The sequence below is a fragment of the Elgaria multicarinata genome, chromosome 2 (assembly GCF_023053635.1).
Source record: "Elgaria multicarinata webbii isolate HBS135686 ecotype San Diego chromosome 2, rElgMul1.1.pri, whole genome shotgun sequence".
In the NCBI taxonomy this organism is placed as follows: Eukaryota; Metazoa; Chordata; class Lepidosauria; order Squamata; family Anguidae; genus Elgaria; species Elgaria multicarinata.
In genome coordinates, this window is record NC_086172.1 from 81,044,224 (window position 1) to 81,187,236 (window position 143,013).

Consider the following 143,013-nt stretch of genomic DNA (forward strand, 5'->3'; position numbering starts at 1 on the left):
GTTCCCACCCCCTTTCAGCTAGCAGATGCTAGATATACGTCTTCTGTCCTCTGTTAGACCCTGGATGCGTCTGGGAGCAATGCACAACTCTGCAGGAAGTACACTGGTCATTATAACTATATTTGGGATTGTATATTATAAAACAGCTTTGTCAGAACCAAGTGAGACCAGGCATTTATAGAAAAAACTGTGGGCAGGTTCACATCATGCTAAGTCACCCTGCGAATAAGCTATACAGTGTTGGTTGTAGGCTTCCCCCAATTCACCTCAGAGGCCATTTCAGAGACTTAGGGTGCTTCAGGGCTGGGCCCCCTCGCTTTGGAACTGAATCCAAAGTGAGGTTCCCCCCAACCCCACCGCCGCCACCAAAGCTGGTCAACCCTTGCGGGTTTCTGGGTGCTCACCACAGAGAAAGCATCCAGGAAAGCCAGGCACAAGTGGACTCCCCGCTTGCTCACCTGTTCCCTCCCCTCTCTCACCCCCAAAACTGGCAGCTGCCCCCTCCCACACAGGACTTACCTTTGCCATCCATTCTTCTCCATTAGAGCCAAGATTTAAAAGTAAGATGGGGGACTGCATTTTCATAGATCTATGGTTGATAACTATGGCAATGGCACTTTACCACCACTGCAGTGATACAGCAAACGAGGGGAGTCCAATGGACTCACGACCTCTCACCAGCTTTCCCATGCAGGTGGGGGGAGCTGCCCACCACTGAACGAATCGGCCCATGTCACCCGAAGGCGCTTCAGATCTAATCTGTTTCACCTTGGAGTGCCTTGGGCCAACCTGGTGCCTCCTCAATTAAGGGGTTTGTCCCGAGGTGGTGCAGAGCCCTAGAGGGTTGTTTGCAGAAGAACCCACAGTGCACCCAACAAGACAATCGGGCTCATCATGGATTGTTCACCTTGGCATGGTGATCCATTGGGTTTTAAGTCTTAAACTGACACTTGTTAGTGTCCTACTTCCATTCAACAGTTCCCTGAGTTTCCAACAAGTCCAGATAGTGGAGATCTTGGCTCTTCCCTGCTTTCAGCCTCAAAAAGGGAACAATAATTACAAATTAAAACCAAAGATGGACCCTATTCCACACCATTCTGGTAGAAGCTGCACTGGTAGAGATCTGCTTCAGAGAAACATGAAATGATTGCATTGATGATGGTGTGAAGAGATGAAGTGGCACTAAAGAATGTCATTATGATTCTGTCAGTGATGATGTTGGTGATGACAATGAAAATATTTGTTTTAGGACCCAGCTTATGTGCCCTGCACCATCACTGGAGAAAACGTAGCTCCCCCTGAAGACAATATTACTCATCCAACCTATGAAAGGATTGTTTGCAAATAAAGAACCCAAAAGAAATTATAGGAGAACACATGCCACCAATCTTGACAATGCAGCAATCTCAAAATCTCCTTTCAATATTTGCAAATATATCCATCCTTCAAAGCTGTGTGCTAGGGCTACAACATTTAGTAGATGTAGTGTGGAAAGTGGCTACAAGAGGAAGGGCCTTTTCAGTTGGGGCACTCTGTCTCTGAAATACCCTCCCTGGTGCCTACACAATGGTCTTCTAGGCATGTGGATGACACCGAGTTCTACTTTTCTTTTTCATCAAAATCAGGTGAAGCACTGGCCGTTCTGAATCAGTGCCTGGGCATGGTAATGGACTGGATAAGGGCCATTAAACTGAGACTCAATCCAGACAAGTTGGAGGTATTGTTAGTGGATGGTTCATCTGCCTGGCTAGGTGATGTTCAGCCTATTCTGGAAGGGGTTGCACTCCCCTAAAGGATGATGTTCGCAGCATGCAGATGCTCTTGAACCCAGAACTGTCACTTGAGGCACAATTGAACTTGGTGGCACAGAGCACCTTTTATCAGTTTAGGTTAATATACCAACTATGTTAGGGTGACCAACTGTCAGGATTTCCCCGGATTTGTCCTGGTTTTTGTTCTTTCCATGGTGTCAGGGGGGATTTTCTATAATTTTCAATAATGTCCTGGAATGATACACCTTCCTCTTTAAGGCTGCCATTAGCATGGCAGGAGGGAATGACATGCTTTCTTGAGGCACATCATTCCCCCACCCCGAGCTCCAACTGAGGTCTTAAAGAGGAAAGTGGGTCATTCGTGGACATTATAGAAAAGGCCCCAATTGGAGTGGATGGTGGTGGTGCAGAATGAAATCCTTTCCCCTCCTCCACTCCAATCGGGTTCTTTAAGGTGGCGGGGGAACAACGTACTTTCTGCAGGACTCAGAAAGCTGCTTCCCCACACACACACACTAGGTGTCCTCTTTTTTGGTTTCCCAAATATGGTCACCCTATATTATATTATATTATCTTTGTCTAATCTGAAATACTAACAGACAGAACCAGTATTGCCACATAGATGTGCCAGCCTTGGCATCCTCATGGGCCTAGCTATTGAGAATATTGCAACCTCGTCTGCCTGTTACAGGAAAGGGCAGTGTTGCAGTTAGTTAGATCATGGGAATATTGGTCATAGCTGGCCTTAGGATTTCTATAGTCTACAATGTGGTTTCTTGTGATTTTGCTCCTCCCCTCATCTCTCTGACCTTCTCCATTGCTGGAAGCAATTGTGTTTGCGCTCTCTCTCTCTCTCTCTCTCTCTCTCTGGTATTATAGAACAAAAATGGATTGAACAAACTCTGTTTTAAAATCTATGCTGTGCCTGCATTTTTGTGTAAGAATATTGTGAGTAAACCATTTTACCTTTCTTCACTAAAGAAGGTTGAGGGCTCTTTTTCTGGGGCCTTGTGTGCATGTGGGACTAAATTCTCTGCTAAATTGCTCTTCTAACTGGAGGCATCATTACTAAATGATCCTATCACTACTAGCTTCCTCAAAAGAAGCCATCATTTTTCTCTTACCTTGCAGTTCTGCCTCCCAGTACTCTTAGGAGAGGATTCTGAGAGGTAAACTACCAGGATCTGGCAAGCCCTAGATATACTGTAAATAGATAAACAATTTCATGCCAGTTGGAGGAGATCACTGTGAGACACTACTATAGGCAGATTGAATTTCCAACCTACCAAGAAAAACAGACCCCACCAGCCAGCTGTCACATGCTCCTAGGCACTTCACAACACCCCTGTTTTAGGCAAGCCCCCAAAGGCAGCAAAATATGATGGAATTACTTATTCCTCTGCAGGCTCCCAATCAAGTTGAGCACCAATTTGGAGTGTTTGTATGCTGTGACGGCCACTTGGGAGAAATGGGGGGTTCTGCTGGTGATTTTTTTTTTGGGGGGGTAGAGGTGATTTCATCAAAGGGGAGCAAAAGTGTTGGCCTATTCAAAGTTAGAGAAATGTTTCCTGGTTTGTCTTTGTTTGTCTTCTTGACCTGTAAAAGGAGGTTAAAGTATGGAACTGGGAGACCCAGGTTCAAATCTCTGCTCTGCCATGAATCTCTCCTTTGATGAACTGTGACCAGTCACCATCTCTTAGCCTAACCTATCTCACAGGGTTTATTTTGAAGATAAATGGGGTGGAGCAGGAAGAGAACCATGCATGTCACCTTGAGGAAAAGTGGAGTAGGAATATAATAAAATAAACAAATAACTATATAAATAATCTGGCTATGTAGCATGACAACATCTTCTTATTCACTATGTCGTCCCCGATTGAGTAGGACAAAACAACATAAAACATAAGTTGAGCTGTGCTGGATCAGCTCAGGGATTTATCTAGTCCAGCATTCTGTTCACACAGTGGTCAACCAGCTCTCGACCAGGAACCCAAAAGCAGGACACGAGTGCAACAGCACTAGGGTAGCCATATGACCGGATTTGCCTGGGTTTGTCCATTTTTTGCTGACAAATCCGGGAGGGGGAGGGAGATCCGGATTTTTCCAAAGAGCAGCTCTAATGGGAATTAACAAAAATGCTTATAACTCTGTCATTTTTTAAGATAAAGACATGAAACTTGGCATGATGGTAGCTCTTAGGAAGGGCTTTAGCCCTACCAAATTTGAAACAGATCTGTTCATCCATTGATTTTTAGGAATTTTTTAAAATATGAGGATTTAAAAAAAAATGTTATTTTTAAAGATAAAGAGATGAAACTTGGCACCATGATTGATCTTAAGGACTTTAGCTATGCCAAGTTTGAAACAGATCTGTCCATCCATTGAATTTTAGGTTTTTTTTTAAAGTTTGAGGTTTTAAAATTATTTTTTAAAAATAATTTTAACATGGCGACCATGTTGTCCTCCTTTTTGGTTTCCAAAATATGGTCACCCTAAACTATGTCCTTATTTATTTATTTATTTATTTTATTATTGCATTTATGTCCTGCATTTTTTCCTCCAAGGAACCCAAAGTGGCATACATAATCCTCCTCCTCCTCCTCTCCATTTTATCCTCACAACAACAACCCTGTAAGGTGGATTGGGCTAAGAGTCTGTGACTGGCCCAAAGTCACCCAGTGAGTTTCCATGGCTGTGTGGGGACTAGAACCCAGATCTCCTGACTCCCAGTATGACACTTTAGCCACTACACCACACTGTGATGCTCTTAATTGAGGATAGCAATGTGTCTCAGCATGAATCTTTTCCCTCCACAATCTTTTCCTCTTTTTCAGGAGTCCCTTTCTTTCTTTCTTTCTTTCTTTCTTTCTTTCTTTCTTTCTTTCTTTCTTTCATACACATTCTGTGTTTTTTAATTGAAATGATTTATTGAGCTAAATCAAAAATTCATCTGCAATATCATAATGAGCAATCTTCCTGGTGGAAAGCAGCTATCACAAGTCACCCTGGCCAGAGCAAAAACAACGCACTGGTTGAAGATTGGCATTTGGCCCTTAATCTAGTGCGGGTTGAGTCTGGGAGGGTGAAACATCACTGGGTAGTCAAGTAACATGATCAAGTAGGCCACCTGTGTGTGGCCGGGGCTCTTCTAGAATCAGTTGCCCCCTGGGTGAAGGCTCCCTGTGTGTAAATCCTGGGGTGGGGATAGTACTTTTGTGTGAGTTGGGTAACATCACTCTGTATGGCTTTTGTAATGTGATTTTCCTTTGTGGGGGGTGCCGAAATAAGGGCAAGAACCCCAAATCTCATCTATTCAAAGGGAGTGGGGATGTGAAGAACAAGACTCTGTTCTTCCTAGAGCTTTATCACACCAGCGTTATACTGTGCAATCACTGCAAATTGCATGCAAAGGACTCAGAAGTTTTCCACCTTATAATCTGCTTTGATTATGAAGTACTCCCATGCATCCTGCTTTAATTGTGCTATAAAGCCAAAAGATTCGCCATATTTAGCCCCTACTTTTTGAGCGTATCTTCCGAGCCGCCGCTGGGGTACAGGAGCAGAATTTTAAAGAAATGCTTACATCCGCATAAGCTTTAAAGATAAAGACACGGAAATTGGCACAGTAATAGATATTAGGGAGAGCTTTAAGCATACCAAATTTGAATTGAATTGGGTCATCCGTTGTTTTTTTATGATTTTTTTACATTTCCCCCCTTAAACTCACTTCCCGGTATGCAAAGGATCGCTGTCGCCCGGTAGCAAAAACAACAACAACCGCGAAAGCTTAGCGCTACGGGGATAATCCGAGGGAAGCAGGTACGTGGGATGAAGCTCTAGCTAGACTCCCCATAGGGTTGTATAAAAACTAAGGGCTTGTGTTCATGGCCTCCCTCGCAGGGCTGCTGGTAGTTGAGAAGCAGAGCCATAGAATTGCAACCACATAGGACTTGTTGTTAGGAATCCCTGAAAAGGCTGTCCCTGGCTGAAAACCACCCAGCCTGTTGGTAATTACCACCTAGCCTTGTTATCAGAAGACTGTTAGAGCAGGCAGGAGTCTCAAGGCCTCCCAAGGCTGTAGCTAATTGGGAAAGGAATTATTTCAGCTGTCTGGCTCGGAAGGGAAGGCCTGGAGGAGCAGCTTGGGCCAGGGTTGGTGGAGCACAGTAGGATTTGGGCATAAGATGAGTTAGCTTCAGGAGCCATTTGCTTTTCCTGGACCCCTAGATGCTGTGTGTGGGGGTGTTTCATCTGGTTGGGAGCAGGAGGCCCCTGTTATAAGTATAGGGCAGGTTAGCCAGGCTTTATTATTTTCTGTCGGTGTTTTGAGGAACAGCTCTCTATCTCTGGTATTGTTTTATAACATTGTTGCATTTACCAAACCACTTTTCCCTTTTGAACTGATTGTTAACCCTTCCTCCCCCTTCTCTCCTTCTATTACTTTTATATTTTGCTTTAACACTTTCTCTTAATAAACCACTTTAAAGCTCTCAGCTGGTGTGGTTTGTGTCAGGGGACTCTGGTGCTAAGTCCAGTGTCTGCTGGTGAGTATCCGGCAGGTGGCTGGGTTTTAACCACTAGCAAGAAGGGTGTACTAGTACACTCATCTTCACATTCATCACCGGTTGTTTACAGGGGCTTTAGACAACTTTTGCTTATGTTTAATTTAAGAGCACTTTCACGGGGTGGGGTGTAGAGTGGGGAAAATTATTTGTGAAAGCAAAACAAATGCATTTCTGCACTTGTGTTATATTCCTCTATACCACGGTGCCACCTAGTTGTTATGTTGCAGAAGAAAGCTCTTTGTAACATCTTGGCTCTCAATTTTGTGACAATACTGAAGGTAGATTAACAGCCTCACATAGAAAAGCTCGGAGGGAAAGGGCAGGATCTGAGCCACCAGCAATATCAGGTGCTCCTCCTGACAGACTTGCTCACATACTGGGAAAGGTAGCAATGGCAGGAGGAGAAGCAACAAGGCCTGGGGGATCTATGAGCTTTATCACACCAGTGTTATACTGTGCAATCACTGCAAATTGCATGCAAAGGACTCCAACGTTTTCCAGTTTATAATCTGCTTTTATTGTGTACGCCCACGCATCCTGCTTTAGTTGTGCTATAAAAGCAAAAGATTCGCTGTATTTTGATACTAGTTTTCGAGCGTATCATCCGAGCGGCCACTGGGGCGCAGGAGCAGGATTTGAAGAAAAAATAAATAAATGCTTACATCTGCGTAAGATTTAAAGATTAAGACATTGAAATTGGCACAGTAATAGATATTAAGGAGAGCTTTAAGCATACCAAATTTGAATTGGATTGGGTCATCCGTTGATTTTTTTAATGATTTTTTTTTTTACATTTCCCCCCTTAAACCCATTTCCTGGTATGCAAAGGATCTTGCCGCCCGGTAACAACAACAACGCTGACAGCTTAGCACTTTGGGAGGAAGTCTCATTTTGGGAGGAAATACTGGACGGTTAGGAGTTGCTAACTCAACTTTCCTGTGGCCAAGCTACGGCCAAAGGACATCTTGCAAAGAGTTTGATGGAGTCTCAAATCAGTTGCACCCAGCATATAACTCCATACTCTGGTAACTTCCAAATTAGATTACTGCAATGCCCTCTACATGGGGCTGCCTTTGAAGACGGTCCGGAAGCTGCAGCTTGTGCAAAATGCGGCGGCCAGATTGATAGCTGGAACAGGGAGGTTTGAGCATGTAACACCGATTCTGGCCCGCTTGCATTGGCTGCCTATATGTTTCCGAGCCCAATTCAAGGTGCTGGTCTTAACCTATAAAGCCCTACATGGCTTGGGACCACAATACCTGATGGAACGCCTCTCCCGACATGAACCTACCCGTACACTGCGCTCAACATCTAAGGTCCTCCTCCGAGTGCCTACTCCAAGGGAAGCTCGGAGGATGGCAACAAGGGAGAGGGCCTTTTCAGTGGTGGCCCCCCGACTGTGGAATGATCTCCCCGATGAGGCTCGCCTGGCGCCAACATTGTTATCTTTTCGGCGCCAGGTCAAGACTTTTCTCTTCTCCCAGGCATTTTTAACAGCATTTTAACAGCATTTAACAACGTTAAGTTTGTTTTTAATGGACCCCACAATTGTTGTTTTTAAATGGATACTGTTGTTTTTATACTGTTTTTATGTGTGTGTGTGTGTGTGTGTGTGTGTGTGTTTAAATTGTATACTTTTAATGTTTACTATTTTTAAATGTTGTAAACCGCCCAGAGAGCTTCGGCTGTGGGGCGGTATATAAATGTAATTAAATAAATAAATAAATAAAATAACTAGCTTCCCTCCCTGGCTTCAGGTTATTAAAGTCACTCTTGTCAGCTATACAGTCCCCAGCAGACCCTTAAAGCCTGCGCGCAGAGCGTGTGTGTGTGTGTGCGCCCTTCACTTCAAACCCCAAAATAAGTTGGAAGTGGTAAAGCAAGGACTTCAAGCATCTTAAGATGACTTCCCTCCAGATCTACACTACTGCTTTAAAGCGCTTTATAACAGTTTTGACAACTGTACATGGAGTGTGTCCTGGGCCCCAACAGTTGTCAAAACTGTTATAAAGCGCTTTAAAGCAGTAGTGTAGATCCTGGTCCTTGCTCGTCCCACTAAGTGGGCAACTTTGTTCTTTGAGAATCCCCATATGGGCCAAAGCTGCCTGACCGTTCCGGCTGTTGTCTTTTTTCATCCCTCAAGGTTTGGAAACTTCTTGGGCTCCCTCCCCTTTCCGGCTTGTTTTAGCCTCTGATGATTGAGAGTCTAACGCTTCCTTCCCTTGATGTTTGTAGCCTCCCTTGCCCGGGCGGTATCTCCCCTCCTCCTTCGCAGCCCTCTGCCCTCCTCTTTAACGTTTGTAGCTCTTATCCCTTTCCCAAAACAAGCCTTTATTTTACCAGCATCTGTTTTCTGACGTCCTTATCATCTCCGGCTAGCCAACTGGCTTTCGATCTCCCGCTGGTTGGACCATTTAGAAGCATTCCAGCTTTCACGACCCCGTCTCCAGCCTTGCTTTCGATTTCCAGTTAGTACTCAGCTCGCACCAGGGACTGCCGCCTCTCTTTGCTGGATCTCCACTTCTAGGGTTCTCTGCCCTTCGCAAATTCCACAGGTTGGTGACATTTTTGAGCTTTATTTGGGTCGGTATTGAACTAATCTAGGGTGACCTAATGAAAAGGAGGACAGGGCTCCTGTATCTTTAACAGTTGCATAGAAAAGGGAATTTCAGCAGGTGCCATTTATATGCATATCGCACCTGGTGAAATTTCCTCTTCATCACAACAGTTAAAGCTGCAGGAGCTATACTGCAGCTATACTGTGACCAGATTTAAAAGAGGGCAGGGCACCTGCAGCTTTAACTGTTGTGATGAAGAGAAAATTTCACCAGGTTCTCCGTATATACAAATGGCACCTACTGAAATTCCCTTTTCAATACAACTGTTAAAGATACAGGAGCCCTGTCCTCTTTTTCATATGGTCACCCTAACTAATCCCCCATTTTATCAATCGGGGTGGTGGTGGTGCAGTTATACTTCTGCCCAGTATCCTAGTGTTTCTGCGATCATTGAGTACACCAGTATAGGCTTGTGTTTGTGCAGGTGTGTGATTGATTGCAGGTGATGAAAACTGGGGAGGGTGGGTGTTTCATTTTGACAGTCTTCGGAGGGGGGGGGACAAAACTGGAGAGGCTTAAAACTGTGACAGTGGCACTTTTTTCAGTGGCTGCTAGCAAGTGACCACGTCCCCCTGACCTAATCTTTGTTCAAGTAATGCTATATCATGATCATTCTGGGGTGTGGTGCCCAAAAAATGTTGATCATTTAGCTCCACTTGAGCCCAAGCACTGTCATGATGCACTGCTATGGGACTTCCATATGTGGAGGTGGGGTGGATATCCTCCAAGATCTTACAGTTGGTACTTTACTTTAAAAGGAGACATTCAGTATTCCTAATCATACTGCAAAGGGCATGTTTACAGATCAGATTATAAAATGCGAAAAGTTCAGGCAAGCAGTAAGATCTCCGTTTAGGAACATTATAAATGACAATGTCCCTACCAACTGTTACTGTTTAAGGATGGTAAACTATGTGTCATGGATTCAGTGGATTAAACAGTTGTTGTTGTTTTACTAAGGATGTGCATGAAATTGAAACTAGGCCTGTGCCAACTTGGACCTCTTCAGGCAATTTCTGGTGTTTCCTGTGGCAAAGGAGGCTTCCCATTACCAGAACTGAACCAGACCCTACATGAGGCTTCATTTGCAATAGGGCTTTGGAAAGGCAGATAGCAAGGCAGGATCTACACAACTGCTTATAACGGTTTATAATGGTTATGACAACTGTTCAGGCCCAGGACACATTACATAATCAGTTTTCATACCGTTTTAAAAGTGTTATATCCTGCTTGGTGTAGAAGACAGGGCTCCTGTATCTTTAACAGTTGTATTGAAAAGGAAATTTCAGCAGGTGCCATTTGTATATATGGGGAACCTAGTGAAATTTCCTCTTCATCACCACAGTTAAAGCTGCAGGTGCCCTGCCCTCTTTTAAATCTGGTCACTCTAGTATAGCTCCTGCAGCTTTAACTGTGGTGATGAAGATGGAATTTCATCAGGTTTTCCATATATACAAATGACACCTGCTGAAATTCCCTTTTCTATGCAACTGTTAAAGATACAGGAGCCTTGTCCTCCTTTTCATGTGGTCACCCTAACCAGACACTGTGCTTTATGGGTGTGGTGTGATGGGGGTAACAATGGGACAGAGCGCTCCATCACACCAGTGATTTATCGCACATTCGCCATGCCTAGCATGCAGTTTTTCAGCCTGGTACTCACATGACATTGTCCACGTCCTGCTCTCATTTTGCTTTTTACTTTTTCCCCTCCATGTTTGCTTTCTTTTTAGAGTGGGGAAAGTCTGGATTATTTTCCCTCCCTGCAAAATAAATATGCTCCTCCCTCCTGTTTATTGCTGTTGTTGCATTCTATCCAACCATCCCGTTCTTTGTTGGGGACGTGTGTGCCTAAGGGCAGTCTCACTAACAAAAGCAGAGGGTGGGGTGGTTCTCTGGTCAACTGTGAAGGGGGAGGGAGAGAGGTCCCATGTTCTTGCTGTTGAGTAGACATTTTTACCTTAAAAGAAATGTGAGAAATGCACCCTCCTTGCCCGCAGCTCCCTCATTTTTAAAGATAAAGAGATCAAAATTGGCACAGTGATAGCTCTTAAGGAGGGCTTTAGCCACCCCAAGTTTGAATCAGATTGGTCCATCCCTTGATTTTAAGGATTTTTTTTAAAGGATTTTTTTTTTAAAAAAAATGGTTACATCTGCATAAGTTTTGAAATGATCAAAACTGGCACAGTGATAGCTGTTAAGGAGGGCTTTCAGCATGCCAAGTTTGAATCAGATTGGGTCATCCTTTGATTTTTAGGAATTTTTTAATTCCCCCCCTTAAACCCATTTTCCTGATAGTCCACAAGTGTGAAGGATTGACCTTCCTTTCCTTTGATCATGTGAAGCTGTGCATCTCCCAAGTTCATAAACTACAGATCTGCTTATTCTTTTACTCAAGAGTAAATCCCATTGATTTCAAATGCATTTACATCCAAGTCATACAAAAATCAGATGCATGCTTACCTTTGAGTAAACCCCATTAAACAGAGAGACTTACTTCTGAGTAAACAGAAGTAAGACCTCAGAAGTAAGCCTAGGGTTGCAGAGCACTTCTTTACAGTTTACTGTTTTAGACTTAAAAAAAAAAGCTTCTGAGTGACCAACCTATTAAAAGTCAGTTCTATACAACTGTCTCTGAAATTTCTGTTCAATTCTGCCTAAATAAAAATAGTTATCAAAAATCAAAATATAAAGGCACATAGCACGACAACAAAACCGCACCTATTTCACTGACATTGGGAAGGTATAATCCCCTCCTGAGGAGCTACAATGCCTGAAACTATCATCCAGTTCTATCACATTCCATATACTGTTTTCAAACCCTTTCATAGTGTTATGTCCTGTATGGTGTAGATCTGGCCCTTGATCCAACACAGATGGAAATTTGTACTGGTACAAGAAGGCATTCCAGTGTATGTCTCACAGCAAATGTGGTGATAGATCCCACCTCTTCTGCCCACCAGTTTGCAGTTAGATCTGCCCCCCTGCCTGTTATTTTCAGCTAGTTCAAACCAATGGATCACACACACACTGAAACCTGACTTCAGCAAACATTAACATTACCTCTATATGGAATTACCAGATCCTCCATCTCTGGTATAAGTGTGTGCCTAGACCTTACTGTGGAGGAGGTGGAGGATCCAGATCTACAAAGAAGATACAGATTGAAGGATCCCCAGACTGGATACACCCAACAGCTCTGGATTCACCACTGTCACTCCCACCCTGTCACATCTCCAATGAGAAACCCAATATTACCTTAAAGAGCATCCAGCTTGAGATTGATCCACTTGACTGACCATCCACTGTATGTTTTATGCCAGAAAATTGTGCCTGCAATCCTGCATACATTGTACATGTACAGGAGAGTACATTCCATTGAAGGAATTTATGTTCATTTATTTATTTGATTACTGTCCTGCCTTTCTACCAAGAAAAATGGCACTCAAGGCAGCTTATAATCATAAATGAAACTTGATTAAAAATAGCAAAACAAATGCTTAAAAACACAACAATAACAGAAGAAAAACATTTAACCCAACAGACTTGCTTAAATGCCAGAGGCTGGCTTGAATAGAAAGGTTTTTGCTTGCCAGCAGAAGAGTGAAACTAGCTCTCTTGGCAGGGAGTTCCACATCGTGGGAGCAGCCACTGAGAAGGCCCTCTTTTATGTTCCCACCCAATGTGCCTCTGAAGGCAGCGGTTTCAAAAGAAGTGCCTCTCCTGAATATCTTAAAGCCCAAGCAGATTCATATGTGAGAAGGAAGTCTTTAAGGTAGCCTGGTCCTAAGCCATATAGGACTTTATAGGTTAGGGTGACCATATGACCAGATTTGCCCGGATTTGTCCGGGTTTTTGATGGCAAATCCGGGAGGGGGAGGGGAAATCCGGATTTTTTTTCAAAGAACAGCTCTAATGGGAATTAACAAAAATGCTTATAACTCCATCATTTTTTAAGATAAAGACATGGAACTTGGCACAATGGTAGCTCTTAGGAAGGGCTTTAGTCATACCAAATTTGAAACAGATCCGTTAATCCATTGATTTTCTGAGAATTTTTTAAAAATTGAGGTTTTAAAATTATTATTTTTTAAATCATCATTTTTAAAGATAAAGAGATGAAACTTTGCACCATGAAAGGATTTAGGTAGAGCTTTAGCCACACCAAATTTGAAACAGATCCATTCATCCATTGATTTTTTAGGATTTTTTTAAAAATCAAGGTTTTAAAATTATTATTTTTAAAATCGTCATTTTTAAAGATAGAGATGAAACTTTGTACCATGATAGGATTTAGGTAGAGCTTTAGCCACACCAAATTTGAAACAGATCTGTTCATCCATTGATTTTTTAGGATTTTTTTTAAAAATGAGGTTTTAAAATTATTTTTTAAACTGTCATTTTTAAAGATAAAGAGCTGAAAGTTGGCACCTTGATAGCTTTTAGGTAGAGCTTTAGCCATACCAAATTTGAAACAGGTCTGGGGCCAGTAGCAAACCCTGTTAACAACAACAGCAACTTGCAATGAGTGAAAATACAGTCAGGAAAGATATTTGAGGGAAGAGGAGAATGTAACACAGAGAGTATAGCAGAAGCTTCAAAGTACAGCAAAACCTACAATAGTAGGAGTGAGTGAAGTTAATTTCAGATACATTGAATCTCTCACTTGTTCTTTATTTCAGTGATTTTAACATTAAGATGTTATGTAGAACAGATTTGTCTTAAATGTGTGCTGTAAAATCAGACCTGTGACCAAGGCTATGTTCGGGTGGGCACGCCCCCTTGGTACTGGACACACCCCCTTGGGGGCGACCATGTTGTCCTCCTTTTTGGTTTCCAAAATATGGTCACCCTATTATAGGTCATAACCAGCACTTTGAATTCTGTCTGGAAATAGACTGGGAGCCAGTAAACCTGTTGTGACAAATCACGTGCTCCCTGTCACTGGCTCTGGACCAGCAGACATTTCTGAACAGTTTACGAAGGCAGTCCCACATAGAGCATGTTACAGTAGTCCAAATGGGATGTAATTAAGACATGCGTGACTATGGCTGGATCAGATGTCTCTAGGAATGTATGCAGCTGGCGCACTGGCCCTAGCTCTGCAAATGCAGCCCTAGCCATCACCGTAATGTAAACATTCTCACGCCCCCACTGGCAGAAACCTCCTCTGAGGAGGAGCTAGAAAACACCAAGTTATGAGACTTGGGGGAGCCTGTCCCCACAGGAGGAGGGGAGGTCTGCCTCGGAGGGGGAGGCTGGGCAGCAACCTAGTCCATGCAAGCATCATCGCTTCCAGAGGAAGGCCAATTGGGTTCTGATTGCTTCAGGAACATTTCTGTAGTTTCCTGTTCTTATAGTACAAGCAGTTGGTTCTCCACAAACACAGTTCATGGAGACTTTTTGTGTGTTCGTATTTCATTGTGCTCCAATTTCCTTTCATTTTGCTCGAGTTTGAAATAGTGAAAGGAGCTTTCCAGTGAAGTGTGTTCCATGACAATTGGTCAATAGGAAGGCAGTCAAAAAGGCATAACCATCTAATTCCGAACTTTGAAATAAATATATATATATATATATATATATATATATATATATGATAATCTTACTCTCTTACTAAGAGAGATTTTGCAGATGGTTAGAGGAGCATAGAGAATAGGTGAATCTCTGTGTTGAATTTTTATGCTTATGAAGATAACCTCAGAAGCTCCTGGCAAGGACAGAAAAGAGGGAAACATTTAAAGTTAGTTGGGCATTTTAATAGCCTGGGATGACAGAGACAGGTGGTATTGTGATGCATCTTGCAGTTCTGTCGTGGTGCCTATAACAAGGAGCCTTCTCACCAACAAAATACACACACACACACACACACACACACACACACAGAGTAGCTCTCATTGAGCAAGAACTGCAATTTATCGAGAAGACTTGTTATGTTTTGTTTTGCAGGCGTCTTCGCTATGGCAATAAATCCAGTGAGAATGCCTACAGATATGGTGGCTTTGGTTCCCCCAAATGGTATCAGCGGAATCCAGGGAGGCTATGGGATCCCTCCACCAGTGTCAGTAAAGTATGTACAGTATGTGCAATGTGGTCAGCAGTTTGGACACTCCAGCAACCCGCCTCAGCAGGCTCTGGGGAAGTTCATCAAACGGTATGCCAAGTTTCTGGGGGTAAGTGTGTTTGATATCTGCTTATCTTCTGGTCCATGGTCATTTCAATGGTTTCTCTGCAAGAATGGAAAGATGAATTTGATCTACAGGATCTAAATCCAGAAGGTAGTACCCAAAGAAGACCATTATTTTAGTGCATTCTCCGAACAGATATAGCAGATGTTTGGACTTCGTTGGCTTTTTGCCTTATGCGCTCAGGGACAGTGAAATTTAGAATACCTCCCAACAGCTATGGGCAAATGAAGCCCCACATTTGCAGTCACATCAATAGGCTGTGAAACTGGAAGGGTATCCTTCAACAACCTCCTTGGGTTAGCAAGCAAAAATGTAAAAAATGTTGCAGTCCTCACCCTTAATTGTAAGCTAACAGGGTCCAAAGTCATTTATACTTTTGCCTGCCCTTGGTAGAGGGATGTTCCCACTCACTTTTGCATTCCCCAATACACACACATACACACATGTGCTCACACACTCCAAAATCAATGAAAATGTCCCAAGCAAAAGCTTCAGGACAGCATTAAGTAATCTAGAGGCTGTATAGTTGAGCCCATTCTGGACATAACATTAAACTAGAATTTAATGTTATGAGAATAACAAGTGAGTCTTGGACTTGAATTCTCCCCCTTCCCCTCTCCACCACCAGCATGGTGCAAAGAGGAGATTGGAAGCCTTTCTACACGAGGCGTTCATTGTGCACTCATGATTACTGTCTCACAGTAGTTTGTGGGTGTTTTATACAACGCCATTATCCTCCAGGGTGTCTCTCATGCTTTACAGCCATTATAGCATTTTTTTACAGCATGAAACCTTTGTGAATTTGTGCAGTTCTGCTATACCACAGTGCCACCTAGTGGTTCTGTAATGAAAAACATAGAAAGGCACACACCCACCCAAAACCCCCAGGAAAACCCATTTGTAAAGGAGCTGATCTTAATCCGATAAAAAAACTGGAAGCACAACCCTCAGAAAAGTGGTGGGCTAAAAGACTTGTATAGAAATGCCCTGTGGCTTGTCTATACTGCTTGTTTACCCCAACCTAAATGCGCATATTTGCGTTTTAGGTTACATGATGCAGCCATCCAGTTGCTGCAGTGCTGGGTTTTTAACCCGATAATGCGCATATTTGCATTCGCAATTTACCGCGACTTTTAGATCACGTCCGAGTTTGCACCGCGTTATAGCTATGTGTCTTTGGGGGAGTTAAACCAGATTTTGACATGTGGGCGGAGTTTTGAGGGTAGGACAATGTGATTGGCCAATTTCCCAATTTCGCACCAATCGGCTGCCTCATTCATTTGTGCCGATTTTAGTTTAAAGTCTCTCTGCGGAACTCCGCAAAGAAAGCTTCTTAAAACAAATTTATTTATGTATTTATATATTTATTGCATTTCTGTACCCCCCAATATGTGAAGCTCTCTGTGCAGTTCACAAAAACAAAGAGGGGGAAATGGGCAGCCAGACGAAGGAGTCAGAACCTGACATTCCCTGATGAGGACATCAAGAACATGGTCGAGTCCGATCCTTCCCCAATGCCCAAGTGAGACTTCAAGCCACTCCCTTTCCCAGCAGTCCCTCCATAGCCAATGTGGCCCCTTCCTCAAAATTGTCCATGAACCTGCAAACCCTGTCAGACCCACTTACCTGTCCGCTAGCTCTAGTTTTGCTGGTGCTGGCTGGAGATCTCTCCACCCCCACCCACTCCAGCAATTTTTTCTCATGGGCTACAGAAGCTGTCATTAGCTCTTAGGAAATGTAGTTTTCTAAACTCCATTTTCATGATTCCTCACCAATAAAGTGTCCCCTTATTTTGATAGCAGCAAACAACAGGGCTTCCTCTTGGAAACCTGCCCCTGACCAAATCATGCAGCACCACAGATACAGTATTAATGGAGTTGTGTGGAGAATGGCTTGAAAGGAGGAGGATGCATGTCATGATTTTGCACCTGGTGACAAAACAGGACTGATACAGGATCTCTCGCATGCAGCCTAAGGGCAGGAGAAGTGGGTTGAAGTTATTTTTCTTCTTCTTTCTTAATCTTGGAAATGGCATGTGCCGACGTGTTTGGTGACTGAGTAAAGAAGAGATCCTGTTTATTTATTTTATTAGTTTATTAAAACATTTAGATCCCGCGGATCTCAGGGTGGCATACAGATGAAATAGAACAATAAATATACAATTCTAAAACAAAATAACCATTAATATATTGAAAACAATGTGAATTTTTAAAACAGTAAAATCCAATTAAAAAAAGCAGTGTGCATGTACAGTCTGGTGGATTTAGCGGTTTAGATTTTGTACTGTGTAAAAGGCATAGACTAAATGACTTAGCTGGATTTTTGAAATGCTGCTGTAAAGTCAAGCATTTCCAGGTCTGAGTGAATTGCTTTATATTTTGTGTGCGCTTTCTTCCCACAGGCCATACAGATCATAATTGGATTGATAGAAATCATTTATTGGTTCATCCAAATTGTTCTTCTGCTCCCGTCGAACCAGCTTGGGTCCCCTATAATTTTTTCATTCATGGGTGGAATATTTGTAAGTACTGAATTATTTGCCTTTTGACAGCCGATGTCTTATTGTTTTGAATTTAGACTTTCAAAAATCTTGTCCTTTGATATTCAAATTCCTCACCAGCTGTTGACTTTGTATGCAGAGAATTAATGGCTAGTAAATAAACCACTATCTCTGTCACCTTCCATTTGATATCTGACAATTGAATGGAAATAACATTATTGTGAAAATGAAGGAAAGACATGTTACTTGCACTGAGGCTGAAGGATTGGCCATTTCTCTCTCTCACACACACACACACACACACAGAGAGAGAGAGAGAGAGAGAGAGAGAGAGGTACACTCTGTTCCTAGGATTCCATCCCATTTTTGCAAAAAAAAAAAAAAAAAAAAAAAAGGTTTCTGGCTCACGTGAAGAGCACCCGCAGATACAAGAGGCTCTCCTCTTCAGACAGTCGCCCTCCACAAGTCAAGAGCGACAAACACAACCTGAGAGATGGGCAGGGCTGGAACCACTTTGTGAACAGAGTGCTGGACTAGATGGACCTTTGGTCTGATCCAGCATGGCTCTTCTTACGTTTTTCTCCTTGATTTTTCTCCTTGATTTTAACAAGTTTTGAACACCTGAAAAGGGCTGTGCTTTAAAACTCATACCTGAAAGGGCAGCTTCCTACGTGCACAAGTTCAAACATAGATTATCAAGCAAAATGCATTTTATCCCTTCTCAATGCACTTCTGTTGGAGTGAGAGGAGGAACTTTAAGGTAGTCAGGAGGCTAATATGTTCATTATTCAAAGATAACACTTATTGGTTTTTAGGGGGTGGGATCCTGTTTTCAGACATCACTCCCATAGCACCTGGTTTTTGTTTGTTTAGTATAAAGACTTTTTCTTTAAATTTTAAATGAATTACAATCAGATGCATCTCTTTTCTCCTTTTCCTTTTTGACAGTACATTGCTTCAGGATCTGTGTCTGTGTCGGCTGAAAAACATTTGAACAGCAACTTGGTGAGATAATATAACTTTTGCTCTACTTTTATAAGAAGAATGCGCTGAAAAAAACACCTCCAAATTACATAGCTAAGGCCATTTCCTGCAGATGTGCATTTGCTCTAAGTCAAAGATGTTTGTATGACTGGTGCTTAGAAAACCCCAAAGCCAACCTAGAGCTGAGGGCAGCCATGTGCTAATCAAGTCCCACTGTCTTCTCCCATCAACATCCAACGCTCCACAGATTCATGCTGTTTCAGAAAGAAAGAGTTCCAGCCTTGTTGGAATTTGGAATGAGGACTCATGGGGGAAATAGAAATGTTAGATCATGGATGCCATACCTATGGGTTGGTTGGTTCTTTGACTAGGTGAGAACATATCTTGCTAGCATTGAAAGAACATCAGTGGCTCCCAGTGTATTTCTCATCACAAGTCAAAGTGCTGATGTACACCTTTAAAGCCCGTAGGAACACTGCTAGAGGTGGTGTTATACCTGCAGTGCTTTTCTGCAGGCAAAACTGAGGCCTCCAGCTCACACACCCAGCAAGTGGACCTCCTCGCCTCCACCAGAGAGGCACCTGTGCCCCATCCTAACCACCGTGGATGGCTATCCCCATTTAATTATTTTCTATTATACAGATGTATGGGATGACCAAGGTGAGAGCTTCTTTAATCAGAATATTAAGTTTCTCTTTGTTTTCAAATCCCTGGCCTTCAAGCTGTATTTGGTTCTCTCTCAGGAGAAAATAAGACCTAAGGAAAAAGAGCAGGATGCTGCACAGTGCCACATGGCTTACAGATTCCTCCACAGTAGCCAGAGACACTTTCGATTTGTTGTTGGATATAAATTTTGACTTCCTGTACTTCTAGGTTGTCTGATACTTTCTCTATTTCAGGTGAATTGCAGTGTAGGAATGAACATCGCAAGTGCTGTAGTAGCATCATTTGGCATTTTGGGATACATACTCAAGCTGTATGTATATGTAACACTTGTGCCACTTGGATATATTTCATCAAACGTAAGTGAACGAATTCCACAAACAATTTTAAAGATATGGGGAAAGAATGTTCATGAAAGGGAAAGGAAGATATACAGCCTTGGGCTTTGCTTGCTGTTTCCCTGAAGCAGCTCCCACCGCCAAAGACACTAGCCAGCGTTTAATTGAAAAGACAGTGGGAAGTGCTGCAGAGAAAATAGCAAGAATTCTGAAACTGCACACGGTTCTCCAACGCACATGTGACTCTTCTTTGCTTTTTCGTTCATGGCTTTAGAAGCCTGGCTATCTGGAAAGGAGCCTAGGCAAGCATTTCTGCACACCCCATCCAGCACATGTTTCCTTCCTTCGTTCAGTAAATAGCCAATAGATGAGCTCCTGTTTGCCTCCAAATCTGTTCCAGTGCAATGCGCATAAACATTATAATCAAAGTGACGGAATGAGCACAGTGGGTCTATCCTGATGATATTTAGCATAAATGACTGCATTTTTATTGCTCGGCTGTGCGGGATCCCAATGCTGTTCTTCAAAGCAGCAGTTCTGTCACAGGGAAATTGCATTTCCTTGCTACTCGCACTGCAGTATCTTGTCACTTGGAAAAAGTGTCGTCCCCCCACTCCAGAAATACTATTCCCATTTAGATATTGAATTCTGTAATGAGTGTGGTTGTGCTGTTGCTGGAGTCCCATTGGATAGTGCCTGTGACATTATGGGATATGAAATGCACAGCTGCTCTCTTGTCTCTTCCTTATGCATGAGAAATGGTATCCTGTTGAAACATTAAGAAACACGACAAAAGCTAGAAGATTTTTCATGTGCGGTAAAGAACAGGAATGGGGCTCAAATCACATTTTTAGCCTTCTGTGTTTTTGAAATATCAAGTCTACCAAACAGTTTAAAACATGAGGCCTCCTTTTTTGTAATATCACTAAGAATAAACATGTTAAGAAGGCTCTGCCAAGGTTTTAATTAAAGGAGCAGGAGAGTGCACCTCTAGCTAAGTTGCAAAAGGAAAAAAAATCCAGTATTAAAAACGAGTATTAAAAACTGTGGTGCCTGGGTCCAGCAAAGATGCACCATGTTATCCTGGTCCTGTATTGTCTTATGAAGCATCTGAGTGTTACTGTATTGCCAGAGGAATCCTCCTGGGAGTTTACCCATGCCTGATTGTTGCTAACATCAGTGGCTAGCAGGAAGGGGCATCATTGCTGGTCCCAGGCACTCCACCCTCCCCATCTAATTTGGGCCTGGAAGACCAAGGAAATGTGTGGGTCATGGAGGGTAAGTTGTAAGCAAGTACAATTTGTGACATTGCACAACATCATTATTGATCACAGAGCACGTCTGTGAAGGCATCAGCTTAAGCTAGCAGGTTTTTGATAACTAAATTGCTATCAAAGGTTTTACCATTTTATATATTAAGAGAAGAATTTCTGTGTTGGTCAAAGCCTCGTGTGGTGCAGAGCGGTAAAGCATCAGTTTCTGCAGCTGAGACTCTCCCCACGGCCTAAGTTAGATCCCAGCAGAAGCTGGTTTCAGGCAGCCAGCTCAGGTCGACTCAGCCTTCCATCCTCCTGAGGTTGGTAAAGTGAGTACCCAGTTAGCTGCGGGAAAGGTAATAACGGCCGGGGAAGGCAACGGCAAACCACCCCGCTATAAGGCCTGCCAAGAAAACGTCAGTGAAAGCTGGCGTCCCTCCAAGAGTCAGTAATGACTCAGTGCTTGCACAAGAGGTTCCTTCCCTTTCCTTTCCCAGATCCCTTGAGCAAATGAGTCAAAATTATCACCACTGCCCCCAGATCTTCTGTAGATAAAAAAGTTGCTGATCAAGACAATATAACCCTGAAGATAGTTACGAGATCTTCCGGTATTGCACAACTGAATCAATTTGCCCACACTGAGTGAGAGAGATAATGTGTTCCATCTCCTTCTCTCTTCAGCTGCCTTTAGTTTTTAGCATCCTGCTCCTGCTCCTGACCTTACTCGAGTTCTCCATCGCCGTTACAGTAACGCATTTTGGATGTCGGGCAAATTGCTTTACCAATGACACAGTAAGCATTTCATTCTTTTTTCAAAGTTTGAGCAGATCATGTTGAAAACCCAGAGTCAAAATGGCACAGAGGAGATGTTTCACTTTTGCAGAAGAGTAAACTCGAGCGAGAAATGTGTTCAGACCCCTCTTGCACACTTGTCCTTCCAGTGTCGGCAGTGATGAGGAGAGTCATGGGTTGTCCCATTTCAGCTGATTCCATCATATGACAAAATAATGTTGTAACTCCTTTTTTTTCATAAAAGTTTTTGATTGGAGATATGGCTATAGTTATTTGTGCTGCTGAATATAAAACACAGGAGCAACCACATACAGGGTGAAAGCGGCACATTCCTTTTGCTTTCTCTAAGCCTTGTCCAAAGAATGACTTTATGGTGTGAAAAAATATTAATTTGTTTCTCCTTTCCTGTAAACCAGCTGCAGCTATTTTCTCATCAAAGATTCTCTTCTGCAGTATAAACATTTGCAGCTCTCAGTCTCCGGTACTGTTGTACATTGGAATATATGGTTCTTGTTTCAGAAAATGCATTCAGTGCAATTCTGATTTCTGTTTGTACCCCTGATGTTTGTGATGTGATTAGTATGAGCAATGCATCTCCCGACACACACTATTTATGAACTATCTTGGGTGGGTGAGAGCAGTGGCAGCACCAGGAAAGCCCGCAACTGCCCTCCTTCCGATGTGGATGGTTGGAAGGAGCGTCAGTGCGGCTGCACCAAAGCTCACACCACCAGGTGCAGCATTATCGATGTCATGAAGACGAGGGCCAAGTTGGTACAGGTTCTTGTAGAAGAGAAGAAAAGACAACCTCTGTATTTTCCAACAAATTCGATCCTTCATCAAAAGGGAGAAAAATTATAATTTTCAAAACAAAGAGAAGCCCTAATTCACACCATTGTGACAGGAGCTGTGCTGGTAGAGTTCTGCATCAGATAAGGTGACCATATGAAAAGGAGGACAGGGCTCCTGTATCTTTAACAGTTGTATTGAAAAGGAAATTTCAGTAGGTGTCATTTGTATATATGGAGAACCTGGTGAAATCTCCTCTTTATCATAACAGTTAAAGCTGCAGGTGCCCTGCCCTCTTTTAAATCTGGTCACTCTGGTATAGCTCCTGCAGCTTTAACTGTTGTGATGAAGATGGAATTTCCTCAGGTTCTCCATATATACAAATGACACCTGCTGAAATTCTCTTTTCTATGCAACTGTTAAAGATACAGGAGCCCTGTTCTCCTTTCCATATGGTCACCCTAGCATCAGAGAAGCGTGAAATGATTGCGAGGAGGAAGAGGAGAGATGTTGTGGCAGTGAAGAATACGATGATGATGATGATGATGATGATGATGATGATGATGATGATGATGATAATGGCAATATTTGTTTGTTTCAGGCCATTGCTTATGTGCCCTGCACCATCACTGGAGAAAACATAGCTCCCCTTGAAGACAATTGTACCCGTCCAACCTATGTAAAGATTGTTCCCTACATGGGAGTTTAAGAAAGAACCTGAAAAATTATGAGAGTTACCATGCCAGCAATCTTGACAATCCAGCCATTTCAAAATTTCCTTTCAATATTTGCAAATATATCCATCCTTCAAAGCTAAGTGCAACATTTAGTACCTATAGTGATGAAACTATCTACAAGGGAAGAGGGCCTTTTCAGTCGTCCCTGACACATCCTCCACAGGGAAGCTCGCCTGGCGTGTATTCAGTGGTTGTTTAAGCACCAGAAGAAGACCTGTTTTTTCTCTCCCAAGCACTTCAACTACCATTTTAGTGCTTTTATATCATTCCAATGCTTTATTTTTGCTGCTGGTTTTACTTGGATTTATTATATGCTTCCCTGATTTTACCCTTTGCTCCTCTTTATCCTGGGCCGGATCTACACTAGTCTTATAACGTTGCTAGTGTCCCTTTCTAACGTGGTTCTCTGTATCTGTTCTCTGTAGCTGTAACGTTACTGCAGGGCACACTGTTAAATCCTTTCGTTGCTGGGTTTGCTCCGCCCACTGCCTGCCTCATTCCTAGCCAGCAGAGCAGGGCAAGTCATAAGCACACACAAATTCCCTCCCTCCCAAAACATCTTAACACAAGTCCCAGGGAATTGCCTGAGCGCACAGGAGCCAGCCACTTTGCTGAAGCTAAGCAGGGTTGGGTCTGGTCAGGGTTTGGATGGGGGAGACCAAATTGAAAAGTTTTAGCAGCAGCCGCATTTAACCCCCGCTGGTCATGAGTTTTGGACTTTGGACCCTTGTTAATTTTCCTGCAGGGAGCTACAGCTCCTTTGCAAAGAGGGGGGAAATGTTTTTTAAAAAATCATAACAAATCAACCGATGACCCAATTTGATTCAAATTTTAAGGGAGGATGCATGGGAGTACTTCACAATAAAAGCAGATTCTAAGGTGGAAAACTTCTGAGTGCTTAGCATACAATTGTCAGTGATTGCACAGCATAAGGGTGGTGTGATTTATCTGCTGTAGCAGATAATAGCAAACGGGGCGAAGGAAGGAGAATAGGAAATGGGCGGAGCAAACTCCCCAACTCTGGGTTGCGAGAGGAGAATTACCGGTAGAACAGGGCACATGAATCTGCAGCCACGCTGGAACTAAGAAACAGAAGCTGTAAGTACGACTCATTTACAACGTTGGAGACCCGGGTCACGTGACGCTATGCGTCACAGTAACCCATTCAAAACGTTAGAATAACACCAGTGTAGATTCCCACCTAGTTGCGCTATATGCTCTTTTCTAACCATTGTTTTATTGGCATTTTATATTCCATGTTGTAATATTGTTCTTCAGCTGCAGCCGCCCCAGACATTATTGGTCTAATAGTGTAAGAATTAAAATAAATACATCAATAAAAGTTGAAAATTGATTGAATCGAGCTTTAAAATGCGATGGAGGGTAAACCCACTTTCCATGGAGGTATACAGGGTTGAGCCCAGATCCCAACTGATCCATTTTAGTCGTCCCCCCGTAACCCTCCCCACTGCCATTCCCAAGCTTTTCAAATGCAAGAAAAACCAGAATGGGGTTTCCTTAGGCAATACTATATGATGGGAACACGTCTGGAGCACCACAAGTTACCCACCCCTGGTCTAAGAAGGACCCTATGGCATCACCCCAATGAGACCTCCTCCTCTCTGCCGCCACCATCACATCCAAGGAAACTGGGAAAAGACAGTAGATGGCAGTGCTCACGTGAGAATGCTATGGTGGGGATTTGATCTTTACCAGGCTGAATGCAGAGCTCATGTTGCACGTTCCAGTCATTCGACAACATAATATGGACCACCACCACCACCCCATTTTTTCTGGTGCATGATGTAGAAGTCCATTTAAACATTTAGTTTAAAAATATGTCCCTCATAACCTGGGCAGCAGATTTTTTAAAAAATATATTAAATGTTTTTAGTACAAGTCATTGCAGAAACATGCCTGACCAACCATGGGTTAATTAACAACCCATGGTTGTTTGCAAACCAGGTCATATTTTAAAATCCGTAGGACTTATTTTCAAGTAAACATACATAGAATGAAACAGCTCAAGGATTTTATTATGCATGATCATTCCTCACTCATGGTTGTTTACAGGTGCTGTAGATGACATTGTGACCATTCAAATTCACTTCTGTTTTGGGGGGAGTACTTTCACAGCTGGGAAGGGGGGTGTCTGTTGTAGAACAGTAAAAATGGGGTTTTATTTGTGAACACGAAACAAAATGCATTTCCACTCTTATGTCATTGTGTTATTCCACTGTAGCACAGTGCCACCTAGAGGTTGTGTACCAGAAAATCAGGAAAGGAAAAGCTTGGATCTCAGTTCTGTGACAAAACAAAGTAGATAACAGCCTCGCATAGAAAAGCTCAGAAGGAAAGGGCAGGAATCTGAGCAGGCAGCAATAGCAACATCTCTTCCTGTCTCACTTGTTCACATGCTGGGACAGAAGGAGAGAGCTGGCAAGTGGGTGACAATAACAAAGAGGAGAAGCAGCAAGGCCAGGGGGGGATCTTGGAGTAAATAGTGGGACTGTTGTGAGTTGTTGGCTCAGTAGCCGTCTTTTCCTGTGGCCAAGCTACAAATGTCATTTTGTAGAATTTGTGGAGTCTCGAGCCAGGTGCATCCAACATATAGCTACCTTGCTTCCCTGGCCTCTTCTTTACTGGAAGCTACAAGAAGCTACAGCCACTCTTGTCAGCTACACAGTCACCAGCAGGCTCTTAAATCAGGGACGTTCTTCCCTTCTAACAAAAATGAAAATACTCTTGAGGGAACCCGTTGATCCTTGAAAGGTGGGTAGATAGCCACAGGTAAGTTGGGAGTGGTAAGCCGAGGAGTTTGAGCAGCTCGGGCTGACTTTCCTAAGCCCCATCTCGGTCTTTGGCCTTCCCATGCGGGGCCAAATTGCGTAATGGTTGTGGCTTCTGTTTTTCTCAGTCCACAAGCCTTGGGAAACCTCTTGGGCGCCCTCCGCTTTCCTGCTTGTTTCAGCCTCTAATGATTGAGAGTCTAACGCTTCCCCCCCCCTTGCTGTTTATAGCCTCCCCTGCCTGGGCCGTCTCTCCCCTCCTCCCACCTCTTTAAAGTTTGCAGCTCTTATCCTTTTCCCGAAAGAAGCCTTTATTTTACCAGCATCTGTTCTCTGACATCTTTATCATTTCCAGCTAGCCAACTGGCTTCCCACATTTCCCACCATTTGGACCATACAAACATTAACAGCCACGCCCATTTCCAGCCTTGTGTTCCCTCCTCGCTTACTCCGCTCTCATTGACTTTTAAACATGTGTTCATTTCCCACCAAGGACTGCAGCCTTTCCTTGCTGGCTCTCCACCTTTAGGAATCTCTGCCCTTTGCAAATTCCACAGGTTGGTGACACCTTTGAGGTTCATTTTTGTCATTATTGTCCATACCATTCCTCTGCCCAGTAGCCTGGGGTGGGGGGTCATCAGACAAGCGTTTTAGAGCACTCTTGTTACTGGGCACTCATGGATTTTAGTGGGTCCTATTCACGACACTGTCCACCTCCCATGCATCGCCCGCTCTTTCTGGCCTTCCTGTGACAAAAAAAGACCCCAGTAAGTCTGATTATTTTTTTAGAAACGGGACTTGCTGCGATCTCCTGCTGCGTACAAGAGAAACTGCACGATAAAACACCCACTGAATGGGCCACGTGGTCTTTGTTCACTTCCTCTTCTCAGTTGAGGAAAAAGAAACAATTGTGCAACAGAAGCGGGGTTGGAGAAGTTATAGTAGGGAACTGTGATTTTCCCCCATATCGATTTGTGTTTGAGCAGATGTGTGATGGATTGCAACTGATGAAAATGGGGGAGGGGGAGCATTTTGATGCTTTGTATAGAACTGTCTTTGTATAGAAAAGGGAATTTCAGCCGGTGTCATTCGTATGCATGCAGCACCTGGTGAAATTCCTTCTTCATCACAACAGTTAAAGCTGCAGGAGCCCTGCCCTCTTTTCTAGCTGGTCACTCTAGTACAGCTCCTGCAACTTTAACTCTATGTTCTTATTCCTGAGTAGGCATGACCAGGGGTACATTTTCACCATAAAAGAAATGTGGAAAACGCATCAAGACGGGTTGTGGTGGTTCACCCCCATGCCTCCCTAGAACTGTGAAACATTGCAGTTAAAGACTTGTGGGTTTTTTTAGAAATGGAGCAAGGCACAGGGTGCCCAGTACTGAGCTGCAGTGCACGTTCGCTCCTCCCCCCCTGTAGTTCACTGAGTCGGTCCATCGTACTTTGGGTCCACTATCTCTGCTTATAAGGATCCAAGGGAAAGCATTGTTTGTTCTTTTTCTCCACCCTTCCTTCTAAATTTGACAGTGCAACAATATTTCGTTGATTGAAATGAGGATAGTTAGACCAGTCCCTGGATATGCAAGGGGTGGACTTCCTTTAATCTCTTAAGCACACCATTGCATCATTACACCATTTCAGCCTACCAGAATAGCATTCAATTGCATTTGCCAGAAAGGGGTTTAATGGAGTTTACTCAAAGGTAAGCATGCATGGATTTTAGTATGACTTTAGTATGTTGAAATCAATGGGATTTACTCTTGAGTAAGGGAACAGCAGATCCCTATTTTATGAATTGGAGGTGCACAGCTTCATATGATTAAAGGAAAGGAAAGTAGATCCTTCTCAATTGCAAACAGGTGGACTTTCGCGCTGGTGGACTATCAGGAAAAGGGTTAAGGGGGAATTTTAAAAATTCCTAAAAAATCAAGGGATGAACGGATCTGATTCAAACTTGGAATGGGAAAAGCCCTCCTTAAGAGCTATCACCATGCTAAGTTTGATCTCTTTATCTTTAAAAATTAAGCAGATGTAAACATTTTGGTTATCTTGGAGCAAAGAAGGGGACCTAACCATCTTTACAAAAGAAATTAGTTAAAATGATTGTCCATCTGCCCACCCTTTGAAAACAGCAAAACAAACATTCACTCCACCACTGTAAACCTTTCCCAAGCCAAGGGCAGCAACAGTCTCAGCCCATGTGCTCCCTCCTGCTTCCCACAAAGGCCTGCCTTCCTTGGAGTTTGTTTAATAAGATCTTAGGGGAAAGTATAGTGTGTTGTTTTACCATAATTGTGCACTTTCAGGCTGCCATACTGTTGTATTTGGCAGAAATAAGGAAATATTTTTTAAAAATAAAAAATTAACCGCAGGGAAAAGGAGAACATAGGGGGCAGGGTGGGAGATTTGCCAGCATAGTAGTGCTCCAGGTGAAAAGATACATGAGCTGAAAGAGCACAACACACCCAAGTAAAAGTGCCCAGTGCTCAAAAGGGAGGGGGAAACCATGGATGAAAACTGGGAGCAGGGGAGTAGGTGTGATGGAGCTCTCTATATACATGGGTGTTGGATAAATTACATAGATTATATGAATCTGTTGTGTACTGCCTCTTCAAGAGGCAAATCCTGAAGCTAGCAGACCATGTAAGAGCAATTGAGCCTACATAAACTCTTGAGAGGCATAGGCAATCTTGTGCCTATTTGACTGCATCAGGGACAATTATTCGGGACAATGTAAAAACTGGGATGGAACAGAACAGGCCAGAATGCCACATATTTATTTATTGAAACCATGCTAAAAACAATGGCATTTCTTAGAGACACTTGAGAGCAATATCTTAGAATTGAAATCCTTGCAATATTATGTTATTATTAACCCCATAATGCCCTGCCAGTTTAAGACCAGAGTTAAGGCTTTCTCACATTGACTCAAACTCCACAAAGCCAAGAAATTATAAGTTAAGTTTCAGGCCTTAACTGTGATCAGTGATAATGTTATGCAGTGTCAGAAATTGTGCATGCTTACAACTTATCCTCCATGCACTCACATTTTTCTATATTTCAGGCCATTTTCCTAAATATGGACTGTTGCCATGGATGGCTACTGGAAAGTGGTTTCTGTGAATGTTCTGTGGTGCTTTGCATCTCCCCCACTCCCTCTCTCCTGCATTTAGGTGTGGTTGAAGAATTTTGTAGACTTGAAAATTGCCATTCTGGGCCATTTCTCAGAACATGGGCTATTGCCCAGAATGGGTACCAAAATGTAGTTTCTGTGGTTATTTTGTGGCTCGCTGCATCTCTCCCATACAGTTATGTGTGACTAGTGAATTTGTTTGGCTTGGCTCTCTTGGAAGTTGGTATTAGAGGCCATTCCGTTCTGTTCCGGATGAGTTCCGGGCATTATGGGTTTAATAATAACATAGTATTGCAAGTGTTTCAATCTAAAGATATAGTTCTCAAGTATCTCTAACACATACCATAGATTTGGGCTTTTGTTTGTTTGATTCCAGGCCATGGTGTTCCATTCTGGCTTTTGCACCATCCCCAATTGCTCAGTTGTTTATGTTCCTCTTACAACTCAGAGTTGTTGACCTGTATTTCAGTAATAACTTGAGCTTGGAGACATCTCCTATGGGCTGGTGTTTCCCATACACAAAAAAACCAGAAGTCTAATTGAGGCCAATGAGTTCATTACTTGTATACTGTGTGGATTCTGTGTAGTCCCAAGTCTCTGACAGTCTCCTGAGAACAATTATTTTCACTCCTAAGGCTAAAATGTAGTGGGACTTTCAATCACAGGGCTATGCTTCAAGTAAACATTTCAGCAACAGTAGGCTTCAAAATTTGGGGCTTGAGCAAAAGCCCCAAATTTTACTTCACATGAGCAAAAGCACAGTCTGCCTTTAGAAGACAGTTTCACTTCATATCCTTGGCTTGCTTTGCTGCCAAACCCGGTATAAACAGCCATGAGTGCACTGCTATGACTCTCCCATAATAGGGGGAGGGACCTCCAAGATGCTGTTGTTGGTGCTGTTCTTTAAAAGGAAACATCCAACATTGCTAAGCATATTTGAAAGAGGCCGTTTACAGGTCAGATTATAAAATGCCAACATTCAGACAGCAAAAACATCTCTGTTTAGGCAAGTTAGAAATAAGAAGGCTGCTACAAATTGCTGCTGTTTAAAAATGGTAAATTCTGTGCCATGGTTAGTCCCTTTTATTTCCCAGCCACAGTGTTCCTTGCCTGTAAATTTTTGTGTGTGTACTGTTGGCTAGGGGTGTGCTCTGCTCCATTACAGATCCCCAGATCCGAAGCAGAGCAGGCCAATCCAGACCTCCAAAGCCTGGTTCCGGAGTGGATCGGGGGAGGTCTGGATTGGCCCAAAGCGGTTCGGAAGGTCTGAAGCGATTCAGAACGGTCTGAAGCTTTGGCGCCAGGTAAGTGGGGAGGGGAGCTTACCTGGCTCCACCATCCGCCACCGCCGTGGTCCTTGCATCAACAGTGGAAGAGCTAGGTGAGTGGGGAAGGAGGAAGGGGGGCTTCCCTGGCTCCACCGCCGCCACAGTCTGTGCGGTGATGGTGGCGGAGCCAGGTAAGGGGAGAGGGGGGGCTTACCTGGCTCCGTAGTCTGCCGCAGTCCATGCGATGGCTTCAACTGCCATGCAGGCTTAAGGCCAGAAATAGGCCGTGGCTTTGAAATCCTCCACAAATGAAAACAGGTGGAATTTTGCATTGGTGGAGTATCAGGAGAATGGCTAGAGGGTTGTTATTTTTTAAAAAAATAATCCTAAAAATCAAGGCATGAATGGTTCTGTTTCAAAATTGCCATGGCTATAGCCCTCCTTAAGAGGTACCACAATGCTAAGTTTCATCTTTTTATCTGTAAAAGTTATGCAGATGTAAGCATTTTGTTATTTTCCGTTTAAAAAATTCCTTAGTATCAAGACATGAACGGATCTGATTTAAACTTGGCATGACTAAAGCCCTTCTTAAGAGCTATCACCATGCCAATTTTCATTTCTTTAGAATTAAAAATTACGCAGATGTAAGCATTTTGGATAGCCACAGTTGTCAATATCAAAGCTACCCCTCAAACCACTCAGCCTCTTCCAAATACGGTGAGATACTTCTGAGTAAATATGTATAAAACTGACTTTTAATAGTGTGGACACTCAGAAGCTTTTTTAAAAAAAGTCTAAAGCAGCAAACTGGAAAGAAGTGCTCTGCAACCCTAGGCTTACTTCTGAGGTCTTACTTCTCTTAAGTAAGTCTCTTTTTGTTCAACAGGGTTTACTCAATGGTAAGCATGCATCAGATTTTAGTATGACTTGGATGTAAATGCAGTTGAAATCAATGGGATTTACTCTTGAGAAAGGGAATCAAGCCCGGGCAATAAACCAGCTCTATTGAACACACACACACACACACACACACACACACCCCTCCAATTCTGCCTTAATGCACCCCTGTGTAGAATCGGAGGTGTGTGTTGTGGAGAAACCCTGAAAAGGCAGGTTCCCTCTAATTGGGATTCGTTTTTCTCTCATTTTATAAGAAGTTTATTATGAGAAGTCTGCAGTGCTGCAAGGTGGCAACCCCTAGAGGATCTGAAAGACTGCCCACTAGTTTCAGGCAAAGCTAATATACTTATAGGGTAACATCCTCAGAAACAATGGCAGAACTTCCTCATATAATTCACCAATCATAATACAGTAATAGATAAGCTTTTCAATCAATGATAGGCAAGGATTGATATGCATGTGAAGAGTTCTAAGGATCAGAAAAACAAGACATTGGTGGGTATTGCAATCCTGGAACATCTGTTTCTTGTGGTCACACCCTTCGTGTCCTCATCGGGAGGCTCACACTCTGATTAATGTGTCAACACTTCTTGTTGGTTGAGCAATATATTTTCAGTAACAGCTTGGCGCAAATTGCTACAGAAGACTTAACTTATAATAGAAGGGGCTTACAGCAAAACAGCATGGGCACAGATAAAATAGCCCACCTACTCATTTCCTCAACAGTGAGTGTGTGTGTTAATGGGAAGGAATGACTTGAGGAGGGTAAATTAAAAATTCCTAAAAAAATCAAGGGATGAACCAATCTGATTCAAACTTGGCATGCCTAAAGCCCTACTTAAGAGCTCTCACACTCCCATGTTCCATCTCTTTATTTTTAAAAATGAGGGAGCTGTAAGCATTTTGGTTAATTCCCATAGGAGCTCCAATGAGCAAGTGGGGAACAGTGGCAGCACCAGAAAAAAAAATTCAGGGGGCACATAAGGGGCAAAGCATATTTCTAGGTGGGCAGGCTGTTAAGATGTCTGAAAGAAAAATAATGGTGTATCTCACACTAAAACTGCCGTCCTAACCATATATTCTGAAATAAGTCATATATTGATAAATTTAGGGGTGGGTGTGTTTGTTTTAAAACATAGCATGTATTACATAAATTCTAATTACTGTAAGGAAAAGGACTTTCAAAAAAGGGTGAGTCACTACACAAGCATTTCCTTGACATACAGATTAAACAGACAGTGTACTTTCTTTAGAAAATAGTTACTTTTGAATCAGTGCAGGCAGAACCATGAAGGTAAACTTTTAGTGTAAGGAAAGAGCAAACTGAGAGACCTGCGCCCTGTACCCCTAGGAAACCCAGTGCATGTGAAGTACTAGTCTAAAGATCCAAAAGATGAAGTTTTTGAAGATGAAGCTCCTGATGAAGCTGGGTGTTGTTTTTTATTGCAATCCATTGCCTTTGTAACATGGAATAAAAGAAATAACAGGCATTGAATATTGTGCAGATTAATTGATGAGTAAACATTCCTAGGCTTGCACCCACCCCCCACTCCTGTCCTAATTCTCCCCACCCCACACTCCTGTCCTAATTCTCTAAGGAGAAAAAAAAAGGAAGACATGGAGAAGGTACAGATTAATTATTTCCTCCCCATCTCGTTTTTCCTGGCCTACTGTCCTGAGAAAAAAAGGAAAAGATCCATGGAATAAGCAGATTAATTCTTCTGAGGCTGTTCTTGTTGCTCTGGCTGCTGGTGTTTGAGTATAGTTTAGAGAACTGCCAAGAATTAGTTTAGGCATCAGGGGTTTTAAGTGTGATGCAGTTACGAGTACCCCCACGCCAAACTTCAGTTACCTAACCCTAATTGGTGGGGTGGAATGTGGTTTCACTGGAGGCAGAGCTAAAGGGATCACACACACCCTCCCAGAAATCTTTCCCAAATAACACAGAGAAAGCAGTTTGAGGCAGAGCCCACTTATTGAAAGCAAAGGGAGGTGGGAAAGGAAGAAGCCCATTTCACACACAGTCAAACTGAGGCAGCAGGCAAATAAAAGTCAATGTCTGCAAGAGTGCGTGTGACTGTGTGTGGGTTACGTAATTGCAGCTTCTGAATTCCCAGAACCAACAGAGATCAGGCTTTTTTTTAAAGTGTCTTTTATAAACAATTTATCCAGGGTATGTCACAACACAGAGAAAGGCATTTATAGCCAAGCCCACTTCTTCAAGATTTAAATTAATGGGAGACCACAAAACCAATTTCACATGCGTACTATTACTGGAGAAGACTCATCAGCTTGACAGTCTTTTAGCATTCAAGAAAGCTATCAAAACTGATCTCTTCCAGCAGGCCTATCCAGTGGAATTTTAGGATGCTTTTAGTGTGCTTTTAGGATGTATACTATGTTTTTAATCAGTATTTTATACTTGCTGTTGTTCCCTGCCTCGATCCAATTGGAGAGGCGGGTAAGAATTATTATTATTATTATTATTATTATTATTATTATTATTATTATTATTATTATTTGTACCTGGAAAGTGTAGGTGATTGTCAGCAGAAATCAACAGGGTCCTGGGCTTGCCTGGCTCCTTAATTCTGAGTCAGGGGGAAAGGGCTCTAAGAGGCTAAAGAGGCAAGGCTGCCCAGGATGCTACTCTAGCCTCGATCCTCTAAAACGCTACGCTTTGCCTTCGAGAAGGCAGCCGCAAGCTGGGCCCACGTGGCTCCTTCTCGCTCCTTCTTTGAAACCGGAGGAGGCGACAGCGCAGGCGCCGGGCTTTGGCAAGGCTAACTGTTAACCCTTGCTGTGCCTTGCCGAGGCTGCCTTGTCTGGGTGAGCCCTCCTGGTAAAGCCAGCTCTGCCAGCAACTGCGGTGGCAGCTGAGGTGGCAAGCTCCTTGTTGGAGGGGGGGCTTGCCCCCCCCCATGCCCCCACCCCACTGGCACTGCCACTGGTAGGGAAGGCTGCTGCTTGATCATAGTCCATCAATGAGAAGAACCAATGAATTGGAGGGGGAAGAAGAAGGGGCGGGGTGGAGTGGGTGCAATAGCAGCTGGAGAGCAAACAAGTGAAAAGAAAGTTCACCGGTATAGTGATGACATAGCAACGATTGTGAAAGGGAGGAATACTTGCCCCACTTATGAAAAGGAAGTGAAAATGCAGAGGCAAACCAGGGGGAAAACAGCTATACACTGCCAATCATTTTTTTGGCCTAGTTTGAATCAAAGCCATCCCACTTCCTTTTCAGTAGTACTTGCAAGCACGGCTTTCACTTCTCGCTATTTTCTGGTGCATCTGGCAGGGAACAAGCAAATTTGGCAGTGTAATTGCGTGGGTGTACAGCTTTAAATGAACATACTTAGCGTTAATTTCTCGTTCTTCCTTGAGGTCTTGGTGGGGGCCTCTCTCTTAGTGCAGTCCTATGAGCGGAGACAACGCACTTTCTCTCTCAGTGCACAATAGATTTCTTCAGGAGTTAGGGTGTGTTTTTATGTTTGGAAGCAAGAGGCCTGTTTCTTGGGAGAGGATAGCTGAGGGGTGGACTGCAAGCTAGGCAGGTAAGCTCACACACATGCATGCCCTCTATACCACCTGTGCCCAACAGTTACTCTAGGCATGTAAGTACTTCGCAATGAACCAAGTGTGCAATCGTATGCATGTTTAGATGGGGAAAAAGCCCCACAACTCCCAGCATTCCTCTGCCAGCATAACTAGCTGGCCAATGCTGGGAGTTGCCAGACTTCTTTCTTTTTGAGACTAGTTGTAGCTTTAAATAGAGAAAAAAGGGATCAGGCGGCTATTGTCTCCTCAGATGCCGAGAAGGCCTTTGACAAAATACATTGGAAATTAATGCTTGTTACATTGAGTCATTTTGGCTTTCTACTAGAATTTTTGAAGTGGGTTAGAATTCTATATTTGACCCCAAGAACAAGAGTTATGACCAATGGTTAGTTGTCATCATTTTTCATGCTTGACCGAGGTATTAGACAAGGATGTCCACTTTCCCCATTGATATTTGATTTATGTTTGGAACCCCTGGCTTGTGCAATTAGACAGAATAGTAGTATCCACGGGCTTGTATTAGGGGTGTGCTTTGCTCCATTCCAGATCCCCGAATCCGAAGCAGAGTGGGCCGATCCAGACCTCCGAAGCCCAGTTCCGGAGCGGAGTGGGGGAGGTCCAGAGCGGTTAGGAACAGTCCGAAGCGATTCAGACTGTTCCAAAGCTCCGGACCCAAGTAAGTGGGGGGAAGGGAGCTTACCTGGCTCCTCTGTCCACTGCTGCCATGCTCTGTGCTAGGGTGACCATATTTGGGAAACCAAAAAAGAGGACACCTAGTGTGTGTGTGTGGTGAAGCAGCTTTCTGAGTCCTGCAGAAAGTACGTTATTCCCCCGCCACCTTAAAGAACCCGATTGGAGTGGAGGAGGGGAAAGGATTTCATTCTGCACCACCACCATCCACTCCAATTGGGGCCTTTTCTATAATGTCCACAAATGACCCACTTTCCCCTTTAAGACCTCAATTGGAGCTCGGGGTAGGGGAATGATGTGCCTCAAGAAAGCATGTCATTCCCTCCTGCCATGCTAATGGCAGCCTTAAAGGGGAAGGTGTGTCATTCCAGGACATTATTGAAAATTATAGAAAATCCCCCCTGACACCATGGAAAGAACAAAAACCAGGACAAATCCGGGGAAATCCTGACAGTTGGTCACCCTACTCTGTGCGGCAATGGCGGCAGAGCCAGGTAAGGGGGGAGGGGGTCTTACCTGGTGCTGGCACAGTCCATGTGGTGATGGCGGCGGAACCAAGTAAGGGGGAGGGGGTGAGCCAGGTAAGTGGGGGGAGGGGGGCTTACCTGGCTCCGTAGCAGCCCAGGCGGTGGCTCCAACTGAGGCCCAGTCCTCAAGGTGGAAGCAGGCCACGGCCTGCTTCCGGCTTAAGGTCTGGGCCTCAGTTGAAGGCGCCACCCAGACCGCTATGGAGCCAGGTAAGTGGGGGGGGGGAGAGGGGCTTATCTGGCGCCGCCGGCGGAGCCAGTCAAGGGGGAGGGGCAAGCCAGGTAAGTGGGGGGAGGGGGCCTTACCTGGTACCCGCCATCTGCCGCCGCCGCGGTCTGTGCGGGGGTGGACAGTGGAGCCAGGTAAGGGGGAGGGGGGCTTATTCGGGCCCCATTTTGTCCTCCCTTCCCCACTTACCTGCCTCTGCCGTCCATCACAGAGTCAAGTAAGTGGAGAAGGGGGGACAAAATGGGGTCCGAATCTTGATCCGGATCCGGTTCCAGTGCGGATCGGGGGAGGTTCGGATCGACCCAAACCGGTTCGGGCCCGGAAAGTTATTCTGAACCCGCTGGAGATTATTCCTAGCATGTATGTGAGAGCATTCATATATGTCATTGACATCCATATGTGTCTCGGTGTGAAATGGAACTAATAAGTAGTGACAGCAAAACTAAAGATGCCCCAACAACTTCAGTGGAAGAGAATTATGTCCTGTTAAAATGGATGAGTGGTTATCAGCATATCACACACCTTTTTTTGGGTTGCTAAAATGTATTAATTTTTGTCAATGGCTTGCTACAAAATACTTCAATATGGTGAGGGCCCTACTATGTGCCTATCCAAAATGTTTCTTCTTTCAGCTTTATAATAAAATGTTGAAATAGGTTTCCTGTTCCATTTGGTTGAATACAATTTACTAACCCATTAATTTGATGCACAGACCTACACGGTGTGTAATGTTAATGATGAAGAAGCCTTTGTCAGTGACATTGGTCATAATCACAAATGACTGAGCTTTTCTGAAGCTCTTGTCGAGGCCTGAAGTACATATATCCACTTCTGGGTAATGCTCTTCTTGCCTCCTCCCTGCTCCAGATCACCCACAATGGAAGCAGATCTTCATTTGTGTGTATTGTGTAACTTTGGCATGAGTGTTCAAAGGATGTCATTTACATGACCTAGGTTATCCTTCCGCTACTCCAGTAGGATATGTCAATATCATCCTCACCCCTTGTGACAGAGGCAAGGTGGAGGCACAGTGGTGTGCCTACGACTACCAAATGAGTGTATGGCATAGGGGAGATTTGAACTGGGGATTCTGAAGTTCATAGTACAGTCTCATAAACCATTACACAACACTAGAGTCAGAGTTCCCAGGCAGCACAATAAACTTAGCCCAGCAACCAGCTGCTTGGTACATACTCATGCAAATCAGCAACCAGTATCAGTCAGTAAGTAGCTTTATTATAAAGTGGAAGTCATGTGAAAAGTAAATATTGGCTTAAAGCAGGGATGAGAAATCTCTTTCAGCCTGAGGTCTACATTGCTTTTCAGGAGCCTTCTGGGGGCTGCATGCCAGAGGTAGTCAGAAAACCCTGCAAGTGTGAGTGGGGGCAAACTGCAAACTCCCTTTCATAATACTTTCTCACACATAAGGCACACACAATGCACAACCATTCGTTCACCCATCTCCATTTTCACACATGATATACTCCTACAGTCCCATCTCATCAACACACACAACAAAGCGCTCACACATGTGGGTGGGGGGGCAATATTTTGACAGGGGTCAACATGCTGAAGCAGGGAAGGATCAACCTTTGCCTTCCCAGCAGTGCCCCCTCCCCATGCCCCTTGAGGCCCTGCCAGTGACCACCACTGCTGCCAGGTACATCTGTCAAGGCAGGGAAAGGCACTTTGCCCAGGATCTCCTCAAACCTGGAGCCAGCCATGAAGGAGAGCTTTGTGTAGAGGGAAAAGGTTTTGCTTTCCCCCAATAGTCTCATTTCAATCATTGTCCGAAAACGAACATTTAAAAAGAAAGGTGAAAACAAGTGAACTCAGCAAATGCGTCACATGCTAACCCTCCACATGCGTCAGGGTTGCTTGAATGGACGCAACACCACAATAGCTCTTACCAGAAAAATGTAGGTCGCAACAAGTAAACAAAGAAGTTGTGGTTTAGCAAACAGCATGGCATGCAAGTTTTCTCTTGCTCGTGTGGTCATGTTGCGTGAGGCCTTAAAGGAATACTTTGCATGGCACAAAAGGAAACTTGTTTTTAGTTCCATGCTCTGGGTTTTTTTGCCCAAAATAAATCAAGTCAATAAGAAGAAGTCTGTTATCATCAGCAAAGGTGTGAAATGTGTTCCAGGTATGGGTTTCGATTCTCCTTTGCATTAATAGAGTTCTGCATCACTGTTTCAACAGCACCTTTTGGGTGCAAAACAAATTGATGTCTCAAGCACAACATCAATGTTCTATGTTGAGGTCAGATAAACCAGAGTACATAGCAGCCAATGCCCATAAACATATAACCAGGAATTGCTGGGGGTGGACATTTTCTTTTTTGATACAACCCATGAAATTTAGGAAATCTTACAAAGTAATGGGCACAATCCAGCCAAACATAAGCACTTTTCAGGCCCGTAGGATCCAATATGAGAGATGAGAAAGGCGCTTTGCTGTCCCATTGAAACTAAACCTTGAAACTGGATCATGCTCACTGTTATGTCATATTGCAGAGAACACAACCAGAAACATTGTGGCAGCTGTGATGCCTTCCAGCTGCTGTAGCACCCAGGGCCGGTGCCAGACTATTTTGTGCCCTAGGCAGGCGCGCCGTACTGAAGCTGCCCCCAGCACCCGCTCCTGGCTTCGAACCCAGGATGCTGGGGTTAGGGGGTGGGGCGGCGGCTTCAGAATGGCGCGCCCGGGTGTGTCATACTGGAGCTGCCCCCCCAACTCCAGCGCTCACCCCTGGCTTCGAACCCAGGACGCTGGGGTTAGGGGGTGGGGCGGCGGCTTCAGAATGGCGCGCCCGGGTGTGTCGTACTGGAGCTGCCCCCCCAACTCCAGCGCTCACCCCTGGCTTCGAACCCAGGACACTGGGGTTAGGGGGTGGGGCGGCGGCTTCAGAATGGCGCGCCCGGGTGTGTCGTACTGGAGCCGCCCCCCAACTCCAGCGCTCACCCTTGGCTTCAAACCCAGGACGCTGGGGTTAGGGGGTGGGGCGGCTGCTTCAGAATGGCATGCCCAGGCGTGCTGTACTGAAGCCGCCCCCCAACCCCAGTGCCTGCCCCTGGCTTCGAAGCCAGGACGCTGGGGTTGGGGGGTGGCGGCTTTGGAACAGCACACCCGGAAGCCGCTCTAGGAGAGCGGCTTCCGGGTGTGCTGTTCGGCGCCCTCCTTTGTTTGGTGCTCTAGGCCGCCGCCTGAGTTGCCTCTATGGTAGCGCCAGCCCTGGTAGCACCCCTTCTACGGACCCACATGGCAAGCTTCTGCAAGCACTGGACAAGCGCGCAGCCCAGATTCACTTTTCCTTCCCCATCAGTGGGAATGTGAAGGACAGGTGCGCAGCCACCCTTCCAACAGGGACCTGCCCTTTGGGGACAATTAATTCCATTTGCTTTGGAATTTGCATAAGTTGTTTCATACTGAATAATAATTGAAAGCTTTTCTATACGAGACATTTATTGTGTGCTCATGATTCCTTATTTACAGATGTTTATGGGTTCATTAGACAACGTTGCAATCCTTTAGTTCCGCTTCTGTTTTTTTCAAAGCACTTCCCTGGGCATTTTTAGAATGGGGGAAATGGGGTATTACTTCTGAAAGTGCTATTTCTACTGGTGTATGTCTGCTATTCTGCTGTAGCACAGAGCCACCTAGAGTTAATGTTGCAGAAAAGCAGGAAAGGAAAAGCTCTTTGTGTAGAGCTCTGTTCTGTGACGAAACTAAGGGTCGATACAGGATTAAAAGCTTCGTGTCGAAAAGCGCTGAATGACAGCAGGCACTCTTCTCTTTGTTTCTACCTTTTAGAGGAGGAGCTGGTAAAATGGTGGTAGAGGAGGAGGAGATAAAGAAGGGGAAGGAAGAGAAGGACAAATTTCTTCCAACTCCAGCTTCGACGATGTTTATGGGCAGCTCTCTCTTTCATCTCTATGGATGCTTAAAAATAGCTTCTCGGTGTGAACCAAGAAGAGACCTATCCAAAATACATTAGTTTATTCTATCCTTTATATAGCTACGTTTCTGTTCTCCTGTTCCCGGCACTCCATTCTCTTCCCTCCCCCCACTCAATTTTCAGTGTTTCTCCCCATCTCTGAGGGCCAAACGAAACATTCTTCTAATCATGCATACCAGAGCTATGCATGATTGGTTTCTTTACTTCAGAAAAAGTGCATGGGCCCTGATTTGGATTGAGGCTGTGGCATACAAAGGGCTGAGGTTCAAGTTTCCCCCACCTCTTTGTATCCCGAAATTTCACCTCCATCCTGGGGGAGGGGGCATTAGGGGGAGGAAATGATTCCAATGGAGGCACTTCCCCTTTATTTAACTCCCCCTTCAGTGCGTGTGTGAATATATATTCTGGATTAGAAAAATATTTAATTTGGCTTCACTCAACTTTCCATGTAATTCAGTTATTACGGTGCTATTTGAGGTTTGTTTGTTTGTTTTCTCCATTGTTGTTGTTTTTCACTTCCTAAACATTTTCTTTGAGAATCAGCAAATTACCCCGACTATGCTAATACCTCTCTCTTGTATGTGGGTAGGGGATGTATTGGCCCTTGCTCTATGAGCACAGAAAGACTCAAATTAGTATTGGTCTATACAAGAGGATCTATTAGTCTGATCTTAGAATCAGACTATGCCATTTGAACATCTTTTACAGAAGGGCTTTTACATGCAATTCCAATTTATTTTTGTTTGTTTGTTTTCCTTTTCTAAATGTTATGTTTGTGTTTTATTTTCAAATGAAAGTTATTTTAAATAGAGCAGTCGTGGGTCTCTCTGCACACTTTTTTAAAAACTCAAGTGGCTTTCCAATTGTCTTGTTTATTTCTCCTCAGTATAACTTCAAAAATAACCCATTTCCATGAGAGAGGGGCCATTCTGGTGATGTTAGAACATCAGAGAGAGCAGTCCTAGAGAGGTCTGTTCCAGAGAGCCCATGGTGGAGGGACTGCTGCCTCCAAGTCCTGCCAGTCTCATCCCGGACAAGGTAGACGTGAGGGCGGGGGTCTTGCATAGGGTTTTTTGTTTCTGTTTTTTGTTTTTTGTTTGTTTTGTTTTTGGAGGCATCCTGGGGAAAAGAGTTTGGTTTGTGAATCCAAGGTCTCCCTCAGTCTGTGGACTCCCCCACTCTCATATCTGCCTTTTATCTGCTGCCACAACAAGATGGTCTCCAAAGGAAGACCTTCTACTCTTGACTATGGATCTCCCTTTCTGCCGACAGAGAGGGAAGTCTGCAATATCCTACAGCCACTTGGATACCCACCAAGACAACATAGGATGGTGCAAAATAAATAAACCATTAAAATAAGTAATTTTTGATAGAACATGACTTCAGGAATATAAGAAAATGTACATGTAGCTACGAAACTGCACCAATCCTAAAATATTCCTTGCACTCATGGAATCTTCTGATCTCCAGAATTGAAATCCTTTCTCATAGAATAGGACCATTTGGGCATTTCTCAGATAGTCTTCACAGTTTTATCTTGCACTCTTAGGCTACAAAACCCACCTCACTTTTAGCATCTTTCTTCCTTCCCACTCTCCAAATATCTTGCTGGTGCTCACTGTCAAGTATCATTGTCATTCAGTGTACTGAGCAGTAGTGTTTATCCACTGCCTTCTGCAAAATACTATATGAGCAGCTATTTCAGATTACTGCATTTAAACCAAAGCTGTTTTAGGCTGCTTTGATCTGTTGTGTAAAGTGAGTGATTGTGACTCTTCCTAATAGATTTGCTAAAAACACACAGACCTCACCCAAGCCTTGAGCAGAAAATCCAAATGGAAGTCCCAGTGAGGGAAGAAAAAAAATTCAAATTAAGCCAAACAACTGACAATTTGCTCTCCTAGAATAGCACCCCTAAAAATTCTGCCTAAGGGGGGTTGTGTCACTTTGTCTACTGATCCCGCTGGTCATGAGAATGCCTAAGTACACACTAAGGCAGGGTCTACACTACTGCCTTAAAACAGTTTATAACAGTAGTGACAACTGTTGGGGCCCAGGACACATAGCATGTATAGTTTTCAAACCATTTTCGAAGTGTCATATTCTGCTTGGTGTAGATCTGGTCTAAATGTACTTCCCAAGAATTGCCTTGTCAGAAGGCCATCGTATTAAGAAGACCATTCCTGCCACTTGAACAAGGTACTCTCATCAGACATGGTGAATATCCCCCACCCCACCCCCATTCCTTTTGATTTAGGACAACTTTTTGAAGTCTTTAAAAAGCCATTATGGTGGAAACATTTCACAGACTCTTTCTCAAAGCTGTACCTCCACCTTCCTCCTACATCCAAAGCCCATTGCCGTTGTCAACTTTTTAGAGAAGCAGATTCAACATGGTATATATGAAGCAGCTACATATTCCAATGGGAACACCTACATGCCTGTAGAGAGAAATGGAAAAGGGGAACTGACTCTGAACATCTCATTTTTGCAATGTTTCCTCAACTAAAAATGGGAACCGATGTAAGTCCATTTGGCATTCAGGGCCTTAGCAATCAGGCATGATAGGACTATGTGTGGACTGGCCAAATCCTAGGATGAAAAGATTAAGTTGACATAGCAGTAGCATTATAGAACCATGGGAACATTTCCGTAGTCTATTTCCAGAGCAACCAGCCTTACCTCTATGAAGCCTTACCTGTATGGAGCCTAGCATGCTTTTCTGCTAACTCCATGTGGACAAGCCTTTCGGGTAGCTTATACTGGAGGTGGTTGCTTTTTCTGAGCGAAGGTCACCACAAGTCTCCCTCAAGGGTCTCTAAAATTGAGATGCCTGAGTCAGGCTCCTGTGCAAGCAATTAGAATGATTTGTTCCTCTTGCTGATTTGAGCTGTGAGAATAGTCCCATTGGGCTGCACAGCTTTCTCCCCCTCCTCCCGCAACAGCTCTGCAGGGTATTTCACATTTGAGAGGAAGAAAACATCCCCATCCCTTGGGCTGTGAGTTCTTCTGCATGTATACAATCCTCTCCCTCACTGCACCCACCGCCCAGCCCTTCCATCTTGAGTGCATCTAAAAGCTCAGTTGTGATCATCCCTTGTCCTGTAAAGAACAGGAATGATAGATTTGGAAATAACCATGACAGGTGAATTTCATTTCTGAAATGGAACGTGAAGCAAAAATTACATATATGGTGTGTCACTCATTATGGGTGTCAAATCAATTTGCAGCCCCTATGGACTTTCTGTACCCTTTGTATTTTGCCCCGACTTGTGTAGCATTTATGTTGCATGTATAATTTAATTCAATTATTATTCAGTATGAAACAACTTATGCAAATTCCAAAGCAAATGGAATTAATTGTCCCCAAAGGGCAGGTCCCTGTTGGAAGGGTGGCTGCGCACCTGTCCTTCACATTCCCACTGATGGGGAAGGAAAAGTGAATCTGGGCTGCGCGCTTGTCCAATGCTTGCAGAAGCTTGCCATGTGGGTCCGTATAAGGGGTGCTACCAGGGCTGGCGCTACCATAGAGGCAACTCAGGCGGCGGCCTAGAGCACCAAACAAAGGAGGGCGCCGAACAGCACACATTACATATTTCAGGCATACGAATACCATTGTTTTATTGACACACAAAAATCAGACGTCTGAACAACACATCTGCTGATATGTACATTATACAGAGGCACTCGACAAGTAATAATAATAATAATAATAATAATAATAATAATAATAATAATATATTTCTTACCCACCTCTCCACTTGGATCAAATCCGAGGTAGATCGGATTGCCTGCAGCTTTTTGCCTATTGTACATATGATGGCTTACAAGGATTTCCACTGCCTCAGGTGTGAAGGGGAGACTATGCTTAGGCACACTGAATTCATTAGACCCACACACAGTGGCAGAATTGCATGTCAAAAGAGGCCCTCAAGTGCTCTGTTTAGAATGGAATCATAAACTGCAGATTTTTTAAAAAATAAATAAATCAAAAATTGCATATATATTTTTAAAATATATAACACAAGGATGTAAGAGGTCTTACTGACTTGAAACAAAGATCCATTTAGCATATTATCTTGCCCCATCCTGTGAGTCATGCCCAGTTTTGGCTGTCTTAAGGATATACATAACTCCACAGAGGGAAGCATCCTTGTCCTGATCATCATTCCCGGATTTCTAGTAGGGAACAGCAGAATGTTTATCTGAAAAACAGGGGAAGAACATGTTGGAAGGGGGTGGACATCATTGAGAAACATCTCAGATTGTAGCACAGCTGCTTCTTGGAACACTACTAGAATTCCTGGGTCACATCTCTCAAGGCGTGCACTGCTGTTAATTGGGGTAGCAATGTGTCTCGGCACTGCTGTTAATTGGGGTAGCAATGTGTCTCGGCATGCATCTTTTCCCTCTGCAGCAGTGTACTTCCCTTTCCTAAGGTCTGCCTCCCCTTCCTTCTTTTTTCTAATACACATTCTGTGCTTTTTCACTGAAATGTTTTATTGTGCTAACTCAAAAATTCATGAGGCAATCACAAGTAATCCATTTCCTGGACCTCATACAATTTCCGCTGTTGCTGGAAGGCCCATGTTTCACAAATAGAACTGGGGGCACAGAACAATAGCGATCTAATGGATTTCATGTCCATTGTTTAAAGCAGTGTGTGTATGCATAAATGTATTCACGATGAATGTCCAAAAGGCAGAGACTAAGGCCGTTTCTACACCTGTCTTTTCTCCAGGGATCGTCCCAGGATCATCCCTGCACATCCAAATGACACACAGGGGATCCCGGGAGCACGCAGGGATGATCCCTCCATTTTCCTGGGACAATCCTTAGGTGTAGAAAGGGCCTAAGTATCACAAAAGAATTTTGACAGTGTTCCCAGCAGCTGACAAATGCTGTCTAATAGCCCTCCAAACTTGGTGCTAGGTTTTTGGACATCAACTCCCATCAGCCCCATCCAGCATTGCCAGTGGTCAGGAATCCTGGGAGTTGTTGTCCAAAACATCTGGAGGACACCAGCTTGGGGGAGGCTGCTGTATAATATAAAGGTGGAAGTGAAAACCTATGCATTCACTAATGGTAACTCCATAATGGCGTTCCCTTGTAATTTTCAGCATTCTCTACATTTGGACATTTGCTGAAGAGCAATTTATTTATTCATTTATTTATTTAAAAAAAAGATTTGCATACTGCCCTTCATCATCAAATCACAGGGTGGTGTACAAAATGCCTTAAAATAACAATTACAATAAAATACAGAAAGAAAAACCATAACAAAGAAAATCTATGAAGCTAGATATCACCAACTGCCTGGGAATCAGAGATGACCAGAGAGAAAGACCAGAATATTGGACTGGGCAGCCTACTGTAGAACTAAAAACATTGCTACAGACATTGGGATGGGTAGCATTATGTAGCCAGTATGATGTGGTGGTTAGATTGTTGAACTAGGACTGCGAAGACCCAGGTTCAAATCCCTGTTCAGCCATGAAGCCTATCCAGTCAGTCACTTTTTCTTAGCCTACTTCACAGGGTCATTGTGGTGATAAAAAGAGGGAGGGACAGAGAACCGTATATCTTTCCTTAAGCTGATTGGAGGGAAAGTAGACTATAAATGTAATAAATAACAATAAGCATCAACAAACACTACAGTGATCAGAAGTGGATCCTTGTGATTGTGCAAGGAAACCATCACACTCAGGCCTTAGCTAGACCTAAGGTTTGTCCCGGGGTCATCCCTGTTCATGTAAATGACACACCGGATATCCCGGGAGCAGGCAGGGACAATCCCAGGATAAGCCTTAGGTAGCTAAGGCCTTCAATTCCATTGAAATGTTATATGGATGATGTAACATGTTGATGCAAATTACAGGCTAAAACATGTCTTGTTAAGGCATGCTAACTGTTTCATTTACTCATCATCAGTTGTAGGGAAAACGTGCAAGCAGGATACAACACTTTAAAAACTTTTTGAAAACTGTATATGTAATGTGTCCTGGGCTTGAACTGTTGTCAAAACCATTATAAACTATTATAAGCAGTAGTGTAGATCCTGCCCCGGTGACCAGTTGCAATAATTCATGGTTTTTAATTGCTCTTCCTGTAGCATTTCATTTATAAACAATAGAAGCAGTTACACGCACTACAGTAACCTTTTATGGTTCTGCTCCCATGAGAAAATAGCACTTAAGAATCTGCTATTTTCGAAGATACATTTTTAGCGTACTCTAAATTCAACTCTTTAGAGTTAGCCAGTTTTAAGGACTGAGAGTGGGGATTGCAGTTTATATTTCTTGTTTAAAGATGAACATTTTCCATTCTCCCATTCTGGATAGATGGAGCACATAGTCTAGCATTTCCTGCAGTTTATAGAAAAGGGGGAAAGATTTGGAATATCACATGGGAGTAGACGTCCATTTGTGGAAGGGGTCCTCCTCCTCCCCTCCCCCCTTGCTGCAGGTATCCACATGCACCCCAAATCTTTTCCAAAGGGTCCCCCAACCTTTCAGAGCAGATTTAGGGGTCATAGAGTGAAGAGGGGGAATTTGATCCACCTGTGGAGTCTGTTATGGTGGCAGAAGGGCACTGTTGGCTACAACCCACAGACCAGCCATGGGGAACGGGTAGTCCTCCAGATGTTGTTGGACTGCAACCCTCCACCATCATCATTTGATTTATACACCACTTTCCACAAAAAGTATCCAGTGCAGCTAACAACATAACAGCAATACAACAACAAAAAACCACACTAATACATCAAATAGTACATTGTTGCAATAACAGACAACCCAAACACTTCCTTTCACTAACACTAATATTATAACATTTCAAATTAATTACAAAATAAGCAAAAAGCATCTGTTACAACACAATATCAATTATTATTATCAATTATAAGCCAGAGACAAATACACTCAAACTTTCCTATGCATGGAAGAATTTATAGAGACTACAAACTGCAAACCACTAGCCCAGGAGTACAAAGTGCAGAAGATAGCAACCAGATTTCTTACAGCCTGTAGCAGCTGCTCGCTCGCTCGCTCGCTCACTTCACTCTTTCCTGCTGGTGCAGTTCTCAAGGCTTTGATGGAGACAAGTGGGTTGGGGTGGTTTGTCTCTTCCCCTTGCTCTGGATGTTTCTGTTCCTTCCCATCATGGTTCACTATTGGTGATGCTGGATTTATCTGATGGGAGTTGCAGTCCAGCAACATCTGGAGAAAACATTCCCCAGCCCTGCCATAGATTGTGAGTTGCTGATAGAACCAGAAATGAGATCTGTTGCCAATCTATATATTTTCCCTATTCACCACTTACAGGATTCTGTGACAAGATCTTCCTAATTCATATATGTGAATCCTATCTTGAGGACTAATCAGGTATTTAGCAATGAGGATAATGGGAGTTATAGAGCCTTGACTGTGCTCATGCTTGCTTGCTTGCTCACGGTAGTTTCAGGGTCCTTTACACAACATCGTCATCATCCGGGGCGTCTCTGACTTATCGCGGGGGTATTTAGATTGAGGAAAGTGCAGTATTTTCCTTAACAGCATTATATTTATAGTGTGCAATTGCACTATTTTGCTATAGCACAGTGCCATCTAGTGACTGTGTAATGAAACAAAGAAAAAGGCAGAGAAAGACAAACCTTGCGGGGGGGGGGAAGCACTTGTAGAGGGGCCAATTTCATCCCACAAAGAATCCAGAAGCAGATGCCCCATTAATATCAACAACAACAACAATTTCTAACCCGCCTCTCCATTTTGATCAAGGCGGGGAACAGCAGTAAATATAAAATACTTAAAACTGAGTTAAGGACATAATATACATTGTTAAAACATCCTAAAAGCATTGTCAAAACAAAGCTGCGAGATGACAGTCTGGTACAGAGCAGCCGCTAATATTCCAGCTGACAGGGGTCACGATGTTACTGGCAGGTCTTCTGTTGTTGCTGTCGGCATCATCATCGTCATAATATGTATATAGCATCATCACTGTGCATGATACTTTCCAGAGTACTCCTGCCCCTTGGAGCAGACAATCCCACATTTGACAGAGAGGAAATAACAGAAGCGGGGAGGGGAGGCAGTAAACAGGTGAGGAACATGTGTGTGTGTGTTTCAGTTCCACATGCTTAAGCTGAGGGCATGGGAACAAGAGGGTTGTGCCAAGCGCTTCACAGGAAAGGGGGTGAGAAGAGATTTGAGGGAAGTAAGGGAAGTGACATCACTCAGGTGTCCAGAGAGGAGTTCCAAGTATGCAGAGCAGCAAGGGAGAAAGGGTGCAGCCTTTTGAGGGAGCAGGAGACCTCTGGACACTATTGGCCAAACACAGCCAGTGAACATTATGTGATGACGATATCACGTGATGCACAATGATGTCGCTTAGGATGGCCTCTTCAAGAAAAAGCAGTGTACTCATAATCTGTACCCAATATTTTAAAAGCATAAACAAGAAAATATCACTAATTAGCAAAATTGTGCCAAATGAGTAAGGAGCATTTTCAAAACATCCCTGAAAATGACAGACTTCTTTCTATATACCACTGTAAGAACATAAAATTCCCAATTCTTCTCTGAATCAGCAGTTGACCTCTACGGGAGACAATGGAAAAAGAAGGCAACAGGACTGTACTTACTGATTTTGTCTTGGTGGGGTTCACAACAGATCCAGTCCTGAGAATAATTGTCTTTGTCCTGTTCCTGATCTCATACACCGTAACACTGACTGGAAATCTGGGTCTCATGACACTAATCTACCTAGAGTCCCGCCTGCACACCCCCATGTACTTCTTTGTGGGCAGCCTTTCCTTCCTGGATATCTGGTACTCTACGGTCTACACTCCCCGGATCTTGGCTGACTGTGTATCCAAGAACAACTCCATGTCCCTCACTAGCTGTGCAGCCCAGTTCTTCTTCTCTGCTGGCTTGGCCTACAGCGAATGCTTCCTGCTGGCAGTCATGGCATATGACCGCTATGTGGCCATCTGCAACCCACCCCTCTATGCCACTGCCATGCCCAAGAAGCTCTGCATCCAGCTGGTCATTGGGTCTTACGTAGCGGGCTTTTCCAGTGCTATTGTGTACACAGGTAACACCTTCCACCTACACTTCTGCGGGAACAACATTATCAACCATTACTTTTGTGATGAACCACCACTCGTGAAGATGGCCTGTGATGATACCCGTGTCTATGAACTCACTGTCACCACTATCCTTGGTTGCAATATGTTGGCTACCACAGCTGTCATCCTTGGCTCCTACACGGGCATCGTGGCAGCCATCACACGTATCCATTCAGCCACAGGGCGCCGCAAGGCCTTCTCCACTTGCTCTTCCCACCTCATTTCTGTCTTCCTCTTCTATGGCTCCATTCTCTTCACATATTCCCGACCCAGCTCCCAGCATACTCCGAACTGGGACAAGGCAAGTGCTTTGTTCTACACGGTCGTCAACCCCCTGGTCAACCCCTTGATTTACAGTTTGCGCAACAAAGATGTGAAGTCAGCCTTCAAGAAAGTCCTGGGGAGATTCATACAACCCAAATGAATGGCAGTGACCCTATTGTCTTTGTCCACTTGATTCAGGTTACAGATATGGGAATCAAGCACTGCCATTTAACATCCTCCTTTATTATTCCAGCAGAAGTGACTATGGAGAGTACTGGGAAACCAAAAAAAAATCTACAGGAGACTTTCTGCATGAGTCCACTTGACCGAGACTTCTGCTTCCAGGTAGTTCATTGGATTAAGATTGTCTCCTTTACACATTTTCCTCCAGGGCTTTTGTTTCTTTGCATTTCAATATGTTCCATTACACAACCACTAGGTTGCCCTATAGTATAGCAGAATATCACAAATACCCAAAGGTTTCATGACACTATTCACAGATATACCAGACTTTCTTCATTAGGAAAACAAACAGCTAAAATGTTTGCAAAGAATGGGATAGGTCCTGGAGAATGTAAAGTACCCGCAAACTACTGTGAGTGAAGAATCACAAACTCACAATATATGCCCTTGTAAAAAGGCTCCAGAGCCTCGTGTGGTGCAGAGCGGTAAAGCAGCAGTTTCTGCAGCTGAAACTCTCCCCACGGCCTGAGTTTGATCCCAGAGGAAGCTGGTTTCAGGCAGCCGGCTAGGGTCGACTCAGCCTTCCATCCTCCCGAGGTCAGTAAAATGAGTACCCAGTTAGCTGGGGGAAAGGTAATCACAGCCAGGGAAAGCAACGGCAAACCACCCCGCTATAAGGCCTGCCAAGAAAACATCAGCGAAAGCTGGCATCCCTCCAAGAGTCAGTAATGACTCAGTGCTTGCACGAGAGGTTCCTTTCCTTTCCAAAAAGGCTCCAAGGCTTTTATCATGCAATTGCTTGATCCAGTCAAACACATTTTTTTCACTCATAACCCTCCTGTGTTTCCCACTTCTCCTTCCAACTTTTTTCTTCCTGCAGAAAATCTGTTAAAAAGAAAAGACAGAATAGCTGCACAATGACTTCTGACTATTTTACCATATATACCTGCCTGGGCCCTACAAGTATCTTCAGAGGCCCTCCCTTGGGTGCCCACACCAAGTGCTCACTTCACTTGGGAACCCAGTTGTGGAATGCCCTCCCAAGATCGGTTTGCCAGGCAGCTTTTCAGTGCAAGGTGCCCTTTTCTTTTCCCAGGAATTTTAGTTCTTCAGATTTCTTTGTTTTGAATCTGTTAGTGTACTTTTCAGACTTTACACTGCTGCTGGTTTTTACTTTGGTGTTTTACTGTCATTTTAAACTTTTAAAAGTTTTATATTATTTATGGCTTTAACTGTTGTGAACCCCATAATGAGCTCTGGCTATTGAGCAGCATAGAAATGTAATAAATAAATAAATAAATATTACTGCTAGGACCTCTTTATCTCGAAACACCCCAATCTGATACCTTCAGAAACCCTGCTGTAGGTTGACTCCTTCCCCTCAGAAGATTTCGCTCTTAGCTCTCTGTGCACAGCTCTGTGCATGGAGTAAACAAACACCTTTAAGTATTGCTGTGAGGGATCTCTGACTGTGAAAATCTTCCCGGAATTAAAGGGATGATTGTTCAGAGATAGCCATAAGAAATCAGAAGCCCCCAATGTGGATTTTACTGCTGAACAACAGAAGATCTGCAAGGGAGTGAGATTAATGGCATCTACAACTCTCTGGTAGCTGTTTTGAATAGGGCTGCGCTCTGCTTCTCTTCAGTTCTTAGAAGCGATAGTTAAGCGGGGGGCTTCACCTCCATTATAGGACTCCGACTACGTTTTGACACCTTCTGGATTCCTGTATTGTTGACCTGGCTTTGGACAGATACTTCGGCTTTCGACCATGGACTGTTTGTTGACTTTTCCCTCCTGCTTATTGAGTGTAACCCTGGTGATTTATAACAAAACGGCTTGGGACCTACCTCAATACCTGAGGGAGCGCCTCTCCCTATGTATGCCTGCCCGAGAGTTGAGGTCTGTTGGAGGAGCCCTCCTTCGCGTCCAAGCAACACGAAAAATACGCTATAGTGGGACATGGGAGAGGGCTTTCTTTGCCATGGCACCCCAGCTGTGGAATGCCCTACCCTTGGAGGCCCGACTGGCGCCGGCACTGGTTTCATTTCAGTGCCAAGTTAAGACATGGCTTTTAAACAAAGCCTTTGATGACAAAATACACCAAGCTTGTAAATAGTTTTAATTTGTTTTACTGTTTTAAATTCTGTACTGGTTTAGCTTATTAATAGTTTAATTTGATTTTAGCTGTGTATATTGTTTTATATTGTTTGTATGATTTTATCCATACACCACCCCGAGAGCCTAGTGATATATAAAATAAATAAATAAATACTCTCCAAGACACCATAGGATTGTGCCATGAAAAATCAGAGTCAAAATGAGCAAACCATTAAAAAGTAATTTTTGATAGAACATGACTTCAGGAGTATAAGAAAATAAAAGAGACATTAAATTATACATGCAACATAAATGCTACACAGCTTGGGGCAAAATACAAAGGTTATAGAAAGTCCATAGGGGCTGCAAATCGATTTGACACCCATAATGAGTGACACACCTTACATGTCATTTCTGCTTCAGATTCCATTTAAGAAATGGAATTTACCTGCCATGGCTATTTCCAAATCTATCATTCCAGTTCTTTACCGAACAGGACTCCTGACAAGGGATGGTCACAAGTGAGCTTTTAGGTGCCCTCAAGATGGAAGGGCTGGGCGGTGGGTGCAGTGAGGGAGAGGATTGTTTACATGCAGAAGAACTCACAGCCCAAGGGATGGAGATGTTTTCTTCCTCTCAAATGTGAAATACCCTGCAGAGCTGTTGCGGGGGGAGGGGGAGAAAGCTGTGCAGCCCAATGGGACTATTCACAGCTCAAATCAGCAAGAGGAAGGAATCATTCTAATTGCTTGCACAGGGGCCTGACTCCGGCATCTCGATTTTAGAGACCCTTGAGGGAGACTTGTGGTGACCTTCACTCAGAAAAAGCAACCACCTCCAGTATAAGCCACCTGATTGGTATGTCCACATGGAGTTAGCAGGAAAGTATACTAGGCTCCATACAGGTGAAGCTTCTTACAGGTAAGGCTGATTGCTTTGGAGATGTCTCCATGGGTCTATAATGCTACTGTTATGTCAGCCCAATCTTTTCATCCTAGGATTTTGCTAGTACACACATAGACCTATCATGCCTGATTGCTAAGGCCCTGAAAGTCAAATGGACTTCCATCCATTCCCAATTTTAGTTAAGGAGACATTGCAACAATGAGGTTTCACAATTGGTTCCCTTTCCCCCCCCCCCCCATTTTTGTCTACAGGCATGCATCTATTCCCATTGAAATATGTAGCTGCTTCAAATATACTGGGCTTGTTCAGACGACACTTCAGGCTCTTTGACTTTTGTACATATGGTGGCTTGTAGGGATTTCCATTGCCTCAGGTGTGAAGGGGCACTCCAATTATGCACTCTGAAATCACTAGACCCACACTGGGGGAAGTTGGCATACAATGGCAGAATTGCATGACTAAAGAGGCTGTTATGCTTGCCCTCAGTTGTTCAGTCAGAATGGAATCATAATCTGCAGACTTTAAAAAAATCATATAGAACACAAGGATATAAGAAGCCCAACTGACTTGAACCAAAGGTCCATCTAACATATTATCCTGTCCCATTCTGTGGACCGTGCCCAGTTCTGGCTGCCTTAAGGAAATGCATAATAATGCAGAGCACTAATGGGAAGCATCCTTGTCCCTGATCATCATTCTCAGCTCTTAATAGAACCTGATTCTTTGGTCCTTTAAGACATTACCATTAGTGCTCCTAACTTACGATGCAAACCTTTGCATTTCTACATAGACATTGCAGGAAACACAATGAGACATACTTACATAGGATTCCAGCTTGTCCTAATTAAAAGGAAGATGAATGTTTAGATTCTACCCAGTTAGCAAAAAAAATTCTCAATTGGTCTTCATCACTCTTCAAAGACAAATATTTGTGACTGCTGATCCTTTCTTTTTTAACTCTTCTGGCTTCTCAGTATAAATAAATATAAATATTGCTTAGCCATGCTTCTGTCGTCAACAGTAACTTTGCTACTTTACAGGTGGCAATGCAGCTCTGCTTGATCCAGAAGTTGCCTCAGGATCTCTTGTGTTGAAATAGAGTATATTATGGTTTTGGCAGGAAACAGCAGATGTTTATCTGAAAAACAAGGGAAGAAAGCATTGGAAGGGGAAATAAATCCTTGAGAACCATCTCAGATTGTGACACAGTTACTTCCAAATATCTGTTGCAAGACTGCTAGTGTTCCCTGGCCAAATCTCTTGAGTCATGCGAATTATTATTATTATTATTATTATTATTATTATTATTATTATTATTATCATCATTTACATCCAGCCTATTTTCCTCCAATGAACCCAAGTCTGCGTACATACTCCACCTCCTCCTTTCCATTTTATCCTCACAACAACCCTGTGAGGTAGGTTGAGCTGAGAGTCTGTGACTGGCCCAAAGTCACCCAGTGGGCTTCCATGGGTGAGTGGGGACAAGAACCCGGATCTTCCAACTCACAGTCCAACCCTCTGGCCACTACACCACACTGCAATGCTGTTAATTGGAGGTAGCAATGTGTCTCAGTATGCAACTTTTCCCATGAGAGTAGTGCACCTCCCTTTACTCTTTTTCAGGGGTCACCTTCTTTCTTTCTTTTTCTAATACACATTCAATGTTTTTTCACTGATATGATTTATTGAGCTAAATCAAACGTTTATCTGCAGTATAATAATGAGCCAACCACAAACAACCCAATTACATGAGCACAGACAAATTCTTCTGTGGCTGGAGGGCCCATGTTTCACAAAAAACTGGGGGCATACAACAGGAGTGATAAAAGGATTTAATGTCCATTGTTTAAAGGGTGTGTGTGTGTGTGTGTGTGTTTGTGCATGTGGGTATGTTCATAATGAATATCCAAATGGCAGAGACTAACTACCATGAGAGACAAGTGCTGTCACACAACCCTCTCCAACCTGGTGCCCTCTAGATGTTTTGAACTTCAACTCCCATCAGGCCCAGCTAGCATTGCTGATGGTCAGAAATCCTACGAGTTCTTGTCCAAAACATCTGGAGGACACCAGCTTTAGGGAGGCTGCTGTATAATATGAAGATGGAAGTGAAAATCTATGCATTCAGTAATGTTAACTCCATAATGGCATTCCCTTGTAATTTTCAATATCTTTTACATTTGGACATCTGCTGCAGGTGTGCAACTGATTTCATTCAACCAGAGACAGGCATATAATGAATACTACTGTCCAAGGTGCTGGTAGACTTGTCTTGGTTGGAACATCCATGTTCAACTCAGGTTTTTCAGAGGTACTTAAGTGGCTGAGCCAGGAGAATGAATAGAGAGGTCCTGCTATAAGAGAAAAGGCTGGAAGTGTTAGACAAGGTTAGTATATCCAAAAAGTGACAAAGGCATGACCATGCTCTTCAAAACAAAAACCAAGAAAACAACCCACCAGTGCCTTTATAATGTCAGTGCTGCTCAGCAATAAATTGAGACCAGAATATGTTTTCAGACTATATATAAAAAATATGGAACAGCCTCCCAACCCTTTGTATTAAAAATTAACTGTTTACATTTGTGAGGAGCAATTTGTAAATTTTTATTTTCCCTTATTCCTCACAAGAATATTTGTTTGTTTGTTTGTTTGTTTGTAGGAGGGAAATTACATACTGCCCTTCATGATCAAATCCCAGGTTGGTGTACAAAATGCCCTAAAACAACAATTACAATAAAATACAAAAATAAAAACAACTACAAGGAAAATCTAGCAAGCTAGATATTAAAAGCACCAAGTGCTGAGGAGGTATCAGAGATGACCAGAAAGAAAGACTAAAAACATTGCTAGAGCAGTAAAAACATTGGGATGGGTGAGGAAGAGGGTTGATGGATGTGTCCTGTTGTTTGCATGCACTCAGGCCCTAACTGGGAATTGTGCTTAAGGTCAAGAAGGAATTTTCTCATGGGCTGATTGGTTGGTGACTCTGGAGGAGCATCAAAGATATAAATCCTCAAGTGCTTACCCACTAAACATGGACCAATTGCTTTTTACATTGAGAGAGTGCCCCATGATCCTACTGAATCCACACTGAGAACACATCCAAAATTGTGAATCGTGTAGCTTTTAACTCCAACTATCCCTCATTTTTATTTTGTCAGTATTTGTCTAAGGACAGACAATCAGTGATAAACTGTCTCTCCAGGGTAACTTGCCCGTACATTCCTATGTCCAATTTCTGTCCATTCATTATTTTGTGGAATAGTTGTGTTGTTTAGCTGAAGGTCATGGTTCTTGGGTGATAGTGAATGTGATTGGAGGGTGTACTCTTGAATGATAATGGCTGATGCCATTAACATTAAAAATATTGCTGCCAGAGTAGGTGAAGGGCCACAAGGCAATGAGTCAAGAAGAGGTGATGGGGAGCTTATTCACATTCTGATGTCACCTAACCCACTGTTTCACATAAAACTTTCTAGTATGACCTAATATCATTGCGTGGTGATATATGGAGATTCTAAATTGAATGCCAACGTCAGATGAGATTACTTTTATCCTTCCAATTTTTTTGTTAAAAAAAATAAGAAGCACACACACACACACAAAAAGAGGAGCCAGTGTGGTGTAGTCGTTAGATTGTTGGATCAGGTCTGTGAAGACCCAGATTGAAATCCCTGTCCAGCCATGAAACCCATACACAAGAGCAATAGTGGTAATGAGCAAAATTGTTCCAAATGTGTAAGGGGCATCCTTTTCAACACATCCCTCAAAATGATACCTGTATTTCTATATCACACTGATGTAAACAGAACTTTCCTAATTCCTCTTCCCTTTATCAGCAGGTGACATCTAGGGAGACAATGGAAAGAGAAAGCAATGGCACTCTACTTACTTATTTTGTCTTGGTGGGGTTCACAACAGATCCAGTCCTGAGAATAATTGTCTTTGTCCTGTTCCTGATCTCATACACTGTAACACTGACTGGAAACCTGGGCCTCATAACCCTGATCTACCTAGATTCCCGCCTGCATACCCCCATGTACTTCTTTGTGGGTAGCCTTTCCTTCCTGGATGTCTGGTACTCCACAGTCTACACTCCCCGGATCCTGGCTGACTGCACGGCCAAGAACAACTCCATGTCCCTCGCTAGCTGTGCAGCCCAGTTCTTCTTCTCTGCCGGCTTGGCCTACAGCGAATGCTTCCTGCTGGCAGTCATGGCATATGACCGCTATGTGGCCATCTGCAACCCACTCCTCTATGCCACTGCCATGCCCAGGAAGCTCTGCATCCAGCTGGTCACTGGGTCTTACATAGCAGGGTTTGCCAGTGCCATTGTGCACACAGGTAACACCTTCCGCCTACACTTCTGCGGGAACAACATTATCAACCACTACTTTTGCGATGAACCACCACTCATGAAGATGGCCTGTGATGATATCCGGGTCTATGAACTCATCCTGACCACTGTCATTGGTTGCAATATGTTGGCTACCACAGCTGTCATCCTTGGCTCCTACACAGGTATCGTGGCAGCCATCATACGCATCCGCTCAGCCGCAGGGCGCCGCAAGGCTTTCTCCACTTGCTCTGCCCACCTCATCTCCGTCTCCCTCTTTTATGGCTCCATTCTCTTCACATATTCCCGACCCAGCTCCCAGCACACTCCAAATTGGGACAAGGCAAGTGCTCTGTTCTACACAGTCATCAACCCTCTCATCAACCCCTTGGTTTACAGTTTGCGCAACCAAGATGTGAAGTCAGCCTTCAAGAAAGTCCTGGGGAGATTCATACAACCCAAATGAATTTATTTATTTATTTATTACATTTTATACCACCCAATAGCCAAAGCTCTCTGAGTGGTTAGCAGTGATCGTCATGATTCCAAACCTTCCTGCCAAAATATGAGACAATAAATACGAGACAATAATATCCTCTAAGCCTAATTAGTTTAATAAAGCAAGGCAGTTGTCTATCAACTAAATGGACAGTTTCCCTTTGTGCCTGACAGGCTTTTACCGAACACTTCCTTCTGGGAGAGTCTTCAACCTGTAAATTCTACTGAGTGGCTAGCCTAGAGGACCACCTCCCACCTCCTTTCCACTCACTGGATCCTGCAGCCGACTCTGGGATCTGTCAATGCCGAGGTTCCCCACCCCCACCCCAAACAAAGGCCAGATCTACCCCAAGCAGGATATAGCACTATGAAAGCAATATGAAAGTTGTTATAAAAGGTAGTAGCCGCACTAATGCTTTATAGAGGTACTGAAGTGCACTGAAAACTGTTGGGGCCTTTAAGACACATACCATATACCGCTTTCATACTTCTTTCATAGTGCTATATCCTGCTTTGTGTAGATCTGGCAGGAGTTTTTTAATCACACATACCAAAGCTATGCATGCTTGGTTTCTTTACTTCAGAGAAAGTACATGGGCCCTAGTTTGGATTGAGACTATGTCATGCCAGGGGGTGTGATTTAAATTTTCCCCAGCTGTTTGATCCCAAAATTCCACCACCACACCCAGGAGGCATTAAAAAGGGGGATGCTTCCATTGATTCCAATGGATGCATTTTTTCATTTATTCAACCCCCCTTCATTAATATATAATCATAAAAAAAAAAACCTGCCGGTTAAAAGACCTATTGGCTACCAGTCCATGCTTAAGTCCACCTTTTATCAGAACAAAGCTACCCTAATGAGGATTTAGGGCAGCCTTCCCCAATCTGGTGCCCTCCAGATGTGTTTAGGTGATGGGAGTTATAGTCTAACACATCTGGGAAGTGCCAGATTGGAGAAGTCAGAATTAGTGGCACTAAATCCAGTTATTTAGCCACTTAAATTGCAATTCTAAAAAAGGCCAGTGAACAACTTCAGAACAACTGTTAACTTTTTTCCCTTTTCTTTGCAAATCTTATCTTAACAAAGCCTGGGCGGGCTGGAAACAAAGCATGGACCAAAAAGCTCTTGCTGTATTGGACAGTAGAGACAAAACATCAAGTTTTAGATCCACTTAATTTAAAGTGTTTTTATACAATTTTGTTAATTTACTCTAATTAAAATATGGATGTTGATAATAATAATTTGAAAAATAGAGCTAGTGTTGTGTAGTGGCTAAGGTGTTGGGCTGGGAGTCAGGAGATCCGGGTTCTAGTCCCCTCTTGGCCACGGAAACCCACTAGGCGACTTTGGGCCAGTCACAGACTCTCAGCCCAACCTACCTCACAGGGTTGTTGTTGTGAGGATAAAATGGAGAGGAGGAGGATTATGTACGCCGCCTTGGGTTCCTTGGAGGAAAAAAAAGGCGGGATATAAATGCAATAATAAATAAATAAATAAAATAAGGTACCGGTAGCTTTGCTGCTTGTGCTTTTTATATTGTATTTTGTATTCGTGTTTTTAAATTGTTGATTGTTTTTATGCTCTTCGTGGTTTAAATTTTTGTGAACCGCTCAGAGAGCTTCAGCTCTTGGTTGGTATAAAAATTAATTAAATAAATATACTAGTGTACAAAGCCCTAAACAACTTGGGACAAGGATACCTGAGAGAGAGAGCACCTTCTCCCCTACCAACCTGCCCAGTCACTGAGGTCATCCGAGGGCATGCTCCTGCTGGTTCCACATGGACTTAACGTCCAATTGGAGTCTACCAGGGGAAGACCCTTCAGTGTGGTGCCCCCCCTCCTATGGAATTCCCTGCCTGTAAAAGTCAGGCAGTGGCCACCTTTGTATTCCTTCCGGTGTCTCCTGAAAATACTATTGTCCCAGGAAGCCTTCCCTGAATGATTAGCTGCGGTTTATTTTGCACTTCGTTTCTTTTAAAACTCTACTTTTAATGTGTTTTAATTCCATTTTATTTTGTCTTCTGAATGGGAAGCAGTATATAAATATTGTAAATAAAATATAAATATAAACAAATAAAAGATGAGATTCTCTCACCTTGATCCAAACTCCACAAAGCCAGGAAATTGGAAGCTAAGGCTGATGCCTTATTTGATGTGCCTCGTGATCACTCATGATGTTGTGCAATGCCACAAATGGCTCTTGCTTACAACTTACCCTCCATGCACCCACACTTTTCCTGAGTCTGTTTTTCCCAAACCCAGGCAACTCTATGGTCTGTTAGGCCTTCCGTTTGGTAGCCTGCAGGAGCACCTGCTTCATAAAGCAAATGGGCACATAAAAGCTGTTATTACGGTCTGCCAGTTTGTTTGTCTTTAGTAGTCAGGGGTCCAGACCTCTTTGGAAAGATGAATTAATGTTGTGTCGTTGGAGTCAGTCTAAATTATTTCAAGGGGTCCCTGAATCAGCGCCTCTGATCACAAAGAGATTGAGGATTTTCTCCAACTCTGTAACTCTTGATATCACTAGAACTGTTGAAAATATATTTTAAAACTTAAGCAGGAAAAACATGCCACACAAGAAGTCTTAAGATATGAATGCTTTATAAAGAAATGTAAATGCAAAAGAACATCAGATACATCAGAAAAGAGGATTATTCTCTCAAAAGGGAGGCAAGAACCATCCTGCTTCATAGATTTCAGGCAGCAAAACTCAAGGAAAGACAGCCTGCTTACAGGCCCAGTGCTGCCATAGAGGCAACTCAGGCGGCCACCTAGAGCGCCAAGCAAACGAGGGTGCCGAACAGCGTACCCGGAAGCTGCTCTCCTAGAGCGGCTTCTGGGTGTGCTGTTCCAAAGCTGCCGCCCCAGCCTCCACCGAACCCCAGCGTCCTGGCTCCTTCGAAGCCAGGATGCTGGGGTTGGAGGCAGAGGCTTCAGTACGGCGCACCAGGAAGCCACTTCCAGGCGCGCCACTTCAAAGCCTCTGCCCCGCCCCCCCACCCCCAGCGTCCTGGCTTCAAAGCCGGGAGCGGGAGGGAGTGGGCGGTGAGTGGGCGAGTAAGGGGGGAGCCGTAGCGGTGAGCGAGCGTGGGCGGCGGGTGGGCGGGCGGACCAGTGAGTGAGTGAGTGAGCGAGTAGGTGGGCAGGTGAGTGAGGGGGTGGTGAGTGAGCGAGCGGGGGGGGGGGCTTCAGAACACGACTGCCTAGGGCGCAATATAGTCTGGCGCCGGCCCTGCCTGCTTATGAACCAAAGTTTCACTCCCATTCAATTCCATAGCTTCCTTCTAAGCCCTCTATTCCCAGCAGTTGATCCCCAAAAGGAACCTTAGTAATACAAACGATTAAGGAAAAGGGGAGGAACAAAAGAGGATGGGGAAAGGGTAAGAGCACAGACCAGTAAACACACACAAACACACAGGGCCCAGAAATTCTCACCTGCTTCTTCTTTTACTCCACATTGCAGTTATTCCACACACATCCCACTCTCTCAACATTTTGCCATGTTTTGAACTTCCATATGCTTTTATTAGCAAATAAAAATTATTTTAAATATAAGTAAATTTTAAAAATATTAAAAAGTTATTCTATTCCAGCAAATACAGTAGAAAAGCAATAAGAAAACAGCAATTGTAAAAACATGGTTTTTATAGTGCCTTTTCAGGCAATGGCCACAAATGGCTGCCAACACATTTTCAGAAACAGTTTGCATGACAAAGTGTGTGTGTTTTTGTTAACTGCCTTTTCTCCCTCAATCTTTCACCAATCTTTCTGAACATTTCAGGTTATGTAAAATAGGCATTTCTTTCTGACACAGGTGATTTTCATGACGATTAGTAAAACTCTTTCAATTTTATTAAGGTTAGAACAACCCACCCCTCCTGATTTCCATTTAAGTTTACGGAACCTATATAATATCTGGGTTAGAAGAATGTTTGGTTTGGCCTTCACTCAACTTTCCATGCAACTGGGGGTTCTTTCTTTGTTTCTCCATTGTTGGTTCCCCCCTAACCTTTTTCTTTAAGCATCAGCAAAACGTGGGGTTACCCCAACTCAGCTAATTCTTCTCTCTTGTATGAGGATATGGCATGTTTTGGCTCTAGTATTGGTATAAATGTGAAGATGTACACATTTATTTATTTCAGATTTGTTTGGGATTGAAGTACTCATTCAAGCAAAATCCTACAGACATCAGAGAATCCATTTGCCAGATCTTAGAATCAGACTGTCAGCTGAGCATCTTTTATAGAATGGCTTTTAGATGCAACTGCAATTTATTTTTAATTCTTTTCATTTTCTAAATGTTATGTGGTTTTTTTATTTTCTAATAAAATTATTTTAAATAAAGCAGACATAGGTTTCTATGCACTTGAGTTTAAAATGTAAATTCAAATGGCACCCCAATTGTCTTGTTTATCTCTCCTCAAAAAGAACCCATTTCCATGCAAGAGAGGGCCTTTAGGGAATGTTAGAACATCAGAGAGAGAGAGGGAGAGAGAGAGAGAGAGAGAGAGAGAGAGAGAGAGAGAGAGAGAGAGAGAGAGAGAGAGCAATCTTAGAGGGGTCAGATCTTGAGAGCCCATGGTGGAGCAACCACCACATCCAAGCCCTGCCAGGCTCATCCTGGCCAAGGCAAAATTTGGGTGGCTGGGGCTTGGATAGGGTTTTTTCCTCCACTTTTGGAGGCATCATTGGGAAATGTGAATCCAAGGTCTCTCTTGATGTGCTGTCCCTCTCCCCTATCCCCCTTTTATCTGCTGCTACCACAACATGGCCTCCATAGGAAGAACCTCTACTCTGACTGTGAATCTCCCTTTCCATCTATGGAATGACAAATGGTGATCACAACTGAGCTTTTAGGTGCACTCAAGATGGAAGGGCTGGGCGGTGGGTGCAGTGGGGGAAGCACTTGTTTACATGCAGAAGAACTCTCAGCCCAAGGGACGGGGATGTTTTCTTCCTCTCAGATGTGAAATACCTTGCAGAGCAGGGGATGGGGGAGAGAAAGCTGTACATCTCAACAGGACTATTATTCACGGCTCAAATTAGCAAGAGGAAGGAATCATTCTAATTGCTTGCACAGGGACTTGACTCAGGCATCTTGATTTTAGAGACCCTTGAGGGAGACTTGTGATGACCTTCACTCAGAAAAAGCAACCACCTCCAGTATAAGCTACCTGATAGGCTTGTCCACATGGAGTTAGCAGGAAAGTATACTAGGCTCCATACCGGTAAGGCTTCATACAGGTAAGGCTGATTGCTCCAGAGATAGACTACGGAAATGTCTCCATGGCTCTATAATGCTACTGCTGTGTCAGCTTAATCTTTTCATCCTAGGATTTCACTAGTACACACATAGACCTATCATGCCTGATAGCAAAGGCCCTGAAAGTCAAATGGACTTCGACCCATTCCCAATTTTAGTTGAGGAGACATTGCAACAATGAAGTGTTCACAGTTGGTTCTTGGTGTGTTTTTTCATTTTTGTCTACAGACATGTATCTGTTCCCATTGAAATATGTATCTGCTTCAAATACACTGGGCTTGTTTAGATGACACTTCAGGCTCTTGTGGTTAGCAAAGCTGTGGTTCTCTGGGTTTAGCACTAACCACAAGCCGTGCTGTTACACACAACACTTTAAGCTACTAACCCTGCTGCAGACCGTCCAACTGTGGTTAGTGAGTGAGCAGGGTTTAGCTAAACGCATTGCACAAGACCCCTTAAACCCTGCTGCTCTTATGAACAGGCCCACTGTGTTGATTCAACTTCTCTAAGACATTGACAGTGGCATTGGGCTTGGGATGTAGGATGAAAGTAGAGGTACAGTTTGAGAAAGAGCCCATTATTTCTTCTGAATTAATGTTTCACAGGGCTGCTTCTCACATTACATATTTGAGACATAGCAATACTATTGTTTTATTGACACATGCAAAAATCAAATGTCTGCATACAATGACACGTTTGCAGATGTATACATTATAAGGTGCACCCAACATATAGAAGGGATTGCCTGCAGCTCTTTGACTTTTATACATATGGTGGCTTGTAGGAATTTCCATTGCCTCAGGTGTGAAGGGGCACTCCGATTATGCACTCTGAAATCACTAGACCCACACTGGGGGAAGTTGGCATACAATGGCAGAATTGCATTACTAAAGAGGCTGTTATGCTTGTCCTCAGGTGTTCAGTCAGAATGGAATCATAATCTGCAGACTTTAAAAAAAATCATATATAACACAAGGATATAAGAAGCCCAACTGACTTGAACCAAATGTCCATCTAGCATATTATCCTGTCCCATTCTGTGGACCATGCCCAGTTCTGGCTGCCTTAAGGAAATGCATAATAACGCAGAGAACTAATGGGAAGCATCCTTGTCCCTAATCATCATTCTCAGCTTTTACTTCCTAGCTCTTAACAGAGCCTGATTCCCTAGTCCTTTAAGACATTGGCCATTGGTGCTCCTATCCTAAGTTACAAACTTATGCATGTCTACATAGACGTTGCACCAAATACAATGAGACATACTCCAGGGGAACAGCACATAGGATTCCAGCATCAGTCCTAATTTGCCAAGGACCTTAAAAAGTAGATGAATCTTCAGATTCTATCCAGTTAGCAAAATTTGCTCTCAATTGGTCTTCATCACTCTTCAAATACAAATATTTGTGACTGCTGATCCTTTCTTTTTTATCTCTTCTGTCTTCTCAGCATAAATATTACATAGCCATGCTTCTGTCATCAGCAGTAGCTTTGCTACTTTACAGGTGGCAATGCAGCTCTGTTTGATCCAGAAGTTGCCTTACCCCCAAAACAACAACCCTGTGAGGTAGGTTGGGCTGGGAGTCTGTGACTGGCCCAAAGTCACCCAGTGGATTTCCATGGCTGAGTGGGGATAAAAACTCAGATCTCCCAACTCATGGTCCAACACACTGGCCTCTACACCACACTGCAATGTTGTTAATTGGGGATATCACAACAAGAGTGATAAAATGATGTAATGTCAATTGTTTAAAGGTGTGTGTGTGTGTTTGTACATGTGGGTATGTTCACACTGAATTTCCAAAATGCAGAGACTAACAATCACAAGAGACAAATGCTGTCCTACAGCCCTCTCCAGCCTGGTGCCATCTAGATATTTTGGCTTCAACTCCCATCAGCCCCAGCCAGCATTGCCGATGGTCAGAAATCCTGGGAGTTATTGTTCAAAAATACCGGAAGACACCAGTTTGGTGGAGGCTGCTGTATAATATGAAGTTGGAAGTGAAAATCTATGCATTCAGTAATGTTAACTCCATAATGGCATTCCCTTGTAATTTTCAATATCTTTTACATTTGGGCATCTGCTGCAGGCATGCAACTGATTTCATTAAACCAGAGACAGGCCTATAATGAACACCACTGTCCAAGGTGCTGGTAGACCTCACTTGGAATATTGCATACTGTCTTGGTTGGGTCATCCATGTTCAACTCAGAGGTGCTTTTAACCTGTTGGTTGTTTTATTATGGTTTTGATTTTTGTGAACTGACCAGAGAGTTTCAGCTACTGGGCGGTATAAAAATGTAATAAATAAATAAATAAATACTTAAGTGGCTAAGCCAGGAGAGTGAATAGAGAGGTCCTGCTATAAGAGAAAAGGCTGGAGGTGCTAGACAAGGTTAGTATATCCAAAAAGCAACCGAGGCATGACCATGCTCTGCAAAACAAGAAAACAAGAAAACAACCCCCCTCCAGTGCCTATATAATGTTAGTGCTACTCAGTGATAAATTGAGACCAGAATATGTTTTCAGAGTATCCAAAATAAAATGGAAGAGCCTCCCAATCCTTTGTATTAAATATTAACAGTTTACATTTGTGAGGAGCAATTTGTAAATTTTTATTTTCCCTTATTCCTCACAAGAATATTTATTTATTATGTTTGCATACTTCCCTTCATGATCAAATCCCAGGTTGGCGTACAAAAAGCCCTAAAACAACAATTACAATAAAATACAAAAATAAAAACAACAAGGAAAATCTAGCAAGCCAGATATTAAAAGCACCAAGTGCTGAGGAGGTATCAGAGATGACCAGAACGAAAGACTAAAAACGTTGCTAGAGCAGTAAAAACATTGGGATGGGTGTGGAAGAGGGTTGATGGATGTGTCCTGTTGTTTGCATGCACTCGGGCTCTAACTGGGAACTGCACTTAAGGTCAAGAAGGAATTTTCTCACGGGCTGATTGGTTGGTGACTCTAGAGGAGCATCAAAGATATGAATCCTCAAGTGCTTACCCACTAAACATGGAACAATGTATTTTTACGTTGAGAGAGTGCCCCATGATCCTACTGAATCCTCACTGAGAACACTGCCAAAATTGTGAATTGTGTAGCTTCTAATTCCAACTATCCCTCATTTTTATTCTGTCAGTGTTTGTCTAAGGACAGCCAATCAGGTAACTCGCCCATGCTGGTTAGTATAGATTCCTGTGTCCAGTTTCTGTCTGTACATTATGTTACATTATAGTTGTGCTGTTTAGCTGAAGGTTAGGACAGTTTTGTAATCATGCACGTGGATTGTACTCTTGAATGCGCCACTGATGGTATGGCTGATGCCATTTAGACTAATGATATTGTTGCCAGAGTAAATGAAGAGACACAAAGCAATCAACCCAGAAGAGGCAATGGGGAGATTATTCACATTCTAATTTGACCTACACCGCTGTTTCAGATACAACCTTCCAGTATGACCTAATCTGATTGGGTGGTGTGGTATGGAGATTGTACCTTGAATACAGATGTCAGCATTAGATTACCTTTATCCTTCCAACTTGCTTTTTCTATTAGCCTGTAAGAGACATATAAAAAGTAGCCAGTATGATGTGGTGGTTAGGTTATTGGACTAGGAATGTGAAGACCCAGGTTCAAATCCCTGTTCAGCTATGAAGCCCATTGGAACTGTCACTATATCTTAGCTTACTTCACAGAATTGTTGTGATAACTATTTTTTAAAAAAGGAGGAGCAGAGAACCATATATGTTGCCTTAAGCTGATTGGAAGGAAAGTAAACTATAAATATAATACAAAAAGTACAAAATTATGCATCGTGTGGAGAATGTGGATAGGGAGGCATTTTTCTCCCTCTCCCAAAGTACTAGATCCCATGAAGCTGATTGGTGGGAGATTCAGGACAGATAAAAGGGCATACTTCTCAACAGCACATAATTATACGATGGAAATCACTATCACTAGATGTAGTGATGGCCAACAATTTGGATGGCTTTAAAATGGGATTGAATAAATTCCTGGAGGAGAAAGCTATCAATAGCTACTAGTGTTGATCACTATATGATCCCTCCAGTATCAGAGGCAGTAAGTCCATATACACCAGTTGTGGGGAACATGGGTGAGAGGGTGCTGTTGCACCATGCCCTGCTTGTGGATCCCTGGTTGACAACTGATTGGCCACTGTGTGAACTGAGTGCTAGACTACATGGGTCCTTGGTCTGATCCAGCAGGGCTCTTCTTATGTTCTTAAGTTCTAACAAATAACAATAAACAAGTTCGTAGCTTGGGGGTTCTCCTAGAACCATCTTTGTCACTTGAGGCACAGGTGGCCTCGGTGGCACGGAGTGTTTTCTACCAACTTCGGTTGGTGGCCCAGCTACCCCCCCATCTGGACAGGGATAACCTAGCTTCAGTTGTCCATACTTTGATAACTTCCAAATTAGATTACTGCAATGCCCTCTACATGGGGCAGCCTTTGAAGACGGTCCAGAAACTGCAGCTTGTGCAAAATGCGGCGGCCAGATTGATAGCTGGAACAGGGAGATTTGAGCATATAACACCAATTCTGGCCCGCTTGCATTGGCTGCCTATATGTTTCCAAGCCCAATTCAAGGTGCTGGTTTTAACCTATAAAGCCCTACATGGCTTGGGACCACAATACCTGATGGAACGCCTCTCCCGACATGAACGTACCCGTACACTGCGCTCAACATCTAAGGTCCTCCTCCGAGTGCCTACTCCGAGGGAAGCTCGGAGGATGGCAACAAGGGAGAGGGCCTTCTCAGTGGTTGCCCCCCGACTGTGGAATGATCTTCCCGATAAGGCTCGCCTGGCGCCAACGTTGTTATCTTTTCGGCGCCAGGTCAAGACCTTTCTCTTCTCCCAGGCATTTTAACAGCATTTAACAACGTTAAGTTTGTTTTTAATGGGCCCCAGAATTGTTATTTTTAAATGGATACTGTTGTTGTTTTTATATTGTTTTTATGTTTTTTTTTAAAAAAAATTGTATACTTTTAATGTTTATTATTTTTAATTGTTGTAAACTGCCCAGAGAGCTTCGGCTGGGGGGCGGTATATAAATGTAATAAAATAAATAAATAAATAAACAATAAGCATCAACAATCACTACAGTGATTAGAACTGGATCCTTGTGATTGCACAGGGAAACCATCTCACACAGACCTAATCAGGGCTCAGACCTAATGTGCAATTGCACAATTCTGCTGTACCACACTGCCATCTAGTGACTGTACAAACATATAGAAAGGCAGAGAAAGACAAACCCCAGAAAAAAACATGTGTAAAGGAGCCAATCTTCATCCCGCAAAGCATCTGGAAGCAGAAGCCCCTGTAAAAGTGCAGGATGAAAGCCTGGTGTAGAGAAATCATTAGTATTCCAGCTGATAGAGCGCTTGGTGTTACTGGCAGGTCTTCTGTAAGCACAGTGTTGTGGCTGTGGTTGCCATCGTCATCGTTGTCATCTTCATTATATTTATATGGCACCATCACTATGCATGATACTTTATAGAGTACAAACTGACAGGTCCCTGAGCCTTGGAGGATACAATCTCACATTTGACAGTGAGGAAACAACAGAAGAGGGGAGAGAAGAGGAGGCAGTAAACAGGAAAGGAGTACATGCTTTTTTAAGATGCACATATTTAGGCTGAGGGCATGGGAACCAGGGGGTTGTGCCAGGGGCTTCACAGAAAGGGTGAGCTTGAGGAAAGATTAGAAGGGGTTCAGGTGGCATCGCTGGGGGGGGGGGTGTTTCCTGGTAGGCAGTTCCAAGTATACAGAACAAAAAGGAAGAAAGAGTGCAGCCTTTCAAGGGAGCAGGAGACCTTTGGAAACCATTGGCCAAACACAGTCAGTGAACATTATGAGATGATGGTATGGCAAGATGCACAGTGGCCCCTTCAAACAAAAGCAGTGTACCCAATATTTCAAAAACATAAACTGGAGAGGTACTGATGATGAGCAAAATTGGGCCAAATGAGTAAGGCTCATTACTCACAACCCTCAAAGTGACAGGTATGTATTTCTATATCACACGGATGTAAACAGAACTTTCCTAATTCCTCTTCTCTGTATCAGCAGGTGACATCTAGGGAGACAATGGAAAGAGAAGGCAACGGCACTCTACTTACTGATTTTGTCTTGGTGGGGTTCACAACAGATCCAGTCCTGAGAATAATTGTCTTTGTCCTGTTCCTGATCTCATACACTATAACACTGACTGGAAACCTGGGTCTCATGACTCTGATCTATCTTGAGTCCTGCCTGCACACCCCCATGTACTTCTTTGTGGGCAGCCTTTCCTTCCTGGATGTCTGGTACTCTACGGTCTACACTCCCCGGATCCTGGCTGACTGCATGTTCAAGAACAACTCCATGTCCCTCGCTAGCTGTGCGGCCCAGTTCTTCTTTTCTGCCGGCTTGACCTACAGCGAATGCTTCCTGCTGGCAGTCATGGCATATGACCGCTATGTGGCCATCTGCAACCCACTCCTCTATGCCACTGCCATGCCCAGGAAGCTCTGCATCCAGCTGGTCACTGGGTCTTACATAGCAGGGTTTGCCAGTGCCATTGCGCACACAGGTAACACCTTCCGCCTACACTTCTGCGGGAACAATGTTATCAACCACTACTTTTGCGATGTACCACCACTCGTGAAGATGGCCTGTGATGATATCCAAGTCTATGAACTCATCCTTACCACTGTCATTGGTTGCAGTATCTTGGCTACTACAGCTGTCATCCTTGGCTCCTACATGGGTATCGTGGCAGCCATCATACGCATCCGCTCAGCCGCAGGGCGCCGTAAGGCCTTCTCCACTTGCTCTGCCCACATCATTTCTGTCTCCCTCTTCTATGGCTCCCTTCTCTTCACGTATTCCCGGCCCATCTCCCAGCACACTCCGAAGTGGGACAAGGCAACTGCTGTGCTCTACACGGTCCTCAACCCTCTCATCAACCCCTTGGTTTACAGTTTGCGCAACCAAGATGTGAAGTCAGCCTTCAAGAAAGTCCTGGGGAGATTCATACGACCCAAATGAATGGCAGTGATTGTCGCAATTCCAAACCTTCCTGCCAAAATATGAGACAATGAGCTGCATCACACCATTGATTTATCACACACTCGCCATGCCTGGTATACAGTTTTTCAGCCGGGTACTCATATGACATTGTCCACATCCTGCACTCATTTCACCTCTTACCCTCCATGTTTAGTTTCTTTTTGGAGCAGAGAAAGTCTGGATTATTTTCCCACCCTGCGAAATAAATGCGCTCCTACCTCCATGTATTGCTATTGTTGCGTTCTATCCCATCATCCCATTTTTGTTGGGTGTGTGTGTGTGTCTAAGGGCAGTCTCACTAACAAAAGAGGAGGGCAGGGTGGTTCTCCAATCAACTGTGAAGGGGAGGGAGAGAGGTCCCTTTTAAAACTATGTTCTTACTCCTCAGTAGGCATGAAGAAAATGCACCCTCCTTGCCTGCAGCTCCCTCATATTTAAAGATAAAGCGATCAAAATCGCCATAGTGATAGCTCTTAAGGAGGGCTTTAGCCACCCCAAGTTTGAATCAGATTGGATCATCCCTTAGTTTTACGGAATTCTTTAAATAGAAATTTAAAAAATACTTACATCTGTGTAAGTTTTAAAGATGAAAAGATAAAAATTGTCACAGTTATAGCTTTTAAGGAGTGTTTTCACTATGCCAAGTTCCAAATATATTGGTTCATCCCCCTGCCACTGTTTTTGGTATGGTTGTTTAATAGAAAGGAGTTGTTCTGGCCTGTTCCGTTCCGTCTTTTACACCATCCCCATATTTTGGCCCTTCACACAATTAACACATGGGGTGCTTGCAGACCAGGGGAGAGCAATTTGTAGCCTCCCAGTTGTTTTTGCCTTCAATTCCCATCATCCCCAGTTGCTATGCTGGCTCAGGCTGATGGGAGTTGTAGGCCAAGACCATTTGCCCTCCCCTCCCTTAGACAGAGGGCATCTAGCGCTAATACTCAAAAGGCCTTGTGACACTATTCCATCTTTTGCTCCTAAACAGATCTTTTTCTGGTAAGAAAAATGATGGAAGAAGTGGTGGGAAAACATGGGAGGACTACAAATTGAAGACGATGGCATCTGAAACCCCCATAAAGTTTTGTTTGTGGTGTGTATGTGTGTGTTGTTTTGAGGGGGTTTTATTGCACAATGAAAACTTCATCTGGAAGCACCAGTGAAGGGGGCTTCTTTATAAAGACGTGAAGGATCTAGGGCTGCAGTCTTTCTTATGCTGGACTAGATACACCGTTGGTTTGATCCAGCCGGGCTCTCCATATGTTCATATAGTCTGTTGAACAACTTGCCCCTCTTTCTCTTTCTTTCTCGCTACATCTCTCTCCACTCATCTTTGACATAATGGCAATTGTTAACAGTTCTGGCGAATAGACAAGAATGTGTTTACTGTGCAGGAAGAGTCCCAGAGCGGGAGGGAAGCAACCCCTCTGCTCCACCACACGCACACGAAAACAAAAAACGGACCTGGCCACCAACAGCTGCTGTGTGAAAGCCGTTCTCCCCACACTAGTCTCTTGGAGATTAGTGGCTCCAATCTCAGTGGGGTGAAACCGGGGATTCAGTGGGGTGGTGAATCCCCGGTTTCACTCAGAACTCTAAAGGAGCCATCGCTATCGGAGCCAGCAGCCTCCACAGATAAGTATCTCTCTTCCCTATCCTGCCCCCTGCTGGATTCTGGCCACCTGTTTCCAGTAAAGCAAGGAGCTGCGCTAGCTGCCTGTAGGGAACGGTGTAAAGGCTGGAGTGGAACTAAACTGGCCGGAACGGAACTGGCAGGAAATACCCTTTATATTTAATAATAATAATAATAATAATAATAATAATAATAATAATAATAATAATAATAATAATAATAATAATAATAATAATAATAGACAAAGCAGTGGAATGTGTTAGAAACACTTGAGAACAATATTTTCAGACTAAAACCCTTGCAATATTATATTACTATTAACCCCATAACTCCAAGAACAACATCTGGAATAGAATGGAATGGCCTGGAACAGCCACTTCCAAATGAATACAATCAACCAAACTCACCAGTCACATGTAACTCCATGGCAGGGATGTAATAAGCCACAAAACTTCCACAGAAACAATATTCCAATATCTGTTCCAGGCCATAGCCCATATTGTGCAAAACAGGCTGGAACGGCAAGTTTCCAAATGAGCCAAATCAACCAACTCACTAATTCAAGGTTCTAATGCAATAAGCCACAAAACATCCACAGAAACCATGTTCCAATATCTGTTCTGGGCCATAGTCCATATCGAAAAGAAAAGAAAAACACACAAGCTGGAATGACAACTTCCAAGTGAGCCAAATCAACCAAACTCATCAGCCACATATTACTAGATGGGGATGATAAATATGCTCCAAATCTTCCACAGAAACCACATTTCAGTAGCTGTTCAGGGCCATATTCCATATTCTGGAAAACAGGCTGGAATGGCAACTTCCAAGTGATCCAACTCAACCAAATTCACCACTCACTCATCACTAGGTGGGGGCCTATATAATAAGCTCCAAAACTTCCATGAAAACCACGTTCCAATACCCATTCTAGGTCCATAGTGAATAAAACAGCCTGGAATGGCAGCTTCCAAGTGAATCAACCCAACTCATTCATCACCCATTACTAGGTGGAATTGATAAATGCGCTTCAAAGCCTCTATGGAAACCACGTTTCAGTAGCCGTTCTGGGTCATATTCCTCAAAACAGTCTGGAATGGAAACCTCCAAGTGAGCCAGCTCAATCAAACACATCAGTCACACATTATTAGGCAGGACAGATATAATAAGTCCCTTGAAGTAATGTGTGACTGCTGAGTTTGGTTGAGTTGGCTCACTTGGAAGTTGCTGTTCTGGACATTTTCGTGCAATATGGACTATGACCGAGACCTGGTATTGAACGTGGGTTTTGTGGAAGTTTTTGAGCTATCCCATCTAGTCAGGTGTGACTGGTGAGTTCGGTTGAGTTGGCTCTCTTGGAAGCTGCCATTCTGGCATGTTTTGCACAATATGGACTATGGCCTGGAATGGGTATTAGAATGTGATTTTCTTGGAAGTTTTAGAGCTTATAAATCCTTTGAAGTAATGTGTGAGTGGTGAATTTGGTTGAGTTGGATCACTCGGAAGTTGCCATTCCGGCCTGTTTTGTGGAATATGGAGTTGGCCCAGGATATTGGAATGTGGTTTCTGTGGACTTTTTTGTGGCTTATTGAATCCCTGCCATGGAGTTACAACGTGTAACTGGTGTGTTTGCTAGATTTTGCTCATTCAGAAGTGGCCGTTCCAGGCCGTTCTGTTCTGTTCCAGATGTTGTTCTGGGAGTTATGGGGTTAATAGTAATATAATATTGCAAGGATTTTAGTCCTAAAATATTCTCAAGTGTTTCTAACACATGCCACTGTTTTTGGCATGGTTGTGGTTTTTTGTTTTTTTTATATAAAGGGGTCGCTCCCACCAGTTCCGTTCCAGCTTTTACACCTTCCGGAGCTGGGGAGGAAGTTGCAGAACACCCCTCTGGAAGAAAGAAGCAGAAGTCTGTAAACATCCCTTAACCAACTAAGGATACTCGCTTCTGCTGGAGTTGCTTGCAAAAAAACAAAGCATAACAAAAAAAAAAAAAAACCCGCTGAGAACAGGAGGGGTAGGGAAGAGAACGAGGTAAGTCTCTCCTCGCGTGCTCTAACCCACCCGTTCCCGTCCCAGTCCCACAGTGTAACATCAGGATGTTTTTTGGGGAGGAAAGACGAGGTCGGGTGGAGGAGGGTGCATCTGAAGCAGCTTTGTAGAAACAAGGCAAGAGAGAGGGTGTCCGGTGATTAAGAATGAGCCGCCACTGAAGAAGGTCGAGTTTGTGTAATAATATATACTTCCCAGACCTAAAGATTGAACCCCTTTGAGAGCAGCTCTTCCCACAGAATGATTTGAAGAGGTGGTTGAGCTCCGTTTCTATTTTTTGCCACATTGCTTTCCGGCTGTAACACGTTTGCTGCTGTATGGATTTTCCACCTCTTAACCTGTTTTCCTGACAGCCCTCTGTCAAATTGCATAGGAACATGGGAAGCTACCTCATATGGAGTCGAGCCCTTGGTCGGAGAAGCCCAGTATCATTGACACTGACTGGCAGCAAAGGCTCTCCAGCAGGGCCAGATCTACACCAAGCAGGATATCACTCTTTGGACCCGAACAGTAGTCAAAACTTTTATAAACCGTTTTAAAGCAGCAGAGTAGATCCTACCTAGGGTCTCAGACAAGAGCTTTTACTGCCATATCTGAAGATCCCAGGGATCTTCTGTGCACAAAGCTATGGCCCCTTCCCTTTTTTGGCTGTGTCACTTTATATGTTTTGACCATTGGTGTTGAACAGCTGGGTTGTCATAACCCACAGCTGGGCTGTATACCAACCTAGGTTAGGCTACAACAGAAGCACCACCACCTTTTTAAAAAGGGGGGTGGCAAAGAGAATGAGATAATCAGAAACAGAGTTGGGGTGGGGGGCAAAATGAAAAGAAGAGAGAGAATGCTGTAAACATTTACACATAGATCTCACCAAATTGGAAATTAAAGGGAGACTCTCAGTCTGCAAAGGTACAAGCGCTATTCCTCATTTGCTCCTAATTTACATGCCAGTTCTAAATCTGTGCTTACTCAGAAGTTCTACTGAATGCCAGGTACTTCCGGACAAGGCTTGTGTATGATGCAAATCAGCCTGTCTCGTTTGTGAAATATGGATGATGACATTTTCAGTTGCCACTCTCTTGTGTTTTCCCACCACGCCTTCCATCTTGTTCCTTTCCACAGAAAACCCATTAAGGAGTAAAAGATAGCTGTACAATGCCTATTTATTGATTTACTTTGATGGTTAGCACTAGGTTCCCTGTATCTGGAAGCGCCCCCTACTGCCAGTTTGAGACACTTCAGGTGGCAGCAGCACTGAAGTACTCCTCTTTCGCTGCCATTGCTCCTTCTTGCTTGTTCTACTTTATTGCTGTCTTCCTTTCAGTCTTGAGCCTAATCTATACCAAGCAGGATATTGCACCATGAAAGCAGTATAAAGGCAGGAGCCACACCAAGCAGGATGTAGCACTATGAAAGTGGTATGTGTCCATGGGTCCCAACAGTTGCCAGTGCACTTCAATACCGCCATAAAACAGTAGTGTGGCTCCTGCCTTTTATATACCACTTTCATAGTGCAATATCCTGCTAGGTGTAGATTAAGCCCAGGTTTCCTTAACCTTTTCATTGCAGTTTTTCATTTCATTCATAGGAACTTATTCATACGTTCATTTCCTTCACAAACTTGATTACTCCCCTCCTTGTCTTTTGGTAATAGAATATCAGACATCAAAACGTGGCAGTGTCTCCTCCTTCCTATTGTGGAACAGCAGCAGGAGGCCATAGCGACGGTAGGGAAATGTGGAAATCCACCTGTCTGATGATGCTCCCAGATTCAAGTCTCTGCTCGGCCAAAAAGCTCACTGGGTGACTTTGGACCAGTCACTGACTCTCAGCCTGACCTACCTCACAGGGTTGTTATGAGGACAAAATAGGGAGTTAGGAGGATTATCTGCCTTGGGTTCCTTGCAGGGAAAAAGGCAGGATATAAATGTAATAAATAATAAATACATCTATCTACGCCTCTGAGGACCAAACTAGACAAGACACCATTCACACGACTAGCAATTCTGTCAATGTTTTTTTAAAAAGTAAATAGGTGCACAAGGACACCAGTGAGGCAAAGGGCTTACAGTCCTCCTGCCCAATACCAGGGTTCTGATCCAAAATGGGCCATCCACACCTGCTATTTAAATTTTAAAATTTATTTATGCAATTGTTAATGGTGTGAATGGTGTTTCTTTTAGTTTGGCTGTTAGGTTCTGCTGCATCTCTCTTTGTGCAACATTGCTATTTTTCTTTCCTGTTCAGCCGATCTTTTGCAATAAAGTACTGTCCTCTCTGAAGCCAAGGAAATCTGTTAGTGTTACAGCATTAGAACAAATTACGCAATCCATGTACGATATGAAGCAATTGGCTGGGAGGATTTATCTTGATGCTTTATGCCAGAAATGAAGAACCAAATTCCCATGGTGCCTTTCTGTGAGCCTAGAGAACATAAAGTTTAGCAGGAAGAAAGAAGTGACTTCTAAATGCTCAGTGTGCAGCTAATCCTCACTTCTTTTTTACTTTAGTGAAGGTACATAGAGCTCTCATCCAGATTAGGACATTGTGCCTATGGAGAGGGTTACACCTTCCCACCCAGTTGCTTTCCCCACTAAATTCATACACATACAAACAGACATACATGTGGGTTAAAGAAAGGGAGACAGTACATAACAGTACATATACCATGTACTGTGTGATTTAGCCCCTAATCTCTTGAAGTCCTTATTAGACAGAAGAAGGTGCTTCCAGTATGCAGGCAGGAGGACCTTGCCCAGTGACAACCTGATACCCTTGAGATGTTTTGAACTACAACTCCCATAAGCCTCAGCCAGCATGGCCAATGGTCAGGGATTGTGGGAGTTGTGGCCCAAAACATCTGGAGACATTAGGTTATAACCTTTAACCCAGACTATCAGACTTCTTTGGATGGGTCCTTTGGGTGGAGGAGAAACTGGCTACAGAAATAGTGGCAGAAATTGGAAGGTGGGGCCTTAGAGTGAAAGTGGGCTTAACAAGTTTTAGTGATTGCTTCAGTCTCTGGTAAAATACTGCTTACGAGTATTTTACATTTTAAACTTCTTTTAGTTTTGGTGTGGGGGAGAGGCATGGAAATTTATCACATATAATAGTCTCAGCAGCAACCACCATGAATCCATAACTCATTCTCCACACCATGCATAATTTTATACACCTCTATCATGACTCCCCTTAGTCGTCTTTTTTTCCAAGCTAAACAATCCCAGCTATTGTAGCCTTCCCTCATAGGGGAGTCATGCAGATGACATTGTTGGGGCAGATCAAAAGATCTGAGACACAGATAAAAAAAAATCTGGGGCACATGCCCTGGTATGCCTCTTATAACAACATCCATGATGCTATTGCATGAATGAGCAAAGGCATCCCCATATGGGTAGAGCCTGGCTCCCCCTCATTCTGCTCTCTGCTCTTTCTAACTATGCATGTTGTCTCTGTTTTCTCCAGAAATGGCCACCACTGTGACAGACTGTGGAAATGTAAGGATCATCACACAAGTCATCCAGCAGACCAGCCCACAGGCAGAGGCGACTGCAGCCAATGTACCTGGGTCTCCTTCCATGACTTCACAGCTCACGCCAGCCCAGATCAAACACTTCAATAATACACTGTCAAAGGCACTTGGGGTGAGGCCCTTCAGACTTGTCACACTAAGCCCAAATCAATCGTCTCCAGCTTGTAAAACATTCATTGGGCCTGTTCAGAAGACACCTTAAAACCCTGCTGATGAAGGCTTTTGGTTAACCAGCAAGGTTTAAGTTGTCTTGTGCGATGCGTTTTGCTAAACCCTGCTCACTCACCAACCACAGTCGAACCGTCTATAGCAGGGTTAGCAGCTCTAACCATGGCTTAAAGTGTTGCGTGCGATAGCATAGCTTGTGGTTAGTGCTAACCCCAGATAACCACAGTTTCGCTAACCACAGTCCCTTAAGTGTCATCTGAACAGGCCCTTTGTAAATGACAAGTAGCTGTAATTACAGTTGTTGAGAACAACTATCAGAAAATAACATTTCATTCTTACTTTAGAAAAAAAAACTTTTGATAAAAATCTTCTATTCCTTTAAAGACTCTCTGTCTAAGTAAATAATAAAATGGAATCACATACTCTCTTGATTACCATTTTCCAAAGGTTTCTAAATACTATCACAAAGAATTTTGGATTGCGGGTCAAACTGCACATGACAACTGGGTGGGAAGGTGTAACCCCTCCACTTCCCTTACTCGGCTTCGTCCTTTTTCTTCTGCTGCCCCTTACGCCTGGAACGCTCTTCCAGAACACTTGAGAACTACAAACTCAATCACTGCTTTTAAAACTCAGCTAAAAACTTTTCTTTTCCCTATAGCTTTTAAATATTGAGTTTGCTCTGACTCTATACTGTTAGCTTCACCCTACCCGGTGCCTGTTTACACTTCCCTGTGCCTGTTTGCATTCTCCTTCCCTCTTTATTGTTTACTACAACTTATTAGATTGTAAGCCTATGCGGCAGGGTCTTGCTATTTACTGTGTTATCTGTACAGCACCATGTACACTGATGGTGCTATATAAATAAATAATATAATAATAATAATAATAAATGTGTTATTAAGAAACCAGTCATTTTCTTCATTAATGAAGCAGTAGAGAGCTCATAACCTACCTAACCTATTTGAATGGGTTTTAACAGCAGTATGGTTTTAGCAGGGTGATGAACAGTTGTTTTGTCCCTCTTGTTTTTATGGACTAGTGTTTCCCCCCCCCCCCCACTGAATTTTATTATTTGTATTCTCTTATTTTCTGTACACTGCCTTGAAACTCACTTTTGAGTTTTTAAAATGTGTGTGTGTATAAGGAAAGTGGCAGACTTTCACTTCTTTGGGATAATGCTGTTAGAGCTACTAGAAAAGGTTTCACAACTTGTGATCCACTAAGGGTGATCCAATGCATGTTTAGACAGAAAAAAAAAGTCCTACAGCTCCCAGCATTCCAAGATGGGGAATGCTGGGAGATGTAGGACTTTTTTCAGTCTGTACATACGTACATACGATTGCACTCTAAGTCAAGTACAGCCCATGGATGCCTATGGAGGTTCACTATGGACAATTAAAAAACAAAATGATTATTATTATTATTTATTTATTTATATAGCACCATCAATGTACATGGTGCTGTACAGAGTAAAACAGTAAATAGCAAGACCCTGCCACATAGGCTTACATTCTAATAAAATCATAATAAAACAATAAGGAGAGGAAGGGAATGCAAACAGGCACAGGGTAGGGTAAACAGGCACTGGGTAGGGTAAAACTAACAGTATAAAGTCAGAACAAAATCAAGTTTTAAAAGCTTTAGGAAAAAGAAATTTTTTTAGCTGAGCTTTAAAAGCTGCGGTTGAACTTCTAGTTCTCAAATGTTCTGGAAGAGCGTTCCAAGCATAAGGGGAAGCGGAAGAAAATGGACGAAGCCGAGCAAGGGAAGTAGAGGCCCTTGGGCAGGCGAGAAACATGGCATCAGAGGAGCGAAGAGCACGAGCGGGGCAATAGTGTGAGATGAGAGAGGAGAGATGAATACCTGTTTTTGCCATCTGCTTAGAACTGTACATAACACTAGCAAACCACAATACATGGCTGGTGAGCTGCATCATATAGTTCAGTTCTATCCTAGAATAAACACTATGTTCCAATTCATGATATGAATTCTTAGGTCCAGTTTATTCAGCTCTGTTACTAAGGTCAAACCCAGAGTGGGAAAGATATTTACTCGTAAGGCACTGGAAAACCAATTGAATGTAGCAAAACCATTTAAAAAATAATAACCATCAGGGCCCTTCAATACTTTAGATCAGGGGTGCAGAGAGCTTTTAGGGGGAGGCAGTCCCCCCTCCTTGCTGCCACCACCAGACCCTCTGTAGGCCAGGTATTGTCAGTGGACAATAATGTTAAGTATTCTAGAAGTGTACCCATGATGGTTTGTATGATGATGATGAATGTAGGAGGCTCTTACAGAAGGATGCTGGTAATGGAAATGTTAGCAGAAGCCAAGCATGGCTAAGAAAATAGCCATAATGGTTATGATGGCAACAGAGATGCCGTCAATGGCCATGATCAGAATAAATGGTGCTGATTTTAACAGCGATAAAAGAGGTGATTGCAGTGAGATCTAAGAAAGTGACAGCTGGTGCTGGAACATTGTATCATTGTTGATTTAATCAACATTAACATCTGGATAAGGATGAGGGTGGTGAAACTGATCATGATGATGATGACGACAACAGCAATAAAGCTGATGCTGCAGACATCTAAGAACACTGATCAAGTCCTTCTTTGTTTTTGCCCTCCAGGTTGTAGAGATTGTTTTGGGAGCAATGCAGATCAGCTTTGGCTTGGCTTTAACACCAGCACAAGAAAAATTTAAGAGCATCACCGTGATAAGTGGAGTCTACTTCTGGATTGGGATCTTGGTAAACGAATTCTTCATGAGGCTTGCAAGCCCATCTCTCAGACCATAGCATAGGCATGCAGACTGTCAGGCTCAGGGGGCCAAATTCAGCCCTCTGAGTGTCCCCAGAAGGCAATGCCCCCTTTCCCCTGCCCCGCCCACTGGTCATTTGGTGGTTTCCCAGCTTTTGTGCAATCTTTCCCCCTGATTCTGCTTGAAATGCTTCTCCTAAGGCTTAGTTACTGGCAGTAAGAGCTTTAAACTAAAATTGGGTGGTATCTTTGGTATTTGGGAAGCACGCCTTTTGACTTTACCCCTGCCCTCCACTGGATTGTGGCCCCCAAGAGCTTCTACAAAATGGAATTTGGCCCTTGGCAGAAAGAAGCTCTGTACCCATACTGTAAAAGCTCTGGTTGGGGCTTTTTCTGTAGTGTCCAGGAAAAGCACGCTTACCCCTTTAAGGCCCCAAATGGAGCAGTGACAAGGAATAATGTGCCTCTGGAAAGCACATCACTCCCCACCACCATGCTAATGGCAGTCTTAAAGGGGAAAGCGTGTCATTCCTGAACATTCTAGAAAATTACAGAAAATCCCCCCTCCCGAAACCCAGGATAGAACAAAAACCCAGAAACATCCGGGGAAATCCTGATAGTTGGTCACCCTATCATATGTGACAATGTGCTTGTTTAGTACATATTTTTCCCTATACAGAGAGAACCTCTGAGTTGTTTATGTGTTATTAAACTCGGCTCCGGAATTATAAGGAAACCACTGAATGGAGCAGGGCAGGGAGTGGGGGTATTAGAGAAACTAATAATTCTATATCATTTCTGTACTTCAGCACCCTAACACATGATACTGGATGTTCTGGTTTGTGCATGGACAGAAAGAGACTCAGCCTGGTCATTGTTTGTTTTTCCTGTCCTCTGTAGCTCCTGTTCTCTGGCTCATTGTTAGTGGAAATGGAGAAAAGAGAACTTCGGTGGCTGGAAAGTATTCTCTTAAGTATTTTTTTTTCAGATTAATATGGATGTACCAAAAGCTAATGCCACTGCTTCTGCAGGGGTATTTGCAGAGAAATGGGAGCTCTGGTGATCAAGGCTTGAAGCAGAGGGAGGCACAAATAAAGGCAGTTGTTATAATGGAGGCAAGGTGAAATGGCTGATGTGTGTTTACAATGGATAAATAGAGAAGAATCTGACATGCGACCAGGGCTGGCGCCAGGAGTAGGCAAGTCAGGCAGTCACCTAGGGTGCTGCCCCTTAGGGGTGCGGCAAGCCGGCGCAAAGAGCAGCAGCAGATCGTGCGGGCACCGCATGAGGAGGCAGACGACGCCCCTCCGTCTCAATGCCTCTGCAGTCACTGCAGCGCCTCCTCCTCCCTCTTTTGAACCATGAGTGTTGCTCCCTTGGTGGAGCTTCCTCGCCCCCCTCCCCCCATTTTTCATACTATGTAGTAATGCAGATTGCAGCCGAGCGCAGTGGCGAGGGTTGATGGTGGCGGCAGCCACCTGCAGCCGCAGGACGCCTGGAATTGGTGCAGCCCTCCCGAGCAGAGAGAGCAGGCAGGAAATGCTTGTGACCCCAGCAAACTCTCCCTCTCTCTCTCTCTGAACTTCCTGTTGTTGGAGGAGCGGAGCAAGAACGTCCCCTTTAATCAATAGCTGCAGCCTGCAGTCGTTTTGCCTTTCGAAGCCCAAGCAGCAGCACAGCATGATATTGAACTCTTATCATGCGGGACACGGGATGGGGAGAGAAAGAGAGAGGAAGTGTCACAGCCTTCCCCAAACTGCCCCCTTCAGATGTGTTGTACTACAAATCCCACACTCCTGAGCCAATTGCCCATGCTGGCTGAGGAGTATGGGAGTTGTAGTCCAACACATCTGGAGGGCACCAGACTGGGCAAGAGCTGCTGCGCACAGGTTGCTCTGGTACTGAAGACAGACCCTGCAGCATTAAGACATGAGATTGCTATCATGAAAGAGATTTGAATTCTTACAGCTTCCTGACTTACATCTAGCACATTTCCTAGAGAGCTGTATATATATATATTTATATATATACAGCTCTCCAGGGGGAAGGGAAGTGTGGTGATTGCTTTGAGGCATTACTTATGAGTGAGTGGATGTTTGTCATAGGTATTTCCTTCATTTAAAAATAAATAAACCTGGTCTAGTTAGACTAAGGGCGATCATACACATGTCTACTCAGAAGTAAGCCTCAGTGAGGTCAATGGCACTTACTCCCAGGTAACTGAGTATAGGATTGTCACCTAGATGTACTTCCAGGAAGAGGGCTTGGAGAGCTATCAATCAAAAGTCTTGGCACACACCTATTCCATATTTTTCCCTTAATGGTTTTTTTCTGGAGAGAGAAAAATGACAGGAGATGTTGGAAAACACAGTAATAATACAAATGGAAGACGCTCTCCTCTGAGCCCCCTGTAAAATCTTGTACTGTGTGTGATCGTGGGGCATGCATAGACGTTCACGTGCAGGCATGGAAGGGGCTAAGTGGTGTTTCTGCAACCCATTTGAACCCCTCCAGGCGTCTTCAGTCTCCACACGACATGGTGGGTACCTCCCCATTGGATTTGCGAAAGATAATCAAAAATTGATTATTACTTTTTACTTATTGCTGCAATTTAAAATAAATTGAGCGGTTTCAAGTTTTGTGCTTTTTATTTTTCCTACAAAACATCTGTTCTTAAAAATTGAAGTTGGCAATTTTTTTTGGCGGGGGGGGGCGGGTTGGTGGTGGTGCAAGTAGGTCGCTTTGCCTAGGGCGCAAAATAGTCTTGCACCGGCCCTGCATGCAACGTCATACTGAGATCTGAGAGCAAGTGTATTTTGTAGGATAAGTTGACTTAATCGTTCACTAATCTATCCAGCCATTAGATAAAAACCCACTTCTTGGGACATTCACCACAGTTTATCAAAGGCAGTCCTTCTAGCAGAAACTTGCACTTCTTGCCAACAGTCTAGCGCAAGAGAGATACCCTCTCATTCAACCCTCAGAGGGCACATGTAACGCTCCTGCACTGCCAATCAGGGTAGTAAATTCTGAGACTGACCCTCTTCAGATGACACACTAAGCCATGGCGGTCAAGCATTTTGAGCAAAACATTATGGCTTAGCGTGTCATGTGAACCATTCCTACCATGGTGGCTACATAACCATGGTTTAAATGCACTCATTAACCATTTGCTGCAACTGGTAAAATTCCCTCTGCATTAAAACAGTTAAACTGTTGTGATGAAGAGGGGATTTCACCAGGTGCTGCATGCATACAAATGACACCTGCTGAAATTCCCTTTTCTATGCAGTTGTTAAAGGCACAGGAGCCCTGTCCTCTTTTCCATATGGTCACCATATTTGAACAGTCCCACTGGTTGTAGCAGGGTTGGAGAACTCTGGGCCATGGCCTGATATGGCCCATGGGAGGTGCTCTTTCAGCTCACAGTTTCCCTGATCAGATGTAATGGCTATTCACTCCCATGTGACGATGAGGCTTTTAAAAAGCCTGATTGTAGTGAGGAAGGTGTGTGTGTGTGTGAGAGAGAGAGAGAGAGAGAGACAGAGACAGAGACAGAGACAGAGACAGAGACTGCAGTCTGGGAAACAACAGTTGAGGTTGCATGCCATCAGTATGGTGGCCCCACCCACTTTGCAGGGTAGCCCCCGCCCACTGCTGGCATGTAGCTCCCTAATGTGGTTGCATAGATCCAATTTGATTCTTTGGCCAAAAATGATTCAGACACATGAAGGTGGCCTAATACAATGAGTGTTTATGCTGTTTATTTAATTTATTGATGTAGGTGAAAGCCTGCTTTTTTGCCAACTTCGTGGTCCTTATAGCTGCATTGGTTGCAGTAATCCTCCATGCTACTGATATTCTAGAGGATAGAAAAGAAAGTCCTTGTACAGAAGACACTCCTACATATTATTGCAACAATAATGATCAGGTAAGCTTTTTCTCTCTCTCTCTCTCTCGGCTTCTCTACACAAGTCTTTTATAATGTGCTTGTGACTGGTCACTCATGGAATTTTGTTGTCCTTTACATGACATCGTTAACCTCCAGGGCCTCTCCTGTGCTTTATAATCTTTATTCCAGCTTTTTTAAGATTCGGAAAAACACAGTAATAAATTTAAATCACATTTTGAAGCATGAAAGACAGCTGGTGTATCTCTGGAATCGCACTATATATATTACGGTGCCATCTAGTGGCTGTATAATGAAACATATTGAACTTGCAGACAAAGGAAACCCTTAGAAAAAGTACCTGTAATGGAGCCGATCCTGCAAAGAACTCTCTCAGTACATCTAGTAGCAATTCACAATCTGCTTTAAATGGCCTGATTCAACTAAGGCTCATGGCATCTAGAGACTCTTCAAAACCATTTTGTGCTTAATGAATGGAAGAAATCTGCCACACTGTAGGCTTTAGGAAGCAGCTAATATTTATTTGAGAGATTCTCTACTATCTCCTAAAATATGCCAGTGGTCAACTGCCAGAGGAACTGAGACCCACTTTAGAGAGCAGCAGATGTGTTCTCATCTCTGCCTCTGGAGGATTTGTGCTTTCCTCCTCCCCACTCAAAAAGGGTTCACATCTGGGTCACTGAACCAGAAAGCTCTATAGGCCTGAGCCACTCCGAAATATTAACTGCTGCATTCGCAAGCTGTGGGTTGTGATGGTCCTTCCAGTTCTGGACTTTCTAACAGGATGATTGGGTCAATGGCAGACAGTATGACTGATCCTTTCCTTTATCCGCAGAAACTGTCATATGGCCTGAATTCCGTGTTTATCATCTTTTCGCTCCTCGAGGTGTCCATAGCGGTCACTGCCATGGTGATTACATTCAAGACTACAAGACAGCAGCTTTATCAGCAGATGGTGAGTCCTAAAGCAGGCACATCCTTCCTGGTTCACTCACCTAATCCAAATCAATCTGAGGAAAGATGATCACATGTTTAGTGCCAACCTACTAGCTCCAAAAATGCTCCCTTCCCTTCCCTTCCCAGATTTAATAGTAGGGCTTCAAGCTATGTCCTGCCCCCATCTAAGCTGTGGGAACAGGACCTGACCTCAAGAAATGTGATTTCTTTATCTTTGTGCTTTTACAAAGAAAAACCAACAGGGAGTGCAACCCTGTTGGTTCTTCTTGACCAGTGGCCTGGAAGCCGCTTCCAGGCGCGCTGTTCCGAAGCCGCCCCCCAACCCCAGCATCCTGGCTTCGAAGCCAGGATGCTGGGGTTGGTGGTTGGGGGGGTGGCTTCGGAACGGCGCGCCCAGCTGGAAGCCGCTCACCTGCCTAGGGCGCAAAATAGTCTGGCACCGGCCCTGATCAGGGGTCTGCCGGGCACCATCATTGCAGCCTTTTAGGAAGACTTACTTGTTTGTTTACTCTACCCTTCCCCTGATGATGTTTTATCAGATTAGGCTATAGCTGCAATTGTGTAGTAGATTCAGTCTTAGCTGTTTTTATTAGTGCATCTTTTTTATTATATGCATTTTACTAAATGCATGTTATTGTAGTATGCTACCTTGTGAGGACTCCTGTCCTAAAAGTTACCTAGAAATATTTTAAATAAATAATCCCCTTCTGTACCAATTCAGTGGACCCCAGCACTCTCCCAGAGGGCCTGGCCAGCACATATACATACATACATACATACATACATAGGAATAGTGGAAAAAGGCAACCATAGTATCTGTGTAGAGGATGAATAATGCCCATAGAGAATAATTACTGGCTTTTGTTTTTTGTTGTGTGTGTTTTCCAGGTATTGTGATCAGCAGGAGCCTTGCTTCCTCTTTTCCTGCCTCACCACTTGCAGCAGTACTGAGCATCTAGATGCTTTTCTTTAGGGCTGTGCTCCGCTCCGATTCGGATCGCAAATCCAGAGCGGAGCAACCCGATCCGCCTCTGCCAAAAGCAGATCCGAATCAGGTCGTGGGGGAGCTGCGGATCGAGGCAAAGCGATTCGCCTCCATACGGAGCTCTGAACACTGGTAAGGGGGAGGGGGCTCACCTGGCAACTGCAGCGGCGCCACAGTCCATATGGCGACGGAGCCAGGTAAGGGTGGAGGGGGCTTACGTGTGTCTGTTACGGACTGGCGCAGGCTTCAACTGTGACAGGCACAGGTAAGTGGGGGGGAGGGAAGCTTACCTGGCGCCACCACCACCGTAGTCTGTGCGGCGATGGACCCAGGTCAGGGGGAGGGGGGCTTATTCGGCCCCCATTTCACCCCCCTTTCCACTTACCTGCCTCCGCCATCCGCCACGGAGGCAAGTAAGTAGGGAAGGGGGGCAAAATCTCGATCCGCCCCTCCGGATCTTGCTTCATGAAGTGGAGCAGGGGAGGGTCGGATCAACCCGAAGTGTATTGGCATGATCTGAAAGTTCTGGATCGGGCCATGAAGCAGTTTGGGGGGGTCTGCTTTTCTTGCTTGACGCTACATGGCTATGAACTGCTTGCAGCCTCTTTACCTTCCCAAGATGGACTGAAGGCATCAAAAGAAGCCGCTACTTTTGAATCCTGATGGGCTCTTGCGTTGCAGAGGACAAACTCTAGAATTGCCTATCCTGCCACATGAGCTGAGAAGACGAGCTTTTGGGAATTCAAATTCTCTTCCCACTCTGCATTATGAAGAGAACTCTGTGCCGTTTTTTAAAAAAATATCTCTATTTTCCCATCTGTTTCTGGAAGAGCACAATCCTGATGTCAACATTATTTTTTTCTCTCCCCCCTTCTCTCTCTCTCTCTCTCTCTCAGAGATGGTAAGGAAGGAGCCATCCAAACAACTAACCACTGGACTTTCTGGATTTCTGCCAACACAACTTTAATTGATGGAAACTTTTTTGGAATGAGGAACTGAGAACCATGTGAACATCTTAGGGGCAACTAAAATTAAACAAAATTGCACAACTGTGGATTTTGGATTTAAATCACTGATGATGATATGCTGTGCTTAGCAAAAGACCAAAGGGCACAGGACAATAGATGGCATTCTTGTTTTATAAAAAGCCCAGGGAGCCTCAGCTATTGGACTGTGTAGGAATGTAATGAATACATAGACTAATGTGACTTTCTATTCATGGCAAGCAAACAAGTTATTTGGTCTGGAACTGTGATGAAGTTTGTTAAAGTCTGCCTGCATCATACTGTATTATTTCAAAAGGCAGAAGAATTGAAAGAGAAATTATAAGCCAGTTTATACATTTAGCGAAAGGAAACAGTAACACTGCTCCTAACAGACTTGGTTGGACATGTCTCCCTATGCACAAGATACTTACTTGGTGCTTAGCAAACCCTACTGCAAGAACCACCCCTACCAGTAATGTCTCCGATTCTTTTTCTCTATGGTTTCAAGGAGGATCCAGTTATTTTGACCTGGGTCAATTTTCACCTGGCTGTCTCTGCATAAAATTGTAAAAACAACTCTGTTTATTGACTTGGGCAAGATCTACACTACTGCTTTATAGTGGAATTGAACTGCACTAACAACTGTTGGGGCCCATGACACATTCCATATACCTTTTTCAAAATGCTTTCAAAGTGTTATGAGCTGTGAGACAGAGGGCCAGTTCACACGTCACATTAAGCCATGTGGAAAACAAGCCATGGCGGGTTGGTTAATCGCTCACTAAGCCACACTGCTGCTGACAGATAAGCAGGTGCTTGCTGGCTTACAATGGGTTGCTTACTTTTTTAGGACAAGCTGGCTGAGGGTTTTATTTTTATTTTATTTTATCACTTTAAAAAAGCCTCCTTAACTGCTCTTTGCAGCTGGAGACAAGCAATGTTCCTCATCCTAGCATAGCTATGTATGTTTGCATTATTGACTTACCTCTGGCTAAGCACATGTGGCTCCAATCTGGGACCATGGTGATTCAGGGGGAGGATTTAAGCTTCTCCCCTCCTATTTTCATTCCGAAATTCCCCCATAAACTCACTGGCTGTAGGCTTAGGCCAACATGCTCAGCTGTATTATAGCTGTACAAAGAACATCCAGGCAATGACTTGGCATAGCTATGTGTGATACCTGCATAGACATTGTGGCTGAGTTCACATGTAACACTAAGCCATGATAGGTTGCTAACCACTATGCATCGTATATTATCAAGACAGTCCACTTTGCCTATTCTGCAGAACATGGGTTCTCAAGAGTGGTGTGTTTGGGTAGATTAACCCAATGTGGTTGGTGGAAACATCTGGCAGACAATACACGAACCCATCATGGGTTCCGCCAGAAAATAACCCATCATGGCTTAGCATAAGGTACGATCCCAGCCTGTGTGTGTTCTTCCTTCTTTACAGTTTTTGACACAGCAGGGAACAGAGAATTGAGCTCTTCCAATAAAGGAAAAGGCCAATATGAACTGCCATATTCATTTAAATTATGTATAGAGATAAGCACCTATTCTAAAGCATTGCACTAATATTACTCTAAAGAATGTATTACTAGCACTGGGTGTTTTTCAGAATTTTTTGTGTTTTGCACCTAATACTTTCATATTTTTTTTAATGTAGTATCTCGGTCCTGACTATTGAGAGTTATTATATAGCACCTATTTGCCTTCTGCATTCAGAATAAAATATATTTGTCACTTGGTGTGTGAAGAGTTTGGTTAATAAAAATAAATTCCAAACTTTCCTCTATGTGTGTTCATGTGCAGGCTGTGGTACTTCCTGCTGTAGCCTAGTGAACGACAATTGTTATTTTGAAGAGTTAGTGTATACAACAATTGCTCCTTCTGTGCATAGACTTCTGGTGGGGCCTATTGCTTTAAATTAGGCAATGACCCTGTTCAGAAGACACGCTAAGCCATGGTGATTAAGCACTTTGATCTCAACTTTATGGCTTAGCGTGTCGTGTGAACCATTCCTAACCATAGTGGCTGCATAACCACAGTTTAAACAAACTCACTAACCATTTGTTGCAAAAGGTTTAATGACCTAACCATGGTTTAGCGTGTTGTCTGAACAGGCTTCTTCTTCCCAGAGTTGGTTACCTGTTCTAGGCAAGAGAGGCCATTATTTACCTTTAGATAAGCCTCTGGTGAGAATTCAACATTGGCCACATGTAAGGGTAGCCATGATCGTCATATCTATGTTGACTTGCTGCCAAACATTCTCAAAGTTGTTGGCATAAAGCTTCAGAATAGGGCTGCAGCTAATATGAGCATAATAGTATATATGAATCCCTGAGACATTCCCAGGGTAAAGGATCTCAATGCAGGCCAATCCAGAAAGGTAAACCAGGCTGTTATTGAAATCATGTCCATTGCCATTTAGCAACTGTAGGGACATAAGCTTATGATCTTGTTTTGAAGACTCCTGTTGCAATTACTGCATTTTGCTTTTCTGCTGTGATCATTTTTCTTGCTAAATAACTTCTTTAGCCTTCACTCATTAGTGTATTCCTTGTATTCTGAATCTTAAAAAGAACTGTTGCCTCTTGACAACACAGATCCATATGTGAAATGTTTGTTGTGAAAAGTAGTGCTATGGAATTCAGAGCCACACCCCTCTTCAGTTTTTTTTACAGACTAACCCTAAAGTAAAATAACTTGTCAACTGCAAAATTCTGTATCATACATAATCACAATAGTCCTGGCCTCAAGATCATATGCATATCAGCAGAAAGCCCAAAACTTCCAGGCAGTAGATGCATCACAAAGGTTTGACTAGCTTGTAATTACTATATCATCGATTGGAGAATTTGATTGCATGATAATTTGAGTTTTGCTTTCATTTAAAAATTCAAGTGTCTAGTGACCGTGATTTAAAAGCAAAACTTGAAAACGTGTTGACAACTTCAGTCAAATTCTTCCAAAATCACAAGCAATGTCACCTTTCCCAAATACAAGATATAGGCAACAGCGACCCTTTCATGTCAGTTTGATCAATTTCATCAACCTTTCAGAATTAGTCTACTCACTTTCTGTGGCAATGTTCTACAATATAATAATAATAATAATAATAATAATAATAATAATAATAATAATATAATATTTCTTACCCGCCTCTCCATTCTGATCGAGGCAGGGAACAACAGTAAATATAAAATACATAAAACTGAATTAAAACATAATATACATTGTTAAAACATCCTAAAATCATTTTAAAAACATCCTAAAATTATACCGGATAGGCCTGCTGGAAGAGATCAGTCTTAATAGCTTTCTTAAATGCTGATAGACTGTTAAGTTGAATCTAGAATCTAAAATATGAGTAACAAACTCAGGGTCAAGGACAAATATACCCATGGGCGAAGGACATTTTTCCTATCAAGACATGTCGTTCTACCTGAATTTGACAGCAGACTATTGTTTTCATTTCAATTAAGGGTGCAATCCTATGCATATCTAGACAGAAAAAGCCCTACAACTCCCAGCATGATCCAGACAGCCATGTTTTTTTCTGTCTAAACAAGCATAGGATCACCCCCTAAGAAGGCATTGTATGCATGCTGGGAGTTGTAGGAATTTTTTTCTGACTAAACGTGTGTGGGATTGCACATATGCTCCATTGAATTCAATTGCACCTGCCCCTAGGATGATTGCATATATATATAGCATGCCTAAAAGCCTTGCTGTGGCATGCAATAGCAGCCATGCGTGAGTCAGCCCTTTTGCCTATTAAGTGATCCCAGCTCTCTTTTAAACGCCAGGGAGAAAGTTAACTATTCCTATGTGGAAGGTTCATGGATGGCTGCCTCAGCCCAGAACCTAGAACTGGACTCTTGGATTTTTAAATGAAGAGGAAACTAAGCATTTGGAAAGAAGTAAGAAGAGAACAGAGAAGTTAAAGCAGGCAATTCCGTTTAATTTGTTTTGTTTATAAATAAGGAAGTATTAAGGGGGGATACTAAAAGGAAGGACACAGAATGGCCATTGAAATGCATTGGTTCCTTCCGAATGGCCATAGAAACGCAATTAATTTCCCAAAGAGTACGTGTTAAATAAAAGTTAAAGGCACAGGTCTCTCCCCACCCCCCACCCCTTTTAATGCTACCTATGTTATTAATTTTCTGGGGGTTACAAGCCATGCTGCTTTCAAAAGTCTGCCTTTAAATCCAGTGGAGGTGGTGGCTCCAATTTCAGTGGAGCTGTGAATCAGCTCTGGGTTTCAGTCAGAACTCTACAGGAGCTCTCCAAGGTGCTGAACCTAATCTCTCTTTCTCCCCCCATTTTTGGTTCAGCACCCCGGAGAGCTCCTTTACAGTTCTGACAGAAAGTCAAAGCAAATTCACAGCCCCACTGAAATCAGAGTCACCAGCCTCCAATGTTTGAGTTTAAGGACATGCAGCTGTTGTCCCTCAACCAGGGATTTAAAGGCCCGCTACCCGGCTTGTTAATAGCCAATCAAACACACGAGGCTGGAGAATACACTTAATCCATTTACTTCCGATACTGCAGTATGGGGGTGCTCTCCGGTTCCACAAGATGGAGGCACCAAGGACAAGGGAATCTCACAGTTATTATTATTATTATTATTATTATTATTATTATTTATTTATTTATTTATTTATTTATATAGCACGATCAATGTACATGGTGCTGTACAGAGTAAAACAGTAAATAGCAAGACCCTGCCACATAGGTTTACAATCTAATAAAATCATAGTAAAACAATAAGGAGGGGAAGAGAATGCAAACAGGTACAGGGTAGGCTAAGCAGGCACAGGGTAGGAGGGTGTTAGTCTCTTTCTAACCTTTCATAGAATCATAGAATAGCAGAGTTGGAAGGGGCCTACAAGGCCATCGAGTCCAACCCCCTGCTCAATGCAGGAATCCACCCTAAAGCATACCTGACAAATGGTTGTCCAGCTGCCTCTTGAATGCCTCTAGTGTGGGAGAGCCCACAACCTCCCTAGGTAACTGATTCCACCATCGCACTGCTCTAACAGTTAGGAAGTTTTTCCTGATGTCCAGCCGGAATCTGGCTTCCTTTAACTTGAGCCCGTTATTCCGTGTCCTGCACTCTGGGAGGATCGAGAAGAGATCCAGGCCCTCCTCTGTGTGACAACCTTTTAAGTATTTGAAGAGTGCTATCATGTCTCCCCTCAATCTTCTCTTCTCCAGGCTAAACATGCCCAGTTCTTTCAGTCTCTCTTCATAGGGCTTTGTTTCTAGACCTCTGATCATCCTGGTTGCCCTCTTCTGAACACGCTCCAGCTTGTCTGCGTCCTTCTTGAATTGTGGAGCCCAGAACTGGACACAATTCTCTAGATGAGGCCTAACCAGGGCCGAATAGAGAGGAACCAGTACCTCACGTGATTTGGAAGCTATACTTCTATTAATGCAGCCCAAAATAGCATTTGCCTTTCTTGCAGCCATATCGCACTGTTGGCTCATATTCAGCTTGTGATCTACAACAATTGCAAGATCCTTCTCGTTTGTAGTATTGCTGAGCCAAGTGTCCCCCACCTTGTAACTGTGCATTTGGTTTCTATTCTATTCTTTCTATTGGTCAGTTCTGGATTAGCAAGTTAAATTACATTCAATTTTCAAGTTATGGTGCACAATCTCAATGAGTCGTAGGTTACATTCGATGCTCTATTGGTCGAAAGTTTTTCCCTTTGTCTGCATTAAGGAACACAAATCTGGCATGTAGCCACCTGTAGCCACCCTTTGGCAAGGAAGCCATCTTTTAACCCTTGGCACATTACATTCATCAGAGAGATGAAACCTCTCCCTGGGGTTAACACAGCGACAGGTGAAACCTTTCTCTCCGTGACATCCATTGAATACATGCGTGTCGTGAAGCGTTTAGGTCAACCAGAAAAATGAAGCCTGCCACGCAAATACCGCCCTTAGCTAGAGTCCTTCGTGCTTTTGGGGCAGAGGCTATCAATGGTTATTTCAAAGCACTGCGAACAAAGGCAGCCTTAACCCAACCTGTTTTATTTGAGCGTTTTAACACATGGGGACTTCAACCAAAATGCCATTAGAAACCGAAAGTCTTGTTAGACAGCATATAACTGTTTGAGGTTCAAGGGCAACTCTAGATTTAGATCTGTGGTCAGACGAATCTAACTGTGTACGTGCGTCCGTCACACGCTCGACTCTTCGTTCTGTGGCGCGGAGATGACGTCATCTAACAGGGACCAGCGTGTGTCTCCCACGTGGAGGAAGGGGTGGGAGTTCGCAGGGGAACCGTGGAGAGGAGGATGGCGGCGCTTGCTGCTGAGGGGGAGCCATGCGATGCCGAAGTGCTTGCCGAGACGGAAGGGAATGAGCAGCAGCCGCCTGGGAACGGGGAAGGAGCCGTCGCCTTCGTGGAAGCTGGCCCAAGGAAGCCGCTGGGAGCTCCTTTGGGCAAGAAACTGAAGGAGGCGCCCGCCATCCCCAAAGGGAAGCCCAAATCTGGGCGGGTGTGGAAAGATCGCTGCAAGAAGCGGTGAGAGCTTCATCTGAGCCCTTCGGTGGCCGGGCGAGCCATCGAGGGGAGAGTGCGAGCGGTGTGGCAGTGGAGGGCCTTTCTTGATGTTGGAGGTTTCACGTCGCTTTAATGGCAGGCGCTCTATTAGGTCTCCTAAATACTTATTTTATGCTATTTACCTGTATGTGTGTTTTACACCTGCTCCATTTGCCGACTCTAGACTGCGGGTTAAAAAAAGAGAGCTTTGCAAAGTTGCTTTTTGTTCTGAGTTAACATGAATGTAAATCGCAGCTGGCTTGTGATGGATAAATGGGATCCCTGCGATCTTTTCCAGTGATTAAAACAGGTCCTTTTGCTCATGAGCATGATTTGTGGGGTGTACAGTGCAACTTGTGCCTATTTAGTGCCCCCCAGATGTTTTGGACTTCACCTTCCATCAGCCCCCCAATTAGAATAGGCAATGCTTGGGAATGCTGGGAAGTGCAGTCCAAAAAATCTGGAAGGCACCAGGTTGGGGAAAGCTGACTTTGAAATGAGTCTCACAAAGTTCAGTGGGACTCAATCCCAAATAAGAGCGCACAGGATTGCAGCCTCAAAGTTATATTATGCTAATTCCAATGGTTGGTTCTTGTTTCTTGGTTGGTGATGCATGTATTTTTCCCCTCACTAGGTTTTCCCACATGACCAAGGACAAGCCTTTGCGAACCTCCTGGAAACACAAGATGAAAGAACGTCAAGAAAAGAAACTAGTCAAAGATTTTGCCCGGCAGTTGGAGGAAGAAAAACGGAGGGAGCGTGAGGTGAGAAAGAAATGTGAAGAACTGCCTCCTAAATAACTACAGCTATAAAGTATTGGTAGTATTGAAGTAGACAGTAACTGGTGGAATGATGGAACTAATGTGGTTTGGTAAGCTTTGAATTAAAATACTTTTTAATCTCTTTCCTTCCCACCCACTCCCTGAAGAAATTCTGAGAGGAAATTTAAATAAAGAGGTTGTTCCTAAACCTAGAATATCATTTCCCTTCCTTTATCTCAAATGTCTGGACCTTAGATATATCATGACCTTCATAATGTGTCTTTGGCCAGGCACACCTCTGTCCAGTCAGGGCCTGTTCCAGTTCAACTCCCCTCCTTCGGGAGCAGGACAATCCCATCAGCTCTGTTGCCTGTCTACTTAATTTCTCTTTCTCTCTCCCCCTTTCCTCCCCAACTCCTTTTCCTCGTGTTTAATGTTTTTTTAGATTGTAAGCTTGAGGGGAGGGATTGTCTTTGCTAATTTGATTATAAGCCGCTCCGAGAGCATTTTTTGGCTGAGGAGCAGGGTAAAAATATGATAATTAAATAATTCCTTCTGCTTCATGCAGGTTGACATGATCTAGTTCAGGGATTGGCAGAATGTAGATAAAGATCCAAGAGGCAGATCTCTTGGTTTCCGTGGGGTGGGTGAGTTGCAGTACATTTGTAAAAGTTTCTGACTTCCAATTGTTTAACAACAGCAAAAACAAAAATGACATTTACAACCTAAATCTGGCTCCTGAAATGAGGAAAGTTTGGAATAACTTGGTGCGGATTTTTGTGTGTGAAAGGATACGGAGCTCACTTCAGCATTGGTACTGAAAATAAATTACTAGGCTGGTGGAACTTGGAGTTGTATCCAATATTTGTCAGACTTGGAGTAGGCCCATTCATTTCAATGGGCCTACTCTAAGTCAGACTAACATTGGATACAACCTTTGTGGTTCCAGTAAAAAACAATGTAGAACTTGCAAGCTTGAAGTCTGTTCATTCCTGATAAGAACCTTAGAAGAGCCCTGCTAGATCAGACCAAGGGTCCATCTAGTCCAGCATTCTCTTCACACAGGCACCAGTCAGCTGTCAATCAGGAACTCCCAAGCAGGACTCAAGTGCGATAGCACCCTCCTGCCCATGTTCCCCAGCAACTGGTGTACATAGGCATAGCCATCAGGACTAATATCCATTAATAGCTTACCTCTCCAACAATTTGTCTTATGACCAAATTGGTGGCCATCACTACATCTTGTGGTAGCAAATTCCAAAGTTTAACTATGTGCTTCGTGAAGAAGTGCTTCCTTTTATCTGTCCTGAATCGCCCACCAAACAGCTTCATGGGATGACTCTGGGTTCTAGGAGAGAGGGAGAAAAATGTCTCCCTGTCCACATTCTCCACACCATGAATAATTTTGTACTTCTGTCATGTTTCCCCTTACCCACTCTTTTTCCCAAGCTGTTGTAACCTTCCCTCATAGGGGAGACTCTCCAGCCCCTTGATCATTTTAGTTGCCCCTTTTAGCGGGTTTTCCACCTCTACAGTATCCTTTTTTTAGGTGGAGTTTCTTGCTTGGTCACCACTAGCTTAGATCCCTTCAGATTATACGTGAAGTTGGGAGCTAGCTAATTTTAAATCTGGTTTATGAAGAGATGCAAGTTAGCTAGTATATAAACCATTCTCTTGAACTAGGCAAACTCAGTATTTATAGATATATCTCCTGCTTTTTCTGTAGAAAGTTCAGAGTGGAGCTCTCCCCGCATTCCTCACGTCCAGGCACTAATCAGGCATCCCCAACTTCAACAGTGCTGCAGCATTACCAGCCTCCCCTCCCTCCTTCTCTCTTTCCATATTTCCTTCCTTTAGAATCCTGATTTGTTGAATATGTAAATCTAGCCACGTCAACATATTTCTTTCTCCCCCTTCCTTTTTATTTCTTGTTTGACTTATTTGATATTATTTTATAGTAAATTTAGCAGAGAATCCTGAGGTTTTTATGCGGATGACTGGAGGTTGGTGGGATCCCTGTATGGGAAACATTGGCTTTTCCTTTTCTTTCTGTTGTGTGTGTTGTATTTTTTAACAAGGAAAAATCTTCTCCAAGTAGTAGTAATTGTAACACTCTCATATTATATTGGCTGTTCCCAGGCCATCCACTTAAGAATGCAGTCTATCTAAGCATTCCCCTCCAGATGTTTTGGACTATAACTCCCATCAGCCCCAGCCAGAACAGCAAATGTGGAGGGAGCTGAACTCCAACATATCTGATGGGCACTGGGTTGGAAAGGTTGCTCTGACTGAATTCATGTAAGCTAGAAATGATGGAAGGGATTCATACACCCCTTTTTATTTTATATAAGGATTTCATAACATTTATGAAACGGTACCTTTGTATGCCACTCACATCCTTTCTAAGACTTTGGAGTTCTATGTCTAAGGATTCCCTTGAACTGACTCTGCTGTGGCCCACAAAGATGCGTATATGAACGTTTCACTGTCTTTCCCCATAACTACCCACCCCATTCAGGAGAAAAAACAGCGCAGAGAAGAGAACTTAAAAAGACGAATGGAGAATGAGCGGAAAGCAGAGATTGTGCAAGTGGTAAGTCTTGGCTCAAGTTCTTCTTTTCTCCTGAAAGGAAATGTGCATCTTTCCTTGGTTGAGGCAGCACTGAAATACACTGATCAGCCCTTCTCTCCATGATACACTTAGCTTGATAGAAATGTACTATCACATGTGCTAGGCCAACAATAAAGTAGACTCCGCTTTCTAGTTGCCATTCATTAAAGAGGGGTGTTTGGGGGAGAGTCAGTAGCTGTGCCAATCTGACAAATCAGTAATCCTTGGCTGAGACCTCTCCTATCTTAGAATGAACTAGTTGAGGCTGAGGCCTGGCATGCAAATCTGCCTGAACTGGGTTCCCTACCTCTCTGCCTTTAAGCCCCCTATCAACGTGGAGTAGGGGAGAGAGAAACTCAATTTCCCCAAGGCTTTGTAAATGGTGTATTTTCTCCCTCCACTCTAGTATTAGAGTCTTGGGGAAATTGTCTATTTTCCCCGTCTGCGTTAATGGCTGTCACCATTAACATGCAGAGGAAAAGGGACAAAGGACGCAGGTCAGGTCAGATCCACACCTGACTGCTCTCAAAGGCTCAAGAGCAGTTAGGCGCAGGCCTTCCTTCATGCTGGGTGGGTCTGCCTGGGCCTGTGAAGGCCGGACACATTGGCGTCTGCAACCCTCGCGGCCCAGGCAGATTTTCACCCCAATGCGAGATGGGACTGCACCAGACATGAATTGCTCTATGAGTTTTTGTGGACCAGACCTCGGATGTGAAGATATAGTGCAGCTTCCATCAACCTGGACATCTCCATAGGTGTTGGGACTAAAACCTCCAATGCAAAGACTTTTACTGGCAGATACCTTAGTATAACGCAGGTACTATTCCAATAATATTGGGCCTTTATATTTGGTTTGTGTATTGTGTGTTGGTCTGTGTGTGTTTTTTAAAAAAATCTTTGAACTACGGTCTCCCATCATCCATGGCCATGCTGGCTGGGGATTATTAAAGTTGTAGTCCAGAAAGTACCAGGTTTGGGAGACTACTATAAGAGCAACACAAAGTAATATGTTGGGGCTATGAACGTTGCACTTTCTAAGTTGCATGAAGGTACAGAGGCATGAGGACAACACATACCAGTATGAGTGGGAATGCAGCCAAGCTGATATATGAATGTGGCTGGGAAACTCTATTGGGATATGTTGGTTTTATATTTACAACCTTAGTTAGTTATTGCCAGACTGGGCTTCTGGCCAATAACCATATAGCAGAGTTTTGCAGCGGTTTCCAGCAAAGTCAGCACAGACACAGATTAAGACTGAGACTTTTAGTAGGTTTAAACAAACCTTTACTGGCATATAAAAATATAATTTAGTTATGGCAATCACAAATACAAATACTTACATACGGTCAGTCAATACAGCTCTGATATAGTGATCATTACTGAGTGATCATTTCTGATACATGTACATGGGAATACATTCCTTTTTATAGGCTAACTGTACAGTGATGCAACTGCTTGCAATCCCTTAATTGAAACAAGTTACCAATTATTCAATCATGACATCAATGTCCAGGTGCAACGTTGACCTTTAAGTTTTCTGCTGAGTCTTCTGATTCCTCCAGCTCCTCAGCAATTAGTAAATCCATGGAAACATAATCCATTCCAGGATCCAACAAACTCCTTCTGCCATCCATCTCAATGACTGGTGCCCATAGGATTTTTGTCCTGTTCTTCAGACAGAAAAAAGCTCCCAGAGCAGCTCACAAAGATGAATAGTGAGACACTCCCTGCCTTCAGGCTTACAGTCTAATAGACACAGTACTTAAAGGAATAGGGGTTGGGAGGGAGGAGGAAAAAAGCATGTTGTAGACACTTGTTCTTAGTTACAAAGTTCATCCGACCCAAGTGAGGAAGCACCAAAAGTGCTGGTCTCGGCTGAGCCAATAGAGTGGCTCTGCCTACCCTCTCTTCCTTCTCCTGTTGCACCTTGATGTCATGGCTCCTGCGAGGTGACAGTCAGTGGTGGGCGGAGCTGACTTCTCAGTGGAGTTGACCATGGCCCTGCCTCCCTCCACCCTCTCTCTTACCTGGGGTGAGGCCAACATTTTGCAAACATAGAAAAGCTGATCTTTGTTTTGCCCTACCTATCCTTGAAGTCTTGAAAAGCTGTTTCGTGAAAAGGTTTTGGTTCTGTTGCTAGAGGCTTTTCAAGCTAAAGTTCACAAACATTCTAGAGGATGTTCCAGAGCTTCTAAAGCCCGTGCGAAGAGTGACAGTTTCTCCTTGGGTGCTCAAGAGCTGAGGCAGCTGCCTTTTTCTTTCATGTCTTTCCTCCAGATTCGGAACCCAGCAAAACTGAAGCGGGCGAAGAAGAAACAGTTGCGACGTGTAGAGAAGCGAGACACGTTGGCGCTGCTGCAGAAACGCCAGGCGCAGCGCAAAGCAGCCAAAGAATGACGGAGACAGTTGATCTCTTTTCTGGGACATTGAAAATGACTTCCTGGGCAGCATCTTCCAAGATGTTGCCCCCTGGGAGATTGGATGCCCTGCTACTTTCTACTTGGCTTCTCTTGCAACTGAAGATCCGCCATTTTGAGAGGGGTCGACGGTGCGTCCAGATGCTCCTTAGTCAAAGCTTCCCTCTCTTTTCACCCTGGTGTGGCTGAGGTAGAACGCTGCAGACTGATCTGCTGGGACATTTTCTTTAAATTATGATCATCGTTTGTAATTGTGGCTGGGGCCAGGAGCCCTGAAGGGTTTGAGGATTTGCAGCTTCCAGCATATATGAAAGGGTCACGATGCAAAGGTGAATAAAACTGTATTTTTCTGGAATATCCATGACATAAGACTGAAATAACCTGGTTGTTATTTGTAAAGATGTTCTTTATGGGAGTCTGGGGCGGTGGCCTGGTGCTAAAGTGGTTAAAATCATTAGCTGGGCCCATGAGAAACTGAATTGACCACCACTGTGATCTCTAGCTATGCAGTATCAGACAACTCTTAAGTTAAGGCCACCATCCCCAACTTTGTGCCCTCCAGATGTTTTGAATTCAGTCCCGGCCATCATAGCCAGTGATCAAGAATGCTAGGAGTTGTAGTCCAATACATCCGGAGGGCACCTGGTTGGAGAAGGATAAGTTAGTATTTAGCCAGGGGCTTGCCTTCGAGGGAAGCCCTCAGCCTGACGTTTTCATGAAAAGCACAAGTCATCCTAGAAACAAATCCAGGCTTTTGATGAAGCCTTCTGTAAAAGCTACTTGAGCCTTCCCTTTGTTAAAGACTGTGAATGCCAAAAGTGAACTATCAAAGGTTGGTATGTGGGGAGCATTTTAAGCTTAGCCATAGCTATTTTATTTTATTTTATTTTGCACAAGTCCAACTAGGCTGAGGCTCCAGTTGGAGGTCACAATAACCCAGAAACCTAGAAAAATTCCAGGGGTTGTTGATTGGAAGCAGAAGCGATGTGAGTGTATGGGAGGCAACACCTGCTCAACCTATGCATGGCAGTGGCTACATTTGAGCTGCTTCCCATTGAAGCAGCCTACATACCCAGGGTTTTAAGGGGACTAGGATATATCCAAATGTCTGTATTACTTGCCCTTGTTTGTTAAATGAAAGGTGAGCTTATCTGGCAGCTGGATTCTTTGCCACAGCCTATGCTGCCAGCAGTAATACACAATAAGCACAGGCCTGAATAAGTTTAGAGGAGGATGCTGGAGTTCCATTTAACGGTGGTAATCATAATATCCACACATGGTTATTGCTGTAGCCTTAAGTCGGGGCTGTGCAGATGCCATAATTCCATAGGAACTCTGGGATGTAGCATCAGTTGCAGAACTCAAACTTCCAAACTTGTTTTAAAAAGAAAGGCAAATCCCTAGCCTTTATGGCTAGGAAGATACTCACGAAAATGCATGAGCCAGGTCCACTGACATCTCAGAAGCCCTGTTCAGGTATTCTCTAAGCATGTCGTTTAAAAACATGGGGAGAGGGAGCACACTGTCCGTTGTCGCTCTCATCATGCTGCACGTGGTAAGGGTGACTTTGTAGAGAGCATCCTGTATCCACGGGGGCTCTCCAGGATATTTCCAGGGTTCTTAATTCTGTGGAGAGAGGGGGCTCTCCTCATCAGACAGTCACCCTCCATTAGCAGAGGGCGATGGTGCAACAACAGAGAGGGACAGGGCTGGAGAGCTCCCTCTCCACAGATGTTGCTTCTACACAGTAAGAAGGATCTCTGAATAGGGCTAGCGAGGTGGCTGAATAAGGTTCTGTTGGGAAGGGTTAAGGTTTCAGGATTTTCGCTCCTTCCAAGACTGGCAAAACCTGAATCTGTAGAAGCAAGTTAGCTTTATATTTGTTTATTTATTATCTATTTAGAGAATTTTTATCCCACATCTCAGCCAAAAAGGCTCGCAGAGTGGCTTACAATCAATCAGTAAAGATGACAGTCCCTGCCCTCAGGCTTGCATTCTAAAAAAGACATGACACAAGGAAAAGGGGATGGGGGGAGGGAAGAGGGAGAAAAGAAAAAGAAATCAAGGAGACTGCTCAGGCTGGTGGGAAGGCCCTGCTCCCCCCCTCTCATCTCCCAATGGAGGGGCAGACCCACAGCAACACCTTCTTCCCCACAGGGTCATGATGTTAGTTAGCCGTGTTTGGGGTTTGTGTGTTTCCAACCGAAGCAGGCCTCAATGGTATATACAGATCCATCATTTATACATGCTGCAGAATCCAGCATTTCTTGGTGCAGAATTTGGATTGTCTTGGGGCAAGGGGCATAGGACTAAGTATACACAGTCCTGCCTTAAAGGCTAGAAACTTAAATTTTAATTCAAAGAAAGTTGAGGATCTAAAGACAGTTAATTCTACAACCAGTGTCTGTATGGTACAGTCATAATATATACTATATATAATGTGTTTTTCTTAAAACTCATCTCCCAGCATTCTTTTTCTTAAATAAGCTGTCCTCGGGTAGAAGGTCCATTGGAGTTGTAAAAAATAGCTTCAGAAATGCCAGACCTCTAAATGGCACAGAGCAAGGTTTTGAGGCCTTTGGCCTTTTGATTAAACTGTACATTGCATCAATTAGCAATGTCATTATGTCTGCCAGTTAATGATTATCCTTTACCTGGCTGGTTGCTGTCTAATTTAAACAAAACAGCGCTCATCAGAGAGCAAAGTCTCGATCTTCTAAAGGCCTGGGGCTTTGAATTTAGGTGCGAGTTAGAATTTGTAGAGAACCTCCGATCCAGAGTGAGCTCACAGGAGTAGTGAACAAGGGGGTTTGAAGTGGATGTGGTGGAAGAGGCCAAGAGGAGGTGAGTTTGGAGCTGCTTGCTTGAGGCTGCTTGGTGTTTCTGGAACAGTTTGGGTACAGGCTGCTCAGGGAGGGTGACTGTCTGAAGAGGAGAGCCCCCTAACCCCATGGAAGGTACAGGCGGTGTGTCTGGTTTATTGGCTGGTTGCTCTGAGGGCCGGCATCAAAGGATAGCTTGGCTGGGCACCTGCCCAACCCAGCAGAGGCCCACTGACGAGGACCCCCTGAAGTTGCTCTTCCTCTTGACCATTGCAATGTACCTGTTCACTTGCCTCTCACTCTCGCTGGGGATGATGAGGAGCAGTAGATGCCACTGTCTATATACTCACCGACTCTCTGCCAATCCTGCCAGCAAGTGGTAGCAACAATGAGAAAGAGGACAAAGAGCAAGAGCGGCTGGTAACAAGGGCGGTGAGAAAGCAGAGTCACTGAGGTAAGCCCACCCCACCCCGTTGAGGTGTCTTGCACAAAGGCCTGCAACCAGGAGCTGGCGCTGGCTGTTCTTTTGCTAGCTGCTGCCATTTCTGGCGGGAGGGGCGCCTTCAGCTTGAGGTGTGTCACTTGGCCAATGGGAGGCGGGGCGGGGTGGGGCCAGCAACTACACATCTCTATAAGTAGCCTGCCAATGCCAGGAAGCTCACAATCCAGAGCCAGTGAACAGGATCGGCCAAGGGGGCATTTTCTATGGGAGCCTCGGTGACAGGACAGGCTCACGAGGGAGCTCAGCTCTATAAGCATGAAGGGGAGCCCAGCTGACGCATCTCGGCTCCAGTGACAAAGCATCAAGGGTATAAGAAGTTAAGCAGAAGGCAGGTAACAGGGTGAGGAAGCCTGGGCAATTGGGCCTTCCCCCATTCTGATAGCAAATAAGATTGCTTTCCAGGTAAACACACGCAATAGAGAAAATACCAGTGGGGGCAAACGCCAGCAGTGTGGGGGTGTTATCCAGTGTATTGCACATATATAACATTTATGATTGGCTGTCTGCTGGACAGAAGGGCCTTTGGCAAGACACTAGGGGTGTGCCCTCCACCCTGGAATTATCTGGTAACCGCGAACATCCGCGGAGCATCCGATCTTCCAGAGTGGAGATTAGCTGCTTCCAAACCCATCAATTCGTATCAGAGCTGAGATGTGCCCAATCAGAGCTTCTAAAGTCTCCGAAATTATCTGACTGTGTGTGTGTCAATTGAATATCTTCATATTTGGAAGATGGTGAGGGGTAGCTTTGATATTGACATCTGTGGCTAACCAATTAGGAATTGCCTCAGCACTGCCCCTGACCGTGTTCTCCAATCACAGTGTTTGGGGGATTGGGAAACACTAACTGGCTGCTGATTCTGGCCGTGGGGGACGGACGGACAGGGAGCACATTTCTGCTCAGACTCATAGAAGTCAATCATCCACATTTCCACAGTGTGAAAGTGCTGTTGGGCTGACTGGCATCGTGAGTGAAAAAGCTTCCACACCTGAGTCAGGCACAGGCAGGTTCTTTATTTCAGTGGCAGGGCTTCCAGTGTATGTGGCGGGGGGGACCCTCCGTCCAACAGATCTGGGGGGTACCAGGTTGGAGAAGGCTGGAATGGGGAAATTGTTTTTTAAAAATCCTAAAAAATCAAGGCATGAATGGATCTAATTCAAATTTGGCATGGCTAAAGCCCTCCATAAGAGCTATCACCTTGCCATGTTTCATACCTTTATCTATAAAAATTACACAGATGAAAGCATTTTTGTTAATTTCCATTTTAAATATTCCTAAAATTCAAAACATGAACTGATCTGATTCAATCTTGGCGGAGCTAAAGCCCTCCGTAAGAGCTATCACTGTGCCAAGTTTTAAGTCTTTATCTTTAAAAATGAGGTAGCTGAAAGCATTTGATTAATTTTAATTGATTAGAGCTGTAATCCGAAAAGAGGGGCTGTTATCCCAACAGGTATTCCAACAGGGTGGAGTAAGGGGAGCTGCTCTGAAATCGTGGCAGAGAATCGCCGCAATGGAGCTCTGGCTCAAATTTTGAGGTGGAGAAGACTCACTTTGCACACCCCTACAAGACACCCTCATCATGGCTGGCACCAGACTTGCCCTTCAAAGGATCCCTGTTCAAGGATTTGCAGGGTCCTCATTCCAATTATAAGGCCTTAAAAGAGTCCTGTGGTGTTACTTTTCATCACTATCTGATGTCAGCCAGTGTGGTGTTGGACTGGGAGTAAGGAAATCCGGGTTCTAGTCCCCACTCAACCATGGAAGCTCACTGGGTGACCTTGGGCCAGTCACAGGCTCTCAGCCCAAGCTACCTCTCTGGGTTGTTGTTGTTGTGCAGATACAAAGGATAGGAGGATGAGGATTGTGTATGCCACCTTGGGTTCCTTGGAGGAAAAAAGACAGGATATAAACGTAATAATAAATAAATAAAATAAAATGTCTCAGGCCTGGCCCAAAGCCAGCTGCTTCCATCTTGTGCCTCAGCCATGGGAGTACACAAAAGGTCAGCTGACCTCTTGTGGAAATGCTGCAGCTGAAGAATGAGGCAGGATTGGCCACCTGTGGTAAGACGAAGCTACGGTGCACACAGCAGTTTGCTCTAGAGAGCCCTGCCGGCTGCTTCCTTGCTGTGACAAAGGCCACGGCAGAAGGGCAGCTCCTGCTGAAGGAGGCAGGGTGGCAGCAGCGGGCCCTCCTGGGTCTTGAGGGGTATTATATTTATAAACCCTTTTGGTCACTATACCAGTGAATTAGCAGAATAGCAGCGGTTCTTAACTATGAAAGTCAGCAAAGACCAAATTAACTTCAAGACAGAGTCTGTTTTGTTTGGTACAAAAATAAAGTATTTTACTGATAGAAAATAACACAGTTTATGGCAATATAAATTTACACCAACATACTCACACACTTGGTCATACACGTTACAGCAGGGCTCACAGCAGCAGAGAGAGAATATTTTATTATTATTATTATTATTATTATTATTATTATTATTATTATTATTATTATTATTAATTTATATAGCACCATCAATGTACATGGTGCTGTACAGAGTAAAACAGTAAATAGCAAGACCCTGCCGCATAGGCTTACAATCTAATAAAATCATAGTAAAACAATAAGGAGGGGAAGAGAATGCCAACAGGTACGGGGAAGGGTAGCAGGCACAGGGTAGGGAAAAACTAACAGTAGAAAGTAACAGTAGAAGTCTGCACAACATCAAGTTTTAAAAGCTTTAGGAAAAAGAAAAAAGCTTTAGGAAAATTTTAATCTGGTTACAAAGCTCCAAAACTCTCTTTATATACACTTCCCTGAACAAATGATGAAACCACTAATTGGCAATGGCAAGACAATTAGACTTTTGCATCATCCCAATAATTCAATAAAGTCCACCTGCAAACTTGATCTTTAAGCTGATTGACTGATGCTGAGTCTTCAGTTTCTTCCAGGTTTTGCAGGCTTGTACAAAAATATGGAAATCACAAAAACCAGTCCTAATTCAGGACTCCAACACCCCTTCTTTTTGGGTTTTCCACTATTTCACCACGTTACAACATTTGTACAGTTAATCACATTTTTAGCCCTGCCTGAAACCTAACGTTTCACAAATCTCCCAATGTTTGATGGCTCCTAACGGTTTTGTAAAGACGTCTGCCAAATTATTCTGGGACTCACAGTAGGCTATGTGTTTTAAACTTTAACAGTCACTGGCTTCACCACTGGGACCTTAAAGTCCTTTATTGCTGGATCAGTCAAGTAACTTTACCACTCACCAGCACCATACTTAGCCTTTTTGTAATTCGCCACACAACTCTTGCTTCTTGGAACTTCCATGATTTTGGCTTACTTCCAAATATCAACATTCCAACGTTGCTTTTCTATCATTTGCACAGCCAATGCCAATTTGAATCCAAATAGCACAAAAATTCTCATCTGACCTCTGCAGAAAAATTTCTCCAGTGCTCCAAGGTTCGAGATACCTTAAGATTCCCTTAGACACTCCAGGCTGAATTTGTTTTACTACATAGAATAAGCACAAAGAGTAAAGCATATGATTTCACAGTAGAGAAAATGACGTTAAAGTCCCTCCCTATCCTGACTAAATTCCTTGGCGACTAGTTTCTAAGAAACTCTGTTTACAAGCGGCTTGCTGTTAAAAACTTCTCCTCAGTGGCAAGTTAAAGACTTCTGTCCCGGAGGCAAAAAACTTCTTCTCCAAAAACCTTGTTGACTCGAAGACTAAGAATTAGGCTCACAGCTCATATTACAAGCGTGTATTCCAAGCCTATGGGGAGGCACGCCTTTGTTTTGTCTTTGAGACCTGCGGGGGATCTGCACCTCCTCCTCCTGCTCCTGCTCTTGTTGCTCTCTGTCTTCTGGCTCGGTCTGAGTTGCTACAGGCGTACTAAAAAAATCTAAATCTAGTAAAACTACTGGATTGTCTCTTGAAGAAATATCTCCTTCTCCACCTTGGCTCCTGTCCAGGAAAAACAAACCGTTTTTTAAACTGGCAGTCCCCTTCAGTTCTCCATGCCTGGAAATAAAACATTTCCCCTCCTCAAAGGAGACAGAGAACTTTTTCTCCATTAGGTTTGACACACCTAAAAGAGAATGACTTAAGTTGGGAACAAAAATAGCATTAGCAAAGCTTTCATTAAGGACAGGAATATGGCAAATGCCTTCTCCTTTCACTTCCTGCTTTGAGCCGTCAGCAAGGAAAATAAATCTGTTAGACGTGACTCTGAAGTCTAGGAAGCTTTCCTTTCTAGTCGAAATAACGGAATTACAAGCCGAGTCTATCAGCCAGATAGCTGAGCTTCCGTTTCCTTCCTCCTTCGACATCTTGCTCACTCCGGCTGTAACGAGCTGTGCTGACTTCTTTGAACAAGAAGCATTTTTCCAGCGACGCTCAGAAACTTTCTCAGGTTGTAATCTCACTCTACAGTTCATTTTCGTATGTCCAATTTTGCCACATTTCCAGCAAACAATTGTTTTTTGTGGCTTGTGCTTTTTAGAAACTGAATAAGCAGATTCAGTCTCCTCCTTTTTCACAGTCCCGGTCTTAACCCCTTCAGAACCAGACCATTGTTGAAATGAGTCTGCCTTGCCGTTTGAGCTCACGGCTTCTCTCTTGGAATGTCTTTTCTGTTGTTCTTCCAATAATTTTCCGCACACATAATTCAGGGTTAAATCACGGATGGTCAATCCCTCTAGGGTAGTCACCAACACGTCCCAAGACGTTGGTAAGCTAGACAAAATAATATAAAACTTCATTTCCTCTGAAAGAGTCAAGCCAGCCGATGCTAAACTTTGGAATATTTCTCTTAGCTCCTGCAAATGTTTGCCAATATCTCCAGATTCTTTTAGCATCGTCCTATACATTCTGCGTGTTAAATTTATTCGAGAACCTGCTGTATCTCTTACATATACTTCACGCAATTTTGTCCAGATCACATGAACAGCATCCTCTCTATTAACATAGAATAGCTGATCATTCCTCATACAGAGGATTATGTGGGTTTTAGCTTTCTCTGCATTACGATTCCACTCTCTCAAATCAGCTGCACTTAAATCTTCATCAGATGGGTCTGTAACCACTTCCCACAGCCCTTGGTTTCTTAAACTCATTTCAATCTTAAATGACCAAGTAATATAATTTGTGTCTGTGAGTTGTTCCATTTGTGTATTCATTCCTATTTGAAGTGCCATAACTGCTAATTGGTTGTTTTTTCAACCCTTGTGTTATTTGAATTTCCTTTTTGGGAACTGACCGGCTTAACAACCTCAGAATCCTTTTTCAAATTCAAAAATAGCCTTCTATCAGACACCGTGTGACTTTGCAAGACAAAAAGCTTTACGAAAAAGCCTCTTCCTTTGTCTAAAGCCCAACGTTCTTTAGAAAAAGCAACGCTCCAGGGCAATTAGTCAACGCACGGCTCTCTGTCTTATCAGGTCCTACTGTTTCTCTGTTAAGAACTAGAATTATGTCCAGACTGGGTTACTGGGCCCATAACCTCTTGAGGGGTATTATATTTATAAACCCTTTTGGTCACTATACCAGTGAATTAGCAGAATAGCAGCGGTTCTTAACTATGAAAGTCAGCAAAGACCAAATTAACTTCAAGACAGAGTCTGTTTTGTTTGGTACAAAAATAAAGTATTTTACTGATAGAAAATAACACAGTTTATGGCAATACAAATTTACACCAACATACTCACACACTTGGTCATACACGTTACAGCAGGGCTCACAGCAGCAGAGAGAGAATATTTTAATCTGGTTACAAAGCTCCAAAACTCTCTTTATATACACTTCCCTGAACAAATGATGAAACTACTAATTGGCAATGGCAAGACAATTAGACTTTTGCATCATCCCAATAATTCAATAAAGTCCACCTGCAAACTTGACCTTTAAGCTGATTGACTGATGCTGAGTCTTCAGTTTCTTCCAGGTTTTGCAGGCTTGTACAAAAATATGGAAATCACAAAAACCAGTCCTAATTCAGGACTCCAACACTGGGAAGAAGAGGGGCGGCACAATTTGCCACTCTTCCCACTCAACTGCCCGATGCAGGCACATACACCTGCGCAATAATACTATTTGCACGAGGCCACATGGTGAGCTACTACCTGTTCCATCTCCAAGGAAAGCCACCACTCGGCTAACCTCCGTAACAGATGTCTATTTTATACCAGGGGTGGGCAACTTGTGGCCCACCAAATGTTAGACTGCAACTTCTAAGCCCAGCCAGCATAGCCAATGTTGAGGGATGATGGGAGTTGTAGTCCAACATCATCTAGGGGACCGCGAGTTGTTCACCTAGCCATTTTACACATCATGGTGTGGGGAGCCCTAACTCCCATCTTATTTTATTTTATTTTTATTTATTTAAGGATTTTTATGCCGCCATTCAGCCAAAAAAGGCTCTCATGGTGGCTTACAAAAGTATTTCTTGACAGTCCCTGCCCACAGGCTTACAATCTAAAAGACATGACACAAAAGGAAAGGGGATTGGGAGGGAGGAGGAGGAGGGGGATCTTATTCAGTAATATATTTCATCTCCCCAGAGCCAGCCTTTGGCCTCACTTCTCTGCGGCTCAGTGGCTCTGGGCTGCAATTCCAGCAGAGCGAGAAACCTTAGAGAAACAGTTTCCAAGAATGCAGATCCAATCAGGCAACACGGCTGCAGCGCTGCCTCCTTCCCCTCCCATTTGAGCTCACTTGGAAAGTACTCAAAGCTGGTCAAGTTAGTTTGGCACTGAGGCAGAAAATCCCACAGATGCCCCCGTCTCTCTTTCATTGGCAGCACCATAATAAACTAAATAACAATTTCCTGCCCTTTCATGACACCCAAAATCAACTAGTGTCAAAATTACCAAGTGTTAGCCCTAGCCCTTAAATATTTGCATCATTTTGCGTGTTCATGCACACACAGGAAAAGAAGCAAACCTGTGCAGGAGGCTAGAGTAGAACAGCCTTCCTCAGCCTGGTTTCCTCCAGATGTTTCATACTACAATTCCTAGCATCCTTGGCCATTGGCAATGCTGGCTGGGGCTTATGGGAGTTGTAGTCCAAAATGTCTAGAGGGCATGAGGTTGCCCACACCTAGTGTAGAGATGTTTTGGACTCTCCTTGGTGGGTGGCTATGGGAACTGTCACGGGGTGTGCTCACATTTCAAAATTTACCACTACACCTCTGGTGCCCAAAGGAAGCAGGTATGTGAATAAAAATTATTGCTCCTTGTTACTACCTTTTTGATAGGTTGGGAGTATCTCTTACATGTGGTTGACAGTATTCATTCCACGTATTATAATTCAGAAATATATGTCTATATAAACATTTACAAGTTGGTGATAGTGGCGATGATGATAGTGATTCTTTAGATTTCTGTACTGCCCAAGAGCCAAAGTTCAATGGGAGTTTTACAAAAGATTAAAACCTTAAAAATACAATACAGAACACAATATAGAAACCATTTACAAAATGCTCAAACACTGGGCCATTTAAAATCTGATAACATGCTATCAAATGCATGGGAGTAAAGGAAAATTAACCTGGTGCAGAAAGCATGTTAATATTGATGCCAGGTAGACTTCTGTGGGGAAAGTGTTCCACCATTGGTGGGCCAACACCAAGAAGGCCCTCTCCATTATTGTCATCCTCTGAACCTCCCTTAGGGGCAGCGCCAGGAAGAGGGCTTCATATGACAAGCACTGTGTAATCTGATTGTATACCTTAGTACAAGTAATATTTGTATAATATTGGGCCTTTGCATTAGTGATGTTGATAGTCATAGAATAATAGAATAGCAGAGTTGGAAGGGGCCTATAAGGCCATTGAGTCCAACCCCCTGCTCAAAGCAGGAATCCACCTCAAAGCATCCCTGATAGATGGCTGTTCAGCTGCCTCTTGAATGCCTCTAGTGGGGGAGAGCCCACAACTTTCTTACATAACTGGTTCCATTGTCGTACTGCTCTAACAGTCAGGAAGACCCACCATGTATTTTTCTTCTTGTTACTGTTGTTCTGATTTATGGGCCAGAATTGTTATGTGGGAGATAGGAAGAGAGGCCAAGTACCTTCCCGCTGGTTCACATGGGTCCCAAAGGGCATTTTATGATAAACCACACTGACTCCTTTTCCCCAGGTCTTGTCAAGCGTTGGCTACCATGGTACATCTCACCGCCACTCCTAAAAGCGCACTAGAGGATTCGCCTGTGACGATTTATGCCTCCGGCCTGGCTCCCTCCCAGCTGGTGACACTACATGCATTGCTGACCGATGAAAGTGGAGTGAAGTTTGAGGCTGCTGCCTTCTACCAGGCAAACGACGCAGGGATAGTGGATGTGGAGCACGCCTCTGCTCTGGGCGGTAACTACACAGGTGTGTGGCCCATGGGCCTCTTCTGTACCCTGAAGCCGGAGAAGATGTTCCACAGGCTGATAAAACGTGATGTGATCAACAGCCCCTTCCATGTCCAGATCAACCTCTTTGACTCTCCGACTCTGTACAGCTTACCTGGGGTGGCACCGCTGGCCACTTGTACAGTGGAGAGATGGTATGCGGTCCCTGGAATGGAACGTTTCCCGATCAAGACAGGCCGCATTCGGGGGACCCTTTTCTTGCCTCCAGGTAAGAAAAATCCATTCTGTTTCTCGTCCGACCTCCTCCGTGCCCCAGCCTCTTGCTGTTCTGGACTGGGAGTGGGGATAACATTCCTTCCTGATGGACCCCTTGTTTACAAGAGGATTGTTTCAAGGGAAGAATTACTGGTAGGCTTATACCTATTGCATTGCTTCCCCAGCCACCTCTATGCCTAGAGTAGCTAGGCCAGTGACTTTTGCAATTCATTTCAACAGGCACTCTCGTCTAAGGAAGCCAGGGCCAGATCTACACCAAGCAGGATATAATACTTTGAAAACGGTTTGAAAACTGTATATGTAATGTGTCCTAGGCTTGAACAATTGTCAAAACTGTTATAAACCATTATAAAGCAGTAGTGTATATCCTGCTCTTGATACTTACTATCATGTCCCATCTTGCTGCACAGGGACGGTGCTCAATGTGATTCCAATTCACTCAACCTATTGGGAGTATCAGCCTTTACTGTATAGCATGAAGGGGGAACTGTGGCACTCCAGATGTTGATGGATCACTGGCTTGCAATTCTCATTGGCTCCAGCCAGCCAATGATGAGGGATGATAGAAGTTGCAATCCAACAACATCTGGAGGGTCATGAATTCCCCATCCCAAGCCTACACCTGCATCACTCTGAATCAGATACATACCCAGATCTTACAATTGCAGCAGGCATGGCTAGAAGAACTTTAAAGCCACTATTTAAAGCCACTATTATGGCCAACTCATATAACCCAGCCTTCTCCAACCTGGTGCCCTCCAGATATTTGGGGCTACAACTCCCAGCATTCCTAACCATTGTCCATGCTGGCTGGGGCTGATGGGAGCTGAAGTCCAAAACATCTGGGCGTCATCTGGTAGGGGAAGGCTGACAAAACCAAATTTGACTGTTCAGGCTTCTATTCATCCACATATATTCTCATGAGAAACATTGTTTTTCTTGTATAAAGGATTATAACTTCATCAGCCCAAGCCAGCATGGACAATAGTCAGAGATGATGGAAGTTGTAATCCAACACATCTGGAGGGTTCCACATTGAGGCATGCTGCCTTATAGCTCCCAGTACATTTAGGTCTGATTAGATTTAGTAAAGCTGAATTTGACTAGATTTCGATGCCCAATTTCGTGTCTCCCCCATCAGTCATAATTTTCTCTTATGTGGACACTACACTTGATCTTAGCCAATCGTATAAACATGGACAGGAGTGGACACAGGAGTGTAAATGAGCCTGAGCCAACTCATCAGACTCTGAAGCCCCTAGATTACTATTCTCTACACATCTTACCTGCTGAAGATAACCACAACATTGAAATGCATTTGGTGGCCGAATTGCCATTAGGAATTATTTTTCTTTGCTCTTTACTTGATTTCTGACTCTCTCTGCAGGGCCTGGGCCATTTCCAGGGGTGATTGACATGTTCGGTGGGTCTGGAGGTCTCTTTGAGTTCCGAGCTAGCCTACTGGCTAGTAAAGGCTTTGTTGTTCTGGCTCTAGCTCTCTTTGCATTTGATGATCTGCCAAAGAAACTGGCAGAGGTGGACCTGGAGTATTTTGAGGAAGCATGCAAACTGCTCTTAAAACACCCTAAGGTATGTCTGGAAGGGGGCGATTTCTTCTGTATCATTATGGGGCACAACAACTCCTCCTATTCCAGAGCACTGTGCTGCAATACATGAGTTTCACTCAGACATTTTCCTTTACTACCAGGATACCTTCAGCCCGAGGGGGCGGGGAGAACAGAATCTGATTACTTAAGTGATCATTCATCACTAATTCCCCAGCCATACCGAACAGGAAGCAATAAAGGCAGCTACTCATTAGCCTGGCAGGGAATCTTTGTTGAATGGGACATCCTTGTGACTAAACAGTATAAAAGAGTCATGGCTGTAAGCAAGGACATTGCTGGATTTGATGGCACTGTATTAAGCGCCACATGGAACCACCATTTTAATACTGAATAGCAAGTAAAGGGGTCTTGTGTGAAAGCAACAAGGTAGAAAAGTCAACATGTTGTCCCAAGTGGTATCATCAAAAATTCTATCATTTCAATCTACCAACTCATTGTGTGCAATTGTGCAAAATCACACTTGTTTCTGAATTTTTTTAAAAAAGAAATTGCATGTAAAGGTTTTCCTTCTTACTTAGCTGTGTTTGCATCACCATCTCTCAAACCTTTGATAAAGTAACTATTGTAACTGACTTGTCTGTTTTTCCCCAGGTAAGAGGCCCAGGACTTGGAGCCATTGGGTTATCCAAAGGATCAGAAATCACACTGGCCATGTGCACCTTCTTGGAGCAAATAGTGGCTGCCATTTGCATCAACGGTGCCACGAGAATTACAGGTGCACCACTCCGCTTTCATGATGTCCATATCCCTGCTGTACCCTACATGTCAGAGAGGACTCTTATCAATGACATGGGGGTGATGTCCACTTTCCATGTCTTTGGAGATCCTGAGGATGAAAGGCATCAAGCCTCTGCCATCCCTCTGGAGAAGGCCCAGGGCCATGTGCTCTTTGTGGTGGGAGAAGATGACCACAGCATGAACAGCAAGTTGTTTGCAGAGACAGCCATAGCCAGAGCAAAGCAGCATGGGAAAAATAATTGCACCTTGCTGTCTTATCCAAAGGCTGGGCACCTAATACAAACCCCAGGATGCACACTTTGTTGCATCTCTCCAATTGGGGGTAAACCTTTAGTGTGGGGAGGTGAAGCAAAGGCCCACGCCAAAGCCCAGGAGCACTCCTGGAAGGAGATCCAGAAATTCCTTGAACTTCATCTCGGCCCAGCTGGAAGTAGTAGTTTGTGATGTCAGAAGTAAGACAGGCTACATTGCCTCTTGATCAACTAAATCAACCCCTAGATAGGAGACAGCCTGAGTGAGAATATCCCTGTCATGTAGCCTACTGTATCTATACAGTGCACATCAAAAATACAACTTTGCATTAAAGATGAGACATTGTTGCAGGTCTCTAGAAATTGCATTCAATCTTCTGTCTCGTATTTCTATAAAGTTGCTTGGTGTCTCTCTTATACAATTACCTATGTGTAAAATGAGGACAATAATTTTATCTTTCACCTTCTCTATCGTATTTTCTTATATTCTGAACTGTCCAGTCTGAGCGGAATCTCAACCCCTGCTAGGCCAACTCATGCAGTATAATATGAAAACTAAAACTCACCACCACTACAAAACACAAAGATGACTGACCATAACGAAGAGGATTAAAATAAGGAGCATATCTGTGATCTTGCTGTTAATATCTTCTACTTTCCTTTCAGTTGTAGTATTTTAGGTGCTTCCAGGATTTGTGTTTTAAATTGCATTAGAAGATAAGCATGACTTTTGCACCTTTGGGATGAATTGATTTAACTTATTTATGCTATATCACTTTTTTTATGAGCAGCAATTGAAAATCCCCACAAATTACCAGCTGCTTACAACACATCCACTACACCAGCCTTTCCCAACCTGCTGCCTTCCAGAGATTTTGGCCTACAACTCCCAGTCTTGCTGGCTGGGAGTGTTGGGAGCTAAAGTCCAAAACACCTGGAAGGCGGCAGGCTGCGCTACCCTCAATGGCTTGCTTCACAACCAGGGCTTAGCTAATCAGCCTTCTCCAACCTGATGCCTGCCAAATGTTTTGCATCTCCAGCCAGCACTGCCACCATTCTGGTTGGTGATTATGAGTAGTTGAACAGATCTCCACTACAGTATAATGTGGTTAATCTTGAGCACGTTCCCTCTAGCAACATATATGTACAATTGTTTTTAACTTCTGAACATAACGAAGAGGATTAAAATAAGGTGCAATTGAACATGTAAGTTTTCTTCTCCCATAAAAAAGGACCTCAATATCCTGCTTTTTTCAGCTCCATCACACCTACTTTTCCCCCAACGATATGCACCCATGATTTTGACCTCCATTTTATTATTGCCGCAAGTGCTGGTCACTTTCACATGCATGCATCGTTGCACTATTTCAGCTCATTTGTTCTCCCACCCCACCCCACCGTGCCCCACCCCTTCTCCTTCCCCCTCCAGTTCATTGCTTCTTGTCATTGATGGACAAGAACCAATGCCTTTTCCCATGCCCTGGCTCTGTTGTGTAGTAGGGGTGTGCAGTGTGGGTCTGCTGACCCCGAACTGTCCTGCTCTATTACATCCTATGGGAATTAACCAAACTGCTTACAGTTCTGTCATTTTTAAAGATAAAGAGATTAAACTTGGCATCATGATCGCTCTTAAGTAGGGCTTTAGGAATGCCAAGTTTGAAACAGATCAGTTGATCACTTGATTTTTAGGATTTTTTTTTAAAGTCTGAAGTTTTAAAATTATTATTTTTAAAAAAATACCAGTCATTTTTAAAGATAGAGGGATGAAACTTAGTATGGCAATTGTTCTTAAGTAGAACTTTAGGCATGCCATGTTTGAATCAGATCGGTTCATCTCTTGATTTTTTTAGGAATTTTTAATTTTTTTCTCCCCTCAAACCATCCCCCTCATAAACACACACACACCTTTGATTCTGCATTAATTCACCGCTGAGCATTTATGGAGGGAGCTTTTATCCTTTACTTTGGGGTTGCACAGCTGAGCTCCCTCCATAAATGGGCATGGGTGAATTAACACAGAATCAGAGGTGTGGGGTGTGTGCGCTTGTGGGTGTGTTTATGGGAAGAATGGTTTGAGGGGAGGAGTTTGTTTTTTTAAAAAAAGTACAAAATCAAAGGATATGACAATCTGCTTCAAACTTGGCATGCCTAAAGCCCTACTTAAGAGCTATCATGGTGCCAAGTTTAATCTCTTTATCTTTAAAAATGAAAGGTAAGCATTTTTGTTAATCCCCATAAACAGGATGTGGTTGAAGCAGTGAAAATCCATTTAATTGACTCAGCACAAGCACTTTCATTTAACATAGTGTACTGGAGAAGGAAAATCACCCCGCCCTCTTTCATCAGCAAGACCTTCCTTCAAAGCACACACCTCCAACAAAGGATATAGCATGAGGACAGCAATACAAGGGGGTGGCACTTTAATCCCACATGGAGGAAATAAACCAGATTTTCCCCGCTCTAGGAAAACATGAAAAATGGAGGGGAAGAAGCAGGGTGACTGTAGGACAGGCTGTTTCCCATTAGTTAGACACACACAACTCTGGCCAAGTCCTTCCTGTGAGAAGTCCACACTTCTCACCCACGAAGTGCTCCATCTGGAGCCTGTACTGAAGGGCTGGGCTGGGCACTTGCCCCCTTCATCAAGCTTATTTCTGGGCATGCACAGAGTGCTTCCCTTTCCTCCCTCTCTCCCTCTTAAGGGTGAAGGCGGTGCATGTACGTCCCTCAATTTCTGAGAAAACAGCGATATCAGGACGGGGTGCCTTTGAGCATGTCCAGAGTTCGGCCTTTCAAAGACAGGTTGATGTATCTAGTTATGATTTTAAAACCACACATGGCAGGTGAGAGGAGGCACCACAAATGGATGCAGCCCATTTATGTGGGTTGTTTCCTTTTATGTAGAATTGGGTTGATTGCTCGAGACTGACTTTAGGAATCACAATGGCTGCCAAAGGCCAGTGAATCTGGCCTCCCACCCAAGGCATGCTGGGAGTTGTAGGTGTAAACCCAGGTTTTTATTAAATTCTTTAAAAAATACTTAAAAACCCAAAATTCATATTTGTAGATTTTTTTTTCTTATCCATGTACACGAAGACCTGTCTGGGTGAACAGTAATAAGGCAGTACCATCTGTGGAAGTGGGTAAATATTTCAGGACATATGTGACACACACATACTTTCCACTTTATAGGTAGAGACAATCCCAAGTCACCCATTTCACAGCTGAAAATAAAGACACTCGTATGTCTAACACCTGTTTAACACCTCCACCCTTGACTAAAAGATTCAGGGTGACCTTTGGATGGAGAACAAAATTGGGGGTGCATCCAAAGAGAAAGGATTGGAGAAATTAGTGATTTCAACAGTGGGAAACATTCTAGATACTCCAAATGTGCAGTCAAGCAATGGGGGGCGGAGTGTGCACATTTTAAAAAGTGCACACCCAAAATGTACATGTTTCTCACATTCAGTAAAGAGTGGTAAATGTGCATTTTAAAAAAAATAATAGATTTTTCATAAAGCTAATTTTTCAATGGGCTTATAAGTTTGGAACCATGTGAAAATGCACGCACATTCATGTTTGCATTCATGGCTGCGAACAGGGCTTGTTTGATTGTTTTGCAAGAAGAAATGAAATTTTTGTACAATCCCTACCAGCCCCACATCTGCTTCAGCCCACTCGAACTGCCAGGGCTGGTCTGTATGTTGTGAATCAGGATGCACACTTGTATAGTTGCATGCATGTATTCCATTTCCAAGCAGTGAGATAGTTGAGCACTTACTTGGGGTTCCATTTCCTTAGCAGAAAATTATGGCATTTCTGCAATATAAGGTTTACTTGCACAGATATATAGGCTGAACATAGGATGAGGGGTCACAGAATTGTTTAATTTATTAATTAATTACATTTCTGCGTCATCCATTACACAGAGCTCTCTCATTCGGTTTAGCACTCCAGCAGATTCCTGCTCCCCATCAGATTTCTAAGGGAACTCTGTACTAGTGCCATAGGATTTCCTGCAGACAGCAAAGTTAGCTCTCTGGTTTCTTTTTCAGATCCAGTTCTAGCACAGACAGACTGCTACTCTGGATTTAGGACGCTTTGATTTTCTCACCCAGACCCAAATTAGAACATTCCTGGAAGGGGGGTGGGGTAGAGAAAGACCAAGCCCCTTCAAGAATAGTCTGTCTATGGCAATCTCGTAGGACAGCCGCTGCCACTCATCCCATCTCCGTTACAATAGGGAATCTGCCGGGCTAAACCTGCCCAACAGGTTCGATCCATTCTAGCCATCCCTTTCCCCTTTAGAGGGATTCCACAAATACGTGTAGATGGAGGGGGTGAGGTGGGAACAAGGTTGGGGAAGACTAGAGTCGAACTGCATGTGACACGCGTCTTCGGTGATTAGGATGCCAGATGCGTCTTTTTATTTTATACCAGGATGGACAGCTTGTGCCCCTCCAAAAGTTGCTGAACGGTAACTCCCATCAGCTCTTATCCAACATAGGTAATGGCGAGGCGAGTTATAGCCCAACATCAGCTGGAGAGCCACAAGTTGCCAACCCACCGTTTTACACGTCATAGTATGGGGAGAACCTGTTGTTTACGCCCTTAATCCCTGCTCCTCACTTCTCTGCGGCTCTGGGCTTCAATGCCAGCAGAGCGAGAAACTGTTTCCAAGATTGCAGAGCCAATCAGGCAACACGGCTGCAGCGCTGCCTCCTTCCCCTCCCATTTGAACTCACTTGGAGAGTTCAGAGGCGGAGTCGTCGAATTGTTCGGAAGCCTGGCTGCGAGAGGCGCACAGAAGTCCGTCTCCACCGAGGGTGCTTTGCCGTGCCTCTTTCTGTAGCGGCCGTCTGACACACACCAGCCCCTCTCCAATCACGCACACCAAAGGAATCACGCTTCTTGCGGACTGGGAACCACCACAGAAAGCAGGTAAGGAGGAAGCCGACGCAACAAGACCCGTCACAGTCAGTGTGGGATCCAGTTAGCACCTGTTGTCGGAACAACAGGGAAGATTGGTGATCTCTTGGGGAAAGGAGGACCCTCTAGTCCCCACCAGCACCACTAAACACACACTTTTGAAGAGAGAGAGAGACTTCTTCCAAGTGTGGTTTAAATGCCAGTGTGAACTACTTTTATGGTGCTTTAAACTACACACACACACTGCATAGTACTCAAAGCTGGTCAAGTTTGCTTGGCACTGAGGCACAAAATCCCACAGATGCCCCCTCTCTCTCATTGGCAGCACCATAATAAACTAAATAACAATTTCCTGCCCTTTCACTTCCATAATCAACTAGTGGTAGCCCCAACCCTTAAATTTGCATCATTTTGCATGTTCATGCACGCACAGGAAAAGAAGCAAACCTGTGCGAGAGGATAGAGTAGAGCAGCCTTCCCCAACCTGGTGCCGTCCACATGTGCCATACTGTCTACGCTGGCTGGGGTTTATGGGAACTGTAGTCCAAAATGTCTGGAGGGGGACCAAGTTGTGCATGACTGTGTAGAGACTGGTATAGGGGCAAGTTAACCTGTTACCAAGCAATAAAACTGGGCTTGGGGACTGTGCCAGGGAATGGCATTGTTGAGCAGTCCTCAGCACTTTGGGAGAGCCCATGGGCACTAGCCCCTGAAAAAGCTGCCACTGTAGCACCAGTAGTGGGTGGGTCCTCTACCTAGTGCCCTGCAGCAGTAGCAACTCTTCCTTGCCTCTATAACCCATACCCAAAGTTCAAGAGCATTCACCCAAACAAGAGGCTGCTATGAGGAAGAGCCACCTCAGCTTGCTGAAATGCCCTCTCCCTGGGGTTGTCTATACACCCTGTATGCCCCATGGTGGCTGCACAGTGGTGCTGCATTGTTTATATGATGCAGCCGCCAACTAGCAGCCACCACGGGCTTTCCCCCCAGAACTGCGTGGTTTAGAAGTTGCTGATTTACCGCAAGTTTTTCCTTTGCTCCAAGGTCACCACGTTCTTTCCTCTGTCTGTCAGTGGTGACCTCACTTCACACTAGCTCCCTTTCCCCAGGTCTTGTCAAGCATTGGCTACCATGGTCCATCTCACCGCCACTCCTAAAAGCGCACTAGAGGACTCGCCTGTGACGATTTATGCCTCTGGCCTGGCTCCCTCCCAGCTGGTGACACTACATGCATTGCTGACCGATGAAAGTGGAGTGAAGTTTGAGGCTGCTGCCTTCTACCAGGCAAACGACGCAGGGATAGTGGATGTGGAGCACGCCTCTGCTCTGGGCGGCAACTACACAGGTGTGTGGCCCATGGGCCTCTTCTGTACCCTGAAGCCGGAGAAGATGTTCCACAGGCTGATAAAACGTGATGTGATCAACAGCCCCTTCCATGTCCAGATCAACCTCTTTGACTCTCCGACTCTGTACAGCTTACCTGGGGTGGCACCGCTGGCCACTTGTACAGTGGAGAGATGGTATGCGGTCCCTGGAATGGAACGTTTCCCGATCAAGACAGGCCGCATTCGGGGGACCCTTTTCTTGCCTCCAGGTAAGAAAAATCCATTCTGTTTCTCGTCCGACCTCCTCCGTGCCCCAGCCTCTTGCTGTTCTGGACTGGGAGTGGGGATAACATTCCTTCCTGATGGACCCCTTCTTTACAAGGGGATTGTTTCAAGGGAAGAATTACTGGTAGGTTGCCACCAGTCAGGATGAACCTCCTGACATACCTTAATCTGTCCAGCTTCCTTAGTGAATTTTTCACTCCTGTTACCCAGGACTTCCCTTCAGCCAAGCCCTTGGAAAAAGAAAGAGTGTTTTGAATTCTCTTGCTTAAAGCCCAGAGACTCAGGACTCAACAAAATCCTTGAGAAAATCCCAGAAGAGCAAGGGATAGACTTAGTGAGAATTCTCTTTTAAAAGACAGCAGCCAAATGTCCAAATACAAAGAGGAGATGGAGGAAGTGAAGGAGAGGATAGCGGAAGAAAGGAGGGAGGGAGAGCAACACCCTCACACACATACACACTTCCAATAAAATCAAGAAGTCAGCATAAAGTATCTAGTCACATCTTACCTATCTGAGTAGAATCTTGGGTTCCAGAACATATGCAGAGTTCTATAAAAGGGACAGTTTAGCTTTCTCACAAACTAAACAATCAAATTTAGTTTGTAAAGAATAGCTTCTTTTTTGAATGTCAGTGGCCTCACCAGCAAATCAGAAAACCTCTTGGTTGATGGACCGCCTTGCTAGTTACCTACATCTCAAAACACTCAGGCGGTTGGAACCAGTTGGCTGATTATAAAGAAGGGTGTATGTTTTGGGTACATCTTGGCAAAGAAAGAGATGGGATAGCCCTATTCAGGCACCCCAGCATGGTGGCAACTTATCAGCTGTTTTATGGAGCACTGTTGAGCTACATCAGCATGCAGGGGTTGTCACATTTGTCAGCAGTGATGAATGGACTAGTGTCTGGGTGCAGGTTGCACTGGATGTGAGTTTCATCAGTGCCCAAGTAAGAGGCTCCCATAATTCACCCACCCTCATAAAAATAGGGTAGACTTCCCCACCCCCACCCCAATCCCTTCCTTTTCTTCACTATGTCTTCCTTCCCCACACTGGCTGCTCACACCCTTCCTCGTCCTTTCTGCAGTGTGTTGTACCTGCGTTGCTCACAGGCACTCCATCTTGGACGACCACAACTAGTCATCATTGCATTTCTTCCCCACCCACCCCAGTCCCTACAGTAGGCCAGTGACCTATGGACTTCAATGCAACAGGGCACTTTTATTTCAGGAAACCAGGCCAGAAGTCACAGTTACCATCAAGTCTCATATTGCTGTACAGAGGCAGTGGTCAATGTGAATCCGATTCACTCAACCCATTAGAACTATCAGACTTACCCTATAACATGAAGGGGGACCGGGTCGCCCTCCAGAAGTTGAGGGATTGCAAATCCCATCGGCCCCAGCCAGCCAATGGTGAGGGATGATGTTGCAGTCCAACAACATCTAGAGAGCCACAAATTCCCCATCCCAAGCCTACAGCTATTATCACACTGAATCAGGTACATACCCAAATCTCTTTAAATCTAGAATTATGGCCAAATCACATAAACCAGCCTTCCCCAATATGGTGTTAGCTGGGACTGATGGGAGTATCAAAAGCAAATGGTTACAACCTACGAACATCTCAGAATTGTTCAGTTTGTGTGTGTGTGTGTGTGTGTGAGTGAGTGAGAGAGAGAGAGATCACAGCATCTAAAAAGTTTCTTACCCTGAGCTTCAATTTTTCTATTTTTTTATTGTTTTTGGTCAGGGAATATTTCTCGTTATTCTTTATTCATTCTTGTCCTCTTGATTTCTCTGATCCTTTCTGCAGGGCCTGGGCGACTTCCAGGGGTGATTGACATGTTTGGTGGGTCTGGAGGCCTCTTTGAGTTCCGAGCTAGCCTACTGGCTAGTAAAGGCTTTGTTGTTCTGGCTCTAGCTCTCTTTGCATATGATGATCTGCCAAAGGAACTGGCAGAGGTGGACCTGGAGTATTTTGAGGAAGCATGCAAACTGCTCTTAAAACATCCTAAGGTATGTCTGGGAGGGGGCGTTTTCTTCTGTATTATTATGGGACACAACAAATCCTCCTATTCCACAGGACTGTGCTGTGATACATGAGGAGTTTATCCCTCATTCTATAGCCAAAGTGATTCAATCAGAAGTTTTGCCTTGCTACCTTCAGCATGAAGGGGCAGGGATAATGGAATCCAACTACTTAAGCAATAATTCTTAACTAATCCCCCAGGAAGCAATATAAGAGGCTACAAAGATCTTTGTTGACTGGGATGTCCTTGTGACTAAACAGTATATAAGAGCCTTGGCCAAATTAAGGCCACCACTGACATGCTTAGAAACAATATCATGACCCTGGAGCAAAGGGAAAAGTTGCTGCAGATCAATACTGTCAAAAAGTTCAGTTACAGGGGAAGAAGCCCACCCACATGGCTGCGAGTTAATAGCTGCATCAAATAAACAACACTGTGCCATGGCACAGCAATGAAAGGGTAAATAGGGAATAGACACCCTCTAAGCTGTGTTTACATCACGGTCTCTCAAGTCTTTGATGAAGTAACTATTTTAACCTTTGGTATTTGTGTGTGTGTTTTTCCCCAGGTAAGAGGCCCAGGACTTGGAGCCATTGGATTATCCAAAGGATCAGAAATCGCACTGGCCATGTGTACCTTCTTGGAACCAATAGTGGCTGCCGTTTGCATCAACGGTGCCACGAGAATTACAGGTGCACCACTCCGCTTTCATGATGTCCATATCCCTGCTGTACCCTACATGTCAGAGAGGATTCTTATCAATGACATGGGGGTGATGTCCACTTTCCATGTCTTTGGAGATCTTGAGGATGAAAGGCATCAAGCCTCTGCCATCCCTCTGGAGAAGGCCCAGGGCCATGTGCTCTTTGTGGTGGGAGAAGATGACCACAGCATGAGCAGCAAGTTGTTTGCAGAGACAGCCATAGCCAGAGCAAAGCAGTATGGGAAAAATAATTGCACCTTGCTGTCTTATCCAAAGGCTGGGCACCTAATACAAACCCCGGGATGCACATTTTGTTGCATCTCTCCAATTGGGGGTAAACCTGTAGTGTGGGGAGGTGAAGCAAAGGCCCACGCCAAAGCCCAGGAGCACTCCTGGAAGGAGATCCAGAAATTCCTTGAGCTTCATCTCGGCCCAGCTAGAAGTAGCAGTTTGTGAAGGAAGACAGGTTGTGTGGCTTTTTCAAATAACCCCAGAATATCACAGGGCATGCAGTTTTTTCTTCTTCCATTGAAAACTACCTCCATGTCACTATTTTGTCACAAGTGAGCAACAAGATGGACATTTTTATAATGGGAAAGAGCCACTATGAACCAAGAGTTGTTCTTGAATCTGGGTGACCTGGTTTCAATTCAAGTCCATTGCCATGGATTCATTATTCTACATTTACAAGCCAGCCATTCTCTTTGGAGCTTTCTTTCGGATTCTTAGCTCTTTCATTTCCACAAACAGGGACAAGGAGTCCAGAGCAGCCTATCTAGCTATATCACTGGCTTGCAGTCAATTCTACATCTTATTTGGTTATGATACTGTCATTATCAGGGATGGATAAATCTGACAGTTTCGCTTTTCACCACATTCACTTTTTTATGTCTCTGATTCTTATATCTCAGGTTCTACAAAGACTGGAGACCTGCTTTTTTTCTATTTACGATCTGGGAATCTGGATTAGGTTGTGGGCCCCCTCAGGTGGTAGGCTGGAGGAGGGGGTGGCTTTCCCTTGTGGTTGATCCAGCTATGAGCACTCATATTATTAATGTTTTTGTCCTCTTGAAAGAAAAGAAGCAGACCAAATGGAGAAAAGGAAGAGAATTACAAGATGGGGCAGCCAAACTAGAATATCATTATGAGCATTTCTTGCCGGTACATAAAACAGGAGTTGGTCAGTTCTGGTGAACAACACTAAGCTGCTTTTCCATGGGTCTAGGAGCCCGTCGTGATGATGACACATTGGCACCATGATTTCACTCCTTTGGGATTGTCCCCATGCCAAGGAGCGAACGGAGGGTTCACATCCATCAGAGGAGGAGACTGCTGCTGCTCACGCTGCCACCCCTCACAGCTGTACTGCCGGCTGTCCCTCCCTGGCTTTCCCCACCTCACTTTATTCTCCCTATGCAAGAGGAAGCATGAGGACATTCCAGCAACCATTCAGCTCGCCAGCCCACCCCTGTCCCACTGCCTTGGTGGACAGCGACCAGTCCGGGGTCGCCATCTGCCCACCTCACTCCAGAGAAAAATGTTGGGGTGAGTCCCCGACTTCTTTACTTTGGAGCTAAGCCCCAGAATGGCTCCGCAGTGGTTGCTGTGTCGTAAAAGCGACACAGCACCACTGCGGAGCCACCCCGGGACTTTCCCCTGCATGTGGACAACTCCTAGGCTTCATGTGAGTGAGGCAATTACATGGGCAGGCCAATTAGTTAGGTCTTTCCCATGGAGCTCTCCCCATCCCTCCTGGCAGATCGCCAATTTCATGAGAAATTCTTGTGTGGTTGACCCACTTCAGCCAAAGTAGTTAGGCAATTTACCTTCCAGCCCCCAGGCCACGGGAGCGCCTCCTTGAAAAGCAGCTCTGGCACGGCTGTGCCTACAAGGCTCCAGAGTTCTTTTGCATTATTATTATTATTATTTATTTATATAGCACCATCAATGTACAACCAAAGCTGTGCTCTAAGAAATACCTTTCTCAGTGAAGCAACACAAGACTGAAAACTGTCAGCCCACTGAGAAAGAAATTCCCGGCTCCAAAGTAAGCAAGCCCAGCCTTGCTTAGAGGTTAGCATTTCCTACAGTTTTTGAGGAGCTAAAGATACCAGGAGATATGAAATAATGATCAGAGGTCTGAAGCGCCTCCTTGAAAAACAGCTCTGGCATGGCTGTGGCTGCCTTTTGCACAACTGGGTTTGGTCAATGCCCACGGCACTAGAGGTGAAGAAATGGCACAGAGTAGGTGCTGTCTGCATGGGTTGGCAGATATATAGAAACATATGTCGATATATAGAAACATATGTCAATGCAAAAGTAAAATACACATTAGAAATACATCAAAACACAGATGAAAATGCAGTGGAAACTTATACCTCAGACTTTGATAACTAGAATTCAATTTTACTATAGTACTAGTAACATTTCTGGATCCGTAGGCACATTTTACATTTTGAAATGTGTTCATGGGTACTACCAAAAATTCCATGGGGCGGATGGTTGCATCTTCCCCATTCTCCTATCCCTTCCACCTTGCTATTTACTCCTCTTTCCCTCCCCACTCATTATTTCATTCCTCCTTCTTCCCCCCATCCCCTGCTTACTATTTACTTCCTCCTTCACCCAGCCCACCCACCGCTTCCACTCACTATTGCCTCTTCTCCCTCACCTGCGGGGGAAGGAAATGCTTGGATGTGGCAGCAGAAAGTGGGGAAAAGAGGAAGGGGCCGAGGGGTCTGGCAGGCACCATGTTGCCAATCCCTGCTATATACTAAACAAAAAAACTTTTACCAGCAGAACAACAAAACACTCTTTTTTTAATCCCAAACAAGTTATCTCAAAATCCACTCTTCCTTCTACAGCCCAAGAACAGACAGAATGCTACTCCGAATTCAGCTTAATTTATTTCCACTGAAGTCACGACTCCCTTAAAGACCAACATTATACTTCGAGAAACAGTCTTTTGCAACTGGAAACAGACGTTTCTTACAAAAACATAGATAAATCAAATTTGTCATTAAGCCCATAGGGAGACACAGTTTACAAAGTAAAAAATCTAAAACGTCTCTCGCTGACAGAGTAAAATATGTGGAGCCTGTCCCCTATAATGGCAAAACAACAACCCTCAGATCTGCAAGTAAAATAATGCATTCCCCAAAATGCGTTCTTAATGGGGCATTAAGAGTCTTTGTCTTAATCTTACTTTTGTGTTCACTGATACATAATCCCAAAGTCCTACTCATTTGTCCAACACACACTAAGGCTCTTGGCACGATATTATGTAAACCACATTGTTAGACCACAAGTGGTGAAGTCTCTTAATCTGAAAACCTTCCTACGTTTGAAATTAGTATATTGTTTCAGCTGTAAGGATTGTGCACAGCAAACACAACGCCCACATTTAAAATGTCCACTTGTCATGGAGAGTCTAATCCTGCTATGAATTAAATCTGAATGTACAGTTTAATCATTTATACTACGTGGCCTGCACTTCCCTATAATTGGTAAATTTTGATAACCTGGGAAATCTTTATCTAGATGCCAATGTTTTAGAGCCGTACACTTCCTGGTAAAGGACATGTTGTTATATTCCAATGAACAAAACAGTTATTATGAATACGTTTCTTATCTAATAAAAGCCCATTGTTGTCTCTCAGCTGTATTTTTCTCTCTTCTAATAATCCTCTGATGGAACCTTTGTAGTCTCAATTGCTGACCGTACTCTTCTCTACATTGCTTTTACACCTATACATTGTTGCAATTACATTTTAATCTTAACTGTGCAAATGGTAAATTGTCCCTTAAATTAACTGAGTAATAACTTGTACCATGAAGGAGCACTAAAGTTAGTAACTGAATATGGGATATTGGAAAGAACATCTGGCAAATAAACAAAAAACAAACAAGAACACAAAGGTGAGAGATATTTTAAATAGAAATTTAAATAGTTTAATTGAATTTCTTTTTCCTCTCTTGGAAGGAAGCAATTTAGGATTAATCTAAATGCTGCATTAAATACATAGCATGCAGATGATGTAGACTTTCTTTTTTACCGTTGATTAAATGTAAAGGTTCAATCTGGATTAGGACACAAGTGAGGGAAGTTTAAAATGTCCCCGTCCCCCCAGCTAAACGTGGGCCCTCTGGGTGGGGTTGGGGTGGGAACCCTCCACTGAACATCTTTAAAGAAGTGTGTAGTTCGGCCCTAAGAAAGAACTGAGACCCAGACTGCAATCTTAACTCCGTTTACCAGGGAGTAAACCACATGGGATTTAGGAGGGTTTACCTCTGAGTAAACATCTATGTGATTGCACTGTTAGTAATTGATGACTAGTAACCATTCTATTTTTAACGCCTACGGGGTTTTCATCCCCAGTCATATTTGCAATATCAGGCATTTCCCTTTCTCTAGGGCAGGATGTACACTACTGCTTTAAAATGGTTTAAAGCAGTGACAACTGTTCTCAAAGTGTCATATCCTGCTTGGTACAGACCTGGCCCTGCAAACAGGCAGGTTTTCCTACAGCAGTTCAGGCTTGCAAGTTTCCCTTAGGGTTACTACATCAAAAAGACACTGGCTTTGGTGTTGCAATATTTGAAAACTGGGCAGATAAAAAAAGCACACCCATTATGTCAGTTATGTTTTGTGAAGCTGTGATGAAAGAAAGAAAGAAAATCAGCCAGGTTTAGTGTCTTACTGCCTTCCCCATTTTAAAATTAAGGGCAAAGTGTACAGTTGATTATATTTGGTCTGAAGGTCTACAGCCAAACTCACCTCTTCCCCTCCTGTTTATGTGAACCTTTGCCCTTTTCTCAGTTTCTTCTCATTCCTCTGGTCCCACTCTTTCTTCCAGCTCTCCTTTTCCAGGCCCCACAGCTGCCATCTTCTGAGGCCCCTTCTTTCTCTAGTCCCTTCTTCCTGCCCTGGAAAGGAACCTCTCGTGCAAGCTCTGAGTCGTTACTGACTCTTGGAGGGATGCCAGCTTAACCTGAAGACTTTAACCAATGGCAAACTGGGGCCCGTATGCCTGCTTCAGCCTCCTATGACATCGCAACAGCTCAGTCAATCACTGCTAGGGCTTTAATCCTCACCATTATCATCATTGCTTCCTCCGCAAAAATCTTTTAAGGCACAATCCTATGCCTGTTTATGCAGTGGGGGGACGTCCTACAGCTCCCAGCATGCCCATACAGGCTGGGGCACGCTGGGAGTTGTAGGACTTCTTTCCCGTTTAAACAGGCATAGGATTGCGCCCATAGTGCATAACCATCTTAAACTTTTAAAGCTGTCCTCAGCTGTCTACCAAATCCCTATAACTCAATTATGTAAAGGTTAATTGTTTGTGACAACGTCTCCTAGGCCACCTGTGTAATAGGTGACAGGCAAAGCAATCCTATCCTCTTCATTAGAGGGGGCATATGCCGCTGTTCTACAAGAGCCCTCTACAACACAGCACCCTTGGGCTGGACAGTCCATACAGCCCTCCTTTGGACAAGGGTTCAATCCTCACATGGAAGAAAATACTCTTTTGCCAAACAACCAAGGGAAGGGGCTGGGAGGTGCATCTGGTGCAGCCACAGACAGCAGCAGCCTCCAGTTATGTAGGTCTTGGAGTTGGAGGAGGAGATGGGAGTTCAAGGCATGGGGTGGACTGCACCAACCCGCTCCTTGTTCCTCCTTAAAGAGGAACTACACATTGAGAAAAACAATCTGGAAGTATGGAGGCATATCGGAGAGGACATGCAGTGCAGAGAAGAGAATTTCTAGTTACTGCCACTCACATGAAAACTTGCCAGCTTGGCCAAGTACGTTTTATCATGGGATTTTTGGGGGGCTGTCTATATGTGTGTGGTGGCCCACTGCACAGGCATCCCGGAGCTTTCCCCTGCTGCTCCGGGGTTGCATCAGAGGCATGCGGGGGGGGGGGGATGGTGACCCCTGATTGGTCGGCTTCTGCCCAGGCAGGAAGGAGGATGGGATCTGAATAGCCACCAGAACACCCCTGGACTGCCTCCATGGGGAGAAGAGTCTCCCTTTTGCAGATTCTCCCTTCCCCTGGTTTCATTCACCAGGGGCTCGTCCACACGGGCGCTTTGTCCCTGGATTGCTTCGGAGTGGCGGCAGGTGATCTACATGACTCAGCCGCCATTCTAAAGTGATCCAGGGGCAAAGCTCCAAAGCTCCACACTAAAGAAGTCAGGGACTTTTTTTAGCTTGACGCAAGGCTCTGCGCCTCTGGGAAGCCTTGTTTAGAAAAAAAAATAATCAAATTTAAAGGGGGGTTGGAAATGCGACCCTTCGCGTTTACGGCTAAAGAAAAAGGGGAAAAAACACGTCAGTCCCATTTCCCCCCTTAAAACCCCCACTAACCAGAGAATAGGGAGTGCAGATGCTCCCAGGTGCCCCTGGACCGGCCTCGTGGGTGCTTGAGTGAGCGGGCGTGGTGGTGCTGGAAACTGCTCTCTTTCCCATGTAGTCGCTGGGAAGGAGCGTCAATGCGGCTGCGCCCCAGCTCGCCCCACCAGGCACAGCATTACCAAAGTCATACAGATGAGGGCCAGGGAGGGATGACGGCGGCGGCAGCTCCCCCTTCCCATCATTCATATAAACCTCGCGCTTGCTCCTTTGCAAGCCTGCAGGAGCGAAAGCACGGGGTTTGGGGGGAATGCGGTGCCAACTCAGCACTATGAAGATACAGTATGTACTGCTACTGTTTTCAAGCTATTTTAAATCATTACAATAGCTTGAAAGTAAAGTTGCAATTTGAGAGAGTTCTTAAAAACACCCCTTAGCACCACCTACTGGCATGTCCCTTCTTCACCAGAGCTACATCGCCAGGTCCAAGAGTGTGGCTAAAGGAGGGATACATTTCTGAACTCATTGTGTACTCCACGGTACACAATGAACAGATTTGTATGACACAAGGGTGTTTAATATGCCATATTGGCTTATTAAACACCCTTGCACGTGCCACCCGATTTCCCTAATTACCCTCACCAAGTGTGGTTTGTTGTTATGTGCAAACCCTGTGAAGCTGGTTGACTCGGGTAGTTAACAAACCACTCAGAACTACCCCAGGCAGCCACCCTCCCTAAGTTTGCACATAACAACGAGTTGAACCCAGTGAGGGCTCAGCCTTTGTGTCTTGCGAACCGGGCCAAAGAGTAGGAGGCGTCGGTAGAATGGGGTAGAAAGGAGGACACCCCAACAAACCAGAGAAGATAGCCAAATTGAATACATTTATTTCCCTTTGGATCTATAGTGTCTTTTCAAAGGAGGGAATCATATCCTGTTGTATTTTAGGTTTAATATTTTTGTGAACTGCCCAGGAAGCTTTGACTACTGGACAGTATAGAAATGCAATACATAAACATTATGTATTTCCTCTATTTCCAGTGTTAAGGCTGTGAGTACTGATGATGATGTCACCATAACAGCACTATCCATGCACAAGAGGAACATGTCAGCAGAAGTAGAAAAATTCTTTAGGAGAAAATACCCTAGGATGGTAGTGGGGACCCAAAAACAGTCCAATGAAGTCATAGAATCATAGAATAGTAGACTTGGAAGGGGCCTATAAGGCCATCGAGTCCATCCCCCTGCTCAATGCAGGAATCCTCCTCAAAGCATCCCTGATAGATGGCTGTTCAGCTGCCTCTTGAATGCCTCTAGTGTGGGAGAGCCCACAACCTCCCTAGGTAACTGGTTCCATTGTCGTACTGCTCTAACAGTCAGAAAGTTTTTCCTGATATCCAGTGTGCTTGGGGACACAGAATGCTGACTGCTCTCTCTCTCTGTGTGTGTGTGTGTGTGTGTGTGTGTGTAAAAGTGGGGTGTGCGGGATAGAATGAAGTATCCTCCTAAGACCTCCGTCAGATGGGGGGAAATCACGGTTCCCTACCATCACTTCCCCACAATACTTCCTCTTTCTTCCCTGAGAAAAAAGAGGAAGTAAACAAAGACCACGTGGCCCATTCGGAGGCTGTTTTCATCCCGCCACTTTTCCTGCACAAAGCAGGAAGTGGCAGCACATTCCGTTTCCTAAAAAAAAAAAAGTCAGATTTGGGGGGTTTCTATTTTGTCAACGGGAAAAGGCAAGAAGGAGCAGGAGGCATGCAGGTGGTGAACAGCGTTGTCTAAAGGACACGTGAAAAACCCTGCGTGGACAGTAGCGTGCGTGCAATAAAATGCTCGTCTGATGAACCCCTATATAGGAGCAATCCACATTGCAACACTTTGTTGTAGGTTCCCCTTGTCAAGGTCTAAATCCTATGATAAACCACACTAAGTCATGGCAATCATATCAGTGACAAGGATACAATCTGGGGCTCTGAGAATCAAACAAGTCTGGCAATTCTGGGTTGCATTGTCTTTAGTAGCTGTGTGGCAAGAAGAGATCCAGTTGGAGAAGCTTTTCCAACCCTCACGGATGGGGGAAGCTTCACTTGCAGAATTTCTGCTGGCCATGCAGCATTTTTAGTGTGGGTAGGGAGTCCCCAGCCAGTGGACAGAATCAGCCCGCTGAGGCCCCTCCCAGCAGGGGCTTTGCACACTCCTCACCTTTCCCGTGAAGTTTGATGCTTAAAGGCACAGGACCCCTGGCAGGAAGCCAAAAGTTTGCAATCTAGGGGGAAAATTCAAAGCACAAGGAAAGAGATGAAGGGAGGTGAGCAGATGAAAGGTCAAAAGAAAATGGAAGGGTAAGATGGTGGATATAAAGAGAAAGGACAGCTGCTGCCTGCATCTATGCCAATATAAGCCTATTGAATTCAGTGGGATTAACTCCATAGGAGTGCAACCTTCATGGAAAAATACTTCTGGTCTTACACCAACACCCTTTCTCAATCCAGAGCACAAAAAGGGTGAGAAAGAACTGGTAGAAAGGTGCCTATTGGGATGGATAGTAGATACATTTCTCCTGGGGTTGAGTCATGTACTTTTGACCTGATCCCTCATTAGTCCCTCAGGTGCAAACGATGCTCGCTGAGTTCTCACTTCAGCCAACCCACCGCCTTCACTGACTCTATAAAGCCCTGGTCTTCAACCAGCTCTGTTCATATAAGTGGTGTGGCTGTCTGGTAGTGCTCCTTGTGTGGTCGCTGCAGCCATGGGGCTGGGCTGCAGGGGCTTTGTGGGTTTGGGGCTCCTGGTGATTCTGGGGCTATGTCATGGGCAAAACGCCGTCTGGAGAGTTGGTTCCTTAGCCCTGCAGTATCAGTATAACTGCGGAGAGTATAGCATGCAGCTGCTTGTGTTTCCTAGCCCTGGCCGAGATGTCCGCTTTAAAGTTGTGGGTAAGAAGAATGTTTCTCACTTCCTGAAGTGGTAACGATAAGTTTGGTTGTTTTCCTGAAAATCAGTTTGTTGACTATGTGGGTTTCTTGCTTTTGTCAGAATGAGAAGAACCTTGGGGCTCTAGAAGCTCTAGCTGGAATAGATGCTGAACACCCTAGTTGCTGCTTTTGTATGTTCCCTGACCATGGAGAGGAGAGCCAGTAACCGTTATATCCTCCCCTTTAAGTTAAGAAGATGTACAAAGCTGGTTCAGGGTTCCTAAATTGAATTCCAAGAATAAGCTTTCTAACCAAAAAGAACAGCTATAGGCTTTCTGAACCTGTTTAATCTATTTCCCTCAAATCTTTATTGAGAGCCTGTATCTAGAGCTGTCTTGCTCCGACAAGCATTCAGCATGACTAGATCTCTCTTTTCTCTTGGTCAGCCTTCCCCAACCAGATGTGTGGCATGGCTGGCTGGAGCATGCTGGGAGTTGTAGTGCAGGTTTCTCCAACTTGGGAACCAGGTTGGAGAAGTTTGCTTTTGGCTTTGCCAAGTGCCCTGATGTAGGCTTTAGCAGTTGGGTCTCCATAACTAGGGTGAGATACTTAATCAGAGAGGAGGTTTTCAAAGCTGTAAAACTCATGAAGACACAAAGAGAGTTGCAGTGTGTAGATATGCAGCTAATCTAAATTTGCGTGGGGGGGTGAGAACTGAAAATGATAAGGTTAACTCAAAATAAACTCGCTCCTTAAACCTGACTTCTTTATCAATAAGTGTTTTAAACTGCTATATAAGTGTCTGACTAAGGCTGTAGTGCTCTGCAGGCTTAATCTGCTTCAAGCAGGACCTATTTTCAAGTAAAACAAGCATGCGTAGGATCAGGCTGCGTTGTCGGACTTCCGCTTGACTGAACTGCGGAGGAAACTCAAATAATTGCAGCACTAATGAGAGTACGTTGGTCAGCCTTCTCCAACCCAGTACTCTCCCAATGTCTTTGTCTACAACTCCCATCATCCCTGGCTAACATAACCTATGATCAGGAATTATAGGGGTTGCTGTTAGCACATCTGGAGAGCCCTGGGTTGAGGAAGGGTGATGTGGGGGTGATGAGCATTGTTAGAGGAATGGCTCTTGAAGCTTTTCCTAGCATTATCCTTGGACTTCATAGCTATTGAACGGCTGATGCTGCTTCTACCACCACCTAGAAACAGCTACTCAGGCACTAACCTCCAAGGCAGGGTCCCCAGCCTTTTTGGACCAGTGGGCACATTTGGAAATCTGAGAAACTGCTGTGGGCACCACTACAAAATGGCTTCTATAGAGGATGTGGCTAGTCACATAATCAAAAGAGGGTCTGGCTAGTCGAAAGAGAGGTGTGTGGGGGAAATAGTGAGGGTAGAGTTTGGAAGGGAGGAGGAAATAGCCATCCAAAGAAATAGAGGGGAGAGAAAGAGTGAGGCTAGAGGTTAGGGGTGAGGAAAACCGCAAGATAAGAGGTCTGTGTGAGGGAAAGAGTGAGGCTGGAAGCTGGGAATGGCGAGGAACAGCTGGATAACTGGGAAAGTGGGAGAGAAAGAGCAAGGCTTCGGAAAAGGAAAGAAAGAAGAAGGCTATGGACTGGGAAGGGAGAGAAATAGTGATGACAGTGGTTGAGTAGAGGGTAGAGATTGGGGGAGGGGGGAGAAAGAGAGAACGCAAAGGGAAAAGCTCTGTGTGCCCAGAAGAAGGTGGGATGGGGCCAGGAAGACCTTTTTATTCTCCCAGTATTTTAACAGTTTATACATTAATTTTAACTTTGCTGTTTTAAATTTGTATTTTTGCATTGCTGTTTTTATCTTGGTTGTGCTTTTATACTGTATTTTATATTAGGGTTTTATACTGTTTTATACTTTGAATTGTCTTAATTTTGTAAACCGCCCAGAGAGCTTCGGCTATTGGGCGGTATAGAAATGCAATAAATAAATAAATAAATAAATAAATAAATAAATAAAACTCTTCCAATCCCTTCCTGCCCGCTGAACAGCTGGTCAGGGGCAGGTTCAAGAACAAGTAGGAGAACCTGGCACTACAATATTTTCCAAGTTTTTGTTGTTGTTGTTGTTGTTTTAATTAAAAATGTTTGAAAGTGGCAGGGCTTGGAGAGCATTTCAGCTGCTGCATTGGAGTCCTCTGTCCTAAGGATCACTTATCTGAAGAGCCTTAAGAGCCTCTGCCAATGCTTTTCCCTGCAAGTACTTGTTGAATAATTATGCCTTTTGAGGTCTGATGCATTAACTCTTACCAACAGATGAGTTTGGGACAGCCTTTGAGGTTTCAAATTGCTCCATCTGCCGTCACTGGATCACATCTAATAACAGGACGGTTGCTTTCTCCGCGGGCTACGATGGTTGCCATATACTGAAGAAGGTGAGACTTGCCTCATGCGGTGCTAGTGGCAGCGGTGGAGGCTCTCAGTGGAGTTCTATGCTGCAGTTCTGAGTCATGCGATAGGATTTGTATGAGCCTCTGAATTGTGCCCTTCCTCCAAAGAGTTCAGGGTCAAGGGCAATCTACAATCAACCTTCACATCTCCATCACATGAAGAGGAATTGCCCATTCACATCCTTGTGTTGGCATGGATGCCTTCAAGGGAAAGCCTACATGTAGAAATTCCACACGTTTAGGACCCTGATCATACATTACATGCATAGGCTACTTCTTGCCCTGTGAGGGACTTTAGGCTGTAAGAGTGACTAGTCCAAGGCTACCTAGGGAGCTTCAAGACTGAGCAAGGATTTGAACTGGGGGGTCTTGCCATGCCACAATAATAATAAATAAAATATTTATTTCTTACCTGCCTCTCCCTCTGGATCGAGGCAGGGACCAACATTGAATATAAAAATACTATAAAATACATAAAACTGATTAAAACATATAAAACTAATACGTTATTAAAATAACAGCCAGGCATCTTGAAATTCGACTGGGTAGGCCTGCCGGAAAAGATCAGTCTTTATAGCTTTTTTTAATTTGGAAAGACTGTTAAGTTGGCGAATCTCTCCCGTCACAATACCAACCAAGTCCTGGGTATAACATAGATTGAAGGCCTAATCTATTGGAAAGTTTGGGGTATAGGATAGATGGTAGGCCTAAGTGGTCCATTGGGTCATTTCCAATTTCTATTTTCATGGCTATGCCAGTATGATTGATGAGTAGGGATGGGGAGTATGCAGAGTACAATTATCAGAAAGGGTGGGTCTTTCAGCACTAGAGAAGGGGAATGGGCTAAGGATCTTGGCCCACTAGCATAGCAAAAGCCCTCTGCCAGAGAAATGAGATCTGTTTTGCAAACATCCAAGAAGAGCTGTAGCAGGATCCTTTCCATCTGGTACCAGAAAATCCAGTCGATTGGGTTAGTCAGTATTCTCCAGCCAAGCCAAAAACAACTAACGTCACTACTAAAAGAAGATATATAGGATTACAGTAGGGTTATGATAGCACCTTATTAGAGACACTGTAGACTAAGATTTTGTAAATGTCCAATCCCTGCTTATGTCATAAGTCGTATCTGTGAAAGAAAGCTATACCATAACATTCTGGTTCAATGTCTTCACAGGATGGTAGGAATCATTTGAAAGTCCGTTTGGAGGAACTAACAAGCAACAGAATTGCTGATGCCCATGATGTCAACATGATCTGCCCCAAGCCACAAGAACATATCTCTGCACCAGAGAGCAATATGCGTTACGTGCCACAGCCTGGCCAAGTGCACCCGGTGCAACAGCCTGTCTTAGTGTACCCAGTGCCACAGCCTAGCCAAGTGCACCCAGTGCCACAGCCTGGCCAGGTGCCTCAGCCCCAGCCCAGCCTAGTGCACCCAGTGCCACAGCCTGGCCAGGTGCCTCAGCCACAGCCTGAATTAGTGTACCCAGTGCCACAACCTGGCCAAGTGCCCCAGCCCAGCCTAGTGCGTCCAGTGCCTCAGCCTGGCCAGGTGCGCCCAGTGCCACAACCCAGCCAGGTGCCTCAGCCACAGCCTGAATTAGTGTACCCAGTGCCACAACCTGGCCAAGTGCACCCAGTGCCTAGGCCCCAACCCAGCCTAGTGCGTCCAGTACCACAGCCTGGCCAGGTGCGTCCAGTGCCACAGCCTGAATCAGTGTACCCAGTGCCACAGCCCGGCCATGTGCGTCCAGTGTCACAGCCTGGCCAGGTGCCTCAGCCTGGCCATGTGCGCCCAGTGCCACAGCCCGGCCAGGTGCCTCAGCCTGGCCATGTGCGTCCAGTGCCACAGCCCGGCCATGTGCGTCCAGTGCCACAGCCCGGCCATGTGCATCCAGTGCCACAGCCCGGCCAGGTGCCTCAGCCTGGCCATGTGCATCCAGTGCCACAGCCTGGCCATGTGCGTCCAGTGCCACAGCCCGGCCAGGTGCCGCAGCCTGGCCATGTGCGTCCAGTGCCACAGCCTGGCCATGTGCCACAGCCTGGCCTAGTGCGTCCAGTGCCACAGCCTGGCCATGTGCGTCCAGTGCCACAGCCTGAATTAGTGTACCCAGTGCCTCAGCCTGGCCAGGTGCCTCAGCCCGGCGTAGTGCAGCCAGTACCACAGCCCGGCCATGTGCGTCCAGTGCCACAGCCTGGCCAGGTGCCACAGCCTGGCCTAGTGCGTCCAGTACCACAGCCTGGCCATGTGCGTCCAGTGCCACAGCCTGGCCAGGTGCCTCAGCCCGGCCTAGTGCGTCCAGTGCCACAGCCTGGCCAGGTGCCACAGCCTGGCCTAGTGCGTCCAGTGCCACAGCCTGGCCTAGTGCGTCCAGTGCCACAGCCTGGCCTAGTGCGTCCAGTGCCACAGCCTGGCCAGGTGCCTCAGCCCGGCCTAGTGCGTCCAGTGCTACAGCCTGGCCAGGTGCCTCAGCCCGGCCATGTGCGTCCAGTGCCACATCCTGTCCATGTGCCCCAGCCCGGCCAGGTGCGCCCAGTGCCACAGCCCGGCCATGTGCGTCCAGTGCCACAGCCCGGCCAGGTGCCTCAGCCTGGCCATGTGCGTCCAGTGCCACAGCCTGGCCATGTGCGTCCAATGCCACAGCCTGGCCTAGTGCGTCCAGTGCCACAGCCTGAATTAGTGTTCCCAGTGCCTCAGCCCGGCCAGGTGCCTCAGCCCGGCCATGTGCGTCCAGTGCCACAGCCTGGCCAGGTGCCTCAGCCCGGCCTAGTGCGTCCAGTGCCACAGCCTGGCCATGTGCGTCCAGTCCCACAGCCTGAATTAGTGTACCCAGTGCCTCAGCCTGGCCAGGTGCCTCAGCCCGGCGTAGTGCAGCCAGTACCACAGCCCGACCATGTGCGTCCAGTGCCACAGCCTGGCCTAGTGCGTCCAGTGCCACAGCCTGGCCTAGTGCGTCCAGTGCCTCAGCCCGGCCTAGTGCGTCCAGTGCCACAGCCCGGCCTAGTGCGTCCAGTGCCACAGCCTGGCCAGGTGCCTCAGCCCGGCCTAGTGCGTCCAGTGCCACAGCCTGGCCATGTGCGTCCAGTCCCACAGCCTGAATTAGTGTACCCAGTGCCTCAGCCTGGCCAGGTGCCTCAGCCCGGCGTAGTGCAGCCAGTACCACAGCCTGGCCATGTGCGTCCAGTGCCACAGCCTGGCCATGTGCGTCCAGTGCCACAGCCTGGCCATGTGCGTCCAGTGCCACAGCCTGGCCATGTGCGTCCAGTGCCACAGCCTGGCCATGTGCGTCCAGTGCCACAGCCTGGCCAGGTGCCTCAGCCTGGCCTAGTGCGTCCAGTGCCACAGCCTGGCCATGTGCGTCCAGTCCCACAGCCTGAATTAGTGTACCCAGTGCCTCAGCCTGGCCAGGTGCCTCAGCCCGGCGTAGTGCAGCCAGTGCCACAGCCTGGCCATGTGCGTCCAGTGCCACAGCCTGGCCAGGTGCCACAGCCTGGCCTAGTGCGTCCAGTGCCACAGCCTGGCCAGGTGCCTCAACCTGGCCATGTACGCCCAGTGCCACAGCCTGGCCAGGTGCCTCAGCCTGGCCATGTACACCCAGTGCCACAGCCTGGCCAGGTGCCTCAGCCCAGCCTAGTGCATCCAGTGCCTCAGCCTGGCCAGGTGCGCCCGGTGCCTTGGCCCCAGCCCAGCCTAGTGCAACCGGAGCTTCAGCCCGGCCAGGTGCGGCCTGTGCCACAGCCTGAATTAGTGTACCCAGTGCCACAGCCTGGACAGGTGCCTCAGCCCCAACCTGGCTATGTACTCCCAGTGCCTCGGCCCCAGCCCGGCCTAGTGCACAGCATAGGTATGTGATCACTTTTCAATTCTCAATGTGTATTAATGTCAATATCTCAAGTATGCAAGAGGCAACTTCCCCATTAACTCTGCTTTCTGCATTCATGTATACAATTGAAATGGTTGTTTCAGAAAGTAGACAAGTTGAAGTACAAGAATATGATGGGATGGGTGTGTAGATAATGGTTGCTCTACATGAAGCGTGGGCATTTCTGATCTGTTTTACAGGTTCTAGCACTGAATACAAAATCCTCCTATTATGTGTTCAACCCATCACAAAATTATAATCATGTGAGATGGGTGGGATGACTGCTTTTGCTTGTCCTGGGCTTGCCCATACTGCCCCCATACTGCAGCTGAAGGTCTGAAGTGGGGAACGTACTGTATGTGCGTAGGGTTCCCACACAGGTTAGAGCCTTGCACAGACATGATAGCAGTCCATGCAATTGTAATCATGTGGACCATAATGCTTGCAGAGGTTGTGGAGCAGTAATGTAGGGGACCCTGTTTCCACTTATAGTCCATCATATGGGAAGGGTGGAGAATAGATTTTAATGATGTTACATAAAGAATGTAGCCTTTACTGCCACTGAATAGTTTTGAGCCTAAATGAGAACTTGAAGAGTTACTCTAGTGCAGTGGTGGGGAATGTGTGGCCCTTCAGATATTGTTGGATTGCATGTCCCATCAGCCCTTGCCAGCCAACAGTGGGGGATTGTGGGAGTTGTAGTCCAACACAATCTGGAGGGCCACACATTCCCCATGCCTGCTTTTAGTGGGGGAAGAAGTTCTGCATGGGTATTCTTTGCTAGCTCCGGTCAATGCGACCTTCTCTTCTCTTGCCCTCCCAGGTTCCTCTCTAACACGGGAGCAATGCCAGGTTTCATCTGGAAAGATTCCCTGTGCAGATGTACAAGGACCAGCTGCCTGTCACCAGACTGGATGCTGTTACGATGAACGGGACCAAATGACTCCATGTTACTATGGCAACACAGGTAAAGAGTGAAATTCTTCTGCCCCTTACAACTTTCCACTGGCCGTCCTGGTTCCTGCTGGTAAGCGGGACCGGTCTCTGGCCATTTCTATGTTACATTTTACCAAGAGATAAAACCTCTTGCTCATACAGAGCGCATAAAACTAACAACATCCTGGCTTAGCCAAGATCGATCACTCCCAATTCATATCCTTCACACTGTTTTGTCAATTACAAGAAAATCCATATAATAAAGGCAGGCATTGGTTAACTCATCTACCAGATTGCATTTAGAGGAGACAAGGATTTTCAGGTTGCTTGGGTTTTGAACAAACATTGCTCTTGGCTCTCAACTACCTATGTTTCTGGTGCTTGGCATCTGGTGGTAGAAGCCGCTAATTGGTTCACCCAATGTCCTTGCTTCAGAGGCCCCACAGATAAGCTCAATACCCTCTTCCCTCTCCCTCTCTCATATGAACTCTGACACCGGTCTATTCCAAGCTGTAGTAGCCGCTTCAAGAGCCTTCCTAAGAAGCGAGGAGTGCCCAATTGGCCATGTTAAAGATGCTGCTTTGGATGTAGCCTTACAGTCACAACTATAACTTCTTATAGCAGTGGGATTGGCTTAAAAGCTCATGCTTCATTAAATGCCCTCTCGAGAGGTCTGCAAAAGTTCAAGTTTTGAGGGGGGATTAGTTTCAACTACGGAAAAACTAGCTGTGGAGGGTAGCATTTAGGGGCTTTATTGTCTCCAGTCGAAACAGAACAGCATCAAGTTGTTTCTGATTCCACCCAGATAGAACAAAGTCCAGTACCACCTTGTGGCTAAACTATATGAAATGACACTTTAGACATGGTTGAAATCACCTAGTTTGACTCTGTCTTCAGCAATGAATCTTGTGTTGCCAATAGGCAACACGCTGCGTGTTATCTTTCAAAAGGCCAAACGCGCACAGTTGCATGGTCACAATAAAATTCTGTTGAGTGAGATACTGGAGGCCTTCAAAAGTTGCTTCTTCAGAAGTGTATCCATGGTTCCTTAGTGAGAGAATAAAGGCCGGTGTTTTTGTGAGTTTTCGTGAGCAATGGTGAGATCTACATTAGTCCTGGATGCACCCTAGAACAAGGGCTTCCTGTAAAGTATGTTTACGTATGTAAACTGATCCTCAAAGTCTGAAAATATTGGAAATTACTATGACATTCTCTGTCAAATATATGGAGAATATTTCACATAACAATTCGCAGTGACGAAATTGGTTATGTCTGCAATTGGTTATGTCTGCAAGCTAAAACACTGACCCTGTTCTGATAACATGCTAAACCATGATGGTTAAGCGTTTTGAGCTAAACATTATGGCTTAGCATGTCATATAAACCATGACTTAGTGTGTGGTGTGAGCCATTCCTAACCATGGTGGCTGCATAACCACAGTTTAAACATGCTCACTAACCACTTGCTGCAAATGGGTTAGAGGCCGCACTGTAGCTTAGCGTGTTGTCTGAGCACACTCAAAGGCTCATGCTGCAGGTGAAGAATTTGTTGCAACAGCTCCTTAGGCCATGGGTCCCTCTCTGCACCAGGAAATGAAAATTTGTTCCTTGACTGACTGTATGTTGATCCATGCAGATGAACCCTGTCCTACACGCCTTTCCTAACAGGAGTTGTGTGACTTCATAGCTAGAGATAGAACGGAGAACTATCCCATGAGGCTTTTTGCCAGCAGTCTTCCTCTCCTGATTTGATGGGGAGGGAGGAGGGGGAGAACTCTCGCTAAAGAAACTGAGCTTCCTCCTGCCTTCTCTCAGCACAAAACTTGGAGCTCTGGGCTCCTGGATCTTGCCATGGAAGATGGCACCCTTCAGCTTGTAACCCTTGTGTTCTGCTTGTGCCTTGCAGCCACGGTTCAGTGCCTTCGGGATGGTCACTTCATTCTAGTTGTCTCCAGGGATATGTTGGACTACCCCATCATCCTGGACAGTGTCAGGCTCTCCTATGCCCAAGCGAGATGTGACCCTGTCAGGAAAACGGAGTCTTTCCTGGTCTTCCGCTTTCCTCTCACACAGTGTGGAACGACTGTCCAGGTGAGAGTGCAGCCTAGGCAGGTTTTTGCTCATCTGGACTTTGAAGTGCCTTTGAGAGGGCCAGTAGACCAGATAAAAATATATCTACATCTATGGTGTTTTTTCCAGGTGACTGGTGGTAGACTGATTTATGAAAACCAGCTGGTTTCGGGCATTGACATCTTAAACGGGCCGGATGGCTCTATCACCCGAGACAGCACCTTCATGTAAGTTGAGCTTCCCTGTGTATTGGTGAGTGGGGGCTGCCTTCTAGTTCTAAGTGCCGACCTGATGGTCCTTAATCAGGGCACTCCTGTTGCTGTAGTGCCCCTAAGCTGAATGTTGCCTGTTTTCCCTACTGGAATAGTTTTCAGTATTACAGGGCTGCTGACTGAGGCTGCTGGGAGTCCAGCAACACCTGGAGAGCCACAGGTTCCCAACCCCTGCCATATAGAACATTGCTATGGGCTGGCAGACTGCTTTTGAGGTTCATAAATATCATCATATATGTCCTCCAGCTGTGAAACTGGCTTTGAAAAGGAGACCTGTGGAGGAAGAGTAACCTACTCCTAAGTGTGGCTTGAACAAACACTTGGTGCTGCTCTTAGACTGCCATAAGTGTCTGAGTCCAGTTTGCTGTGAAAAGTATCATAACAGGACTATGCTAAGTTACAAAAGTCCTGGATCTTCAAAAAGGGATGCCTGACTGGCTATCCAGAAAAAAAAAGTATTATCTTGAGGACACCCCATTCTTAAAAATAAGCCTCTGCATCATCCATCTCTCCTATCTTTAATGATGTGCAATGCTGGGAATTGCATTCCGTTTAAGCCTTATGGGATTCCTCAAAGTTCACCTGTTCCAATAAGCAGTGACTACAGTGGATTTTTTTTTCTGATTCCAGAAATACTTCACACACTTTTTTCAGGTTCCACCATTTCTGCAAATTGTAATTTGTGCATGGGTGGAATCTCGGAAATTTGCACAAATGGTTGTAATTTTTAAAAATGTTTATATATGTGTGTGTGTGTACCTCTGCAAGTGCGCATGGTCACAAATCCACTTAGGATATTCCCCTCTTGTCAATATCCTTGTCAGTTTCATCCCCTCCACCCACTGCTTCATTTGGCTTCAGCACTTCCCAAACCAAAGGGTAGGGGCAGCTGACAAATTATTTAACAAGTACAGGATATGGCTCTGCTGGGCTAAAGAAAGTAGCA

General features: G+C 44.4%; 7 protein-coding genes across 8 annotated transcripts; all 7 read left to right on the plus strand.

The window, feature by feature from the left end:
• The first annotated feature begins 8,660 nt into the window (after nucleotides 1-8,660).
• LOC134393660 (membrane-spanning 4-domains subfamily A member 8-like) lies at nucleotides 8,661-24,553 on the plus strand. Its single transcript, XM_063118722.1, has 7 exons — nucleotides 8,661-8,892; nucleotides 14,902-15,125; nucleotides 17,542-17,661; nucleotides 18,589-18,645; nucleotides 19,524-19,646; nucleotides 21,563-21,673; nucleotides 23,064-24,553. Exons 2-7 carry the CDS (start codon nucleotides 14,913-14,915, stop codon nucleotides 23,169-23,171), a joined length of 732 nt encoding a protein of 243 aa, XP_062974792.1. The 5' UTR covers nucleotides 8,661-8,892; nucleotides 14,902-14,912; the 3' UTR covers nucleotides 23,172-24,553.
• Nucleotides 24,554-48,863: 24,310 nt separating this feature from the next.
• On the plus strand, nucleotides 48,864-49,805 carry LOC134393361 (olfactory receptor 9G4-like). Its single transcript, XM_063118389.1, has one exon. It carries the CDS (start codon nucleotides 48,864-48,866, stop codon nucleotides 49,803-49,805), a length of 942 nt encoding a protein of 313 aa, XP_062974459.1.
• Nucleotides 49,806-56,697: 6,892 nt separating this feature from the next.
• LOC134393362 (olfactory receptor 9G4-like) lies at nucleotides 56,698-57,639 on the plus strand. The gene has a single exon (XM_063118390.1). The coding sequence runs from the start codon at nucleotides 56,698-56,700 to the stop codon at nucleotides 57,637-57,639; it is 942 nt and encodes a 313-aa protein (XP_062974460.1).
• An 11,412-nt stretch (nucleotides 57,640-69,051) lies between these two features.
• LOC134393661 (olfactory receptor 9G4-like) lies at nucleotides 69,052-70,002 on the plus strand. The gene has a single exon (XM_063118723.1). The coding sequence runs from the start codon at nucleotides 69,061-69,063 to the stop codon at nucleotides 70,000-70,002; it is 942 nt and encodes a 313-aa protein (XP_062974793.1). The 5' UTR covers nucleotides 69,052-69,060.
• Nucleotides 70,003-73,499: 3,497 nt separating this feature from the next.
• LOC134392561 (B-lymphocyte antigen CD20-like) lies at nucleotides 73,500-88,803 on the plus strand. The gene is made up of 7 exons (XM_063116982.1): nucleotides 73,500-73,690; nucleotides 77,174-77,352; nucleotides 80,044-80,163; nucleotides 81,074-81,129; nucleotides 83,957-84,104; nucleotides 84,919-85,038; nucleotides 86,922-88,803. Exons 2-7 carry the CDS (start codon nucleotides 77,176-77,178, stop codon nucleotides 86,928-86,930), a joined length of 630 nt encoding a protein of 209 aa, XP_062973052.1. The 5' UTR covers nucleotides 73,500-73,690; nucleotides 77,174-77,175; the 3' UTR covers nucleotides 86,931-88,803.
• Nucleotides 88,804-93,290: 4,487 nt separating this feature from the next.
• CCDC86 (coiled-coil domain containing 86) lies at nucleotides 93,291-99,719 on the plus strand. The gene is made up of 4 exons (XM_063118725.1): nucleotides 93,291-93,554; nucleotides 94,207-94,336; nucleotides 96,852-96,926; nucleotides 99,225-99,719. The coding sequence occupies exons 1-4, from the start codon at nucleotides 93,325-93,327 to the stop codon at nucleotides 99,342-99,344; spliced, it is 555 nt and encodes a 184-aa protein (XP_062974795.1). The 5' UTR covers nucleotides 93,291-93,324; the 3' UTR covers nucleotides 99,345-99,719.
• A 2,403-nt stretch (nucleotides 99,720-102,122) lies between these two features.
• BAAT (bile acid-CoA:amino acid N-acyltransferase) lies at nucleotides 102,123-114,613 on the plus strand. Of its 2 annotated transcripts, none has more exons than XM_063116960.1 (4): nucleotides 102,123-102,208; nucleotides 110,842-111,326; nucleotides 112,722-112,924; nucleotides 113,554-114,613. In XM_063116960.1, exons 2-4 carry the CDS (start codon nucleotides 110,864-110,866, stop codon nucleotides 114,142-114,144), a joined length of 1,257 nt encoding a protein of 418 aa, XP_062973030.1. In that variant the 5' UTR covers nucleotides 102,123-102,208; nucleotides 110,842-110,863; the 3' UTR covers nucleotides 114,145-114,613. The 2 variants fall into 2 exon arrangements, with proteins under 2 accessions (XP_062973030.1, XP_062973031.1); XM_063116961.1 differs by lacking the exon at nucleotides 102,123-102,208 and adding an exon at nucleotides 102,871-103,020.
• The last annotated feature ends 28,400 nt before the right edge of the window (nucleotides 114,614-143,013 follow it).

What these genes read in the sequence shown, in the direction of transcription:
- BAAT (XM_063116960.1), top strand. Translation starts at nt 110,864, where the DNA reads ATGGTACATCTCACCGCCACTCCTAAAAGCGCACTAGAGGATTCGCCT. An exon ending in GACCCTTTTCTTGCCTCCAG is followed by an intron (nt 111,327 to 112,721) that starts GTAAGAAAAATC and finishes CTCTCTCTGCAG; the next exon opens with GGCCTGGGCCATTTCCAGGG. An exon ending in TGCTCTTAAAACACCCTAAG is followed by an intron (nt 112,925 to 113,553) that starts GTATGTCTGGAA and finishes GTTTTTCCCCAG; the next exon opens with GTAAGAGGCCCAGGACTTGG.
- LOC134393661 (XM_063118723.1), top strand. Translation starts at nt 69,061, where the DNA reads ATGGAAAGAGAAGGCAACGGCACTCTACTTACTGATTTTGTCTTGGTG.
- LOC134393361 (XM_063118389.1), top strand. Translation starts at nt 48,864, where the DNA reads ATGGAAAAAGAAGGCAACAGGACTGTACTTACTGATTTTGTCTTGGTG.
- LOC134392561 (XM_063116982.1), top strand. Translation starts at nt 77,176, where the DNA reads ATGGCCACCACTGTGACAGACTGTGGAAATGTAAGGATCATCACACAA. An exon ending in CACTGTCAAAGGCACTTGGG is followed by an intron (nt 77,353 to 80,043) that starts GTGAGGCCCTTC and finishes TTTGCCCTCCAG; the next exon opens with GTTGTAGAGATTGTTTTGGG. An exon ending in AAAAGAGAACTTCGGTGGCT is followed by an intron (nt 81,130 to 83,956) that starts GGAAAGTATTCT and finishes TTTATTGATGTA; the next exon opens with GGTGAAAGCCTGCTTTTTTG.
- CCDC86 (XM_063118725.1), top strand. Translation starts at nt 93,325, where the DNA reads ATGGCGGCGCTTGCTGCTGAGGGGGAGCCATGCGATGCCGAAGTGCTT. An exon ending in AAAGATCGCTGCAAGAAGCG is followed by an intron (nt 93,555 to 94,206) that starts GTGAGAGCTTCA and finishes TCCCCTCACTAG; the next exon opens with GTTTTCCCACATGACCAAGG. An exon ending in AAAAACGGAGGGAGCGTGAG is followed by an intron (nt 94,337 to 96,851) that starts GTGAGAAAGAAA and finishes CACCCCATTCAG; the next exon opens with GAGAAAAAACAGCGCAGAGA.
- LOC134393660 (XM_063118722.1), top strand. Translation starts at nt 14,913, where the DNA reads ATGGCAATAAATCCAGTGAGAATGCCTACAGATATGGTGGCTTTGGTT. An exon ending in GGTATGCCAAGTTTCTGGGG is followed by an intron (nt 15,126 to 17,541) that starts GTAAGTGTGTTT and finishes TTCTTCCCACAG; the next exon opens with GCCATACAGATCATAATTGG. An exon ending in TTGGATATATTTCATCAAAC is followed by an intron (nt 19,647 to 21,562) that starts GTAAGTGAACGA and finishes TTCTCTCTTCAG; the next exon opens with CTGCCTTTAGTTTTTAGCAT.
- LOC134393362 (XM_063118390.1), top strand. Translation starts at nt 56,698, where the DNA reads ATGGAAAGAGAAAGCAATGGCACTCTACTTACTTATTTTGTCTTGGTG.